This window comes from Uloborus diversus, chromosome 5 (assembly GCF_026930045.1).
Source record: "Uloborus diversus isolate 005 chromosome 5, Udiv.v.3.1, whole genome shotgun sequence".
Classification (NCBI taxonomy): domain Eukaryota; kingdom Metazoa; phylum Arthropoda; class Arachnida; order Araneae; family Uloboridae; genus Uloborus; species Uloborus diversus.
Window position 1 is genome coordinate 176,110,196 of NC_072735.1, and position 118,038 is coordinate 176,228,233.

Here is a 118,038-nt window from a genome sequence, read left to right on the forward strand (position 1 = left end):
CGGGGTTTAATTTGTATGGGATTCACGGAAGCTGAGCTCTTGATTACACTTATTTTCAATTTAATCTGAATCTTTGTATTTCAGACGGAACTCAGACTTTTTACGTACGAAAATAGGTTTTGAGGACTAAACTGCAGTGAGCAGGTAATGGGTAGTAACTGCATTTTTTTTCCTGTTTTGTATTTTTGTCATCCATTGTACGTTAGCTATGCTATAGTGTACAAGCTTGCTTAATTGATTTCCGCTGAAAAAAAGCATGAAAACAACGTCAAATTCCATTGTTAGTATTGAATCCAAAATGCGTTTCGTCAAATATCTAGGAACTCTTTTCTGCAGATACTGCCATTTACCTACCCACGGTACAATGTAAGGCCCATACACTTCTTTTTTCACAAATAAAGCCCTGCCCTACATATATTGATCATCTTTCAAACTCAACAATTATAGAATAATGAAATATGTCTGGGGAGTTCCAGGAATAAATATATTAATAATGAAATCTGCAAAATTTAGGTTTTTCATTACGGATTCTGACAAAAATTCATTATTTGAATAACAAGTATTTGGAACCCAAAAAATTACATCAACATGAATATTTTGTTATTGGAAAGTCATACATACTAGATAAAAATTCATATTCTCCAGTTGACTTCTTTTTGACGCTGGAAAAGAAAAAATTTTTTAGAATTCAACTTATAACGATTTATAAGTTACAATTTATTGTAGTGTTATATCAATTCAGGATTCATAAATCTGGGATTACTGGCTGTAGTACCAGACCTGCGTCAATTTTTTTTTTTTTTCAATAATTTCACTTTATAGCTATACATAACCCCCGAGGGCCCCCAGTTCCTATCACACTTAATAGCTACACAGGGGTTCCATAAAAATGTGTGAATCCACTCTTTAAATGTTAATGACACTAACAATTACCTTGCACGTCAAAAAGAACCTCTTAAAATGCTTCTGCCACTATAGTAGGCGACTTGTACAGGGGGGGGGGGCAAAGGGAGCAACTGCCCCTCACTTTCAAAAGTGAAAGCGCTTTGCCCCTACATTTTTCTAAATTCAAAATTAATGATCGATCAAAAGATGATGAAATTGATCGAAAAGAAGAATTAACTTTTAAAAAAATGTGCGCCACGGGACGCTGGGCAGAAGTGATAACTTTCACAGGATTAAATTATTATCATTTTTTATTCTTATGAGAGTAACAATTGGTTTATGGTAACTATAATAAGCAACGAAATTTTTGCATTGTAAGTTATTTAAAAATCTTGTCAAGACTGCATCAAGTACAGTTCCGTGATTTGTAGTGGGGCTTCTTCTGGCTTATTAAGCATTCATAATTGTAATTTGGATTGTAGAAACGATACTAAATTTTTAGCTCGATCAGAAGCAAAATTAACATTAAAATCTCCGGTTAAAATTAAAGGAATTGTATAATAATCTTCATGAACTAAAGCAGAACCTTCTTGTGCGTGATTTAAAAGCTGTTTATGAATAAATTGAATAATACTTTATATACTTTTGTTTGGAGATGTATATATATGTTGGCAATAATAATTTGTTGTTTTGCATTCATTGCGACATTCCACAATATACATTTCACCAATATGGTTTTGTGAAGTCGTATTAAAGCGTTTGGTGTAGCATTATTAGCATGTAATCCTATATTTTGAGTGACAATATTTATGCAATCAAGATCATTCTGATAAACTGCTACGCCTCCTGCTTTTATATTTTGACGCTTTAATTGCACAATACGTTTAAAAGATGGAATAATTTTAGTATCATCAACTTCCATTTGAATAGCCCTAAAATAATGATTTGTAAATAAATATTGAACGTTTGAATACGTAAGAGAGAGAGAGAGAGAAAGGTGCTTACTGGCTAGATTTTTATTTTAAAAAATTTTGTAAAAAAAAGAACCGACTTCAAAATTGCTCTAAATGAAAAATAATTTTATTCTTTGATCACCATTCAGACTACTTTCAAACATAAGTTTTGATGTCGGAGCAAAAACAATAGATTAAATGACGCGTCGTTTCTAGATATTTCGTTTCTCAGAAAAAACACTCAAACTTACGAAACATTTTAAATTTTACTCTGTGATGAACAAATTAAATGTTTATTTATTATTTTCGTTTTCTCTGCCGTCCCCAACCCCCGCATTGCGTAGTCTGCGGGGATGAAGTTCGTTTAAAATATGTACACCTTATCACAGTTCAAAACCTTAAATGAAGCAAGATATTTTTAGTATAACTAATCGCAAAAATGTTTCTGTTTTAAAAATAAATTTAAAGATTAAATGCTGTTTTGAATATATATTGTTTCCAATGTTATTGGTATTATATTGTATTATTAAACTCACCTTTCGTTAGGAGATTGCGTTTTGTTGTGACGATCACCCATCTTCTGTTAGTTTCATTACTTTTTCTACTATCACTTAACGCTTAAAGCTGACCCAAAGAGTAAAGAAAAAAATTTCCCCGACCATGCGCGCCTCTGTCGTATGCGCGAACGAAAGGAATGCCAGACGAGAGTTGCGCCGTTACGCGCGTTATATCACAAATCGGTTTACCACCTCATAAGAAGTTATCAGTTCAAGAAGTGTGGGTTTTGTATTTTTCTTGTGTTATTACTTCATAAAAATTAATAGCTTGGAATTGGAAGGCAACCATTTGACCATTGTTCCGTACGACCTCAAAAATCGGAACACGAGGCCCGAATTTTTTAGCGGAGGTCATCATGTCTTCAAAATTTCACTTTAAAAAAGTTTATTTTAGGGGCACCCACTCGGCTAACTTGCCCTCCTGATTTGACAAGTCGATATTTTACATTAGAAATCGCGCGGTCAAGTGGTTTGGCAGGGATAATATTTCATTTCCGTCTGGAAGATAAAAAAAAATATCAGGATAATCTGTTTTTTATTTGTTTTACGAAGAATTAATGGTGTGAAATAAAATTAAAAAAAATCGCATGTTTTATTTTTAGTTAATATCTTATCTTACCCCCCCCCCCCAAAAAAAATGTCGAAAAAAATAGCCTAGATTCCAACTTTTTAGTAAATATTTTTTGATACAATAAGGTTTAATTTAATAATAGTGAATTTAATAACGATTCCAGTGATACAAGATTCGTTTATTCGTTATTTTATTATTTTGGATCAAAATGGAATTTTACGTAAGAATAGCACGGGGGAGGGGTTTAAAAATCCTATGTACCCTTACATGGGGGTAAGGGAGGTCAAAAACTGCCAAAATCCTTACGTAATTAATGAATGCCCCCATACAGGATAGTTCCAAAATCAGAATATTGCGAGCATTTGTGAAAACCAGTCGTTTAACGAAAGTGTAAGAACGGTCAGCCATTGTTTTTCAAACACAGCCGATAGCGCTGACCGGATTGGCGTATGTTTATTATCATTATTTATTTTGTCTTGCCGTGTATGCTCAAGTTTGCTAAATTATTCAATTCCAAATCATACATATCGAAAAAGAAAGAGAAAATACTTACCTCGAACTCCTTAGTAGAGCTGGAAGTGATACTTCATTTGATTCCGTCGATGTAGATCGGGAGTGCGGCATTTTCGGAATAGCGAGAAAGTTGTGTCTTCTTTCTCTGGGCATGATTTCGGTGTACACATTGTCTGTCACCGCGCTGACATTGTTTTTGTCTCCCGTCACCGGATCGACGCCCTGAAACATAACCGAACTGCATGACTCTCAGCGAACGTCTTTAGACCTTCCGTCATCCCTGAAACAGTAGGAGCACATCTATCGTTTATAATATAACGTTCATACTGTCCGTTCTCGAAAACAAAGACTAGCACTCGAGATACATTCCATTTCAAAAAGGGGCGATAGGGTGATGATGTGCACTTTCGCTCGTACAAGCTATGAGACTCGGTCTTTTTCGACTCTGCTTCTAATTTGTATCCTTTTACTTCCGGGTTTCCAGACCTATTTTGATTAAATCAGTGTAGACCTGACGCATGCGCGAATGCGACGAAGGTTTCGACTAAGGAAAACATACAGTACCTCCTTGAAGAGTTCCAAGGGAAAACATTTCATTGATGTACCCAAGTAGTGAAAACTCACGAGATCAAAAAAGCAAAGTTCGCACACTACTTAGATAGTGCTTGACCAGGGCAATTATTGCTGAAGAAGAAAGTCTCATGACAAAAAACTGGCTAAGTAACTGGACAGAAATCGGGGATACAGCAGCCATTTCAATACTTAGAAATCGTAAACGGCTTTTGCATTAGCATAAAATCTACTTTCAACGGATCCCATCTCACATTATAGACGTGGGGCAGACCAAGTTTGGTCTCATTGTGAAGACTACGCAGCTCCTAATGAACCATTACGTACGCTACCAATTTAAGTTCGTCCCAGCTATAGAATCTATGGCAATAACTGCTGATATTTTGGTCATAGAATCTGATGTGTCAATCTCAAATTTTAGGCCTGTAGATATGAAAAAAAAAACTTTCTAACTCACCCCGGGCAAGCTCAATATGTTCCCCTTACCATCAAAGCTGATCGAGTTGGCGAGTTCACCATTAGTAGACTTGCAAGTGGACGACACATCAAATGTCTGTTTTTGATTAGGGGCAAAAAAGCATTCTAAAATAAGTATTGAATAATTACTTTTGAGCTTGAAAAATAAAAGAATACCGTAAAGCAACGTTTTAACGCCCAAATCAGCAAGAAAGTCACATACACGTGTTTCGGGGTTATTAACCAGTTTTTGTCGAATGACTTTTCATCCATAAGCTCTCTTGTTTCGCATTAAAAAACGAGTTCCTTGTAACCTTGAAATGCAGCTTTCCTACTAATTTTTGAGTTAAAATGTTGTTTTATAGCTTTTATCTTTCTAACGTGCACCAATTGTACCTTAGTAAAGGTGTCTCCCCGAACATTCGATTAATTATGCGGATCTTATCAGGGAGAAGTTAAACGTCAGTCCTTATCTTGTTTCTATAATTATTAAATTTTTTTATTATTCACTTGTGGTACCCGAACGGCTTTGCCCGTAGTAGAAAAATTAAAAGGTCATTGGTTCGCCTGTATATTTACAAATAATCGATGATGAATTTCTCGCCAATTTGCTTGCCCATGTTACGGTTCCACGTTATGATAATTTCATAATTTATTCGTCTATGTTGAAATAATTTGCTCAGGAAAATAATCTTAAAATTGGGATATAAAAAGAACGAAGTCGAATTTTCGAAAAATTGCTTCGAGTTGCACACCCCTATGCTACAAACTAATTTTGTACCAAATTTCCTGAAAATCGGCCAAACGGTCTAGGTGCTATGCGCGTCACAGAGATCCTGACAGAGATTCAGACATCCAGACAGAGAGAGATCCTGACCGAGAGAGATCCAGAGATCCAGACAGAGAGACTTTATCTTTATCTTTTCTAATAATAAAGCTGAAAGATAATTTTCCTGGAAAAAAAGTCTCGGACGAGAGGAGACTTGGTCTTTTCTAACCTGCGGCAAGATCATGTGGTATAAGTCAACAACAACAATAACAACTTATTCCTTCCAAGATTCGTTTTCAACCACAGTGCCACTTTACACAATGGTTGTATAGATTTGGGAAATTTATTCTAAAAATTTATTACAAAAGCATCTCCGTGTACAATCCCCGGGGGGGGGAGTCTTCATGCGGACTAACAAACAAGATGTTAATCTACGTTGATTAAAGTCTTTTAATTAATTGAAATGAAATTTTGAGAATAAATCGTTTCCATAGTAAAATGACAGCTAACTTCAAGGCTATGATTAGAATACTCTATTCTTGACAATGAAGATGAATTCAGAGTGCTCTGATAACTCTAAATACAAAATTTCATCGGAATCTGATCTTTGGAAAATAAAATGTGCTCTAAAGAACCATCAGTATTTTTCTTTTTTTTAATGAAGTAAGGGAGCAAATCAGAGGCAGCGATTGGGACTGAAAAGGGGGGGGGGTGCAAAAAAAGACATAGGATTTTTAGTGACAGCAAAAAATAAATAAATAAATAAACAAAACTCGCGTTTTTCTTATTATTTTGACGAGTTACGTACACAATAACTTTCCACAAAGAAACACTTAGGCATGAGTTAGACTTAAATTATTTACCTTAAAGTATTTTCAGATGACATAAACTAAAAGTTACTGCTTGTGCTTCATAATGTTTCGTAAACACATACACATACAAAGTAAAACAAAAATTTATGATATGAAAATTTTGACAGTTCTGATTTTTTTATAATTTCTAGTTTTGGTTTCTAAATTGGAAAATAAAAAAATAATTGAACCATAAAAAGAGAGGGGCGGTTACTCCCCTTGTCTCCCCCCTCCATCAAATCGCCGCCACTGGAAACAAACATTAATTTTTTTCAGACAAAAGACATACGTAATTCGTTGTGAAATGTCAAATTTAAGTAGCTCCTGACAAAACACTGCGACTTTGTTTAGATTTAGGGCCGACGAGAGCCATGTCAGCTTAGCAGGAAACTGCGGACCTGACCCTTGACAGAGCCTGACTCCTAAATGGACTAGTATACATTTTATAAGTTTTAATGGGGGGGGGGCGACCAAAAGGAAAAGGGGCTCGTCCCGGCTCTCGGCGGTCCTGTTACGATTTCGCCATTTTCCCCAAAGAAATAGAATTTTTTCCATTCTGCAAAAAAAAAAAAAAAACCCCTAAAATTTACAAAATGTATTTCTAAGCATGGAAAAACCTATGTATTTGGAATATTTTTGAATGAAATAAATAATTAACCCGGTGCAAAGTTATCCTTTCACTTTAAACCACGTCTGAAATGTGATGCGAAATAAATTAATTTTATCAAAATAGTGCAAGCTTGAAACATAAAACTAAAATTTCCAAATATTTTTAAAAAGAACTCCCTATTTATGTATCACCGCATCGCAAGATTTCTGTATTTTATTATATTGCATAAGGCGTCGGACAAGAGTTTCTAACAACTTCAAATCAAATCAGCATTCAAAAGTAGCATCCAAAGAGCAACTTCAGAACTATTGTTTTCTATACAATGAGCTGTGTATAGTGATGTAAAATACCCGGGTATTTACTTTTAGGGGTAAATACCCAAGGTATATACCCGGGTAAATACCCAAAATGGGTTTTTACCCGGGTATTTATTTCAACAATTTATATTCAACTAAAATACTTTTCTGTATGTATTCCACTATGTATATATACACTATGTATATATGTGAATCATATACAAAACAATTTTTGCCCAAAATTGTATTTTGATCACATATTTAAACAATTTAATAATAGCAATCAAATATGATATTCACATTAAATGTGTTGGATATGCCTAATCAATGTTGATAGCCAAATTTCAGATATAAAAAGCCATTCTACAAAAAGTAAAAAGATTAACTGGTTACAAAAAAAGCAAACATCAATTTTTTAAGGTCCTAGTCATTTATAACCCAGTAATATGTCCCTGCATGACATCAAAATGTAACGAAATGTCGCTCAATTTATTATTACTATTTATTTACCTATATTTTTTACAGAAATTTCCTCCAAACCTAGTTCAAGTGTTCAGGCGTATTCTGCATATCATTTTTTAATTAAGCCTTAGATTTCATTAAGCCTTTAATTAAAAAATTTATAATACATAAATTTTTATATTTTTAATCGTTCCTTTTTTGGTTGGTTTATGTTAAAAAAAAAAAGTCATCACCGTTTGATACCACCTAAATTTGTTTTGCAAAATGAGCAATTTCTAGGGGATTTACCCTGCCTTGGGAAAAATATCGAAAAAAAAAATATTTATCTTCCCACCCTACATCACTAATTGGGTGTATTAAAAATAGTTTGAATAAATTTTCATCATGAAGTACCAGGGAGAAAATGCAAATGAGCAAGGCAACAGAAAACAATATTTTGATTTTTTTTTTTTTTTTTTTTTTGCTTATTCATGGGAAAAACTGTTTCTATATTTGCCACGTTATCACTTAAACAGCAATAAAATAAATAAATAACATCATATTTTCTTAATAACTTCTCAGTTTATTCTTCCAAACATCAGACTTAGATAAAATGAAAAGCTTTCTGCGAATACAAATCCTAAGTGGAAAATTTTCTGCAAATAATTATTTTGCTTAACTCACCCTTGAATAAAAAATTAAATTTATATTCAAATATGAAAGAGACAAAAAAAAAAATGCTTTAAATCATTTTTTTTTTTTTTTTTTTGCTTATTAATGTGAAAACTGTTTCTATATTTGCCACGTTGTCACTTAAACAGCAATAAAATACATATATAACATCATAGTCTTAATAACTTCTCTGTTTATTCTTCCAAGTTCATCATTGAATTGCTTATACTTCTCCAATTATGACATTGAAAAGAAAGATTCTTTGATTCACGATATGTTTCTTTCATAATTTCATCAAGTCTTTCAATTAAAAATATTATAAACTGTGTAATACATATGTACGTATCAGTTTTACCAATTATTTCATATTTAGATTTAAAAAAAAAAAAATTCCATTCACTTTTTGCATTTTTTTTTTTGTAAAATACCCAGTTTTTGGGTATTTACCCAGGCCTTGGGTAAATACCCAAAAAATATTTACCTACCCGCTGGGTATTTACCCGATCCACATCACTAGCTGTGTATAGAGATATATTGTGGAACAAAATGTCGAAAACTGATACTATAGCCCTATAATATTAGTTTCCCTTTCCAGCAGAGTGCACAGCATTAGGCCATCTACAGTTTCTTTTGAAACGAAAGATATCGAAAAATAGGAAACTGTTAGGTTAACTCAGATGGCTCAAATTTACCCCCAAATGACTGCATCACTGCATACAACTTTCATGTTACCTGCATCAGGCTCGTCGATGCCTCGGTGTCTGATGCAGTATCGTTGTCCTCTTCGACGAATTGTAGGTCTTCACTGCTGCGTACCATCAGGGGCAATGAGACTTTGCGATCTTCCATTCCTGGGCGGCTGTCAAAAGCCGCAACTAGAGGGGGGAAAATGTAGTCGGTTATTTACAACTCAAACATTAGATTTTGTTCATTAAAACATTGTTCAGAAACGAATGATTTTTTTTAAAATTATTATTTCCTTTTACAAAAAAGGAAGTATTTGTGTTCGCGAAAAAAAAATTCACTCAAAAATCGATCTTAATTTCCATTTTGCTCACCCCCGAATGAATGTTCAGTTTTTTTTTTTCCACTCGACCACACGTGGATAAGTGTCTAAGAACGTAGAGACACGCGAAATATCCATAATGACGATGCCCAAGTTAATTACAACGAATTTTCTCGTGACGTCCGTATGTACGTATGTATGTATGTACGTATTTATGTCGCATAACTCAAGAACGGTATGTCTTAGAAAGTTGAAATTCGGTACGTAGACTCCTAGTAGGGTCTAGTTGTGCACCTCCCCTTTTGATTGTATTCGGGTGTTTCTAAAGGGGTCTTTTGCCCCCTTTTGGGGGGAAAATCATTGTTAATTTCGATGTAAACTCAAGTGGTGTTATAATTTAGCGGACACTTGGCAATATATCGCCTTTTGCTCGCCAAGTTTTGTCGCCAACTCAACGACAAATTTGGCGTTTTTTTTTTTTAATCTGTTTCAATTTGACCGCTGTTGGTGATATTTAGAGAGCAGACTATTGAATAGCATTAAAAATGCCAGTAATGGGGAAATGACATTAAATTGGAGTAAAAGGAAGTCATGTGATGCGCACATCAGCTCGTTTTTTTTTTTCACAATCCAACAAGTACTGAAATCCATTATGAAATGAGACGATATAATTGGATGCCTCAGTTGCCAAATTGATTAACTTCACTTTTTAAAAAAATCCTTATTTCTGCTTTAATAGTGCTCAACCAATGCTTAGAATGTGAATTTATATTAAACTTTTGGTTCAGTACATTTCTGATCCTGCGATGGCAGAAAATGTAACACGAGGGCCCATTCACTCCTATGGATGGAATGGATAGTGATGGATGGATGGTGATGGAAATCACTCCATCAAATGGATGGGTAGTGATGGAAATCACTCCTATGGATGGATACCTACTATCTTCTTCATCTCTCCACTTTTTGTTTTCTGGAGTTAATCGATTTGGCAAGTGAAGCATCCAATTGTCAATGTGTTTACCGTCTTTGTAAGCAATGCTTTCTATATTTTTTAATTCATGGCAAGTCGTTCAAAACTATCATGATTTTATACCGAGGGTGCTGTAAATTATTAAACAAAATATATTATTATTATTTTAAAAAATAGTTGAAGTATTATTCTGCCCTGTGCAGGTAAAAGGCAGCAACTGCGGATTTCTCAATTTTTTTTTTGAGCAATCACGATTGCTTATTGCTTTCATTTGACTGTTTTTGGCGTTCCTATGATTTTATTTTCCCCCCAGCACCCTCTGCAGCATCACCGTCGACCAGCTCCACACGATGCTGCTCCTCTAGCGAAAGCCGTCTCGAGGTTGCGTCCATATCCTACACACACACGCATACATACACACACCTACACACACACTCATATATATATACATACACCTACACACACACATATATATATATATACATACACCTACACACACACAGAAGTACATACACACACGCATACATACAGACACCTACACATACACACGCCCACAGATACCCCCCCCCACACACACAAGCACACATACACACAACTACCAATACACTCATGCCTAGACACAAACACACATGCCTACATACACACACACTCGTGATTGCGAAAAACATAATTTATATTCAAAATGTCAAAATTCATTTTTTTTTTTTTTTTGTCATCTATTGTACGTTATCTTTATTATACAAGCTCCCTTATTTGGTTCCGCTGAAAAAAAAGGCGCGAAAAAGATGTCTTATTCCGCATTTCCCTATTATTAGTATTGAATCCAAAACGCGTTTCTTCAAATGTCTCAAAAACTCATTTCTGCAGATACTACCGTTTACCCTGCACATGGCAGTATTTATTTCTGAAGTTTTGATACTAGATCCTTTAGTCCAAAGTAGACCGCTTCTGTTACTAATGCGGTGCCTTCTGCCAACTCGAAAAGTCCTTGACACATTACATTCATACTGTAGATTTTTTTTAGTGTAACGTCTGAAATCTTCTTAATTGTTCTCCAGAAAAAGTAAAGGAAAAATTATTTATTTATTCCATTCAGGGGGGTGCGGAACTTCTTGTACCCTGTAAATGGGTTGCATTTAATATTTTTTAAAAGTATTGCTTCAACTCTTTGACCATACAATGACATCTCTGAGTTGAATGATGACTTGGAAATAAGGATTGCAATACCGAACCAAAATTTCAATACCAGTATTCGGTATTTTTTAAAAAGTGATACCAAAATACCGGCATTGTCACATTTACATTTTTGTGCAACAATTGCATTATTTATGAAAACGCATTGTGAACAAATATAAAATGAAGAAACACATGTCAAAATAAAAAATTAATAATAGTAAGAAATACTATGCATCTATTGTATTGTCTCTAAGCCTGAACTCATTTCAGAGTACACTTTTCCTGCTGTAGAAAATAGTCTTTCTGAATTCATGCAGGTCGGTGGTACTGTTAATCATATGCGATACACCTCCCCTAACTGCCTCGAAGTCCTTTATCTTAAAATAAGTCGATCTCTTGCGTGTTGTTTTTGGATAAATCCTTTTGTGTGTGTGTGTATTGAAATGTACGATGAACTTAAACTAAATTTTTATCCTGTTCATTTCTTTAATTCGTTTTCGTTTTCTTTTCGAAATTCGTTACAACTATAGTTATGTAAATATCTGAAAATACGTTCAAGTTGATTATGGCTTACCTCTCTGAAAATTTTCAAGGCACTATGTAATTTCTAAATATTATAATTATTATTCAACATAATTATTATTCCAAGTATTAAGCTAAATGGCGAGACAGAACGACAAACCAATATGGGTGAGAAGAAAGTACTATTTCTTATACTAACAAAAAATGGTTATGTCAAAATTCGGTGCAGTTGAGATAAATATTAAAAAATAAAGTATTATAAAGTAGTAGACCCTCGTTTTACGCGGGTTTATTTTACGTGGTTCCGATTATGCGCGGTTTAAGATTTGACACCTTTATTTTATTTTACGCGGAATGAGTTTCAGTTTTACGCGCATGCGGCAGTGCAAAAAGATAAAATCTTCCCCTCTTTCAAAATCAAACTCCAAAAGACTGCAGATTACGCTTAATCAAATGAATTTTGGCGTGCTAAAATAATCGAGCTTGGGCCACTGGAGACATTTTCTGCAATTGGATCCAGAGCTCTTTCCAGAAGTAACGTTCCTAAACTCACACCGTTCAGAACTCACTGGAAGAAGAGCTTTTAGGATTGACAAAAGTGGTGAAAACCAACGAGGATACCGACGTCGGTGACGCACAACCAAAAACGTTCACATTGAAAAATTTGAGCCATTCCTAGACAGTAGAACTGATCTTTTTGATTTGTTAGTGAAGGAAGATGCTGTCATGGAAATGACGCAAGTGATCACGGATGCGTTAATGCTCTGCAAAGAATTACAGAGAAATATTCTTAATGATTGCCAAAAGACTATCATAGTCAGCTCTTCTTTATAAACAGAACACGAAATTAGTTTGTTTTCCTTATGCATGTTTTGTATAAAAATCGATATAAGTACACATTAAACTTATTATACAATTAGTCATCACTAGAATGAAGGTTTTTTTTTTTTTATCTACGGAACCTAACCCCTATTTTAACACTACTATTAGGTCTATCAATTTACGCGATTCCGATTTACGCGGCATTTCCGTGGAACGTAACCCCCGCGTAAAACGAGTGTCTACTGTATTACTGCAATTGATGGTTGGAATAAGTCATTCATAGGATAAATACATTCGAAATTACACTTGAACTTTCACAAAAGAGAAAGGGAGTGATCGGAGATGTGAAAAAAATAAAAACATGATGTACATAAGGGTACCAAAAAGCGGTTTATCTCACCATCTAGTAATGAATGTATCATTTTGCAATCTTTCCGCTACTTTTATTTAATGATATTCTATTGTTAAATCAATAGATTGATTTTGATTCTGTATCATGGAAAAAGAAATGCACATTCAAAATAAAAGCAGATATTTAATAAGTTAAATTGAAAACACTTAAACTTAAGCTATTTATTATTTTCAGCTACTACCGAAAATACTGGTATTTTATCTCAGCAAATATCAGTATTACGAAATTGCAAATTTTTCTGAAATATCGGTATTTGTTATACCAGTATTGCAATCACTACTTGGAATTAGTAAAATTTACAATGACTCATGAAAGGAATGACGTATCGGAGACGTCATTCTAAATTATCACATGAAATGAATGACGACTTGAAGGCATTAAAGTCTGCAATGGCAAATGAAATGAATGACGGCTCGGAAATGTCATTTTAAAAAGACACGATTTACATGTTGGAGACGTCAGTCTTCAATGGCACATAAAATGAATGACGGCTTCGAGATATCAGATTTTACAATGGCTCATGAAAGGAATGACGTATCTGAGACGTTGTTCTAAATTGGCGTATGAAATGAATGACGGTTCGGAAATGTCATTTTAAAAAGGCACTATTTATATGTTGGAGACGTCAGTCGTCAATGGCCCATAAATGACGGCTTCGAGATATCAGATTTTCCAATGACTCATGAAAGGAATGACGCGTCGGAGACGTCATTCTAAAATGGCGCATGAAATGAATGGTAACTCGGAGACGTCCAAGTCTACAATGACATGTGAAATGAAGGACGTCTCGGAAACGTCATCCTAAAACGGCACATCAAATGAATGATGCCTCGGAGACGTTATTCTTAAATGACACAAAGTACAAATGACATCTCTCAGCATCATTCTACAAAAACGAGTAAAATAAATGATGTTTTCGAAAATTCAACTTTGTTCTTTATATATTCCAATTTTAAGCCACCATTGGTGGATTTAATTCCTCTGCAGTAATACCGAGCGAATTACCATAACAAGGACGAGCAAATTAACATAGCATATTGGCGAGAAGTTCACCATCCGTTATTTTAAATATACATGCAAACCAAATGAACTTTTAATTTTTTACTTCAGGCAAAGCCGTGCAGGTACCGCCAGTTTATTCATTAAAAAAAAAAATATTTTTAGTATGTTGGAAGCTGACTAACGTTGAGTTTTCCACTTATTTTGCTTTTGTTTTTCCTGTGTGTACTCCAGTTAGTGAGTATCTATTATTTTCATTATCTTTTACCACAACGATATTTTCAAGATTATTCCTCTTAAAGTCATTGCTTGTTTCGCGGTTTTTTGCGATTATCAAGTTACAAAATGTTTTTTCCAATTCTTCTCTCATTTATTTACGACTTAAAACAATCATTCTCTATTTCTTTCTCCAGTTATATTACTATCTTCACTTAATCTTTCGGGTATTCAAATATTTGACGAAAATACACGAAAAAAAAAAAGTGAAAAGAAAAACAGCATCACAAATTTATCAACAAGATTCCGAGATGAATGCCCTTAAATGAAGAGAATGGGGGAAAATGATGCACACTACCCGATCATAGGTCAAGTATTAAAAAACGTGTTTCCTAAAGCTTTATTATTAAATCGAGCGATATCTCACCTTTCAAATCAAATTGTTATTCTTTATAACTGTACGAAGATTCTGGCTTGGGGTTGAAAAACTTTTTTTTTTTTCGAAGTGCTGGGTAATTATATAAATGTCAACCCAGACATGATTTTTTCATCTTCCAATGCAGTCGGATCGCGACTTACGCGAGGGATGCGTTCCAAGACTCCTCGCGTAAGTCGAAATTTCGCGTTGTGGAAAAGTGTGATGCGTATATGGCTTTTTTAATAACATACCCAATAATTTTAGACATTCAAGACCTTTTAAACTGTTTTTGACCATTTGTTAACTATATATTACCGTTTCCTACATAAACAGCTGAATTTTTAACGTATTTTTAAAAAAAGTTGTATTATTCAATGTAAAATACTGTTACGATGCACAAAATCAATAATCAATGGGAGAGAGAGACATAAAAATAAAACAGTACGGTACGTACAGTATATAGTAATAATAAAGCACTGCATTGTAGTAGTAATGTACAGTAGATACATTGAGTTACATTTATAACTTAAAAATTGATGATGATGATTTATCCTGCGCAGTCGGATCGTCATTCTAATATATTTTTAAATACAGTAGCTTTGCATTCACTTTTATAACATTTACATCTATGGTCCTGGGACCCCCTGGACTTATACGGATTGCCTTCTCTTGACTTTTAATTACACGTATGGAAGATTCGCTCCCCATACCTAATTGTCGTGCTACCTTCGACCCACTTTCTAGTTGTTCAAGCTTATCAAGAATCTCTACATTTTCTTAAATTGTCGCAAACTTTCGCTTTTTGTTTCCATCTTCAAACGTTAGATGAACAGCATGCCTGGGTGCCACAATATTTCATCACCTTTCATATTTAGAATAAATAAATGGAAAATGAGGAGTACTAACAATGCTATGTTTATAGTGCGGTATGTGGGAACTTGCGCAGCAGTGATGCTGAAAGGATGAAAGTACATTCACGAATTAGTGTTTAGCAGTCAATAACAAAGCCGAAACTAAGCATCACGATTCCTTTCCAAATATTTTCGTGTTGAAAGCGAAAACTTCGCTTTAGCTTTAAAATTCGTTGCTCCTGAAAAACTCGCGTTATAGCCATTTCGCGTAAGTCGGATCGCGTTGTAGCGGGAGTCGACTGTATATATATATATATATATATATATATATATATATATATATATATATATATATATATATATATATATATATATATATATATATATATATATTGCATAACACATCCTTTAAAAGATAATTTCTCAAATTGTTATAATTCAGCTTCAGTTTTCATAAAATATAACTCCAAACCTATAAAAAATGGCTTTAAAGATAACATATGCAGTTTTCCAAAATATCACGCATTTTTCTAATTCTTTATATACATATATATTTTAAAAAACTGCAAATAATAATGATTTTTTTTTATTATTGAAGCAGGGTTCTTTTTCTTTGTAATAAAATACAACTTTTTTTGTTATAGGCATAAAATTAATATTTCAAAGCTATAAGTGTTCAATCTGTTTTACTTGTTATGTTAGTCACAAAAACATAAATGAAGTTAGTCATTCACTTCTGAAAATAATATTTAAAAACAATTTTCCCCTGATCTCTTCTACATTATGGGTACAGTTAGATCGATGAGATTGTACACAAATAATTTTCTTTTTTGTAGCCATAGTACTTGTGACTAACATAACATTACTGTTTAAGAAATACCTGAATGTTAAGCAAACATTGAATTTAGTTTAGGAACATATAAATTTATTGAACTTCTTATTAAAAGTATTCCCCCCCCCCCCATCTATGCATAAAATTTTGTTTTTTTTGGATTGGCAACAGACTTAATTATCCAGAACCAGAACTAAAGTGTTTAACAAAAACTACTTGACCACATGGTTCTTCAGAATAACTAACTTCATTTGTAAGACAGGATTTTTTTTCTCTAATATGTATATAATATATAATTTTCTTAGAATTTAATGTATGAAATGTTTAAGTTTAGTATTAAACTTTAAATTTGTAAATATTATAGTACTGCCAGTTTTTTATATATTAAGAGGTGAAAGAAAGGTTCTGAAAGAGATTGGGCCCGGTTCTTTGAAATTTTTTCCTCTAATGAAAGAAATAGTTTCCAAATAATCCTCTAATGAAAGAAATAAATTTCCCAATGACATGTAACATTAAATAAATTTTTGTGAAGGCATTTTTTTAAAAAACAACTTGATATAGCTAAAACTGCTGCAGAACGAAAAAGGGAGTACGGTGCTAGGCAAAGTGAAGAAAAGAAGATTGCAGAGAGAGAAAAGGCAAAAAAAAGGAATGATAGCTGTGAGAGTTAGACGAAAATGTGATAAAAGTTACCAGAAAAAGCATAGGTTGGAATCTCAAAAAGGAATGAAAAATATGAGGCAACGACGAAAAGAAATAAAACAGGCTGCTTTATTAACTACATGCAAATCACCGTTCCCTACACGCCAAACATTGGAAAAGCAATAGAAAGAGTTTCTTCAGCACTTCCTAACCCTAACAGTCCACTTACAAGTTTCGAGTGGAGTACCTTCGGATAACATTTCAAGGAAAAGTGCATTGCCAGAAGAAACTGTAATTGTCGTTAAGAATTTTTATAGGAGTGATGAAATTTGTAGACAGCTGCCAGGAAAGCGAGAATACAAGAATATAAGAAATGAAGCTGGTGAGAACAAGTTCAGAAACGGCTGTTTATGTACAGTACACTTTAAAAGAAGTATACGATATATATAAGAAGGAGAATCATGGGGAACCCAGTAGGAATATCAAAATTTTGTGAACTGCGCCCAGAAGTGCAATTGGCTTCAACCAAAGATCACAGAGTTTGTTGTTGTGTATATTGTGAAAATTTAAGTATTCTGTTAACAGCTTGCAAATTCAACCCTGGGCCGAAGAAGTTTCGTGAATTGATTGACCTGATTGTTTGCAGTAGAAAATCTGCAAATTGTATGATGCAGAAATGCAAGCTTTGCAACATGACCAAATTCAAGGAATTTCTGTAGTCAGCAACATCCTCATGAATGCTGATGAAACCACCTCTTTTCATTAGTGGAAAAACGGGAAACTTGAACTGTTATGTGTTAGCTATTGTGAACTGAAAGAAATGCTGATGGAGCAGATAAAAAATATCTTAAAGCATTCTTACAATATTTGGCGGCAGGCTGAAGAGCTTCAAAAGCAAAAAGAAAACTTGGGCATCGTCGAAATTATTCTGCAGACTGAAAATTATTGTACAGTACTTTTGCTGAAAATTATAGTATAAAGCCCTAAGATAAAGTGATGCAAACACACTGGAATGCAGGAATTGGTGTGACTATATATACTGCAGTCATCTATTTTCTAAATACATTTTTCTAAATAAATTTTCTATGATAAACTGGAGTCAAAATGTTACGCTGTAATTTCCGACGCAAGTAGGCACTCGGCATATGAAGTGAACATCTTCAACGAAAGAATTTTAAATGACTTTGCAGAAGTGTCCCGGATTACTGTGCAATCAGTGTTCCTATGGACAGATGGAGCTGCTGCTCAATTTAAAAACAGATATTCCATGATGACTTGAACTTCCTACAGTATCTACAGGTCTTGGAATTTTACAGAATCGTATCACGGAAAGGGCCCACATGATGGAGTAGGTGCCGTTATAAAGCACAATGTGTGGAGCAGAGTTTTACGTGGGCAAGCTGTGGTAAGTAATGCAAAGGAGTTCTTTCTGGAATTAAAAAACAAGAATCGAAGATAAATTGCTAACATGGCTGAAAAGAAGAAAGAGTTAGAAGTATTATTTGAAAATGTGAATCCTGTAGAGGGCATTCAGTCCTCCCGCTGTGTCGTAAATATGGGAAAGTTCAAAATTAGTTTATTGCAAAATACAGGGGATGACATTAGCAGAAAAGAGGTTGTTTTGAAAGAAATTGGTAGATGAAGCTGTCGATGATTTTGAAGTAGATTCTCCCCTACTGCTTCGAGATACAGAAACTGACAGTGGGTGATTTATTTTGTGGTGGAATTCGCCTCTTCCAAGTCTAAAAAAGCTACATACGTCGGACAGACTTTAAACATGAATGATAATGATTATGAAGTTCTCTTCATGAAAAAAAGCACCGAAGCAACCTTTGTGTTTCCCACAAATGAGGACAAATGTTGGATTTAATGAGCTCAAATTTCGAAAGTCTTGTCCCAACCAACTATAAATTCTCGAGGGCATTATCGTTTCAATTACAAAATTGAACTGGAAGTTTTGTTTACAAGAGAACCTGTGTGTTTTCTTTCAATAAAATCTTATTTACATTCATTTCTATTAATATTACCTATAATGCATTTAAAGTAAAATGTGTACTCACATGTTATGTTAGTCACGTTATGATAGTATTTTAATAAAGCTTACCTGTAACTATCTTTTGCAATATTATTTAAAATATATGTTAAATTTCCAACTAATAATGTTACAACAACCTTTCACATAGATACTATCAGGAGAAAGAAAAAAAAGTTTTTTGTTTTAGTTTTAGAGAATTATGTTAATGAATTCAAAACAAAATTTTGAGGGTTGCAAATCTGTTATGTTGGTCACATCAATCAAAATGTTCTCTAACTTTTAAAAATGAAAATAAAAATATTATTAATTTGTATTTACTCGAACATCTCATCTGTGCAGAGAAGAATAATACCTGTTTTTGGTATTATCACAAAAATAAAGTTATAACACAGAAATGATATTGAAAAATTGCTCTAACTAAATTATGAATATTATTTCTCTCGTCGATGAAAGTCGGCTAAACACACCAGTGGTGGTCAGTGCTTCAGTAGTGGCCATTTCAAGGTTTAAAATGCACTAGTAGTAGCCACAATGAAGTATATTTTTAAACTGTGGGTCTACCATATTAATTACTTCTCTTGAAACTCAATGAGCGTATTCCAGCCCAACTCTTCCTTAATCGTCCCAATTTCTATAATTGCCAGAATTTCAATTTGTTCAATTTCTTATCCATTTTTTCCCAACCCTCAACTTTGGTAAAGTAGTGGCCACTCCAAAATCTGAAAATTTCAGTAGTAACCATCTGACATTCTCCCATCCGAAGAATTTACATTACTTACTTTAAATTCAAATAACTGATGAATAAAAATGATTCAATTTGACAGTTACATTAAGTACAAGTATATTATTCGCATTATTATTGTTCATTTCTTTCTTCAAAATACATAAGTAACCTTGAAGTGACCACTGCTGAACAAGGACGGATACAAGGAAGTGGGGAGGGGGCGATCACCCCCCTCCCTTCAGCCGAGATATAAAATAAAAATTTAAAAAAAGAGAAAAATTAATTTGAATTTTGACATCTTGAATTCAAATTATGTTTTTCGCAATCATGAGTGTGTGTATGTAGGAGTGTGTGTTTGTGTGTGGAGTATGTGTATGTGTGTGTAGGCATATGTGTTTGTGTCTGTGTGCATGCATGAATGTGTAAATAGTTGTGTGTATATGTGTGTGTGTTTGTGTGTGTGTGTGTTTGTGTATGTGTGTATAGGTGTATGTGTGTGTAGGTGTATGTGTGTATGTGTTTGTGTGTGTGTAGTTGTGTGTGTATGCGCGTGTGTGTAGGACATGGATGCAACCCGGAGACGGCTTTCGCTATAGGAGCAGCATCGTGAGGAGCCGGTCGACGGTGATGGTGCGGAGGGTGGCGGTAGGAAAATAAAATGATAGGACGTCAAAAACAGTCAAATGAAAGCAATAAGCAATCGTAATTGTTCAAAAAAAAAAAAAAACTCTTAACTCTGCTATTTTCCAAAAAGAAAAACATTTTAGGGCGATATTTAATGAAGGTTTAAAAGGGTACTTTGAGTCCCTCACGGATAACTTTTAAAATTAAAAACATGATAATAGGCCGTCATTGGTATCATAGGAAGAAGGGATAGGATCAGGGACTTTCCAGCAACAATAATTCGATTTTGAATTTCAAAGAACGCAATTTTAGATTATCTTCGATGATGTTAGCGGAAAAAGAGTGCAGGGGCTCTCTTCCGAACTTTTTCGGAATTGGAAGTCTTAAAATCGCCTTCGTAGGTCATCCTTTACTACATACAGGAGAAAGTGTTGTTTCTACCAGAGTTTTTTTTTTCCCCGACATTGTAGATCCAAAAAAGGGCGATTTTCAACGACCTTTGATGAAATTGGGGGAAAAGGGGCTTTGGACACCCTTTCCTGAAATGTTTTCGAAATTGAAGCTCCAAAAGCAGCTGTTCTACACGATCTTTATAGCGATGATAGGATAATGAAGATTCAGGGGTTTATATTTAAACACCCACACGTACTCACACAAATATAGATATTACATTTGTGTTGCGATGTGTAACTCAGGATACGTAGTAAGGGGTAAGTAATTCGAACCAATCGCCCCTCCATTAAAGAATTTCTGGATCCGCCCTTGCTATACTGAAGCACTGGCCACTACTGGTGCGTTTACCTTGCGCTGAAAAAAAAACGCACTTATGTAACGCAAGTTTGCTAAGAAGTTAGCTTTCAAATGTTTGGATTCTAGGTTGGTTTTCTTCAGTTGAAGGAACTGGACCAAAATGTAGAAGTGAATTTCAGAAACCAAGACTATTTTTTGCAGTACGTTACCGCCTCTAAGCCAGGACTAAGGCAGAACTACATGCAATATACCAGACAGCCCGGTTATCACATCCAGAGACTAAAGTTTCGTTCTTATTAGAACTACTCAGTCAGGAATTGTGAATAACCGAGCTGAAGGTAGATGTCACCTCATTGCAGCTGAGAGTTCCAACAAACTGATAGATAAAGTGAATTTATGTACCAGTTTGTTGGAACCAGAGAGTGTCCACAGCATGATTCGGTTCGACTCATGAATTGAAGGCAATGAGAATTGCACATGAGAACTGCTGAGCGAAACTTTTGCCAGGAGTTCTGACTGAAGAAGGTCTGAGTCAACGTTTCCTTGTTGCCCCAGACTTCATACAGTCCGGGCTTGTCGCCTCCTGACTTCTTCTTGTTTCCTCTATTAAAAACAGCGCTGAAAAAAAAAACGCTTGATTCCATCGAGGACATTCAAGCACGTGTCAAGGCAGCTCTTGCAGATATCCCGGAACAGGACTTCAGGGATGCCTTTGAGTCCTGGAAAAACCGCCTACAGAAGTGCATTGTTGCAAGAGGTGCTTTTTTTAAAAACTATTAGTCAGTTGTACCGATCAGCTCAATAAATCCGTCTTTTTAAACAAAGGCCCATTTCTTTTGAATCCTACCATATATATACCCACAGACAGGGGTGCCTACCTAGAGGGGGGGGGGGTCATGGCGCATACTGCGCCATTGACATTTTTACGGGGGTGTTTTGAGGGGTATTTTTCTCATTTTAGGGGGGTCTCTTGCTTTTGGGAGGGTCTTTGCGATATTTAGGGAGGTGCGCCCTTGCTCTTAGGGGGGATGGGCACCCCTGCCATAGATTTTACATATTTAATACATTTTACAGGACAAACACTAAAGTATATATAAAAATGCATAATTACATCGTGTTTCTTAAATCCAAATGAGGTGGGGAGGGGCAATTAGCACCAAAAATGTCTGATCCCTCAACTGATAAACGTCTTGAGCATACATTTCAAATGATTTGCACCTATTATCTGAAATCTTGTTGAGCAACCACGAATTGCTTATTGTTTTCACTTGACCGTTGAATGACGTCGGTCCTTCGATGTTATTTTTCTATTCTTATAATGCAGGCGACCATGTGCCTCGGAATCGAATATTTATAAACGATCTTCTCGACTTTACACAATCCTTTTTACGCGAAAACTGTATCCAGCATCCTGCCTTTGGCATTCATTTGAGTTTTGACGTCTTGAATTCAGTAATCGATAAAAGTTATTAGTAGAAACAAGAAACCCAACGAGTAGGGTTCTATCGCAATTCGTGATTGCGAAAAACATAATTTGAATTCAAGTCCTCAAAATTCAAACTAATTTTTGTGCTTCAGTTGGTTAAAAATGCAATTGATGAAAGAAAGTTATGGAATGAAAGTTTAAAATTTTTTTTAAAAAACTTACTTCAAAGATCCTTGTTATATATCCGATTATCCATCACTGAACCACATTTTGTAACACGCTTCGAATATTACTAAAAGGTTTGAACAAAAATGCAAAAGAATTTTAATTGAAATGCATCCATTTAATTACATCACTCGATTGTTAAATATTTATTGACAAGATCAAATTCCACGAGCATTACGCATAGACGGCTGTCCCGGCCACTTCACTTCACTTCTAATTGCGGGAGAAGAAAACGATTTTGACGCAATCTCTGAGCGGACGTGCGACCGATATTTTTCGAATGTCCGTTTCCTGTGATCTAACAACTTTCTGCGATCGAGGAACACAAATCTTGTTGAATGTTTATCAGCGAAGTGAGATATAATTTCTTTCCTATCAATTCACACTATTTCTTTTTTGCCGATTAGGCCCGGGTCAGCATTCAGTCGAGATAAAAAGAACCTTTCGAAACACTGGTAGTTCTTTTCAGAAGGGTCGTGATTGCGCGTGGAAGAATGATTGATTGCCGGTGGGAGAAGTAATTGGTGCTTCAGTTGACAGATCAGAGTTTTTTTATTTGAGTTGGGGAACGATAGCGATTTATAATTCATTGAGAAGTGCAAGATCCGTTTTCGAACGGACTTAATTTGTTGATTCGAAAATGCTGAATTTGTAAGTTTCGGTCGCAGGGGAGATCACTGTGATCTTCCAAAAATTTCCATATTCCAGGGGTGCCAACCTAGAGAGGGTCATGACACAAACTGCGCCTTTAAAGTTTTTAAGGGGGGTTGAGGGGTATTTTTTCGTTTGGGGGCTCTTGCTTTTTGGGGGGGGGGCTCTGCGATATTGAGGGGGTGCGCCTTTGCCCTTAGGAGGTTTAGGCACCCCTGCATATTCGGTAAGTTTTGTCTGATGATTCGACAAAAATGTCATAATTCGGCAAAAGTTGGAGTTCTATTCAGAAAAACTTTTAACTCCATTCTGCAAAATTATCATCGTTCGGAAAAATTTAGAGTTCCAATCGGCAAATTGAGAACTTCAGCCATACCAAAATTTTAAGGTCGGGGAGGAGGGAGAAACACAGGAAAAAATAGTTTTTTAGATCGGGGCACTGTAGCTGCTAGCTAAGAACCAGGCCCATCATTTCAAAATTTTCGAAGGGGGGGGGGGGTCAAAAGGAAAAAATACTCAATGCATTTATATTTAAAAACAGTAAAAATCACGACCACATAAATGAAAACACATTTATTTTTTTAAGATAGGGGTCTATTGCAAAGGCGGATCCAGAAAATATTCAAGGAGGGGGCGATTGCTTTTTACTCTTTATCCTTTGGAACTTCAATTTCTAAAAATGTACTGAACCCCTCGCTTACCTATCTCTAATATTATCTAAGATCGTCTAAAATTGAGATTTTGGTACTTCAATTTCGAAAAATTTCCTATAGAAAGTACTGGTCTCTATCCCCAGAGTTAAAAGAGATGTAGTACGATTGCATTTTAAAGACTTCAATTCCGGAAGATTCCGGGAAAGAGCTCCCTTTCTTCTAAAACTATCGAATATTATGAAAAATTGCGGTTTTGAAACTATAGTATTGAAAATATACATGAAGAAATTTCCTGTCTCTCGGCTCAAGGAGGGGGCGATCGCCCCCATCGCCCCTCCCTTGTATCCGTCCTTGGTCTATTGCCACTTCCTGACCCCCCATAAATGGCAGCCAATCACGATTAACTGGTTGCTGAGACTCCCCAGAATTTTAATCCACTCACTATACTAGTGAATATTGTGCAACTGATTTTATAACAAAATATCCTTGTCAATTAGCTCAAATGCCGTTTATACATAAGTAGGTCCTTGTTCATCCATTGGAAGGTGAAGACCTCCGCTAAACGACTCCAAATTGCGCAGCTTTCTTGAATTCTTCTACAATCTGCTCTATGAAAACTAGACAATCTCTTCTCCCCAACGACATTGTGGTCTAGCAGCCGGGGTGCCCACAGGGGGGGGGGGATTATGGTGCAAGCTGCGCCATCAAAATTTTTGGGGGGGAACTTTTTTCTAGAAGTTTTATGTTTCTTTAGAACATAAAATTTTTGATTTTTGGAATGAAAAACATTTAAACTTATTCAACAAGAAACGGATGCATAAATAATACTTTTTTCCACATACTATTTCCAAAATTTCATGACCGTGTCTCTTTTTAACACGCTTTTATTAGCTTCACCTGTATGTTTGTATATATGTATATATGTATGTGTGTATGTATCTTGTAACGGAATCTTGCAGCTCAAATTTCGCCCACTTCCTGCGATCGGATTCTTTTGAAATTTGGCACGCGACCTCAGACCCAATGACAATGCAATATTCTATAATCAAATTAATTAATTAACTCTTTTAATTGTTAGTTTCCTCCAATTTTAATCAATATTTTGGCATAAATCCAACAATGTGAAAAAGGAAAAAATTTTAAAAATACATTAAAAAATGATCGCAAAAATTATTAAAAAAAATATCTACAAAAACTTTTAATTTTTCTGCATCAGACAAAATTTGTTCCAATGTTCCAAGGTAATTAGAACATGAAATATAACTGTTTTTAACTAATTTCATGCCAAAATTTAGGTGAGCCTTCAACTGGAAATTCATTGCTGATCAGACCATTGTTGAACAAAACTTTTATTCAAATGCATCTCAAATTTTCAAAGTAATATAAATATGATTTCCGCAAACATACATCGATGACTCACAGTAGCTTCCCATCGCGGTGCTCTTGTCTTAACTTTAAGATATTACCTCGCACTCGTTTTATAAATAATTTCGTCGCCTGATAATTCTCCAACATAAGACTAAAAAACAGAAAAATAAAATAATAGTTTAAAAAACTAAAAAAACACGCTTTCGTAGCAAAAATGAACTAAAAAGTGAAAAATAATCTTTGGATGATAGTAGTTGACCAATCACTTAGTTTTAATGTAATACAAAAAAGCGTGGAGGGCTTCTTATCAGTTGTCTTGAACTTCTTCCATTTGTTGTCTATGCAAAAATATACATAGACAGCACCCCACGACAGCACCTCAACTACTATCATCCAAAGATTATTTTTCACTTTTTAGTTCATTTTTGCTACAAAAGCGTGTTTTTTTAGTTTTTTAAACTATTATTTTATTCAATAAAGGGAACATCAGAGACGCGATGAAGTTGGTGTCCGTTTCAAAGCTGGATCAGACGACTTACTTTCTTTTTAATTTATTATAAATTTTCTGGAAGGGTAGCACAATTCTGCATGATGAATACGTGTAACAGTGATGAGAGGAAGAGAGATCAAAAATGACTAAAATAAAAAGGTTTTCCCTCTCCTTTATTCATTGTTTGTAATAATTCTGCCCACTGTGCTCTAGTCTTTCATTGATTCATTTGCACCTTGACAATCGTTAAGAACTAGTTGAAGTTTGCGAAAAACATATTTTTAATCCCTCCAATCGATAATTTCTAAATTTTCTTCATAAACTAGCTTAAGTTTATGTAGAATTTTTCATTTCACTTTACTATCATCTTCTCTACCATTTTTAAACTGATTGTTTCAATTTATCATTAGATGCTTTTTTGCTTTTTGTTAAAATTTTCAGTGATGTTGGTTTTCGTTGATGGAGGCAGAACAGTCTGTTCTTAATGTGTTTTAATTATTTTTCGTAAATCATTTTTACTTTCTCCTATATCTGATATACATTGAAGAATATTTGATTCGTTAAAATTCTTGAATTCTGATTTTCGATGTGTGCTGAATAGCTGAATCCATTTTTGAGGATTTCTGAAAAATATCTGTCACAGAGTATCAGTGTGTGATCCATCTCTTTTGGCTATGCAACAATTGACTGAGTTGGCGGTGTATTTCATGTATTTCTGCCTTAGCCCTGCTATAGGGCGGTAACTTACTGAATATACCCTCTTTATCATCAAGAGTAACCTAAAACTGCGTTTCCAGAACTGCAATTTTGAAAAAATTATAGGAGAGAGTCCCTGATTCCCCCCTCTCTCCTTAAAAAAATCAAAGGCAATCCTGAAATTTCGTTTTTGGAGTATCAATTTCGAAAAACTGCTGGGGGAATGACACCGAAATTTACCTTCCACTAACATTATCAAGATCTATCAAAACTGCGTTTTTAAAGCTACAAAAGCTCGAAAAATTAAGTGAAGCGCCCTTCTCCCTTCCCCCACTCTCGTCAACAGTATTAAAGATCGTCTTAAAATTGATTTTCAAGGCTTCAATTTCGAGAAAATACCGGGAGAGCTTAGGAAAATTCTTAACGTCACAAAGGTAGGCTACAATTGCAACAATTGCAATTTTAGAGGATCAATTTCTGAAACCTGCCTGTCCCCCTACCATACATAGCCTAAAATAGCGTTTTTAAGACTTTAATCGCGAAAATTTTCCTAGGGCGAGCTCCCGAATCTCCCTTTTCCCTAACATTACCTCAGATATTCTAAAATTGCGTTTTTAGAACTACAATTTTAAAAACCTATCGGAGGAGAGCCACTGAACCCGTCCCTTCTTCCTAATACAACAGTAGACTATCTACAATTGTGTTTCTGAAGTTTCAATATTGAAAAATTACCGGAAAGGGGCCACCGAACCTTTTATCCCCCTAACATCATAACATCACCAGAGATTGTCTAAAACTATGGTTTTAAAACTACAATTTCGAAACATTTCCAGGGAAGAAACCCCCGGACCCCCTAGCTAAATGGCTATTATATTTCCGTTTCAAGGTTCGTATTGTATACATCTAGTAATAACTCCACCCCAAACCAGAAAGTTGAACCCACTCTCCCTGTAATTACTCATACGTTTGAAAAAAATAATAATAAATAATGTGTAGCAAAACTCCGGGGCTCCAAAACTTGTTTACTCAAGGTCGACGCTATAAATTTTGGGAAGGCGAGGAGGAACAATAAAACAATATTTCAGTTCAAATGGTATTTGTTAGTGCACCTCCCCCCCCCCCCCATGAATTTGACTGGAAATTAGATACTCTAATAACTGTTATGTTTAACGCGATTCGAAAGCGAGAAGATTTGGGGGGGGGGGGGGGGTATTTGCGCCATTGAGCTTGGGGGGAGGGATGGGCACCCCTGGTATAGCACTTTGGTTGGAGTTATACATCTCTCCATGATTCTCTAGGTTGTTTGAAGCTTTCACTTAGCTTTGCTTGTAAACATCCAAGATTCTGAAACAGAAGTTAATGTAAGCAAAATACACTAGTCAAAAACTTTTTATCCGAAACGAATTGGGAGGTCAATTTATAATATTTCTTCCGAATGCGCTGCAAAATACTTAAACTCTCTGTTGGTAATTTCTTCCACTATATCTCCTACCTACTTATCGACACTCTGTAACTAATTCATCCATATCAATAGTTACCTTTTGCGTTGAAATAAAGGAATTCGACGTAGTTTTTATTTTACTAAGGTTAATTTTGAGACTTAACATTAATAATTTTGAGCTTGAAAACTTAGCATTAGTGCCCACGGGGAAATTCAAGGCAATAGTGAACTTGAACGCGAATTCGCTTCAAAAAACTTAATCGGAAAAAGCTTTTGATGAAGAACATTTATAAGAAAATATCTTTTTGATTTGAACAATTTTCCGTGAACAGTTATATAGATTCCAAACTTAAAGGCGGATTTACTTCCAACAAATTTTGCAGGAAAATACTCTTGATGACCAACTCCCGACTCCTAGAATTTTATGAGTCGACTCCGAATCCGACTCAACGACTCCGACTCTGACTCCGTAGCTTTGGCAAAAAATAAGACACAGAGGGGAACATAACTGACTCCGACTATTGGAAATTTAGCTCTTCGACTCCGACTCCTTTGTTTCAAAATAAGTTCGACTCCGACTCCGCAAACATTTGCAGAGTTGCGGAATTTAAGAGGAAATGACTGATTCCGACTCTGACTCTGAATTAAAAACCTTCGACTCGCGAATCTAATTCTTCCTCTCCTCCAAAATGAGACTGACTCCTACTCCGACTCCGCAGCCATGGTTTTTACTTTAAAATAATTATTATTGATATGGTTTGTTTTTATTTTCACGCTAAAGTTAATTTATGTATTCAGTGTTTGGCGAAGAAATTTGAAGTCCTGTATGTTTTTGCATAAAGATATACGCAGACGTTTTTTTTTTTTTTTTTTTTTTCGAAAATGAAAATTATTTCTTTAAGATGACATTTTACTATTATTTATTTATTTTTTAAAGTTTATTTATTCATCTTTGAAATTATTTTTTGGCAACGGGGGAAAGTTAAACGATTTTATTTTTATTTATTTATTTATTTATTTATATACTAGTGGTACCCGCACGGCTTTGCCCGTAGTTGAAAGTTAAAAGGTCATTTGGTTCGCCTGTATATTTACAAATAATGGATGACGAATTTCTCGCCAGTTTGCTTGCTTCATTTGCTTGCCCATGTTACGGTTCCATGTTATGATAATTTCGTAATTTATTCGTTCACGTTGTGATGATTTGCTTGGTAAAATTTTCTTAAAATTGGAATAGAAAAAGAAAAAAATCGAATATTCGAAAAATCGCTTCGAGGTGCACAACCCCATGCTATAATCCAATTCTGTGCTAAATTTCATGAAAATCGGCCGAACGGTCTAGCCACAGCCAAGCTAGAGGCATATGTTCTTTCATTACGGCCGATCCTAGCAGGTGTGCTGCGCGTGCACCGCACACGGGCGGCCAAAGCAAGGGGCGGCCGCTGGCTGAATTTCAAATTTTTATTGAAAAATCAAAGTAACTCTCAAATTCCCGATAGCATAGTAAAGTTTACGAAAAAGTAGAATGTTAGAGGACATGTGAGTTAGTCCACATTGTCCATTAATATCTAGTCTTTGCACGCATGCTTCATTTGATTTCAAAATTTGTGGCAGGGCTGAAAATCGGTCATGGAATCAGGGAAAGAGCAATGAAGGGAATAGTCATCCTCCCCCCCTTCCCCCAAGCTTCTATAGGTCCTAAACAATGAAGACATATTCTAGTAAAAAAAAACTATTTTGATAAGATACATTCGCAAGCACTTCAAACAATAAATTCTGTGTTCAACTACGGCGGATAAAGGGAAAGAGAATAGACAGTTGCGACTGCCCTGAAAGTCAAATACGTATGAATAACGAACATTTTGTAATTCTCCCTATTCACTATAATTTTTCTTCAGCTAATTAAAGTCATGAATGAACTGCCAGTTTCCGATTAGATGGGAGGGCAGAGCCCGTACCTCGGATAGCGAAGTTAAGTGTGGATCCAAAATGTAGGTTTAAAAGGAGGCCGTGATCCCGCCCGTCTCTAAAGGGACAAAAGGAAGCTTAAATTTCAATTTCAGACAATTTACTTGCTTCCATGTCTGAAGTCCCTAAAGGCTCCAAATTCCAAAAATGCGTTTTCTGGGAACAGCTTCCAAACCCTGATCCTTCTCCTAACATCATCAAAGATTGATTTAAAGTATTTTCAGGACTTAAATTTCAAAAATTTAGCAGAAGGCCCCGGAGCTCATTCTCTAACATAACTATCAATAATGATTGCCTGAATTAGTCTCTTTCATTAGCAAGAGGTTCCTAATTCCACCCCCGCTCACCTAACGTCTTCAAAAGCAGCCAATAAATTCCGGTTTTCGAACATCAGTTTCGAAGAACTTTCGGGGAATGGTCTCCGGATCACCCTTCTCTCCAACGCAATTAATAATGACTTAAGGTTTCGTTTTTAGACGGTCCTATGAAGCCACCAAACCCTTCCTTCACAAAACTTGCCTCAAATTGACTTCAATTTCAAAAAACAATTCGTGAAGTTACACCGAACACCGTCAAACCTGCTCTTTTTTCCTATCGTTATCAAACAATGCTAAAGTACGATTTTGGGGCTTCAATTGCTAAAAGTTTCCAAAGGAGAACAATCTGCCTTATGCAACTTTTTTCGACGTTAGTGAATCCCCTTAAGGTCACCAAAATTAGTCTATAACTGTATTTTTCAGATACTAATGTTGAAAAATATCCAGAAAAATTCACCGACGCCTCCCAGTTTCCTTAACTCCACCAAAGATAGTATAAAATTATGCTTTTAGAAATATTTGCCTGGAAGAGACTCCGAACGCTCTCTTCCCAAAAATAGGCGAAAATTAGTTTAAGTTCCAAAAAAATATTTCGTTTGGAATTTTCCCCGCGCGTTTCCTCTTATCGTTATCCAATATAGCCAAAAATAAGTTTTTGAAACTAGTGCGAAGAAATTTCCGGAAGAAAGGAGCCGGATCCCCTACTATCGCCAAAGACAGTCAAAATTTGCGTTTTAGACTTCAATTTCGAAAACTTACGTTAGGAGATGACCGAAGCCCCCACTCCAGTAAGGTTTACAAAGATAACCCAAAAATTGCATGTTTAAAACTTCAGTTTCGAAACATGGATGAGCCATGATCATTTCTAACACAAAAAAAAAGCTTTAAATTGACTTCAAGTTTGGAAGAATTTCAGGATAAGACCCTAACATTACTTTTCTCTAAAGTTTCGAAAAAGTTCCCAAAATTGAGATTTTTGACGTCAATTTTGAAAATTTCTCCTTGGACCTTGAATATCCCCCTACTCTTTTCGCCTCACACAATCAAAAATTGATTACATTTTGTTCATACGACAATTTCAAAATTTTTCTGGGGGAGACTAGTAACTTTTGGCATTTATTACTTTCTTCAAAGATAGACATTGTGCCTAAGGTATTCCCCTAGTACTAAACTTTTCTTACTTTTCATAAATTCATCCGTCATCTTTTTTTTTTTTTTTTTTTTCAACCAGAACTTGGTACAGAAATTGGAAGAAAGATGGATAACGACATTAATTATTGGTCAAAATATGCAAATTACTCTTGAGGGGTGGCACATTTGGTCTGTGCACTCGGGCGGCCGATACCTAGGATTGACCCTGCCTCTCATTGAAGCTAAGATTACCTCCATACTGTGAGCTAAACTTCAGTTTTCCAAAGCTTCTACATTGCCTTTACAGATGAGCTGCACCATGATTGCGAACTCTCGCTGGTATGGTAAACTAATTTTAACTATCAGTGTAAAGGTAATCTTCGGTGCGAAGATAATCCTAAAAGGACTGAGGACATCTGCCTCAACCCGATTGTAGCTATTCTAGATTGAAAATTACCAATATGGATGAAACTTGTCTGAATGTACTTTTATAACCCGGAGGGTTTTGAAGGCTTGCCGTGGGCAGGTAAACGGCAGTATCTGCAGAAATAAATTTTAGATATATTAGAAGAAACGTGTGACTTTTTTCGCTCCTTTTTTTCAGCGGAAAAGAAATGAGCATACTTGTACAAAAATGCTAACGTGCAACATAGCAAAAAAAGAGAAATATTTGCAGTTATTGCCCTTTACCTGCCCACAGCAGAGTATAAGTGGATTAAGCAAGAGAGCATTTCATGAGTTTAAAGCTACGGGGCTATTTACAATTTTCATGCTATATCAAGAGAAAAACTTTCAGCAATGTGTCACAAGAATCCAGGAACCCTTCTGAAGTATGAGAGAAGTGCAACATAAGCCATTAAAATTTTTCTCTCTTTTTGTAATCTTTATTTTTCCCTCTCCTTTAAAAAAAAAAAAAAAAAAAAAAAAAAAAAAAACATTTTTAGTGATATGCTTTAAGCGAGTATGATCGTCTTTAAAGCTTTCAAAAGCAGTAGCTGAAAGCAGTTTTAAAAATAACGTTTTTTTTTTTTTTCATAAATTGTTAACGATTTTTCCAGAAGACCCCATCTCTCTTCTAAGTCCCTATGCCCTCCTTCGCTAAGTTCTTGAAAAATGTCTTCCTTTGATAAGGTTGTTTGTGACGCTGACGTTACATCAAAAATTACTTGAAATTGAAGTTCTAAAATGCAATTTTGAGCTCCGAAACCGAGTCTTTCTTTAACCATTGGGATACACTCTAGTTTCATGTTTGAAAACTCTCTAGCAAAACAGCAAAATCTAACAGTTGAGCCAATGTAAACTTTTTGAAAAACCATAACACATTTACGATTAACTGCAACTGTAATGTTCAAGAAACAAAACTGTTTGTATTCCCGGCTCGATTCCAGTGTTGTGAGAACAGTGTTCTGTTTTATTCCACATAAGTATGAATCTATTTTAAACAATTTAAGCATTTCAATTTTTCAAACTTTTTGTGAATCACAAGGAAGAATCGGCATGTTGGTAATGAGCATGTCAGTAAACAGCTAAGCGCCTCTGCTTCAGCATTCCATCCTCAATATTAACTTGCCGTTTTTACCTAATATTAAAAAGATTGTTTTGTTAAAAGATTGATTGATCATCAAGAAATATATTGGTTCTGGGGATATAGATAGCTAACTTAAATAAATATTTCATTCGAACCTTCGAGCTCTTAATTGTTGCATATTTATTTGTCAAATTTCGACGACAGAACTTATTTCGAGAAGTTACGCTTTGGTGTGTTATGGTAATCAAAACTTTGGCGGTTATCTAACGTTTGAATTTGGCTCCTCAATTTCAACTTTGATGATTATTTATTAGTTACTGAAGAGACTAAGGTAGCAGGAAATCACTTGAATAAATTGTAAGATTTTAAGCAGTGGTTGTATGTAAGGTAAATGCAAGGTTCTTTAAACATATTACCTACTGTTATCAGTTATTAAGTTCAGGAAAGATATAAAGTATCAATGTGATGCTGAATTGCAGATTACCATTGTAACATATTGTATACTAATGAGCATAGACTTGTAGCGCATGCGCGGTTGCCAATGCTTTGGCTGGGAAAGTCAGTCCATGGAGTGTGAATAAAACAGTTAGACGTTCATATTACTTTGTCCTCCTTATTTTGGTATTATCATTCCACACACGTTGAAGAACCCAACCCTGGATGTTTTCTAACTATATAACATGGTGGCAGCTCACGGAACAACAAAGTGGAAATTGATAACAACCTGTTAAGTGCGCTCAACAAATCTTGATTTGGACCTTGCAAAACTGTAAGTAGAATTTTCTTATTTCGAGATGGAAGCCAAATCGCCTACAACATTATGCTTGGAAGGTAACGTTCCAGAAAATTGGAAAAAGTTCAAACAGAGATTTAGTTTTTATCTAGAGGCAACAGAAAAAACAAATAAGGCGGATAAGTTAAAAGTAGCATTGTTGCTAACATGTATGGGCGAAGACTGTTTAGATATTTTTAATAGCTTTGGATTAAGCTCCGCGGACTCTGAGAAATACGACACTGTACTAAACAGTTTTGATAATTATTTCGCACCGAAGAAAAATACAGTTATAGCCAGGTACAAATTTTTCAATTGCGTTCAGGGGGAAAACGAAAGTGTTGATTCTTTCGTGACGAATTTAAAGGTTTTGGCTAAAGATTGCGATTTCGAAACGCAGGAAGAAAATTTAATTCGAGACCTTTTAATTATTGGCATAAATGATGTGGCGGTCAAAGAAAAACTTTTGATAGAATCGGATCTAAATTTAGAGCAGGCCGTGAAATATTGCCGTGCTAAAGAATCGAGCACCAAGCAAATTCAACTAATGAGTCATGCGTCTTCGGTCCTTGCAGTAAAAGAGAAAAAGAATTCAAGCGCTTCTTTAGCTATTAACAAGCGTGCGTCATCGAAAAAGAAAAACATCGTGGATCATTCCGAGAGTGAAAGAAAGGCGGAAGTAAAAAAGAAATGTTCAAAATGTGATTCTTATCATCGCTACGGGAAATGTTTCGCTTTCGGAAAGCGGTGCTACAAATGCGGTAAAGAAAACCATTTCGCTAGTGATTGCAAGAATAAAAAGATAAATTTAGTGGATAATACAGATGACTCTGATGAATATGAAACCGATAGTAATGAAATTAGTGTAGCATCGGTTGTTGATGGAATCAATTCCGAGTGGAAAGAAAAAATACATATTAACACCACTAAGGTATCTTGTAAAATTGACACGGGTGCGGAGGTCAATATTCTTCCACTATCATACTTTAAAGTAATTAAAAGAACTGAAAATATTAAGAAGACTAGTAAAATTTTGAGATCGTATACAGGACATTCTTTAAATGTCATAGGAACTTGTGAATTTTTGTGTAAATATGGCGATAAAGCTGAAGTCTTGGAATTTTATGTTGTTAAGCAAAATTCGAGTATTTTAATTGGCTTGAGTTCTTCTGAAAAGTTAGGATTTATTAAAAGAAATCAAATAATTTCAGTTGTTGAAAATGTTGATTTGTTCAAAATGTACAATGATGTTTTCACTGGCAGTTTGGGTAAACTTTTGTATACGTATGACATAAAATTAGACAAAAATGCAGTTCCAAAAATTTCTGCACCTAGAGTTATACCAGCGTCTTTAAAGGGAAAAGTTAAGGCAGAGATTGATAACATGGTGTCAAAAGGGGTACTTGAAAAAGTTACTGAACCAACAGACTGGGTTAACCCTATTGTTGTAGTACAGAAACCAAACAAAGAAATAAGAATTTGTATGGATCCCAGAGGCTTAAATAAGTATATTAAAAGAGAGCATTACCCAATACCAACCCAGCAAAGTCTTTTTTCGGAATTGGAGGGAGCTAAATTTTTCAGTGTCTTGGATGCCTCAAGTGCATTTTTACAAATTCCTCTAACAGAAAAAAGTTCTAAATTGTGTACCATTGCCACGCCTTTTGGACGCTATAAGTTTTGTAGATTACCGTATGGATTAAGCAGTTCACCTGAGGTGTACCAGAAAACTATAGAAAATATATTTATTGATATAAATGGTATTTTAATATACATTGATGATATACTTGTGTTTGGGAAAACTCAAAAAGAACATGATGCCAAGTTAAAAGCTGTTCTAGATAGAGCTCGAGAGCATGGTTTGAAATTATCTAACAGGGTTCGTACGCTCCTGACAAACTCCTTATAAACTCCTGCTTTTTAAGAAAAGAAAATAAGGGCCTTTAAAACTCCTGAATTTTGCTATTATCTCCTTACGAACTCCTTATTTTTTAATTCTACATGACCTTAAAGATGTTTTTCTATCGCCAATCCGATAGGAGTGATTACGTTGTACCTAACTTTACCAAAATTCCGCTATTTCTTCGTCTGTTAATATCGGAAATCTGATTTTTCCGTTAGACAAATTTCTTCCCCGCATCCGATTTTTTTTTACAAATTTATGACGATTATGTAGATAGTTATTTGTAAAATAACATCTTGTAGATTTGTTAAAGTACCATTCTAAAGGTTTTTTTTTTTTTTGCTTCTGTAAATTCTTTTATGTACCCCCCCCCCCCCCCCCATGTATTTGAATTTGATACCGAAGCGGCTCACCTCAAAGAAAATGCAGTAAATGCATATTTTACTATAAATTTAGTATGTTTGTGCGTTCAATGTTTTGTATGAAAACAAAAATAAATAATATTAGGGTTGTACATAGTTTTTCTGAAATAAGTTTTAAAAAATACATCTTTAAACAGCAAACTAGACCTTAAAAAATAAAATGAACTCCTGCAAAACTCCTTAAAAACTCCTTACTTTTGATTTTCAAAGTTGAGTATGAACCCTGTCTAAAGAGAAGAGTAAAATTGGAATGGATTCTGTTAAATATTTGGGTTTTGATTTATCGAAGAATGGACAGTCTATAAATGAAAACAAAATTAAAGCTATAGTAGAATACGGCACGCCAAAGAATAAAGCAGAACTTCAAAGATTTTTAGGTATCATTACATTTCTAGGAAAATTTATACCAAATTTATCTGACAGAACAGGTATATTAAGGAAGTTACTTGGAAAGAATGTAGAATTTGTATGGAGTTCAAATGAACAAATGGCGTTTGAAGACTTAAAAAAATGTGTTACAAACTCTCCTGTTTTGTCTTTCTACAACAAAGATAAACTCTCCACAGTGTCTGTAGATGGGGCATTCCACGGTATTTTTGACATTATGTAGAGTCCGTAACGTGACCTTTTTTTGCGATAACTTTTTAATTTACCGTTTGATTTGCAAATTATTTTAATATTAGCTGGTGTGTTGGTAGGAAAAGATCAAAATAAAATAATATACTAATCAAACAGTAAATTAAAAAGTTATAGCAAAAAAGGTCACGTTACGGACTCTACATAAATGTCAAAAATACCTTGGAATGCCCCAGATGCAAGTCAATTTGGACTGGGTGCTGTTTTGATACAAGAGGGTCACCCAATTGCATACGCGTCATCCTCATTGACAGAGACACAACAATGTTACAGTCAAATAGAGAAAGAACTGTTGGCAATTTTAATTGGTTGTAAAAAGTTTCATTATTTTATCTTTGGAACTAAATTTTTGGTTGAAACTGATCATAAGCCTCTAATAGGTCTATTGAAAAAGCCTATAGATAAGTTGTCCCCAAGACGTATGGTTTTAGAATTATTTAAATATGATTTCGAACTAAAACATGTACCAGGTAAAAAATTATATATCGCAGATGCATTGTCTAGGACACCGTTGAAAGGTAGTGAAGATACTAGTTTTTTAGAGGCAGGAGTAGCAGTTGTTCATAGAGTCCTATCAGCTACTGATGAGAAGACCGAAGTTCTAAAGATTGCTACTAGAGATGATCCGGAGCTAATTTTAATAAAAAAATACATTGAAGAAGGTTGGCCGCAAAGTTTTAAACAGATGCCTGAGAAAACTAGAAGCTATTGGGACAAGAAAGCAGAACTTCACTGTTACAACGATTTAATATTTCTGGGAAATAGATTAGTAATTCCCACAAAGATGAAAGCTGAAATTTTGCAGAACATACATTCAGCCCATCAAGGGATAACATCTTGCATAAACAAAGCTTCAAAAAACGTATATTGGCCAAATTTTTGTGAAGATATAAAACAATTCATTAATGCATGCACAATTTGTCAACAACATCAACGTGCTAATGTAAAAGAAACTTTACTACCATACAGTATACCAACACTGCCATGGGAGGAGGTAGCTATTGATTTCATGTATCTACAAAAAAACAGACTATCTTTTATGTGTTGATTACCATTCCAAATTCATAGAAATTAAGAAACTGACAAAGAAAACAGCAGAGCCAGTTATCAATGCACTGAAACAAATTTTTAGGACACATGGTATACCACGCAGGTTGCATTCTGATAATGGTCCACCGTTCGATAGTAGACTTTTCCAAAATTTTACTAAGTCGTATGACATAGAGCCTGTAACATCGTCACCTAAGTATCCAAAATCAAATGGAATGGTAGAGAAAGCTATTGGAACGATGAAATCAATTTTACTAAAAGTTATTAGAAGCAAAGGAGATCCCAACCTAGCAGTACTGGAATACAACAGCACTCCAAAATCCAGTTTGTTATCACCGTCAGAAATGCTTATGGGACGAAGACTTAGAACTGTAATGCCACAGAAAACATCTCTTCTCACACCAAAGTTCCCAACAGATGAAACAATAAAGATTTTAAAAAAGCAGCAAAATAAACAGAAAGAATATTATGACAGATCAGCTGTAAAACTGTCAACTCTAAAGAAAAATCAACCAGTTTTCGTACAGCTAGGGCACCGAGATTGGGCCCCAGGGACAGTTATAGAAAAGTTAAATACACCCAGATCTTACTTAGTGAAAACAGCGGCAGGAAGTGAACTTAAAAGAAATAGAATTCACCTTAGACCAGATGAGAGTAAAGAAAACATGGAGTTGGATGTAGATAAGGAAAAATTAAAATCACCATCCACCCAAATAGTAAGGGAGGATTCATCTGAAAATCCAACTGAGACTCTGCCTGATAATGTCTCAACCCCCAAACAAGAAAAACGCATAATAAGACCCCTCAGGTTCCAGGACTATGTTTAAAAAAAAAAAACTTTTGACATTTATTTTTCTTGAATATTTTAGTATTTTAGTATATGTTTAAATTGTGATTGGTTTAGTAATTTTTGCACTTATTTGTCTTTATCATTTTAATCTTTAGTGCATGCTTAAATTGTGTTTGGTTTAAATCAATTTTTTTTTGTTTAAAAAAAAAAAAAAAAGGACGTGTAACATATTGTATACTAATGAGCTTCGACTTGTAGCGCATGCGCGGTTGCCAATGCTTTGGCTGGGAAAGTCAGTCCATGGATTGTGAATAAAACAGTTAGACGTTCATATTACTTTGTCCTCCTTATTTTGGTATTATCATTCCACACACGTTGAAGAACCCAACCCTGGATGTTTTCTAACTATATAACAACCATAATTTAAGTTAGCCATTTACTATATGAATTTACTGAGATCGTGGTTGCCGGATCGGTAAGACACCGGGCTCGTAACTGAAGGGTCCCGGGTTCAATGCCAGCTGATTCTCTCTGTTTATTAATAGTGAATGGGGTACGTCACATCTGTTGTAGTCACTAACTCTTCTAAGTGAATAAATACCTACCTCTGTGTGCTGGACCAAGGATTGCTTGACTTCTGGTCTAAATGCAAAAAACAAAGCTGTTCAATGTGCCCTATCCAACCAGTTAAACCACTAACTGCGGTAGGCACAGGAGACCCTGGAGTGTGGTATAATATATGAATTTGCTTTTGTTTCTAGAATGGTTTTATATTTATTTATTTTAAATAAATAAATTTTCTAAATGCAAACAAATTTAGGATGTTAAACATAAATCCATTTACATGTTACGCTCGACGCAAAGTAGACAAACATTATCTATTTTTAATTTGTAATGTAGTAACTATACAATACAGAAAAGAAATTAAATATTCAGTATTCAGCTGAATGTTTGGTTAGAACTTATCTGAATATTTGGCAAAATATAGTACTTGATACACCTCTAATTTGAATCCTTCACATTCTGCCTCAAAGCAGAATATTTTATAATGTTTTGCAACGTAAAATCATTTGACGAAAATTGTTCTGCAAGTATACTTCAAGCATTGTACTCTTAAAAACGTGACATTTTCTGCTGATCGGGTGCCCAAAATCAAAATCGTTGCATCTTTTTTTTTTTTTTTTTCAGTTTTTAAAACTTGACTTTCTATTCATTTCTGTTGAAATGAGAAACTTCTGGAAACATCATAGCTTTTAACCAAATGGCCAATTAAAGAGCACTGAATTTACAAAATTAGAGTTGATCATGAATAATCACTATAAAATCAAAAAAACTTTAACAAGGTGTAAAACCTGAACTAATTGAGATTCTCTAAAAATATTTTACATGCTTTCTAAAATGAAAGAAAAACGATAAAATGTTTTATAAAAATCCGAACCTAGGTGTCAAATGAAGTTTGTTTTTTTTAGTTAGTTTTACATATCATGAAGGAATAATTTAAATAATGTTTATAAATAAATAAATTATTACTAAAATGATAAATAAAATGAGTCAAGTTTGGGTTGCGTATAATAAAACACTACGAAACTTTCTAAATACAGCAGACCCTCGTTTTATACGGGTTTATTTTAAACGCGGATTGAGTTTCGGTTTTACCCGGATGCGGCAATGCAAACAGATAAAAATTTCCCCTCTTTCAAAATCCAACATCCTAAAGATTGCAGATTTCGCATAATCAACTGCATTTTGGTATGCTAATTATCGAGCTTGGGCCACTAGAGGCAATTTATGCAGTTGGTTCCAGAGCTTTTTCCAGAAGTAAAGTTATTTAACTCGCACATTTCAGCTGGAAGAAGAGCTTTTAGGAGTGACAAAAGAGGCCAAAACCAATGAGGATACTGAGGTCGGATACGCACAACCAAAAACGGTCACATAGAAAATTTTGAGCCATTCCCAGACAATAGAAATGATCTTTCTGATGTGTTAGTGAAGGAAGACTATCATGGAAATGACGCAAATGATCATGGATGCATCAATGCTCTGCCAAGAGTTACAGAAAAAAATTCTTATGGATTGCCAAAAGACTATCATTGCCAGCTCCTCTTTATAAGCAGGACACGAAATTAATTTATGTTTTCTTTATACGTGTTGTGCATAAAAGTCGATATAAGTACATATTAAACTTATTATACAATTTTGTCATCACCAGAATGAAGTATTTTGTTATCTACGGAACCAAACCCCTATTTTAACACTAGTAAGAGGTCTCAATTTACGCGTCATTTCCGTGGAAAGTAACCGCCGCATAAAACGAGGGTCTACTGTAATTGAAATATTTTCTGGATGCAAAGAGATTGAAACATCTAACAAGACACTCAATTGTCGATGTGTTTCAATGTTGGCATGCTTCCAAATCATAGGTTTATGGCGGAAATTGCAGTGGATGAAGATTAATTGGAAAAATTAAGGACAGGAACCAAAAACATTAGAAAAATTAGACTCTTTTCAGATCTATAAGAAATATAAGATAGCTGTGAAGCCTGAAGAAGAAAACAAGGAGAACTTTATAAAACAAATGTAGAAATCAGTAGAATTTCTGCAAATATCTTAATTTTGTACAAATTCTGCTGATTTCTGTAAATTCAAAGTAAATATAAAGTTTCTGCAAATGACTTAGCGTATTAAACATCGCGAGCTTTCTGCCAAATTATCGTAATTTGCGGAATTACGGATTTTTTTCTAATTTAAAGAAATCTGCAGAATTTCTGCAAAATTTTATCTTGAGTTGGAAGTTATTTGTAGAAAATGTGCAGTTTCTGCAGAAATTTCATAGAAATCGATAGAATTTCTGCAGAAAATTTGTCTGAGTTTTCCTCTCACAAATAAACAGAATTGTTCTGCAGCTTAGGCCTCTGTTCTGTGACATACGTCGCATATTTAGTAATATTCTGCTTTGGGGACATTCTGATTTAAAGAAACTAAACTTTCAGTTGTTTGATGCCTGGAAGTAACAAACTGACTCATGGAGCTTACTAGCATACTCAAAACATCAGTTCCATTTGATATTTTCTTTTTTTTTCTTTTGAGCAATGATATCATTATTATGTTTAAAATGAAACAATGAATGTATTACTTGTGTTGTTTCAGTACAAAGAGGATTGTATATTTTATTTATTTCAATTTGGTCAATCGGACTTGTTTCTTTTATCTGCTTAATCTTTATTTTTTAATTATTTATAGGAAATGGGAAAGAAGAAACAACCAGATTTTCAGAAAACTAAACTTAGAGTCGGTCGCACACTTCCAAAGGGAAGAAATGTCACAGATACTTCATTTAAGTCAAAGAAAATCACTGTGCCTTCACAAAAAATAGAGAAAGCAGTGAATCTCGAGGTATGTTTCATCTTTCTATGCATTTGTGTATGGATGATCCAAAAGTCATGCTACCTACTAAAAAAAGTTTAGCTTTTAAATATTATTTAAATTGCAAATTATTTAGGATTACTTAAGTTTCGTTTAAAGGAACATGAAAATGACGTTAAAAAACAAGAATTGAACAAATCTTTGATTGCCAAACATTATTGGGACACAGGGCATCATTTTGTTTTTTCAAAGGTAATTTGCAGACTTACAAATGTAGGAATTCGATTTTCTGGAAGCCTTTTAGTTCACAAAAATTTAAATAATCTTTGCAATGTGTCTTTTGCGGTTCCGCATATCTCTCCAATCTTAATCGATCTGTTCAAATTTACATAATCTGACACGTCAAATCATGCCTCATCACTCGCTGAGATCTGATTGTTCCTCTTTTGTTTTTAAACACTCTCATGACCATGTTCCATTTCATTTGCTTGCTTTGCACTTAGGAAGGAAGCTATTGCCTCTGAAACATGTTTGCATTTTAAACTTTTAAATCTTTTATTTGTGCTTTTAAATATTGTTTCTGACATTTATCTATTTCGCTTGTTGACATTCAATTTATGTTTATTATTACATTTTATTAATTTTATTTTTACTCCTGAGCAGTAATTTTGTGCTCTATGTTACACTGTGATGGAGATTTTTTGAAAAACAAGTAGGATGTAAATAAAATGGTTATAAATTTATGTTCTAGCATGTTTCATGTTAAACTACATTTTGTGCTAAGTTAGGGTTGCCACTGGTTATTAAAAAAGTGACTTTTGCGACTATTTTTGACCGTGAATAACTATGGCAACTTTTTTTTAAATCAAAAACGGCCTAAAAGCAACTATTTTTTTTAAAATTGGCGACTTTTTTCATGTTTTGTGATGTTTATTAAAAAAAATTAAAAAAAGAACGATTGGTACTATGTGCTGAACACGTGTGTCAAAAAAAAATGCTTCCTGTGTTTTAGATTACAATCCTTTTGCATCTTGTAAAAGTTTCATGTTTTTGACAGTCGGAAATTATTTATTATTTGATAAATAATAAATAAATAAATCTTTGGAAGCATGCCAACACTTAACTTATACGTCGCAGATTATTTTTCTGGTATTTGAGATTTCAATCCTTGTGCATCTTGTAAATGTTTTTATATTTTTGACAATCAGGCATAAGTTAGATTGTATGCTACCTTAGATTAACTTTATTTTGGTTTTGTTTTAATAACAAATAAATTTTGTAGAATTTCGATGACGAATATGCTCCTTTACTTTAAAGAGCTAATTAAAATCTCAACTCATCACTTAAACTCATCACTGTTAAAACAAAAATAAAACAATACAAAACCCTTAATAGACCAATTATTTTATATGGTAGTGCGACATGGGCAATTAAAACAAAAGAAAATTGACTGCTCGTTTTCAGTCTAAAATGTCTGAGCGGATGCTAAATGAAGACTAATTATAGAACACTCTTTAGCAAAATACCAACATGTAAAAATAACTAAGGAACTATTTGAGAAAAAAAAAGGCATATGGGCGCACAAATCATATAAATTATCTGGAGGAACTGAGAAAGTTGATAGACTTTGTAAAACAAAAATTAAAAAGATGATTAAAAAAAAACAACAACAGAGAGAAGAATAAATCAAATGTAAAACAATATCAACTTCAACAACTCGAAAGGCAAGGCAGAGGTGATCGCACAGATAAGAAACTCAATAAAGAGTCTCCAGATTCTCTGTTAGAATTAGCTAACCAATGACTGAAATCAGCTATTGAGAAAAGTGATTTATCCGAAATTAGCATAGCAAAAGGAATAGAAGGTGCAGAAAAGTTGCAAGAAGGAGGAAGAAAAAAAAAAGAAACAAAAGTTAAAACTTATTAACTACAGAAAAACCAAGTTTATTGATTGTATAACTAAAACCTTAAGTTTTCCATTTTGTCATCAAAGTTTAAATGTTCAAAATTTTTAACTATGCAGCAATTATATGTTTCAATCACACACAAAACTCAATTTATAACTCCTTTATGTTTTTGAAACCAGAGTAAGTATGTATAAGTTGCCTTAAAATTAAAAAAAATATATCTGAAGGGTGGTTTTTTTTTCACTTTGTGATACTTCAAATGGGACGTTACACATAACATCTTCGTAATGTTATGTGAAAAGAAACTTATATTTTTAATACCGTAATTCCATCAAAAAATGCTAAAAATGGACTAAGTAAAGGTTGAAACAAAAGTTAAATCTGAGAAGTTAAGTTTTGATTTTCTTGTATTTTCTAGATGGTAGTGATGTTTCAAGATGTTGTATTGTGTGTTTGTGTCATGCAATGTAGTTTTTGAGTTAGCAAATTAAAAAAAAAAAAGCAGATTTTTGGTAAAAGCATCTTCAGATTCAAAATGCAACTTAACTGTTCCTCTGAGGAGACTATTTAGGCGACTATTTTTTAAGTTTCAGGTTACTAAAGCTACTATTTTCAAGTAAAATTTTGATGGCATCCCTATAAGTGGATCAGTCATTCTGGTTGAAGAATAAAAGTGTCCCTTTTATAATATGGGTAATTTGTACCATGTGTTGTATCAAAACTATACTATACGAAACTTCGAATTACTAAAAATCAAGGCCATGTCTGCCATGTTAAATCGAAGTCAAGTCTTAAGATGTAAAAATTCAAAAACAGCTGAAGCTTCATTCCAATAAAACACACAATTTAACTTCATGAAAATAAAAATAAATAAATAAATAAACAAAAGCAAAAATTGAAAAACAAAACAAGGAAAACTTTATTTACAAAGGACAGTACGCATATTATCAAAAAGAACACCAGTGATTTTCTGCAACAATCAAGTTTGATCAACAACAGCATTTTCACATTGCTACATTTTTTAATTTATCGTTTGCCAAATTTAGCTTCATGTTATTTAGTATGTTTTGTTTTTTTCAAAGATTAAATTGAAGGAATGAAATTCATTTTTTTGAAACTGCATTGTAACAAAATTGTGTAATATTAAATTACTGTTCTCATGTAAATTATGAAGGACTGCCAATTTTTTTGATCAATTTATGCTCTTTTTTTCTCTAGGATCAACTGAAACTTGTGGGGCATCACAATCCCAAGACACAAATTCTTACTCTTCAATGGGTTTCTCATTACATACAAGCCAACTTCTCCATTGAGCACTTGCCTCTCATTTTAGAAAAGGCCGAAAGAGCGACGTTGGATGTCGATGCCGGCGTCAGGCAGGCTGCCATAAAGCTTTTAGATGCGACCTTGAGCCTTAGTTCTAGCTTGCAAGTTGAAGGACACATTCGATCCATTATTTGCAACCTTCGCTGCGGGATGACCCATGGCGACATCAAAGTTCGGAAAGACGCACTCCACTTCCTGGATGTGTTGCTGAGGAATCATCCGAAGCTTTTGAGCAGCTATCATTCATTGCTGAGCGTCATTCTGGACATGATATCCTCCCGTTATGCCAGCAAAAGTCACCGGAAAAAGAGGAGGACTTTGCCCGCTGTGTACGATGGGGATATTAAATCTCAAGTGTGGCGCATGGACGTCTTGAAACGGTTCGAAAGCTTGCTGAACATCATTGTTGCAAGCTTTAGTAGTAAAAATGAAGATAAGGAAGATGGGAGAACTTTGTATTGGTCTGCACTCAAGCCCTTGTCTCTAGAATTAATTCCTGGGAGAGATTTGGAACCCATAGAATATGATCTGTCAAAGGACCTGAACTTTTTGTCAAGTAATGTAGATAGTCAGGTGTGGACTTCAGATATGTTAAAAATCTTAATAGATGAAATAACACCAGTTCTGATGGATGTGTTTGCTGAAGAAGTTTCTGAATTTATATCACAGATACCAGGTAATTCTGTATTTTTGACACTTTATTTCTGTGGCTGAATTAATTGCCCGATCACAATTATACCATATAATTGTTCATGTCAAATTTGGGACAGATATATGAGTTGTAAGGCATCCAGCAGCAAAGGAATGTGAGGGGATAAAATAAGAAATTGGAGATTACTAGTGTGAATGGTGGGAGAGACACTTAATTTGTTTTTTGAAGTGGTAGCCTTGACAGGTGCTGCTATCTAGCTTGGCATAACATTTAATAATTAGATAATGTGATGACTGAGCATTTAATAATTTGATTTTATAATTTTTTTGAAATGTTATAATAACATTTGTGATAAAACCACCATTTGTGTTTTTCGACTGCTACTTGTATATACAGTAAGTGCAGGGTACTTGAATCAGACACTTCAATGAATCAAATCCTCAAAAACAGAACAAAATCCAACTTCAAAGATAAAAATAAAAATTCAAAAAAAAAAAAAAAAAAAACTGCTCTATTTGAATCAGACGAGCCCCTCAAATGAATCAAGCATATGTGGTTCATAATGTGCTCATATGTGTGGCAAGCTAAGCATTTACCACAAACATTTGGTACATCAACACAGTTTCTTTTTCTTTGCTTTCTTTTTGTGGTTTTCTTTTTCTTTTTTTTTTTTCAATAGTGAAAAAAGGTGAGGAGGAGGGGCACATTAGCAGGGGAAAAATATATATATAAACCTATAATATGGAGTTTCTAGTGTAAAACTTCAGAACTCACATATCTACATGTTAATTAACACTATGGCGGTCTTTGTATACCTAGAAATACAGCAGGCATAGCTAGATAATGTAGACACGTGCACGCCATGCGCAAATACATTTGTGGCTGTGCAAATATGTTTTCTACAAATATGTACTTCGCTCAAAATTTTTTGAATAATATGAATTTCAAACAATGGTTTTCTTGAAAATCTGTTGATAAATTGATGAAATTAATCTCTTGCTTTCATGGATACATAACACAGAGGAACAAAAAAAAATTTTTTTCTTCGGTGCCCAGAGTTTGAGAATTGATTTTAGATATGTTTGAGGCTCTGAATCGAAGTAGGAAATTAGTTTTTCTTTAGCAGTTCTACTTTTTTTAGATAAGTGCTGCTGTTTATTCAAAATGTGCAGCTTTAACTCCATTTTGCGCTCTTCTATAGCAAGTGTAGGCTTCTGAAATATTTACCCTATTTTCAGCCTGCAGTCTAATTACTTAAAGGAAAATTCACCAGATGCAGTAAAAGTTTGACAAGTTTAGTAATAACGCTTCAACAAGTTAAGGCCAATTTGAAAGTTCATGCTTGTGCGTGATGTGTGATGAGCTGGATCTTTGTATACAGTATTTTTCAGGGCCCGATTAATATAGTGGGTGACCCGAAATAAACATTTTTTGGGGCTATCCTCTGAATTCAAACCTTATAAACATAAACATTAATGGGGAACCACCATTTCAGGGGTGTTGAGGTGTTTTACTACTCATTCAAAATATTTGTTGAGAGACAGAGTATCCTACACTTAAGTACACGTAAAAAAAGGTAAAAAAATAAGAGAGAAAACTTAAGAAAATTAAGATAAAGTTTTCTTAAGTAAGACAATTACAATTTTAGTCACTTTAAGGCTCTTAAAAATTAGGGATCGATCTACAAGAGCTTAATTGAACTGTTTGGTAATCAGTCTCTTATTATTTGTACAATACAATAAGAATAAAAAAAATCCCTGTTTTGTGTTTTATTTGATCTATAGATGTAACTTAATCCCGTTTTATATATATTTAAATGTTATATCTTAAAAAACTTCTGGGCAAAAACTGATGTCATATTTGAACTCAGGGTACTAAATTCATACGAAATCAGTTCCACAAAACCCAGTACCAAAATCAGTGTTCCCCTGTGTAATTGAAAGCACAATAGGCTTTGCATTACTGAAAATTTTACCTACCTAAAGTATATGAAAAAAAATACACCACAGTCATGGAAAAAAATAAGCAAATTTCAGAAACCTGGAAAAGTCATGGAAAATTGAAACTTTCATTGAAAGTCATGGAAATTTATTTCAAGTCATGGAAAACTGTCCTGGACAAAGAGAAAGTAACTAACTAAAAGAGCATTAGAAATCTTGAGTGATTTAACACTATAGCACACAAAAGCTATTAAAAGTGGAAAATTGAACAATCCCAAAATCATATCTGAATTTTGAAATCTCATTGCATCCTCTTCTGTCGCTGCTTCCTTTTTTTGCGATGTGATTTTTCTGCTTGGACATCACTGATTTTGAATAAACTGTTATTACAACACTTCTTATGTATCATACTAGCTGCGTGCCCGGCGTTGCACGGGCTACCTAAAAAATGTAAGAGCAGTCCAGTTGATGCTTTTGTAGTACACTGACACTAGTTTCTAACGCGTTAAGGAATAAATAAATGCGCGTAAAGCAAGGTTTGCAAAACACCAGTAAAACATATTTTTGCCAAAACACCTCATCAACGTTAATAATCGTTATCAATGATACAAGTTATGAGTACATTTTCAGTCAGCACAAAAGGGGAAAATATATGCATTATCAACTATAATCTTTACTCACGTTAAACTGAATTACATCTGATAGACTATATCGGAAATATTTAAGCACAATAACAATCCGCTTTTTACATAAAATAGTCTTACTACCCGGCGTTGCCCGGGTGTTTATTAATGCAACATACCACTCAGATAAATATTTGGATGGATTCTATCCACATGGTCGTACAAGAATTACATCAATCCGTTTTCCAGGTACAAACCCTCAAAGAACTCAAATAACTTGTAAATCACTCATTTACTTTACGACGTGCACGATCCTCCTCGAAAATGAAAGTTATGTCATGTGACGCGTATTTAACAATCAGGCTTGAACCAAAAAAAAAAAAAAGTCACTGAAATTTTGCGGCAGATTGCGGAAAACCCCAAAAAGTAAACATTTTAAATCCCCTGATTACAGGAAAAGCCTCAAAATAAAAACAAGAATTTTACCTGTTCATATTCGAGAAAAAAAATGGCAACAGATCTTTCATCTCAATGATTTTCTTCACCCGCTATACATTTTAATAAAAGCATTGTTATGGAAAGTTGAGATGAAGCACTGAATAATAATTTGAATGGAGGAAAGCCTTCGAAAAATAGGGATTTGATTTTGAAATCTAAGAGTCATAATTAATAGTTTTTAATTGATATCTCCGCTAATTATTACCGGAGGATTATGTTAAATAGCCAAACATGAAGACGGGAAGATGACGAATCCATCGATACCTGGTTCGATGGTCAGTTCACTGTCGTTCGGGAGAAGAAGCTTGGACATAGATAGATAGATAGATAGATACTCAGATTTTATATGTATAAGATTCTGTAGTAGCGAACTTGCATGTTCTTGGTTTTGCCACACCCACTCAAAAAATGCAATTCAATTGCATCTGAGTTTGATTCCATCACTTGTAAAAACTGTATTATTAAATTTATCAGAGTTTATCTTAATTTATTGAAGATTTTAAAATATAAAAATCTTTAGTCAGGTGATAGAATACAGAAAAAGAGGAATTCTAATTCTCTAAAAGAATAGTGCCCAACATACCGCCCTCAAAACTAATCCATGCAACCCACTGCTGTGCTCAATGTCAGGAATCTAATATGTTCTGGAATTTCTGAACCTATTCATTTATATACACTTGAAAATGTGCAAATAAGTAAACAAAACAAGTATACTTTTAAATCAGAAGATTGAAAAAACCATTCAGTAATGAATCAAAAAAGATCTGGTTTAGAAACTGTAAGAACTAAACTATGTGACTTAACATTAAAAAACCAAAATACTGTCAAGTTACGTGGATGATTAAATGCTCTGTTGACACTAAAAGGCAACTTTTGAAGCAAAGTTATTGAAACTTAGTGATGTCTCACTCATTCAATCTTTGTCCCATTCAATATCATTCTGCCTGTTTATAAAAAATTTTTTTACATATTTAAGCATCATCATATTCGTTTCACTGCATTTTTACGTTACTTTAATTTATATGATGAAGACAAATAAGAATAGTTTAGTTTTTTAAGTGTACACTTATATTTTTTCCATTACGAGTAAGTGCTTCAATGAGACTGTGGCATTCATGTAGACGTTTTGTTAATGCTCATTTCCAAAAATTAATAAGTTTGAGATTAAATAGTGCTATTCTCTTTGTGTAACAAGGTCCTGAAAATTTTCATTGAAGTCATGAAAAAGTCTTGGAAAAGTCATGGAATATTTTCATCCAAATAGAGTATGAACCCTGAAATACTTATGAGCTATGGCCCCACGTTGGACGCCAATTTGTTACGAGTTCAGCCATTTCAAGAAATTCTTTAATGATAACACAGTTCTTGTGATAACACAGGACATTTATTTACAACTATGTACAAGGAATGTCCTTAGCAACTGCTAAGTTAACCATAGCAATTAGGCAAATATCAATTAACTGTGTAAACACAATGTTGACACACATATTCACATCAAAATACACAAAAACACAGCTAAAAGGCTTCACAAAACAGAGATAATAACTACACACTCTCCAGGGCGATGGCTCAGTCAAGACTGACTTTGAACATGCGCCATGGCTATTTATAGATCTCAAAAGAAAAGTCTCAAACATACCATGTGATTCCTGAAGTTTCATTTCATTTTCTTTTTATTCATTCACAAATCTTATCCTTCAGAAATGGAGGGACCATATACTTCATTCGAATATAAGAGGATTGTATATTCATTACAAGAAACTATTTACAGGTTATGTTACTAAGATAATTTTAGATGGAAGATAATGGAATAAACACCAAATTTAGCCAGATTACAACAAATTAATCATAAAAACTAATTACTATTTATAGAATTTGTAACAATATTACTACGCAGCACAGGATGATTTGGGAAAAGTCAAGGAAGGATTAAGCTTTTTATGAAAATACAGAAGAGCAGTTATCAAAAATGCTTGCTTGTGATCAAATGATCCCTCCCGTAATTCTAGCGCTCAAAGAATATGTCACAAATTGTTTCATTGTGTATTTTTATTTTATTTCATTTATTTATTTCATTGTTTTTTTCATGCTTTTTTTGAGTTAAGTAAATTTTCTTACTTCTAGATCCATGGGTGAAATCTGGAGGTGTCGTGTCAGTAAGCAGTTCTTTGGAAAGTGAGTAATAAAAATTTAAGAAGGTTTTTTAGAATTATGCCTTTTAACTCAGTTGAGCTCTACAGCAAGTTATTTTGTATGAATTTTCAAAATTGTGTAATGTTCATGTTACAACTTAACTAAAATGATAGAATTTCAAGGTGCCAGCTTTAAAACCCATTGGTGCGTTTCCAATTAACTCATCATTCTTTAACTTTTTAAGAACATATTGTAATCAAATTTATAAATTTATTGGGTCTGTCATTTGGAAGTATGCAGGAGTTTGAGGGGGAAGAGTGGGGAGAGGTGTCAATTGCAACCCTCGTTCCTTTATAGGATTTTAGAAACAGTGTAGTTATGCATTTCTGTATGTTTTTTTTTTTTTTTTTTTGGTCTTAAAATGTCTAGAAATGTCCCTTTGCCCTCTCCTGCAAAACTGAAATGACAGGTCTGGAGTCTTTTTTTAATGTCATGAAAAGTTACAATTTTCTTCAACAAGATCTTTTTTTTTTTTTGTTAAAGCCACATTTGCTTAAAAAAAAAAAAAAAAAAATTAAAACATTTTGAAAATCTTGTATATGTATTATTTATTAAAGTATTCTGACTTGTCTGTCCAAGGGGAGATAATAGTCACAATTTGGTATTTCTTTCATTTTCAACACTTCAGGCATTTATCAAGTTTAAATGTTCAAAATCATTCATATTGGACTCATGTGTGTTGGATACTTTTTTTTTTTTGACTTATTTTTATGTGTTTCTTCAGTGCCAAGCATTATTTTAGTTGTGACACAATCTTCAAGCATCTGCTTTCGGTTTATGATATTTCTTATTATTATCACGCTAGTAAACAATACAAAACATATTGAATAAAAATACAAGTGTATTTCTTAAAATAATAATTTTTTATGTAGTACTAAAAAACATTGTTTGGGATTGTGGATTATAGACCAAAAAATAAGGTAAATATTCTACTCTATAATATAATATACTAAGCAGTTGGTGAGTGGAAAATAAAATTTAGGTAAACTGATTTTAGAATAATTGTCCATATGCTCTATTTTAAATAGAATTCTTTTTATCCAAACTGAACTTTTTGTAATCTTGTTTGCTTGCTCCGGGAACACACATAATGAAAAACATAGAAAGTATTTTTTTTAATTATTGTTACAATATTTTAAGGTAGCATTTCCTTTACATTACTTACGTTTTTTTAGATTGCTTTTTGCCTCCTGAGGTTGCTGGAAATGTCAATGTTATCACTCAGATATTTTGCTCTCTCGGAAAGTGGGTTCAAATACTGTCTAAAACAGACCGTAAGTTGGTAAGTGATGATAAAAACTAAATTTACATAAAAAATTGAATTTTTATTAAAATTGCTCAATGGTATTAGTAACTAATACCCTCAGACATTACTAGTAGTTATGTAAGCTGAGTTGATTTGATTAATTAAGTAAAAAAACAAACTAAAATTTTGTTTAAATTGGTATAGCTTGCTTAATTTGGTTTCTGTTGCATTATTAACTTCTACTACCTTTTTTCGTGAACTTTTTTCCCTTGAAAAATCACACATTTTTTACAGATAAGAATTTTTAGGAAGTATGCATTTTAATTTTTTATACAGTTGGACCCTGATTTAACAAACCTCTACTTAACAAATTTCATGATTTAGCAAAATTGTCTTTTCCCCCAATTAAATTGAAGGCAAAAATCGCTATTTAGCGAATAATAAGCCCAGAATTAACAAACTATTTTAACAGCTGATTTTTTTTTTAAATTCTTAATTTGAGTTTGGAAAAACTGGATTGCTTTGAAAATGATATATCCATCTTGTCTGAAGCAGAAAATGACTTTTTTTTTTTTTTTTTGGAATCGGCAATTTTTGACGGGCGAGAGGGCAACCAATGGATAGTGATTCTGATGCAGATAACAAAAATGAAACTCCCATTAAAACTGTTACTTTTTATTTTACATGGCCTGGAAACCAAAATTATATCTCATGCAGCAGGCTGTAAATGACACAGCATTTTTTCCTCTCCATAGAGTTTATTTCGAGTCAATTATCTAGGAAATTGTGAAACACTTTTTTACAAAGAACTCAGTACTTTAAAATTTCAAATTAACTAGTGTAGTAGGTCACGGAATGCTGAATAAAAAGCCTGCACTTTTCAATTATGGCTATATTTATGCAGTTGCTTATTAGGGCTTTCAGATAAGGACAAGTGCGATTTTTTTTCGCTCCCCGATATTACGAATAACTCTGATTTAATGTATATTCAGTCCCGATGATTTCGTTGAATCGAGGTTCAACTGTAGTTTGTTTATTTATTTTTATGCACAATTAAATACATTCAAGTTTCGACTGACGTGAGGGATGCATTCCAAGACCCCTCGCGTAAGTTTGAAATTTTGGGTTGTGGGGATAGGGTAAGTATGCGAATTTTTCATGAACATGCCAGATTATTTTAGACATTTGTAGACACCCTCAAACTATTCTAAAGTATATCTTACCATTTTTCACATGTAAAAGGGAATTTTTACCGTATTTACAATAAGCTGTGTTATTCAACATCAAATACGGTTAGGATGTACAAAATCAGTGGTAAATGGAGATGAGAGAGAAAATAAAACAATATGATATGTACAGAATGTAGTAATAATAAAATACAGAGCTATAATAGTACTGCATAGAAGAATGACAGATACACTAGTTATATTTGTACTTAAAAAAATGAAGATTTATGCTGCCCAATATTAGTGTTATCCTGGTAGTGCATGTACATTAGGCAGATCACCAGAAAAGAAAGAAGAAGAAAGAGTGATGAGTTGGCAAGAAACCTTCTCTGCTGAGAGGAATCTTTCAATTTCAGTGATGCATTTGCAAAATTCAAATTTAGTAGCTGATAACAAAGATGATACTTACCTACCTCGATTCACTTCAAAAATTCTTGTGTTGCAGGAGAGGAATTTGCGTTAGCTCTAAAATTTGTTTTTTCTAAAAAAACTCCTGTTATATTCATTTTGCGGAAGTCGTATCTCATTGTAGCGCGAGTCAAATGTATTGGAATTGCCCCCCCCCCCCCCCCGCTTTCTCTTTTTTTCTCTCTTTTTACCCATGTTTTCTGAATGATAAATATTAGATGCACGCAAGGTATTTTAACAAACATTTCTATTGTAGTTAAAAACTTAAAGTTGGAATACGCCCCACCCCCTTTTTAAAAAAAAGTTATCCTGAGAATTTTTGCAACTTTCAACACTATTAATTTAGCTGTGTGCTGCAAAAACAATATATACTGTTCATTCTAAATGTTTAATTTTAACATGTTATTTGACCTATGAAGTTATTATTATTATCATTTAGGAAACATGGTTTGTTGACAAATTCTGTAATATTTGTGAAAGTCTTATGAAGGGATTTCCTTACTGGACAAAGATCAAAATGCAGCAAAATTCTCCTGCTAGAAATGCTGAAGTAAGTAAAGGATAATTTATTACTAAAGTCTGTTTTTTGCCAAAAATATCCAAAATCTTAATTTTTTAATCCAAAAAGCAAAATTGAATTTGAAAAGAATTATGTTTTGTGAAATTCATTGTACTGTTTTTCTGAAGCGAATTGATTTATAACATTCAAAATTGCAGATCGTCCTAATATTTTTCAGGCCTCTTTAAGGGACTCAAAAAAAATTATAATCAGGATTGTAAGAGTTTCGGCCAGTGGTGTAAATTACTTCACTAATATTATATTTAATTAACTAAAATTGTTATGCTTAATTAAACCACTTCCAACTAACAGATTTATTAGTTGCAAAACACACATCTCTCACATGCATACAAATTAGAAGTGTATTTTCACGTTATTTAGTTTTGATCAGTTCTGTGGTGGTTAAATCCAGTTTTGGCTGGTTTTAGCCAGTGGCCTGGATAAAATCAGTTTTGTCCGGCCAAAACTACAACCCTGCTTATAATGTCATTGTTGGCCTATTTACATTCTATTATTAGTTTGTAATTCAAAGGTCGGGGAAAATAAATTAAGGCTTTTATGGTGACCTTGTATATGTTTACTACAGTAGAATTTTACTCTTGCTGTGTTCTAAATCGTGCTTGTAAATATTAGTTACTGTTAATAATAACAATAATTGGTGTTTCTCCCAGACCAAAAAAAATGGCAAGGTGCTTCCAGATAAAAGGGGCTTCTTCCTTTAATGTATACCAATGCTTAAAAAATCCAAGTGTTTCTCGGTACTTTTTTTTCCTTCTTTATAGTTATAATTGTAATTGCAGTAAAACCTGTAAAGTTGACCGCTATTTTCAGCCATAGAATTAGATCTATATCATATAATTCGGCCTCAATAAGTTCATCACCAAAGTACTGCACCGCTACTGGTCAACTTACACAGATTTCACTGTGTTCTTTTTTTATTCTTTGATTCTTTTTAATGTTTGGTTTAGAAGATTATGAAAAAGATAGAAAATTCATATTTATATTAAAATTAAATTATGAGGGAAACAATGGATATTCATTTCAAGGCCAAAAAAACTCACCCTTGTAATGAAGTTTCGTCGTCATTTCAAAGAGGCAAGGAGGGTGCATTTAGAAATGCCAAAAAAAGGGGGGGGGCAGGTCACAGCATCCTCCTAAAAAGGAATGGGAAAAGTGGGGGGAATGTTGGGGAAAATTTCTAATCTAATAATATCTCCCCAATATTTTCTTTAATACTTGCAGAGTGAGTTCTGAAAAAAGACTAACAAACTATTTCAAACTTGAATGATGTTTATTAAACAACAAGGTATATAGCTAAAACAGTCTGTAAATGATAAAAATGTAGCAAAAGCATAATCATCATATCTATCTCACATTTGACTACAAACTAAGCACACCATGTGCTATGTGCTATCAATATACGAGATGACTAATACAGAAATGATGAAATCTAAACTGCATGACTATCGACTAAAACTTCGATGAAAGACTCTAAACCCATTAGGAAATAAGTTAACACAAGCTCATCATATTGAAGAGGGGCGAGTGGCACAAGCAAGCAAGTTCAAATGCCGACGAAGGAACCGCCTACAACGATGAGAGATAATCAAAGAGAAAGAACATACGCCACAAGCGGTTTAAATATCCCCCGGGTCATTAACATATCCGAGTCACGTGAACTGACACTCGTCGCTGCTATCATGAAGCACACAGTCTATCAGATTCCTTCTAGTAGCTTCCATGTGACGTCATCCACTACGGAGTTCTGCCAAAGGTGGACGAAAGTGAAATTAAAACATTCGGTCGATTCTATCAACGCGAAGGAGTGCTGATACGCGTCTTTTACCCCAGTCATGCAGAATGATTGGTAATACATTGTAAGTAAAGAAAAACATATTATTTTACTATTGTTGTTGTGAGGTGATGAGATAAGGATTATTTACTGTTGTTGTTAACAGGCATTTATGCCTAACAATTCATGAGGAAATAAAAGAATTTTTTTGTTTGATCTACATTCTACATATTATACAGTTTGCAGGGGTCGAAGTAGTCCTATATATCCTATATTTCCTATATTTTCAAAAAAAAGCATCAAAATCGTCCTATATTTCCTATGTTTTTCAAAAATGTCGCATATTTCCTATGTTCCCGTTTTTTACCCAATATATCTTTTGAAAGGAACAGTAAATAAACTTTCTGACATCGAATTTTTCGTTGAAAATATGTGCCCAAACGAATTTCAAATTAAAAAACTCAACTAAATCCTACGACAGGCATCTTCACTCATTGGCTACAGCAATGTGACGTCACTCTATAGTGGGTGGAGTTTCAAGAACTAAATCTGAAGTTAGTTTTGAATTTTGCGTTTGGGGGGGGGGGGGGGGCAACAGCCATTTGTTTTGTTTTCCATTATGGTTTTCGTTGGTATATTGGTATATTTTGTGTTCAGTGCATTTTCTGATCGGAATGTTCTAATCTTCTTTTTGCAATCTTTTTTTTTTTTTTGTGGAGTGTTAGTTCCTTATGATGTTAAAACATAGTTTGTGGTAATAAGTGGAATTATAATGGCGAAATTGCATCGCTAAACTAAGTTTCATGTGGAATGGTTGAATCAGGAGGACATTAATTGTACAAATTTTGGTGCATGGTGCACTAAAGGAAAAGATGATTTTACTGCTTTTTGCCATTTTTGCAACTGTTCAGTGCCCATGAGCAATAGTGGATTTTCGCAATTGAGGCTGCATGCTAAAACATTTAAGCATAAAAAAAAAACTCTGAAAAACGTCAGAAGGATCCTTCTCAAGCTCTGTTTGTTCTTAATACAAGTGGTAAAGGGTTCAGTTTAGATATAAAATCAAAGAGCAGTGGAATTAGTACTTGGGTCATAAGTGAGAAAGAAAAAATAAAAATTTATCTTTGTTCAAATTTTGTTTAGTTATTTAGTCTGTAAAGTACACTGTTTTTTCAAAAATATTTCTTTCAACTACAAGAAAGTCATTTCAGAAGTAAGTTATAATTTTGTTTGAAATTTTTTTTAAAACGAAATCATTGATAAGAATAACTAAATAGTATATGAAATGTATTTTTTTCATAGCAAAATTATTCATATAATGTGTCCTATATTTGTCCTATATTTTTTGTGGAAAATGTCCTATATGTGACAAGTTAATCACTTCTACCCCTGAATCTGAATGTTCAATATTATTAATCTTTTTTACTTTCCTAATGTATTTTTTGGTGTACATGGTAACTGTTTGATGCTGTCAGATACACAGCTTACAGATAAACACAGATTGTCTTAAACTAGCATTGTATTTTTGTTCCAAAGGAAATACAACCATATTTGATGCTGAAAGAAGTAGTGTCTGTTTTCCAAGATGTGCTTCCAGATTATTCTCTCACCTTGGACTGCTTATAAATTACATTGGTTACATAGCTTTATGGATGCCAACCGATCCATTTTAAAGTTACAGTACAACCTCAATATCTTGAATCTCTCGGGACAGGGAGAAAATTCGAGATCTCGAGTTTTCGAGTTATTATGGTTTAAAAAAAATTAAATTAGTAACTCTCATAATTACACACTTACGCTATATGCATTTACATATGTACTATGGGACCACTTTGATTTACGATCAATAAAATAGTCTTCAAAATTTTACTAGACTCAAAATTTTAAAATTGTCAAAAGTGCACAGGATGAGATTTTGAAATGAACAATAATTTCAACTTGGTTTTTTCACTTAAGAATTTAAAAATTCTAATTTTATCTTCAACTAGTAGCTTCCCAAGTTCAAAAAGTTTTCAGCAGTTATTTTGTAGGAGTTATAAAAGCAAAATGTTGAAAATGAGGAACGCATTTTCTGTTTTAGCTTGAAAATTGACTGAAACACCTTTCCTCAAAGGGATAACATGTTCAACAGAAATGCACAAAGATTCTAAACTCTGGGGGAAGCACAGCACCCCCTCATACCTACACTCCCCTATTATCTTTCCCCAATCCCCTATTCACAAAATTCCAAGAAAAGGGATGAAAAACGTCAAGCAGTTGTCCCTGGAACTGGTTTTACTTGAAAAAGTGCGAAAGAAAAATGTCTATTGAAATTTGCAATTGTGCAAAAATTTTGACATTTCAAGAGTTTTGAAAAATAAATTTTGAGCTAACTATGGAAAATACATAGGAGTTTTTATAGAAAATGCAGGGGAAATTTTTTTTTTCAGTATATCAAGGGTTTCAAGATAAGGAGGTTCGAGATATGAAGGTTTGACTGTATTTAGCAAACTGCATAGATATCTCTTTTTGTGCCAATATTTCTGCTATTTTGCATTTAAATTTACTCAAGCAGACTTGATTATAGCACTTGATGATGCAATATAAAATCATATATGCAATTAAAAACTCTATTAATATATGTATGAAAGTACTTTTTTTAAAAATAATTATTATGCAATGAATTACAAAATTAGTATCATTAATGATGTTATATGTTGCTCACCAAGCAGATAATACCAATGTGCTATTTTCAATTCCTAGCTATCGGTCGTACGGCTGAATCTATCACTATGCTTCCTTTGCTGTGGATTTTCTGCAGAAAGAAATACGTGCTTCAAGTATCGTAATACTATTTTAAAGTACTTAAATAAAGTAGCCAACATGCGAAACGAGGTCCGAGTCGATTCCATTCCGATGGTCGTACGAATTGTGAGAGCTCAGCTTCAGTCTAAACATCTAGAGTTAGGTGAGTATTTTCTTTTTACCATCTTAAATGTTAATCATGTATCTTGTTTGTTAATTTCAGCATTAGTGTTGAAAAATACTTGGAGTTTTGCATTTCATCGTGAAAGCACATTTTTCACAAAAAACAAAAAAACTTTTCTACTAGGAAATTAAAAAAAACAATACAAAAACGGAGGGTCAAAAGGCGAATCTTTCGTAAAATTCTTAACAAGAAGACTCTTTTTTTAGTTTTAAACTCATTTATTGTACTAATTTTAATTTATACAGCTGATGGATAATCAAAAGTTTTCACTGCTTTTATTAACCTATTATAACTGAGCTATACTTTTTTTCGCAAAAACGAAAGAAAACCATTTTGAAAAATGAACTTAATTTTTGCAGTGAACAAAACTTGGGACAATTTTTTTGCTGACAACTACATGGAGAACTTAGGGTTTCTCCAATTTTATTTGTCTGCTTCAAATATCTGATTTTCTTTACAGAAAAAATCTGGTTATTTTAGAACCTCCGCTCCCCCCCCCCTTTTTTTTTCACAATTAATGAAGCATTTTATAAAAATCTTATTCTTGAAACATTTGCAAACATTGAGCTTGTGCTTCCTCCAAAAATGCAAGTAGTGTTTAATGTAGGTGATTTAAGTAGTGATTTAGGTTATATTGCTTTTTTGTTTAACTAATTTATTTTTTTATTTTTTTAAATATGGATCACAACACTCTGTGCTCTTATATACCTAATCTGCAGCTTCAATTATTGATACTCAGGAATCCCAGGTGACTAAAAGCAATGTTTTGGATATTAAAATGTTTGTGCACTTAAAGGACTCATAAGTCATTGCTTGTATAAAGCAAACTAGTGTTTAGTAAAAATTGATCACATGTTTCCTGATAGCGCAATCACAACAAAACTTTAAATGAATTTCAGGGTTTGTACAGGTCATAGAAATCCTGGAAAGTCATGGAAATTTATTTAAGGTCATGGAAAAATGCACTGGACTAAGAAAAAGTAACAGTAGCTAAAAGAGCAGGAGAAATCTGGAGTGATTTAACAGTATTGTGCATAAAAGTTATTAAATCTGGAAAATTGAGTGATCCCAAAAAAGAAATCTGAATTTTGAAATCTCATTGCATCCATTTCTGTAGCAGCCATTCATCTATTTTTGCATTGTTATTTTAGTGCTTGGAGATCACTCATTTGTAATTTATTTTTATTTTAAATGCTTTTTATATCTTATTTTCTGCAGTAGTGAACTTGTTCGTTCTTGATTTCCCCAATTCAAAGAACGCAATTCAATTGCATCCGAGTTTATTTCCATCACTCGTAAAACTTTAATATTAAACTTATCTGAGGTTATCTTAATTTGTTAAAGGTTTTTGAAAATGAAGATCTTTAGTCAGGCGATAGAATACAGAAATAGGAGAATTCTAATACTCTAAAAAGAGGTTCCTAAACTTCAAACCTCCGCGGACCCCCCTCTTAAAAAATTACGAACTTCGCCCCCCCCCCCCCTCCCCGCAAAGAAAAGGAGAAAAAAAAAGTAATTTTGTGCAATATTTCAAGGCTGTAGGTGCTATGGAGTATCTTGGACATAGGCCCACCTCAGACTTTCTTTCTTAATTTCTTTGACATTACTTTTTGTAAATATGTAGAGATGATATCCCAGCTGTAAAAATGTGCCTTAATGTTTGCATTTTACTCAATATAGTTTTGTAATAATATAAACTTTATCATGTACACAAAATTAATGTGTTGTGTTTACTTCTGAGAGTTCTGAGGGGGGACGGGGGCTGCTGTGTCGTGAATGTACTAACTACTGTAAGTTTGGGACCATCGCTCTCCTGGATATCTGAATTTCCCAGTTTTCTGGATCACTAAAAACCGCTAAAGGCCGATTGTAAAACTTAAATCACTATAATAAATAGTTATGCATAATAAAATAAGAAGAAAAAAGCTCAGAAATGCCTATAAATATCAAAATATTGAAAACTAGTAATGAGAGAATAATTTAAACACCAAAAAACTTAAGTTATTCATAATACCTGAGACCCTCACATTCTGTTTGGGGAAGAAAAAAAATCCACCACTTTTCGATGTTTTAAAACGAAAAAAAATGAAGAGAAGGGCAAAAAATAAGTTTTTGAACCTAAATGTGCGATTTTTCTACTACAGTGTACAAAAGAATTCGCTTTCATGATTGCGTTTTTTTTTTTCTTCTTTCTTTCTTTTTTTTTTTTGTGAAGGTTTTGTGTTTTCAATTACGGTAGTTATTGAAAATTAATGCTTTTGAATTTTGTTAATAACAACAGAAATTTGATTTATGAGTTCTTGCAGCCATTTTAGTCTTGCTTTTAATGGATTTCTAAATTTCACGATCAACTTAAAAAATTTGCAAGTCTGGTTTTCGGCGTTTCTCGTACTTTTGGGACGTTGCTTACACTAAACGCCTTTAATTATAGGCCATTCAATAAAACACTGCACTAGAATGCAACAATATTCATTTTCTTAGCTTTCAGTTAGAATAAAACACGAAAATTTTAGACTTGCGAATGTGCTTTTTAATTCAAGAAAATATTTTGGTAATTTTGCCCCACATAAAGGACAACCATTTGAAGTTAATGTTTGCAACCATTTTCCTGAGTTATACATAAGTAATATGGTGTTCATTAAGAAATTGTTCATATTAATTTTGGTATTTCAAAAAAAAAAAAAAAAATGCTTAATTTTTCAAAAATTGCCAAAAATGCATATTTTTAAAAAATGGCTGGAAAATCAGGAAAAAGTTGCCGATTTTCTGTTTTCCCAGTTTTTTGGTTCCTGGATAAAAGGTTCTGCACTGTATTTTCTTTTTTAATTAAAACATCTTTACTCGTCTTTAAATCTCAATTATGTTTAACATTTTAGCTGGATAGAACCACGACCTCCTTGCAATGACTCGCGGACCCCCAGGGGTCCGCAGACCACAGTTTGGGAAACTCTGTTAGGAGGAAAAACAATTTAAAGTTTTTAGTGGACCTCACAAATGTGTCTTGGTTGAGTCAAATTAGGAAGCATATTTAAGTAAATCATTAACATTTATTAATACAGTAAAAATACAACATGTTAGCAAATATTTCTAAAGCTTTTTAAAAATAGTGTATTCGTGTAGAATCCTAATCCAGCAATGAAAAAAATATTGCAGCATAGCAAGAAAAACAGTTATACCACAAGTGCTCCTAAAAATTCATCTTGATAACAAAAAAGTCCAGTAGTCTTGAATCATCTTCAACCAGGTAATTTCCAATCCAAATCTTGAGCAGTTCACGCAAGGCCGGCCGGCCTAACTTACTCCTTCAACAGGTGAATCAAACTCTGCTCTAAAACAGTAGTTCCCATCATATGGCACGCAAAACTAATCCATGCGACCCGCTGCTTGAATCAGAAGATTTATTCACTACTTAATGTTTTTTGTTAAATATCTAGTGTATAAACATGCTTTACTAAAGAATCTGGCTTTACTTTAAAGAACCAAAATACTGTCAAGTTATGTGGATGATTAAATGCACCATTGACACTAAAAGGCAACTTTTGAAGCAAATTTATTGGAACTTTGTAATGACTCATTAAACCATTGTCCCATAAATTATCATTCTGCCTGTTCATGCTTTATTATATTCCATTCAGTGTATTTTTACTTTATTTAAAATTATATGAAAATAGTTTACATGCAATATGCTAGACAGTCCGGTTATCACATCCGGAAATGTTGCATGTATGTTGGTATATTGTATGTAGTTCTGCTTTAGGGCCTTGGCTATAGGGGGCAGTAGAAGCAGTTGGCAGGAGTGACTCTCGCCAGGGGCGCAGCAGCCGAGAGTGGCATTTCAACTGATTAAAAAAAAAGATTTTATTATTATTATTTTATTTATTTATTTTTATTTATTTATTTATTTTATTTTTATTTATTTATTTATTTTATTTTTATTTATTTATTTTTATTTATTTATTTTTATTCATTTATTTATTTATTTTATTTTATTATTTATTTTATTTATTTATTTATTTATATTTTGAAAATTGATCATTAAGTAGAAAAATGCTTTCATAAATAAGAATTTAAAAAAAAAAAACCTCACAAAGAAAGAAACTAGAAGGGATTATGAAACAATTCTTAATTCTGAAAAAAGATAAAAAAAGGAATTTTTCCGGTGGCGTGAAATTCTATTCCGATTCATTGAGTTAGCTGAAGACTTACACACAACAATTTGTGTACCAGGGAGCGGTGGTGGAGGGCACCGAAACACACCACTTCTTGCTAAAGCAACATCTGGGTAAAACTGCCTGATCAATCAAACGTCTCTGTCGCAGATTTACCGAGTTTCACTCAGAATTTAATCGCATAGTTCTGCTCTAACGAACTCTGCATTTTCGGCTTGCACCACTCACAGAAACACGTGGCGCGAAAATGCCTGTCCTGACTCTCCAGGAGCTCGGAAACAACCGACTAGCCGCTCGTTCGTTAGCTAGGAATGCCCTCTACCGAATCCAGTCGGCGCGTGCACTCTCCGAAGTACAGTCGCAGCGGAAGAAAATCAGTCCTATTACTTTCCAGACAAACCCTGTAAAACCCTGAGAAATGTCTTAAGTTTTCCATTTTGTCATCAAAGTTTAAATATTAAAAATTTTCAACTATGCAGCAAGTATTTGTTTGTTTCATTCACACACAAAACTCACTTTATAACACTTTTATGTTTTTAAAACCAAAGTAAGTATGTTTAAATGGCCGTAAAATTAAAAAAAAAATCTGAAGGGTTTTTTTTCACTTTGTGACATTTAAAACGTGACGTTACATGTACCATCTCCATGACGTTAGGTGAAAAGTAACTTACATTTTTAAAATAGTAATTTCATCAAAAAATGCAAGAAATGAACTAATTGAAGGATGAAACAAAAGTTAAATCTGAGAAGTTAAGTTTTGGTTTTCTCGTATGTACTAGATGTAGTTATGTTTCAAGATGATGTATTGGGTGAGTGTCATGCAATGTTGTTTTTGTAGCAAATTAAAAAAAGGTTATTGGTAAAAGCAACTTCACAGATTCAAAATGCAACTTAACTGTTCCTCTGAAGAGACTATTTAGGCGACTATTTTTTAAATTTCAGGCTACTAAAGCAACTATTTTCCAGTAAAATAAAAAATTATAACTAACAATAAATCCGAAAAATATTATAAATAATAATACGCACAATACAAAAAAAAATCACACAGAGGCACAAAAGGTTTTTTTTCAAAAATAACATGCAGGAGACCAAATTATTTGAAGAGGAAGGACTTCTAGACAATTAGTGGAGGTGTATCGCGCATTTTTAACAGTACTACCGAACTGCGTGAATGCAGAGAGTATTCTGAACTATTGGAAAGTTGAGCACTAAATAAGTTCCAACTCAATAAATGCATTATGTTTTTTACTATTGTTGATTTTTTATTATGACATTTGTTCCTCATTTCACATTTGTTCACAATGCGTTTTCATAAGTAATACCCTTTTTCTACAAAATTATGAAATGTACAACAATACACAAATGTACAACAAACAATATGTTTTCAAGCATTTTTTGAGAAATTTCAAATACCGGTATTAATACCAGTATTCCGGTATCAACTTTTATAAATACTGAATACCGGCATTGAAATTTTAGTCTGGTATTGCAATCCCTATTCACAAGAATTGTCAAATGGTAATGGCAACATAAGATTATCGGTATCACATGAAAATAGTGTTTTCTTGTCCCTGAATAATGTATTAAGTCTGTAGGTGATATAAATAGTCATTATGCAGTCATCTTAGGAACGAAAGTTCCACTATTATATCAACTAAAACCCATTAAAAAATTATTAATTAAAGAACTATAACTTCTATCGTGCATACATAAATATGTAGCCCTTTTTTTTTCGTCTGATAGTAAAACTTACCAGGGTTGACAAGTTGCAGATTTTTTAATTGTTTTTGTGCAAAAATAAATTCTGTGTTTGTTAGTTTAGGCTGGACTTTAGAGCTGATTGAAGTAAATGTGATTTTGTATGCAAGTAAACTGCTTATTTTTAACTTTTTTTTTTTTTTTTTTTGGTAGAAACTGTAACCAATTTTTTAAACTTCCTGTGTGAAAGCATAAAGAAACCTAATCATCCTGCTGACTTACATTTAATAGAGTTTTTCACTGAGCTCGTTACAGATGTCAACCTACAATTCTTTGTTAAGTAAGTATTCATTTAAAAAAGTTTTTAAATGCTGCATTTTCTGTAAAATATTTTTAGCAACAGGTGTAATGCAGCGATTCCAAATCTTTTTTCACTCGCAGGCTGCACCTCAACTAAAAAACAGTCTCTTGGGCCAGAGCACTTAAGAAAAAGTTTTTTCTGAACAACATAGAAAACGGCAGAAAATTACAAACCAAGAACTGCTGTCCTCATTACTTGACGCTCTTAACGTTTGTTTTATTAGCAAGAAGTTAGTATCTGTTTTTCAGAAACCGGTTTCTGAATATTTGACTGCAGACTTTTGACCTTTTGACACATTGTCTGTAGCATTCAGCAAATCATAATACAAAAAGAAAATTAAAAAGTTCAAAGGTGGCTGAAGAATTTTTTAAAGCAGTTTGGTAGCTGTTTTGGCAAGTTCCAGAAAGCAGTTTTTGTTTTTCTAACATTTGGCAAAACAACAGGCCACATGGGTCCGCCCTTTCAGGGTTGTGCTATGTGCCACAGATGGTCCGTGCACTATTGGGCACCATTGATTTGCAAAAAGAAAAAACTTTTATGATTATTCTGCTTCCCCCCCCCCCCCCTTCAAGTTTTAAGACGAAAAGTACAAGAATTTAACCAAAATCCATGCTTGTAAAAAATTAAGTCAGAAGCCAGACGTTTAGAGATTGCTACTAACTTTTAGAAATGCTGTAAAAAATATAAGCATCAGGCTGTTAGTATACTGCATGTATTTCTACTTTGGCCACGGCTTAAGGGCGGTAGCTTACAGTTCAAATAGATTAAGGTTCATTTTATTTTTATTAAACTTTTAGTTTTAAAACGTAGGATGCAGTATGTGTTTCGTAAAAAGCTAGTAACTCATTTAAACAAATAGTATAAAACATAAACCAAGAGGGAGTATTTCCTTAGAAAGTTGAAAAATTGATGAAGTTCTTAAATTAAAAAAAAGGGAGTTGAAAAATTGATAAAATAGAAGAATTTTCTGTTAATTATAGGGTGTCCACGCACCTGGAAAGTCACAGATTTCGACTTTGATCGAAAATGGTCATGAAAAGTCATGGTTTTCAGAAAAAAATGCTCAAAAATCATGGAAGCTGACAACTGGTCATGGATTTTGAGTTTAAGAATATCCATATTTATCGAATTCTTCAGATTAGGTGTAAAATTTACATATTTTAGCCATTTCTTACGCTTTTACGCGTCAGTCCCGATTTTTCACACATTTCCAAATCCGATTGCATCCTTTCCTTTAATGCTCGCTCGTTTTTCTTTACTGTGATTTGCCATTTCGACATTTATAATTATATGTTTAGCATTATTTTTAACCCCTCTGTAAGCTATTTAATTTAATTTGTAAGCTCTTATATCTCTTAATTGTGTAGTTGAGGACTTGTAGACCTCTAATTTCTTTGCTCTCATTTGATTCGAAAATTTTAAGTCATTTGCATCCTTGTTATTCAAGAGACTCATAAAAATTATCATTAATAACTCAGCAGTGTCTTAAGTTAATGAACATTTTAGAAAATAAAAATGGCCTAAAGAATTAATTAAGGACGTTTAGGACATCGAGAAAATACAGAAACCAAGAAATTTTCAATCAAAAATTCTTTTAATATTTGTAGCCTAACCTAAAACTTTGTAAGTACTTAAATGTAATATTTTATTTTTTCTGAATATTTATTAATTGTGTAAACTTAATTTTAGTAATTAATAAATTATTGCTTGTCACAAATTTTTAGATTCATTATTTAGTTATAAAATAAAATATTTATTTTTAAAAAAACAATAAAAATCAAGCTTAAATTTTTTGCTGTTCACTAGTAGTTTTACATCATTATTGCTGTATGTTTGAAGCTTCTTTAATTTTGAATAATAATTTTGCAATTAAAACTTTTTTTCAGTATTTTTAGTGATTGAAAAATTGTTGTGCTTCACATCAGATTTTCGGAGAAAAAATAATAAATTGGTTCACATGTAAATTCTAAAATTATGTATAATTTATTGGAATGCAAAAAACATTTTCAAAAATTTTAGACTTATTACTTTTTGTCCTTGGTAGGAAAATAATGAAGTTAAAACTCTAATTATTTCATGCGTATCTCTAGTCATTGTTGCATAAAATGTTTTTTAAAGATAATAGTAGCTGAGCTAGTTACATTTCACTTGAATTTGAATTTTTAGAAACTTAAGTCCAAGGCAAGGATCAAATGGTTGAAATTTAATTTTCACATAACACTTAATTTAGATGTTCTGGTGAAAAATGAATGCTTTTTTCTGGAAAAATTGCATCAGTCGTGGAAAGTTTCAAGCAGAAGTCATGAAAAGTCATGGATTTCAACCCTCAAAATGTAGCAAATACCCTGTAATAAACTAAATTTTTAATTTTCAATTTAAAAAGAAAATTTCAGCTTTTTTCGTATTCGAGCAATCACTTGTATGATACTGGTTATTCATTTTTTCAACATCAGTCTTACATAACTTTCTTCTTCATTTACAGACCCAAAGCAAAGGAATTGTTCTTCAAAACTTTGCTTCAAGAAATGATGAGCATGTGTTCAGCAGATAATCTTAATACACGTCTTCTGAAATGTATTAAAAGAATTTGCTCTTTGGGCCAGGAGGAATTTATTAAGACTTTACAACATGTCAAGCCAAAACTCAAGTGTAAGCTATTTAATTTATTTTAAAAAAATAACGATAGAAAAAAACCACCATATATTATTGAAATACAGTACCTTTTACTTATGTAATTTCACCAGACTAGATGCAATTTTATAGCATTTTGTTTGGCAATTGATAATAATAAGCAAATTGGTAATATGTTTAATCCAATGCATGAAAAATTATTCAAATTAACAGTTTCTTATTGTTATGGGTCTTAAAAGTACTCATTTTTTAAAAGAATGAATTTAAAAATAATTCACAGAAGTTTCATTAAGCACTAAAATGTCCAAAAGCTTGGTTGACAAAAATGGCATTCGATCACAAAGTAAAGATAACAATACAAAAATTGAAAAATAAAGCAATAAAAGTTATTTTCTGTGTTGTGTCTGTCACATTTGAATTGCTAGCAATAAAATGCAAAAAAAAAAGTTTGTTTTAATGATTTTAATTTTTGCTTTTTTTTGAGGTAGGGGATAGAGTGTACATGGGTGATATATATATATATATATGTTACAGTAAATGTGATAAATCCGGTGATTTTGTACAATCCCCACTAAAATTGGTAAATGTGAATAATTATTAAATATTTAGCCATATTTATCACATTTACCAGTTAATTTGTACAATCCGCAACTCGTAATGGGGAATGTAATAAAAGTCGATACATAGCCAAAATTTTTTCAGTTTGCTCAGCTACTTAGCTTTTTTTTATGATGTATAGTACCTCTACGCGACAAGGGCTTTTTGTCCTATACACTTGTCTGCGTCTGTGCATTTATGGACCATGTTAGTAGGATGTTAATTTCGATTCAATACTTGAACCCCTCACAAATCCAAATCCTATTAAACTGGATTTTGATTAATCCGGATAGCCATTTAAATTCACGCTATATAAATAAAATGCAATTTAGCCTAATAATGAAGCTTTGTAGGCCATATATTCTTTTTTTGTTATGCATTTTTAAGATTTTCTCTTCAGTTTTATGTTTTGTTCTCTTGAATTCAAAACACAATTTTTACCGCGTACAGTAGTTGTTTATGTACCTTGGCTTAATTTTTCGGTTATTTTGTTTAAGCCGTACTTTCATTAATTTGTACAACCTGGATCCCCTATTTGTACAGATTAATGAGGTTCTACTGTATTTTTCATGTACTGTCAAGACCTTTTTTGCGGGATGTGGGATGTTTGCTTTCTCGCTTTTATAGAGTTTCTTATAATGGCCGATATGCTTCAGCATTTTAGTTAATGTCATGAACTCAAAAAAAAAAAAAAGTACACAGGTCTTATTTGGCGAAAGAAAACTATGACGATTTGTTAATAAAGGTAAATTATAGTTAAAACAAAATTTGTGGGGAAAAATTCCGAAGGGTATGGTAGATTAAAAAGATATGACGTAGTGACAGTTCTGTCAATGTTTTAGAACTAATCTATCCCGTAAATAAGACAGATACAATGTTAGATTTTACGTGTATTTTGAAGAAATGTTTACCTCAATTCATGAAGCACATTTATCATTAGGCCATGGGAGCAGAAACCAGGGTTGGCTTTCTGCCGGCTGAAATTAATTTTTGCCGTGCCAGTGGCAGAAACTGGTTATAACCGGTAAAAACTGGCAGAAATTGGCAAAAACTAAAAAGTGTCTTTAATAACTCAAGCAATTATTGAATGATATTCGTTTAAATAAACTAAAAAATGAAACTTCATTTTATCATTGTAAAAAATAAAATACTATGCTAAGTGCCATTGATTTAGTTCAAAAAGAGAACTTTTCAATTGCAGATGCTTGTAATATTTAGATTAATCTAACAAAGGACGAAAATCACATGGATGCTTAGGAAAGAGGAGTGACATACAGAATTAAACAGGAATTACTGATTGTTATTTGCTTGCTTATATGCTTCGTCTCAATTGCTTGTGATTGAAATTATCATGTACTTCAAGAAGAAAGTGCCAAACTTCACTTGCCAATATTAACCTAAATTTTGTACCTAATGTCACAGCTTTGCAAAACATATTGACTCCATTTCTCAAAACTTATTTTTCCGGTCAAATTTTTACCGCTACCCAAGTTACTACATAGTGGATCAGTTTTAAAAAATATACAATAGATGAAAGTTTCACAAAAATTGCTTGTTCCTTGATGCTTTGCCTGCTAGCTCTTGTCTTGCAAAAATATTCTAAAGTTTCTCGTTTGTGCATATTAAATTGAGAAACTTAAATTTTTGAAACCATCTTTTCTTAGAGGCAACTGCAGGGTTCAAACAGTAATATTTGATTTTGAATTGTAATAATATTGTAATTTTAAATTGTGCTTAGGTTAACAATTAATTTTTTTCCCATGCATTTCCTATTATATGTCAATAATTGTCATTTTATGAGTTTTTGCCAGTTTCTGCCGCAAATGTGGCAGAAAGTGGTTTTTGCCTTGCCGGTTTTAACCAGTTTCTACCAGTGGTTTTAACCGCCTTGGCAGAAACTTGCCAACCCTGGCAGAAACAGAATATTTAATGAGTCCTTATGAAAAGTTACATAAGTAATATAACCAAAGCAGTTTATATTTTTCATTATAATTTGCAATATATATTGTACGCAAAAAAAGTGTTTTATGAAATATCTAATGCAAATAAAATAGAACAGTGTTACTCTTAAGTCATTTATTTAGTTTGAAATATTACTGTATGTTTTAACAGCTATCACGACATTTTTCTACCTAACTATGTATTTTCAAAAAAGTTGAAAAGTGTTCCTTTCTTTGAAATTAAGACCTTATTCGGAAAAATTATACGAATTCATTACATTCCCCATTATGAGTCGGCGATTGTTGAGAAAATAAAACAGAAAATTTGAACACTTTTACTTGGTTTAATGGCAATTATGACATCGGGGGCGGAAATTTGTAGTACACCCCCAACTGCACCTGAACGCTCCAAAAAGAAAAAAATGCTTATGCAAACATGAAGTTTATACAATTGTCAGAAATAAATTTCAATTTTATTCCTTAATTTGTAGTACACCCCACACCCCACCTGAACGCTCCGAAAAAAAATGCTTATGCAAACATGAAGTTAATACTAAAGTCAGAAATGAATTTCAATTTTTTTTTTTTGTTAATCAAAAATCTCCATTAAAAGACAAGTAAAATTATGAGCACATTTTATAAAATTACCCCCGCAATACTGTAATCAATTTTCTTTAAAATTTGATAAATTAAGCAATTTATGATTTTTTTAGAAAAATTTATCAGAATTGCAATATTTATTTTTTTTAAATATAAACTCTGACTATCTTGAATTTCACCCCCCCCCCCCACCCCCGCCCCCCGAATGTTGTAATCTGGAGTGGACCGCTCTCTCCTTCCCCTCCGGTAGAGACGCTTCCGACTACATTATTTGTAATATATAATCAAATTTGTTTGTTCTATGATATTTCTATGAAGTAAAGCAAATCAAAACCAGTTTTATTACTTTTTGATTAAAATATCTTTGTAAACTTTGATAGATACCAAACCTTGTTTTAATTGTAAAAGTAATTTTTAAGGTTGAAAATACATTTTTTTTTTAGTTAAACTTTTGTTACTCTTCAGAATTATTCAAATTTATTACATTTCCCATTATGGGTCAATGATTGTATAAATAAACTGGTAAATGTAATAAATATTGAATACTTGATCACATTTACCAAGTTTATTGGTGATTGTGTATAATCACCTTTAATTATATGCAATCACCGATTTATCACATTTACCGTAACATATTTGTGTGAATATATATATATATATATATATATATACTAGATGACCCGACAAACGTTGTTCTGTTCAAACTTTGTAAATTGAAAAATAAAAAATGTTCAATAAACTATCAAGTGTTTGAACGGTTTTGGTGAAAAATATATGTCAAATGAAAATGTTTTTAAAATAATTGGTGTCACAATGCGTTTATTTATTACAACTTGATTTAGCTGAACAGTTGTTTTATGAACTATTTTTTCTTGCGTACTTGAAAGATCTTCATATATTACATGATATGTTCCTTCAGCCACACTCAAAGGATAAAAATCTTCCTCGGGTATTTACTGGAAAAAACTAACTACTCAGTACATCTAGAACAAACGGGAAGTCTCACTGCAACGTTCCCTATATAAAAAGGAATTTAACAATCGGAAAGCCAATGTTTAAAGAAATGATAAAGGTAAAAAAGATGCTCGAATAAGCGAAAATAACTTCTTCCCCTCCCTCCTCTAAAATAAACACTTTCTTCAACTGAAATGACAAAACACTCTTTAAAAACCAAACTCAATTCTTTGCAGTTTAAAATATTTCTCCAAATAAACAAAAGATACATTAACAATAGCTTTAAAATGTAAATGATCCCGCAACTCTATCGTTTATCGCCAAAGTCGTCAAGCCACCACGCTACTGTAATCCAGCCGATTAGTGACCGAAACGAACTCCGATCGATTAACGGTCGATCTTTTGAACGAAAACTTTTAAATTCCGCTCTATTGCTGAGCCTTTGTTTCACTTAACTATCTTTCTTCGCGTACTTGAATGGTCTTCATATATTGCCTGATTGTTCTTTCCACCAAAGACAAAAATCTTCCACTGCACTGATCTTTTGTGCACAAAACTACCCTGTTGTGATTTATCTGAACGGAAATAAAATTTGTCTTCTTTAAATTCCACCACCTTTTCCTTTAGTAATGTACTGATTAGTTTAATAATCCTTAAAGTCTTCTTGCCAGTGATGCCAAAACTCATATGGATTTGAGCCGAGAAGCAAATGTTGCTAGGTGTGGTACTTTCTGATCATTTGGTTAGGAAAACTGAGGAATGATCCATTGAATGATCCCGCCACTTGGTTCAAATACGACGACAGGAATACACGTTTTGCGTGAACACAGTAAAAGAAATCCGATTTCTTCCAATCTTCCAGACTTTAAAATGTATCACAGGACATAAGATCTTTGCTTTTAAGAAATGAAGGCTTCACTCTCTCTCTCTCTACGTTTTACCTACGCATTTTACCTACGTGCTCCACTGACGTATCACAGAAGGAAATTTTCACTGAAAACGCAGAGCTGAATGTCTTATTATCCTTTGGCAATGGTTTAAATATTTACTTCTGTTCACGCTCAACAAAAGGCTAAAATAAGTATTAATCATTTGGGAAATATAACCATCTAATGTTTAAATAAATTAATTCACTACAGGAAGCAGAGCTGAATATTTTTTGTCTTTTGGCAACGGGTTAAATATTTATTTCAATTCTCGCTCAACAATAGGTTAAAATAAATATTAATCATTTGGGAGATATAACCATCCAATGTTTAAATTAATTAATTAATTAACAAAAACTTTTCCGATTCGATCCATCGCGCTTCAAAACCATGCTTGCCACAACTTAATTACGCACAAAAAATTTGATCAAAATCGGTCCAGCCGTTTAAAAGCCTTATGGTGACAAACGTCCGCACAGAAGATTTTTATATATTAAGATATATATATATATATATATATATATATATATATATATATATATATATATATATATATATATACACGTTTTTATTTTTCAAAATGTATTATGAATATATCAGTGCAAAAATGTCCCTGTGAATATTTTTTTTCTTAATGTCAAGGAATTTTTTTAAATGTCTTTAAAAAGTATTTCTTTACATTATCATATTTTTTTAAAAAATGTGTTTAATTGTTCACATGTACGTCTATAGAGGAGCACATTTGAACAGACCTGGGGTATATGAACAGGATTAAAAAATACAGCACAAGCATTCTATTTTAAAAGAATGAAACATATAGGTATATTCCAATTTTATTGATGGGTTTTGTAACCTATACTGCTACAGTTTAAATTGTACAATAATTGTGTCATTAAGAAAATATTTTTTTTTTCCAAATATATAACTGCTTACTGTCAAATTTTGAAGTCTCAAAGCTTGTTCTGGTCTCTGAATAGGCAAGGAAAAAAAACTTAAAAGACTGCATTGTACTGAAAATTGTTTTATTATTTAAAAATACTTCTAATTATTGCTTTTAAACTTAATAGAGTGAATGAAAATGTATTTTAAAGTGATTTTAAACTCAGTTTTTCATTAAATGAAAATGTTTTGTCTTTTTGTTCCCTGTAAGTATCATATTAAATATATTTGGAAACAAGAAAATTATAAAAATGAATTAAAATTTTTCATAATAATACTAATAATAAAATTACAACAATAAAATAACAATTGATTTTCAATATGATTATAGAAAAATAATAATTTTTAACATTTACACATTTTTTAAAAACTTATAGTATGCTACACTATTATTAATATTACAGAGGGGATATGAGAACTGTTCACATGTGCCCCTAGATGTTGTGCTCTTAAGTGCCCCATCATCTACCTTAGAACTAACTGGAAAAAATAAGGAATTTTTTATTTAATGAAAAAATGTAAGCATTGTCATGAATTTACTTGAATGTTCATAAAATGGTGTGCAATAATTTAGTTTAGCTTATTAGTTAGTTTTAAATATGTTTTCACAAAAAAAGAACAGTGATAAAATTACGTACAACACCTGTTAAAACGAAGTTGCCACTACAGAAACATAAAATGGCTCCTAGCTCTAAAAGTGTGGCCAAAAGGTAGGACTGATATTGCCATTACTCGAGTATCTTTCAAGATTTTTGCTTGAAGTTAGCTTAGTAGATCGTACTATTTTCTAACGTGCACCCCTTTCCCTCACCAAGTCCTCTGAAATGTTTTTGAGCTTGTACCTAGGCTCTTTTACGTTTCAAAGTTCTAGTTTGTATTCTTTCAACCATCCTTGTTTTATAGTAATTAATTAAAATATTGTTTCAACTTTTTTGTCCCCTGCCAGGAAGTAGGGTTGGCAAGTTTCTGCCGAGGCGGTTTTCAAATCACTGATAGCAACTGGTTAAAACCGACATGGCAAAAACCACTTTCTGCCACATTTGCGGGAGAAACTGGCAAAAACTCACAAAATGACAATTATTGACATACAATAGAAAAGGCATGGAGAAAATAATTAATTGTTAACCAAAGCACAATTTAATTACAATATTATCACAATTCAAAATCAAATGTTACATTGTTTGGACCCTGCAGTTGCCTCTTAGAAAAGGTGGTTTTAAAAATCTAAGCAGTTTCTCAATTACTATGCACAAATGAAAAACTTTAGAATATTCTTGCAACAGAAGAGCTAGAGGCAATGCATCGAGGAACAAGCAATGTTCATGAAACTTTCATCTATTGTATACTTTTTACTTCCTTTTACAAAAAAGTAAGTATTCGCGAAAAAATTTTCACTCAAAAATTGACCTTAATTTTTATTTTACTCATCCCCAAATGAATGTTGAGGTTTTTTTTCTACTTGACTACACATGGATAAGTGCCTAAGATCGTATAGAAAACACGAAATATCCATTTTGACGACTCCCGAGTTAATTACAACAAGTTTTCTCGTGATGTCTGTATGTACGTATGTATGTCACATAACTAAGAACGGTATATCCTAGAAAGTTGAAATTTGGTACATAGACTCCTAGTGGGGTCTAGTTGTGCACCTCCCCTTTTGGTTGCATTCAGGTGTTTCTAAAGGGGTCTTTTACCCCTTTTTGGGGGGGAATCGTTAATTTCGATGTAAACTCAATTGGTATTATAAGTTGGCGACACTTGGCAATATGTTGTCAGTATTTTGGTTGCCAATTTTTTTCGCCAACTTGGTGACAAATTTGACAATTTAAAAAAAAAAAAATTAATCTTGTTTTGATTTGACCATTGTTGTGATATTTAGAGAGTAAAGTATTGATTCACATTAAAAATGCCAATAATGTGGAAAAGACATTAAATTGGAGTAAAAAGAAGTTCATGTGATGCACACATCAGCTCGTTTACAATTGGTTCACCATGTAGTAACTGGGATAGTGGCAAAAATTTGACTGGATAAATAAGTTTTGAGAAATGGCACCAAATTGTTTTGCAAAGCTGTGACATTAGGTACAAAGTCTAGCAGGGGCGCCGACTTGCAAAAATTATTGGGGGGCCGGACATCATCGGGAGTTTAGGGAGTTATATAATCCCTCGGAGGACCCCCCACCCCAAATAAAGGTCAGATTTTTGTGCCTTGAAAATGCCATATTTTCTGGTGTGTATAATTTTAACAAACAAACAGTATGTGACATGGTGTTTTAGAAGTATAAGAATCTAAAAATTGGTTTACAAATTTTCTGGTTCAACTTTTAAATCATGTCACTCCTCTTAGCAAGAGATTTTTTTGTTCTATTTTATGGGGAGCCGTGCAGTGCCATAGCTAGGCATTGATATTTAAGGTAAGAAGGACAATTTACTTGAATGGAAGGACACTCCCAGAGACGCCGACTTTTTAAAAAATGAGGGGAGGGGGGTAAACCGGGGGAAATTTTCTAAATTTGAGATGGAAAATAGTGAGTTTTAAAGTTTTTTTAAGCATTTTAAAGTCATATAATCACATTAGAACCCTGAAAACTCGACAAGCCTGACACATATGTTTTGGCTTTGAAAAAGGGAAAAAATAAATACAAACACGCACAGTATTTTCGTAAAAAGGTAATTTAATTTACGCATGTTTTTTTTTAAGACCAGTTGTTTTTACTTTCTTCTATATCTAATATATAGAAGAAAGTATTGGATTCGTGCAAATTTTCGAATTTCGAATTTTGACGGATTCGAACGTTTTGAGGTGTGCTGAGTTCATTTCGACTATTTTTGGAAAATGTCTGTCTGTCTGTGTGTATGTGTGTGTGTATGTATGTATGTGTGTGTGTATGTATGTGTGTCACGTCTGTGTGTGACCAGTTTTTTGTGGCCGCTCTACAGCAAAAACTACCGCATGAAATCGAACGAAATTTGGTACACATATGTGCCCGTATGTGAACTTGTGCCCATTAGTTTTTGGCGCGAATTCCTCCAAGGGGGGTGGAGCAATGGGACGTTTTTTGAGTTACGCGTGCTTGCTATTCCTCAGGAAGTAACTGGCGGAATCAAACAAAATTTGGTCCATATGTTGCCATTAACAGGAGCAGGTGCTGATTCAATTTTGGTGTCAATAACTCAAAGGGGGGTTGAGCTATAGAACGTTTTTTGTCGTCAATTGTGACTGCTGTATCTCAAGAAATAACGAACGGAATCAAACAAAAATTTTTTGACAAGTATCCCTTAGTGGGTATAAGAGCTGATTTTATTTTGGTGTCAACAGCTAAAAAGGGGGTAGCGCAATCGCCCGTTCTTTTTTTCCATTGTGAGTGCCCTATCTCAAGAAGTAATGCTACGTTCTGGTTGAAATTTGGAATATATGTGAATCCATACGTAAACAGGCTTTGGTTCAATTTTGACTCCAATCGCTCCAAGAGGTGTTGATTTTTTTTTTTTTTTTGCGAATAAAAATAGTTTTATTAATGCAACAATAAGAAAGATAAATCGTAATAGATTGTCGTCTGCGTATTTCTCGTGATTTTAATTGTATGGAAATGATCGGAAATATTATCTCAATGATTTAAAATTTTTAACTGTTGCCACTAATGTTTGTTAATAAATAAAATATTTGTAATTAATTCAAGTAAGGCTTTTAAAGTAACTTTCAATTTTCGCTCTTTGTTTTGTTTTTACAATAATTCAGACATTGGGATGGTCGTCAAGTTTTTGCATGTGTAATTTTGTTTATGTTAGGAATATTGCTTCCTCGTCAAGCATGGGGAGGGATCAGAAAAAGGAAAAATATAGAAGAAAGTTTCGTGATGGCCACAACATACTAGTTTCATTAGTTATACCGGCTAACAAAGTTCAAGTGTAAACGCAATCTCTCAATGTCTAGGTTATTTTTGAAAGATGATTTTTCAAAATGTGTTTCATCTCTGTTTAATAAACGTAAGCACTAGAGACGTACCGAGTAGCACTTTGGCCGAGTACCGAGTACTCGGCCTTTTACTACTCGGCCGAGTATCAAGTAACCGAGTAACTCGGCCTTTCACTACTCGGCCGAGTTTCCCAGTACTAATTATGTTGGAAGAAGGACCACCGACACACACCGATGAATTTTGAACTTATTGAAATAGTAGTATAGACCTCCTTGTCCATATAATAGTATTTAAACTAAATTCCTGCTGAAATTTAACTACAAAATTTTGCAAAAATAATATTTTTTAAACTAAAAATGAATAAATAAAAAGTATGACTTACCAAGTTGCAATTAAAACGAATTATACAAATGTATTCATTATAGGTCTAGTTCGCTAAACATAAATAATTTTTAAAAGCAAAAAAACAAATGTGCAGGAACACTGCAGACACGTTTTTCTGTGTTACAGGGATCGTCTTTTCAGTGCATAACATGTGAACTAAAGAATGTAAAGGCATACGACAAAAAATTTGACTTTTGCTGGTTGCCTTTAAATCAACGAGCTCACATTTTGTGCATTGAAAAAGAAATTCCTCGTACCGCCAAAACACGTGTCTGCAGTGATCCTGCACTGTGCTTCTAATGTTGTTTTATTTCCTTTTATTTTTAAAGCTAAGGTATTTTTATATATCTTATAACTAATTTTAGTTTGTAGCAAAAATTCCATATTTGCACAATTTTTAACAAAAAAGTTTTATTAACTTTCGAGTCATTCGAGCCAAGATTTACTCTATTGAAGTATTTCAAACTTCATTATTCTCAAATTTAAATTTGAATTGTAAATGGTTGAAGAAAATTATATATGCTTGAGCTTTTTTGTAAATTTTAATACATTCAATTTTTTGCAACTACTCGGTATTGGCCGAGTATCTGATCAAAATTTGGCCGAGTACCGAGTACTCGGCATATTGGCCGAGTAGGCCGAGTACCGAGTAGTTACCGAGTACTCGGTACGTCTCTAGTAAGCACTCTTGTTCAACTGCAATGATCAGTGTGAGTCCAGTTGATGTGAACCGCCCAATAATGCAAGATTGCACCATTTCACAAATCTCAATGTAAAGTGCCTTCCAATACTCCTTTGGGATTTTGAAAGCGTGCGGTGAGCTGGCTTCGTTGTTTTCATACTTCTTTGGTATTCGTCGATTGTGAGGAAGCGAAGGATCATCATTTTATTGTGAAGGTTTTTCTTTTAAACACGATTCCCAAAAGTATTCAAAACTATCACGCCTCCAATTTAATATACAAATCAAACCCTCATACATTTTTTCCGGATCAGCAACACTTATTAGCTGAGCTCACCGCAGCGCTGCCCACCAGCAACAGATTTGATCCGTAAGTTCGCGCACTGGGACAAATTCTAAGTGTGCTTGCAGCACTGTAACACCATCATTATTCACACTACTTGTTTTCAGTTAACCTGCTTACTACCGTAATAATTATTTGTTTTAGCTCAGTACTGAATGTATTTTACTAGGTAAACTATCTTCAAACAAGGAAAATAAAAGAAATTTATGAGTTTAGAAAACATAATATAACTTAATACTTTACTTGATTTATTGGGGGGGCTCTGCCCCCTCAAAAATATTTTTGAGGGGGCTCGGGCCCCCTCAGGCCCCATGGAGTCGGCGCCACTGAAGTCTAGGTTAATATTGGCCAGTAAAATTCTGGCACTTTCTTCTCGAAGCACATGATGATTTCAATCACAAGCAATTTAGGTGAAGTATGTAAACAAGCAAATTACAATCAGTAATGCCTGTTTAATTCTGTATGTCACGCCTCTTTCCTAAGCACCCATAAGATTTTCGTTCTTTGTTAGATTAATCCAAATATTTTCTGCATCTGCAATTGAAAAGTTCCCTCTTTGAACTAAATCAAGGGCACTAGCATAGGGTTTTATTTTTTACAATGATAAAATGAAGTTTAAATTTTTTTAGTTTACCTAAACGAATATCATTTATTAATTGCTTCAGTTATTAAAGACTGTTTAGTTTTTGCCACTAGTTTCTGTGGGCAGAAAGCCAACCATGCCTAGCAGTATCATCTTTACTAATAATAAAGCTGAAAGTCTCTCTGTCCGAATCTCTCTCTCTGTCTGTCAGGATCTCTGACACTCATAGCGCCTAGACTGTTCGGCCGATTTTCATGAAATTTGGCACAGAATTAGTTCGTAGCATTTGGGTGTTAACCTCAAAGCGATTTTTCAAAAATTCGATTTTGTTCTTTTTCTATTCCAATTTTAAGGACTTTTTCCCGAGCAAAATTATCATAAGATGGACTAGTAAATTACAAAGTTATCATAACGTGGAACCTTTAACATGGGCAAGCCAATTAGCGAGAAATTCATCATACATTATTTGTAAATATACAGGCGAACCAAAAGACCTTTTAGTTTCTACTACGGGCAAAGCCATGTGCAGAGCCTGATTACCGCAGGGGCATGCAGGGCATGGGCCCCTTCTCTTAGATCTCAGAGGAGCCTAAAGTCCCTTTAATTTACCATGATAATTAAAAATAATTAATGATTTCACTCAGAACCTAGAGTACAATGATAGCATTGATAGTTTTGCAAATGCCAAAGCAATGAAAAAATCTTTTATTTCTTGATAAAAATTCCCCTTTAGAAATTTGATCTCTTTGCAAATCCCAAAACCACTCCAAGTTTAGTCTGTATTTACTATTAAAAGTTATATCATGGATAATTTTGATATTTGCGATTTACTTCAAAGGGTAAAGTTTAACCATATCTTATATAATTATTATACACTGTATATCTTCTACTTTTTAAATGTATATATTATATTGTGATATGAGGTACCACCAAATTTAGCATTGTTGTGTAAAAATGCAAGCATCAAATTATTTTGTAGCTTCAATAGAATAAGCGGGAATGGCGAGGGGAGGGCACAAAATGAATTTTATGCTCAGTCTTGTAAAAAAATCTTAGTCGGGCCCTTGGGGGGTCCTGAAATAGAAATGTGCCCCATGTCAAATATCAGAATGATCAGGCTCTGGCCATGTGGGTCCCACTAGTTCCTAATTAATAATGTATCTCTTTTGTTTCCAGCACTTTTCAAGCAAAATAATGATGAAGCTCACGAAGTTGCAGCACAGCTTCTCTGCCATCAAGAGGTCGATGCAGATTCGCTTATGCAAATTGGTGAAATTATACTTGATCCTGATTTTTCGCTCAGAACCTCCCTTTACCTTATATATACATTATCAGAGAGGTAAATATATCTGTTTTATTTGAAATGTTAACTGTATTTGCCAGAGTTCGGAAACATCTTTTTAAAGGGAGTCAGTACCCCCTATAACATCAATGTTAATTTGCACAGGTTCATGTACCATTATCTGAAACTCTATTAAAGATACAATTATGAAATTTGCTTTGTACCTTAAGTAGACTCTTTTCTCTATATTGAAGTAAACTTTTACAGAAAGAAAGCTTAGTTTGAAAAAAAAATTCTAATGTGCAAGTCTGTTTTTTTTTTCTCAAAAAATGCCATTTTGCAACATGAAATCAGCTCTATAAAAAAATATTTTTCAAATATGAGAAAAAATTTACTTCCGTATATGCAGTTAGATATATGGAATAGGTGGTAAAAATTTCATTGCCTTACACAATTTAGTTTCTGAAGGAACATTTAGTTTCAAAAATACCATTTAGATATATTTAAATTTAAAGGGGAAAATCATGCCTCATGAAAATAAGTTTACATTTTTTTAAAGCTTATTTTAACTTACTTCTAATATAAGCATGATCAAGAAGTTTACAACATTAAAAAGGTATTGAAATAAAATTTTAAAATATATAAAAATAAAAAAATCGAATTTTTGAAAGTATTTAGTGTACTGACTCCCCTTAAAGAGTTAAAAATGACTTCATGTGACTGTAAAAAAGCTACATAAAATTTTCGTTGAACAATTCGTACCTTAGTTGGCATGAATTTTTTGACTTGTGCATTTATGTGTGTGTTATATTACATTTGTTTTATCTTTTCAGATTTTCTAAGAAAATAGGAGCAGAAAACAAAAATATTCGTGTTGCAGCTCTGAAGTTCCTTATGAATGTTGCTGTTGGTAAATTGTTTGAGATACTTAATGAAGATTTTGCTTTACATTTTACAAAAGATATTTCTGACCAACTGCAGTAGTAGCTGTAGGCAGCAAGCTGACTGATCATGTGTTATTGCTGTGGTCTAGGGCAAAAATCATATTTTGAGATATCATTGTAACATGATTTTCATTGATGCAGTCGGACTCCGATTTAACAAATTCACCTGGACCAAAAGTTTCATACGTTAAATCGGGGTTATTCATAGTATCGGGGTATTAAAAAAATTTTTTTAACTGCTCTTACCTTATCTAAAACCCGTAACAAACGACTGCACAAAAATATTCATAGTTAAAAAGTGTACACTTTTCATTCTGCATTTCACGACTTATTACACACTAGTTAATGTGAAGTTTTAAGCTACTGAGTAATTGATGTTTGACAATTTCTTTGATTCTTGACTCGAAATAATTCTCTTTTGACTTCATGGAGAGAAGAAAATAGTCATTTGCAGCCTGTTGCATGAGCTATGTTTTTAGTTTCCAGGTCATGTAAAGCATTTGGAAAAGTAAGTTTTAATGGGAGTTTCATTATCGCTTTTCTGCATCAAAATCACTATTCGTTGGTTACCCCCTGGCCCGTCAAAAATTGCTGATTCCAAGAAAAGTGTTTCGCAAAATATGGCAAGAATGCTTCGAAAACAATCCAATATTTCCTAACTCAAATTAACAAAAAAAAAATTTTTTTTGGATGCTAAAATAGTTTATTATCTCGCTGTTTATTATTCGCTAAATAGGGGTTTTTGCCTTCATTTTACTCAAGGAAAAAGAAAAATTTGTTAAATAACGAAATTTGTTAAATTGAGGTTAGTTAAATTGGGGTCCGACTGTATATTTTTAATTTAATTTATGATCATTTATGTTTTTGTCTTTGCACTTTCCTCAGATACTTTTGCAATCATGGATGCTGAAAAAGTGGAAAAAGATGAAGATTTGATCTTTCATGAAAATTGGACAGTAGTTGAAGAATATTGTTCGTATAAAATTGTTCCATCAGCCCAATGGAAGAGACATTCCAAAATATTTCAGGTATGTTCCAAAACTTGTAGCTTGCTCCTTGTTGTGGCAATAACTTTAAGCGGAGTAGATTCCAAACCAGAAATGATGATGAAACTTGTGTGTAAAAACCTAATATATATATATAATTAATATATAATTTTTTTTAAAGAGAGAAATGAAGTCAGAATTAAGAAAAAAAAGTTTCTCGCCCCATGTTTTTTACCATGTTCTTTCAGGAAAAAATATTTTTGAAAAATGGGGGGGGGGGGGGGAACAACTTATTTGTGTCTTAAGCTTTCTCTGTGTCTTATTGCATTGAATGAATCTTTTATATCATTCTACATAAAATAAGCAGAATAAACTTCCTTTTTATTTATATCTTTTACTTGCTTTAAAAGTAAAAATCATCCTAAATGTTTCATTTCGAGTTTCAGCCCTATTTTGTGAGTTTTTGTTTTAATGTTCCATAGTAGAGTGGTTTATTTTGCATGTTAAGGAAACTCATTTATTGTAATCTCATTCTGTGATTTGTCTTTTTAGGACTGCATAGACTGTCTAAGCATGTTTCCACGGAGAGAGGCAGTGCAGTGTGTCTTTAATTACTGTCGCAACATTTTGGTAATTTTAGTTGTTTTTTAAAATGCTTTCTGACCTTGTGATTGTAGTCGGTATCACTTGAATATGCAACCAAGTTGTATCTTTGAGTGAGAATCACAGTATTTTACCTATGCAAAATAAGTTACGTAAGGATTTTTGCTCTGTAATGCATTTTTATATCTATAGGGTGTATCTGAAATGGTTCAACGTACTTCTAGCAATGATAGTACTCATCCAGAAGATTAAAAAATGTAATTAAACAGGATTCACAATAGGGAAAAAAGTAAGGTGGGATCTCCCACACTGACCAAAATTTCAAGTTGAATTTTTTTTTAAATTGAAGTGTGTAGTTTTTTTTTTTTTTTTTAATGCGGTAAAAAAAAAAAAAAATATTTAACAAGTGTAACATTGATAGAAAACTTTCTTTTGTTGGCTAGAATGTACATTAGGGTGGTCCTTATTTATATGTGGAAAAAAAATTTCGGAATTAAACAAGTGACGCCCCCTAGTTTTATGACACTATAATAAAAAGTAACGTGTGCAAAATTTGAACTCGATCGGTCAATAATAACACGTGCCCCTAGGCCGTTGAACTTTAACACTTTTGATAATTTTCCCACAAATCTTCGAAATTTTACCTCAGACTCAGTACATCGTTTCTCCTAGGTTTGCAAAATATTTTTAGTGAGGTAGCACTAAAATTAATCTTTATAATTACTTTATATCATCTAAACATTTTACATTGGATAAATTTTAATATTTTCTGCTCCTCTTTCAGTTGTATCATCCACAATTTTCAGTACTTTAACGATCTTTCTTCCCTTTAAAGAGTTTCCTTCATTTTGCCGTGAATCAGGATCAAATAGAAAAAAATCTTTTAGTAATTGTAGCTTATCAAACAGTTTTATTGACTCATAATTGATTCTATGAAGAGGATGATTTTTACCAAGAAAGTATTCCAAATCATCTACAGTTATCTGAAATTTATTAAACTGTCATCAGACACGTCTTCCTTATCACAAGCAATTTTTTGACTAGTGTTTTCCTATCTTCAAAGTTAATTCCTTCATCCAATACATACAAAGCTACTAGTTTATCCCCTAAATACCATAAGTGATTTATAAATTTTCCAATCACTGCTTCTGCTGCATGTTTGACATCATTTTGTACGCTGCTAGTTTTTCAGACAGATTATATTATTCAAAGGAGCCTCGATTGGGTTGCTGCGAAAAACCATATCTTCATACAGCATTTAATTGTAAAACAGCATTTAAGAGCTTTCTCTTCATGTAAGGTCAGTTTAAATTGTTTCCTAAATATAAAAAATTTTCAAACAAAAATTCCTTTTGCCACCTATGTAGCTCAGGGATAAGCTCCAGGTTGCCGAAAACATATCCCTATAGGAGGAAATTCACTAGGAAATATTATTACAAGTTATAAGAATTATCTGTAATCTTTCTCAATTCCGCTTTTTATGAAAAATAAATAATATGTTACCAACTTCGTCTTTTAGACTTTAAGTGCTTGAATGAAATGTTATAAGTTCTGAATGGTGGAGATCTTTCCACAAAATTTTGAAGCGCTTAAATAATTGAATATCTGATCTAGAACTAAGAAAGGCAAGAACTTCTTTAAGGACACACTCTACAATACGATTTCAAGTGCATGATGATGTCAATTCTAATGTAATATATCGCCGTTCAATTTTTGCTCTAAAAAAATGCATGCACAATTCTTTGGTATTGCAAGTCGTTGTATCAAACACTACAGCTAGAACAGTTAGTAATAAAGAACTATCATATAAGATATCATAAGCAACTGAAGAAATATCTAAGGAATTCGGTGTAGCTGTTCAATATTAGGACCTGAAGCTATCACCGTAATCCTGTCGGCATTCTTTTTCCAGTTACATCTGGATGTAGCTTTGTATCCCAGTGAATAACTACAAAATCTAAATTTAAATTCATGAAATTTAATTTTACCTCTCCAAGATTTTCTTTTGCTCTCTTAAGGAATGTACCATTGATCACTAGGTCATTTGGATTCAAATTTATTGCATCTATGTAGGCTGTAAATAAATGAACAACATCTTTATCCCTAATATGGCATTTGTCTAGCAGTGATGAAAGGCGAGCAGATATCAATAGCTGTCAAGCTTTTTTGCATTGAGGTAGACCAGCTACAGAAAACAAAAGTTCAACAGTTTAGGATAGATATCCAATCCATTTCGGTTTCTAAATCTTGTGAATTGCAAGAATTTGATGATAATAAAAGACTATGTACTGAAGTAGAAGAAAAATAATTTAAAGTATAGATTTCTACATTGTTCTGATCTGGATATTTTTTTTAAATTTATATTTTAGCTATGGAAAATACAGTATATTTTTATGTTGGGAGTAATCAAGGATTTTTCGAAATTTATATTTTAAAAACTAAAAATTGTATAAGCATTTAGGTATGTTTAAAGAAAAGCGCAATATTATTGCAATTACTTATATTTATAGTATTGAAACCTTGCGACTCTATTTGCCACACCTATTACATACACAGGGAGTTTTGTAAATCAACACCCCCAAAGACTGGAGGAGGCAATTTGTTGCTGTCATTCATTAATGGCCTATAGAATCCTTTGTGTCCATCTTGATGGAAAGAAACGTTCCCCTGCCGCTTGGTTGGAACAAGCGCAGATGAGCGGTACACTTGACCGAAGGCCATTGGTGTACATGTACCCGCTGTAACATGGTAAATTTTACAGAATGAAGGTGAGAGAATGGTCGATCTGGAAGTAGCAGCACCTATTGAGGTTCAAAAGTACTTTAAATATAAAACATTAGAATTATTTTTACATAAAAATGAGAAAATCCGCAATTTTTTCTTCGAAACTCAAAAAAGAGGGCCCTAGGGGCACGTGTTAATATTCATGGATTGACTTAAAATTTTGCAGGGATCATTTATTTGTATAATGGGACAAATTGAGGGGGCGTCGCATAAAATATCTGCAACTTCAAAAATAAGGACCACCCTAATGTACATCTTACTATTTTAGACAGATTGACTCTTTTTTTTTTTTTTTTTTGAAGAAAAATTAGCATTAAAACTTTTAATTTTTGCTACACAAGCAAGAACCTTTTTTAGATCATTCATTTACTAAGTCCTGTGCTAAAAAATGTCTCTCAATTGTATAAAAAAAATATATCAATGCCTCCAAAAGAAAAGTTTGAAAATGGCAATTTTGTCAACTAAACCGTTTTGATGCAGCTTCGACGTAAAGTGCTGAAACATGTTTTGTGTGGTGCTACTAATATCAGAAGGTAAAACCCAAAGTTTCAAAGGTGTTTGAATATTTGGTAAATCAAAAGAGTAAAACTATTCTTAATCTTTTTTGCCTCTTCCTCTGCAGTTAAAATTCTAGATTGTTCTGTTTGAAAGTAATCGGATGACTTTCCACTTATACTGTCTGTCTTCTCAAATTAAATATGAAAAACAGATCCGATGGGAACAACTTCTCAGTCTTTTTCCCATTTATCTGAAAGTGGTGGACAGAGGGAACAGCCCGCAAAGTGGTTTTCATTCAGTGGGACTTTGGAAAAAGTTGCAGGACTTGCGCAATCCGGCACCCTAGTGCGAACCCTAGAATTAGATCAAAACAATGTATCTGAAGATAGACAAACTGAGGCAAGAAAGAAACACTCTAGAAAATTATTTATTGCACAGAATAGATACAACACTGCTTGTGACTTTCAGAGAAAACAAACATTTTACAACAATTTTTCAGTGTAGACCATGGATGTTATTACACACATCGACAAAAGAGTGACTGTTGCACATTTTTGGTCTTTTTGGAAAATCCCTCAAGAAAATCTGAGCTAATGGGTTGTGTAAACACCTAAAATTTGACCCTTTTTTCATACTCTGATGATAAAAGTAATGCTTGTAGTAAGCTCTGAAGCAATGCAGGTATACAGCTTTGTATGAATCACTTTTACTATACCGCCTGTATTTTTTCTTCTTTCAAATTTTAATTTATTTTCATCAGCTACTTCAGAATTAACGTAAACATAACAACGTTAAGATCAACTTCGGTTTTTGAGTGTTGCAATCAAAAAATCATGTACTATTTTATTCCGTACTTTTTAGTAAGTACCAAGCTGATAGAAATACATGGTGTATTCCAAAAGTAATGCAATTGAATTTCCCTGGCCGCTTTTATTGGTCGGAGTGGATTCGAACTACTTGGGTTCAGTGGAGGGGGACCCTAAGGTTTTCCGAAAAACCAGTCTCAGTATCATTCAACCTGTGGAAGTGGGGGCCGAACCTTAATGTTTACCTCTGTGTGCCAACTGTTTCACAGGAAAATGATATGCGGTTAAGTTTTATTGCTAAACCAACAAAATCTCTTGAAGAGACTAACAAAATGATTTGTTAGGCTTAGGGAGAGTCTTCTCCGTCCTACTCACAAGTTTTGAGGTGGTTAAAGACCTTTAAAGAGGGCCTGAAAGAGGTTCAAAACGAACAATGTTCCGAGGCGGCCGTCAACCAGCAAAACCGACAACAATGTGGATCGTGTTCCTTAATTGTCGGACTTTGACCATCAATTGACTATCAATATGGTTGCCGATGAACTGAACATGTCGTCTATGAGAAAAATGTGAGCCAACTTCATGCTGAAGCGCATTGCCTAAATGTGGTGCAAGTTTGCTAGTTTCTGGCCAAACACCAGGTGAAAGCGCTGTCCCGCAACCTCTATAGTCCTGACGCTGCTCTGGCAGACTTCTTTTTGTTCCCTCAGATTATTGCAGATCTGAAAGGCACCCGTTTTTCATCCATAGAAGAGATCCAATCAGCCGTGACGAAGACCTTGGGAGAGGTCCCCAAAAATGCCTTTCAGTGGCGTTTACTAATCATGACAGAGATGCTGGAAAAAATGTGTAGATGCCCAATCACATTATTTTGAGGAATCTTAAGTGCTTGTGCAAATCTGTTCAATAAATTACTTTAAAAGAAAAGCATTACTTTTGGAATGGACCCTGTAGTCTTTAGAACTGAAGAACATTTTTTTACATTTTTCAGGATTTGATAAACTCTTCGACATTTAATAGATAGGCTAAGACATTTGCTAAAAAGCTACAACCTAATAAACTACATATTACATTCAACAAAGAATTTTTTCTATTTATATGCATGCTTGTCCATAAACAAATGCATCTGAATTGGTTATAAGGTCAATTCTATGAAGTCTTGGAAAGTGGCTTTATAACAAGGTCCAACTGTATACCTATATATGAGGCAGTGAGAAGCAAAGGGATGTAAGTGGACATTTTCAAGTTTTGAGTAAAAAACTTTTAAAGTTGCGGTCTGAGGTAGCTTTCATTGAAATTTTTTTTCTAAATCTTGTTGCACCGCAGCACCTATACCAGGGCTAATAGCAGGGACGTGCACAGAAATTTTGGGGCCCGTCACAAATGACTTTTACGGATGACCCTTCATATTGTTTACCCGTATATTTCACCCCTCATTTTACAAGTATTGGCCCCCTTCAGGCCCGAGCCAAGGGGTGTCCCCCCCCCCCCCCCCGTGCGCGCCTCTGGTTGCTAGCACTACCTTTTGCCCCAGAACAGAGGATAGGTTCACCTATCATGCGTACGTTATCTCCAAATTTTTAATTTTATCACTAAATCCTTTGCTTCTCACTGCCTCGTATGAGGCAGTGAGAAGCAAAGGAATGTAAGTGGTCATTTTCAAGTTTTGAGTAAAATGCGTTTAAAGATAACGTCCTAGGTAGGCTTTCATTGATTTTTTTTTATAGATTATTCTGTATAGCAGGGCTGAGCTAATTCTATCTCTTGCCCCGAGACAGAGGAGAAGTTCCCCTACTATTTGTTCTGGTTATCTCCAAATTTTTAATTTTGCCACATACACCCCTTTGCTTCTCACTGCCTCATATGTGCTTTACTTCTTTTCATTAATTGCATTAAACTGGATCCATTAAACTTAAAAGATAAAATATTCATAGGTTATCATTATAAAGAATGACTCTATTCAGTAGCATATTTACCATGTGGCAATTGCGAGGGAATGAAAAAAATGTATCACATAGTTCTGTGATAGACATACTGTCTAACCACGGATTGTATGGAAAGGCAAATATCTGGTTTACACGCGGAAATGGAAGCATCTATTAGTTTTCAGGGATGTCAGATTTTGCAGATGTATGTTGGCCTCTAAATTAAGCAGAGTCTCATTCAAATGAGCGGAATATGTGCATAAAATTTTTATTTTTCCCCTCATTCAGATGGAGTCGCCTTAACTGGATGTTTGCCAATTCCATACAATCCGTGGTCAAACAGTAGGAACCCCTAAATTTGCAATGCCACAGAGCCCCCAGACCTGCATATCTGCAACTGGCTCTGTTGCTCTTTTTATGGTCGCAACATAATTGATTTTTTAAATATTTTTTTACAGGTTAATTATTCCACTTTTCCTGTTCATTCCGTCATTGCCCTGTGGAAGCTTCAAAATGAATTTCCTTTCTCAAGGGACCGACAGTACAATACATCGTACGATTCTTTGCTATTTTCATGCGTGTTATTTTGCAGTGTTTATGCCCATGAATGTAGAATTCCAGATCATCTCACCTATGGTGTCACCGAACTGATCGACAGTATCGATTTTCTTGAGAAATCCCATGACGTGTTAAACCATTTGGAAGCAGAATGTATAAGTAAGGATTCATAAGTGTTTTCTTTCCTCCCCATTCCCCCAGACACAGACACTTTTTTTTCAAGTTGTTTTAGTAGCCTTTGTTTAATTGTTCTATTTTTTACCAGGAGTGAACAACATTGATGCAGTGGAATATTTCTTGAGAATTTTTTATTTTTTCATTACGAAGGGGTACTTTACGCAAGAACATCAGGCTACTGTGTATGCTTTGCTTTCTCACCTTCAGGTATGTGTGAGTCATATTATAAAATACTTTTGTCTTGTGTGATTACAGCATAACTGTCAACTTACTAACATGTGTAAAAACAAAACAATTAGAGCAACGACCCCAGTAATTGGCACTTTAAGAGTTTGTCCTTAAACATATCTCTGTTTTCATTACTTAGAAAAAAAATATTCACTTGCAAATATTTTTGTATCAAAGAATGCACATCTGTGCATCAATTTAGTTCACTGAAAGCAAAAACATTTGAATAGATATTTTTATAAAAATATATGTATAAAAAGTTACCAAAATCACCAGTAATTGGCACCTGATACCCATAGCTGCCAACCTCAAGATAAAAAAAATAGGAGCACTTAAGGGAAAAAATAGGAGCAATGAGGATTAAAATAGGAGCACCAAATCGTGGCCTGTGCTAAAACTTCCTTCTGTACCATAAGCTTCTATAAGTTCTAAGCACCATTACAATGAGTTTCTGAATTTCCATGTTATATTTTTAACAAAACTACAACCAAGTTTAAAATAAAATTATTTTACATTAAAAAAGCATCATTACGTAGGTACATATTGAAAAGTAAAAAAAAAAACAAGATTACTGTTTGATTTAATAAACTGCAACCCTTTTTAAAAATATTCTTTCATATATATCCTACATGTATTGAAAATGCATTGCATAAGAACATATTGAAGATTGAAAAAAAAAAAAAAACATTACTTCTTATACTTGGAAGTCAAGCAACTTCATAGTGAAGGTCAAGATTCTTAAATCTTCTAAGTGGCCAGTGGCCACTAGACTCCAAAAACTTAGTGGCCACCACTGTCGCCAAGTTTTGAAACACAAACTGGAGGGGGGGGGGGCAGTTTTTACAACTTTCATTTAAAAAAATAGATGAATAGGACTTTGCACATTCTAAAATAGAGTTATTCAATACTTTTTTTGTACATGGAAAATTCAAGTTAAAACAGGTTTCTGATTTATTAAAAAAACAAATAAATAAATGAGAAGTCAGCAGGAACCTTCATTTTAGATGAAATAGTTTCAGCTTATAACAAAACCTCCGAGACAATAAGGATCAAACACAGATAAAATTTCCCTTTCAAAAAAAAAAAAATACTTAAAAAAAACATAACTTTTTGCCTTTTGTTATTTTTAATAGTTTACATTGAGACAAACAACCAATTCTGTTTTCGGAAACTTAGGCTAATAATAGTCTTGTCTACTTCCATGTTGCAAATGACCAAACATGGCAACAATGCGAAAAATTTAAGATGATAGATTTTTGAATTTGTTGCATTAAAAGTAATTATAAAAAATTAATAATCCTTAAAAAACTAAAATTTAGATGAAATAGACAGTTTTTAGCACATTAGCGTCTAAACCAATGAGGATAAAATAATATTCTAAAGAAAAAAATTTTGCATTTTTCAAGAAAAAAAATTAAGAATTTTCTGAAAAAAAAAGAAGCCCATTTTGCATTATTTTCAATAGTTTGCATTGCAATAAACATCTAATTCTGAAAACTTGGCCACTTTAAGAGTCTTGTGTACTTAAATCTCGCAAATGACCAAATATGGCGACTAAGTCAAAAATTCAGATATAAAATTTTGAATTTGTTGCATGAAAATAATTTAAAAATAAAAAATTCCCATGAAACTACAATTTAATTGAGAAGTTTTAGCACATTCGTGTCCAAAGCAATAGAGATAAGATGAAATTTTAAATAGTATAATTGTTTTCATTTCTCAATAAAATTATTTAAAATAACCAAAAAAAAAAACCATTTTGCAACACATTTTGCTTATTTTCATAAGTTTGCAGTTAAAAGAAACCACAAATTCTGCGTTGTCTTTGAAAACGGAAGCACTTAAGCATCGTCTACTTCCATCTTGTGAATGACCAAACATGGCGGCTACGTTTTGCACGTAGCTGAAATGCTCGATGAAAAAACGATGTTTTCCGATCGATCAACGCTCCCCCTCAGTGTTTATCCTACACTAATGCTTCCAGAGCATCAAATTGCCTCCTCTTTTGTTGAGTTTGTGCACAATTCCTGCCGTCCAGGATAAGGAAATTTTTTTTTTCCTCAGAAATCGAAAAGTGTACAAGCAAAGTCAAAAAAAACGGAGTTTTTTTGGAATAAATCGGATTTTCGGAGTACGCAATAAAAATCGGAGAAACTCCGGGAAAAACGGAGCACTTGGCAGCTATGTGATACCCCAGTGTATGACACCTTGCGATCCAGTAATTGGCACATGTTAATAGAACTGGAAAATCACTTTATTTTTTATTTTTAGATCACATACAAGTTTTATCATCATTAGAAACATAATTAATGTTTATTTAAAGTAGGTAATTTTACATAAATTAATTTTAAATCACACATCTTGAAAAAGTCGTGTTATCATGTCATCATTGAAAAAGTATTTTAGGGAAATAAAAATAAATTTGAAGTGTTGCATAGGAAAAAAATATCGAGATTATTGCTGTTTCATTAGTCGGCATGCAGTTTCGATATTATGAATTATAGCTGTTTCCATAGAAAAAGGAATATTTTCTCGATGATTCTAAGGGACTATAAAAAAGGAACCGATTCTCTACAGTCGCAATATCTGACTAATGGCCAAACATTTTAATTTTTTTCTCTCTTAAAAATTTAACAGTATTCTGTAGGATTCAAATCAATAGTAGAATCCATATAATATAGTTGTCGCAAAAGTATTAGAAATCAAACTAGTGACGTATTGCACAACACATTAGTGTTTATAGGCATATATGCCAATTCCTGGAGACTAGCAAAACTGAAGCACCAGTGAATGGCATCCATCATTACTTCAAAAATCCAAAAAGAGACAAAAATATATTTTTACCTGCTCAAAGTAACACCTTTCAACTAAACAAAACTTTTGACAACAAAATTTTAAAATTAAATTTAAGTCAAATTTTAATGGATTGATGCACATGCTTCCCTTAAGCCAGAGAAGAAGCTTTTGCAACAAAAATGGCTGATTTGACACAAGCCATAATTGTTTCTCTTTCCTATGCACTGCTACCATTTAGTAACATGAATTGACGTTAAAATCTTTAAAGTAAATGTACATTCTGTTGATATATAGCCTTCTACTTTTAAAAGATTGGATACGAATCTTAATTAAGGATATGTTTGTTGGAAGTGCCAATCACTGGTGACCTGCCAAGTACTGGGGATGTTACCCTATGTAGAGTTTTTTTAGTTTGGAACTTTTTTAAAGAAATTTTCAAATGACTAAAATTATCTGTTAAGCTCAAAGCCTTGAAACCTAATGTATGATTTGGGTTATTTTTTGGGAACAGTACTTATAATATGAAAACCAAATGCTTTTTTTCTACAGAAAAATTAGTATAATCTTTTTGCTGTAGTTCTGAGACAAACTATGTCCCGCAGAAAATTGCCTTTTTTCCACAATAGTCAGGGTCTTGGGCTAGGAATTTCAAACTTTTAGACAGTAAATTAGCCAAATTTTGAAAATGCAGTGGAATCTGCTTAATTTGACCACTGGCTTATCAGACCAGCCTCTTATTTGGGCCAAATCTTACAGAAGCAAAACAAACTCCATAACACAAGCTTAATATTATTCACTCATTGGGACCAAAATTCCGTTTATTCGGACCAAGGAACATGAGAACAAATTGGAAAAAAATTAAAAATCGCCCACTTGAAGCAAGTTTCCCCAAGTGGGTCAACGAACTTGACAGTTAGTGCTTTAAAAGCTAATAATGGTTTCTTGTAACTTTCAATGAAACCCAGCAATATTTACAGGAAATAATGGTTAACAAAACTCCTATTGCATGTCAGCACTGTTCTAGCAGAAATAAAAATTTCGGTGAAATTTGAAATTTCTTCAATTTAGCTGCAAAATACGTAATTTACATTTCATTGGAATATTTTTTAATGACCGATTAGTACTTTTTAGCACTTATTTTTTCTCACATTTTTAATTACTTCTGGTTGTTGAAAACTGGTTTTTTTCGCCACCCATGTAGAAAATTGACATACAACACAAAAACAGTATGTGTTGGACCATTTTGGTTTTAATTTATGAATCCAGCGTGTATTGTTCACACAGGATCCCATAGTTTCATCTGAAAAATGGTGAAAGAGTTCAAATTTGCTGTATGCGCTCAGTTTTTAATTCATTTTTCAAAATAAAGTGTTGGCAGTAAAATAAGCCGTATTATATTATTTTCTTTTTGAAATTGTCCGGATTGTTACTGCAGGGTGGCAACAGATCAGGGAGATCAGGGAAAAGTCAGGGAACTTTATCAATCAGAAAAAAATCAGGGAATTTCAAAAAAATAAAAATTCAGGGAACATTGATCAAATGAAGAAAAAAAAAATGTTTTTCTTGAAAAATGAAGTACTTTGATTTCCTGCAAATTTTCCGCCAATTATTTGTTTTTAAAAAGTAAAAATTAATGAGATGTGATTATATAGTGCCGCATATTTGTGCATCTTTTTCCCTTAAGGTCAAAGTATTCAATCTTAGGATGAGCTTCGTAAGATTGCTTCTGTGTCTGTAAAGTTGTTTATATTTCACCTAGCTTGAATTTTCCTTCCATGCATTCCATGCTATGTAAAATAAACAACCCTATCGGCAAAGAGGAAGCAGTCATTAATGACTTAGCTCCCTTGCCTTTACTCAATGTCTTGAAGTAATTAGCATACTGTTATCACAATTTCAAGAAAAAATCTTTGTTTTTTAAATTAATGCTGAAAAAATCTTAAGTTATCACTTGGCATTTTTAATTTAATTGCTAAAATTGAATTTTGACTGAAAATCCTCTTTTTCCCCCATGGTATTATTCGCTGTCACTCATATTACATGAAGGTTTTTTTATTATTATTATTATTATTATTTTTCAGACTTTAAAACTCTTTATTTTAAAACCATTTACATTTTGAAATAAATAATTGTTTTTGCTTTTCAATGTTGTTTGTTACTGTAAATTAAGCTAAGATTTTTTTTCAACAACTAATGAAATCATTTGAAATTGCATTGTGTACATAAGTAAATATTTTAATTATTTTTTAATAGTTAAAATGCTGTATTTATTCACTAAAACCTAAGTTATTGATTAGAGAATAGCTCAATATGACTGGTTGTTGAAAGATTTTAATTTGTTTTACATAAATATGTGTATTCTGCCGTGTGCGGGTAAAGGGCAGTAACTGCACATTTTTCATATTTTTGCAGTTTTGTCATCTATTGTATGTTATCTTTATTGTACATACTTGCTTATTTGGTTTCCGCTGAAAAAGAGACGCAAAAAAAAAAATAATAATAAAGTCTTATTCCAACATTTACCTGTTTTTAGTACTGAATCTACCACATATTTCCTCAAATATCTCAAAAACTAATTTCTGCAGATACTGCCGTTTACTGGCACATGGCAGTATTATTTACGTAATTAAAACTACATTACTTCTATACTTTAACTATCACTTGTTATTCTTGCACCAACAAGTATACTGCTTGAAAATTCAGTTCAATATTATTTAAATTTAAAATTTTTAGTTTTATCATGATTAGATACGTCTATAAGAGTGGTTTTAATAATTTCTTAGAATTCATATGTTCCTTTAAGTAAAGTATTTGTTTTAGATTTCGTGCAATATTTCTCTGTCGATAATTGAATATACTCTTTTTACCAAAAAAAGAAGAAGCATCTTTTTAGAACAGTATTTCAATTAACAGCTTAAAACGTTTTAAACACTGCATTTTATTTAATATGCAATGCTTATCAGGTAGGGCAAAGAAAGGAAGCCATTATCATTGGTAAGGTAAATCAAGGAAATTTGGTGAACTTAATCAAGGAAAAGTCAGGGAACTTTTTTTCCAGTTCCTGTCACCACCCTGTACTGTGTTTGAATTTCATTTTGATTTTATGTTTTATTTTCTTGTTTTAGGACACATTTGGGGAAAACCTTACAGCTCGCACATTGTGGCTCGCCATTAGTAACTGTTATGAAAGTTACATGTGAAGTGTGGTGCACATTTATTTTCTGTTGAAAAACATCGGATTTTTGTTATTTTAAAATCATTGTTTTGCTTACATTCATTCTTTCATGAAGATTAAACCATGTTGTGTTAAATACTTCATTGAATAGGTTAGAATTTTCATTTGAGGTACATTTTGTTTTGTGTATATCAGATTGATTTAATATTTGAGTTTTCCTTTCCCCGCCAAGGCCATAGTAACAGATTTATTCTCAAGATCAAGAATTGTCAACTGCAATCAATTTTAATGTAATGGAATGATATTCTGACATAGTGTAATGTTGCAAAAAGTAATTTTCATTTGGAAAGAAAAACTTGTGAAGCATTTTTACGTATTTTTATCATTAAAACTGTTCAAGCAATTAGTTGCATTGACTATTATTATTTACACTGTTTTATGCAATAATTCAGTTAAAATTTATGCCAATATCAACAGAATGTTCAAACAAGATTTTTTAATTCAGCTCCTGAAATTTGTGTCAAAAAAAATAAATTGGAAAAATAAGAAAGAAAAAAGATGTAATTTACTATTGTATTTTTTACATACTTTGCTTTTAAAATAAATTTATAAAATAAGTTTATTTCTTGTCATTTTATTCTTTTTTTTTTTTTTTTTTGCTATCTTCTCATGTTCTTGCTAATTAGATGCTACTTTCCTAGGCTCGCTAATGCTCACTGTTTACAATTACAATGGTTGCAATATAGTTTATTGTTTTGCCAAATAAAAGCAAGAATTTTGCTCCTCAATATCTTGAGTAAATTAACCCTTTGCTTCAAGGTTCGCTTTTTAACCCATCAACCTCTTAATGCTTTGTAAACCTGGTAGCAGAAAGGGTGCGACGCTTCTTGCCGTTTTGTAAAGTGTTCTGCACACTATTTTTGATTTAGACGTTTTTTTTTTTTTATTGAACGAATCTGTTGAATTTAAGTTAGGGAAATAGTTAAAAATGAAACAGGAAGAAAAAAATAAAAGAATTGAGGCAAGATGCTATGTCTTCAACATCTATTTATGAAGATGGACAGGTTCTTGTATAGAATAGAACAGTGCTGCCCAAACTTTTGTTTTCCCCGAGAGCCGCACCTCATATTAAAACGGTTGTCCTCAGCCAGAATACATATTAAAAATTTTCATTGTTCTAAATAATATGAAAAGAAAATTACGTCTCAAAAATTGTTGTCATTATTACTAGATGCTTATTTTATTAAAGCGAGGTTCGAATTTGACTTAACTATCTGAAGCCTATGTCTTAACCTGAACGAAAAATGGAATGATTTACGTCTTTGGTTCATTTCTTGAATCACCGCAAGGGGGCATACTCAAGCTCTAGAATTTCAAACAGACATCCATGCAGTATAAAGTTTAAATTTAGCATGTTCGATTTTCAGGCATTCTTTGTTGATGATTTATAGTGATGTGACCAATCTAATCCTGGTTTACCTTGCAGACTAGTTTTAGATTTTTAATTTGTGTTGCAGATTGCTGAAAAACATTCTGCCACCAGGGCTATAAAATAAAAACAAATAATTTACCATAATCATTGTGGCACGTGTTTAACCAAGGACTATACTACTCAATTTTATTAACAGAGTACATGCTTTCAAAACTTATGCCGAAAAGAAATGCAACGTTTCATCGATTAAATAAAAACATCTACCAGTATTTTTCTTCCTAAATTTTAGAATTTGGAAAGTAATGAGATTAGTCTTATAATTATTAAATTTAATTAATGTTCTTGCGTTTTATATTGAATACAAGTATGAAAGTAGGGTACTTATCAACCATTGACAATTTTTCTCCTAATTTGTTGCCAACTTATATTTATCAGTTTTGGGTCCAAATCTCCAAAGTGCAAGGTTGTGTTTAATGTGAGGTGCTTCATAAATGTTTTGATGCATATTTTAAATGGCTAAAAAAGTATTGCATTAAAATCTGAAACTCTAAATTTTTTGCTATTGTTAAAATTCTTTAGCTACATACAGATACGATATAAAAAACATTGAGAGATCTTTATCAATGACGCTCTCCATGTAGCATGAAATATTCATTGACTACTGGAGTTCCATGGCTTGGAGATAATTCTTGATACGAAGATGTTCTTAAAATGAACATTGTTTTGCCACAAAATACTAATAAACAGCCATTTTGGAATATCAGATTAAAATCAGCAAGAGGAAGAGAAGTGTACAACTTGACACATACAAATACAAATGTGACGACCAGCAACAGGCTCTGGGCCCAGCTAGGCTGGTCCTAGTCGGTTTATTAATCCCCAATGAAGATCAGTGGCTCTCTTAAAACTATCCAGCCCCTTTGCTCATTACTACCTCTTCTGGTAAACAATTCTAATTGCCCACGACCCTACTCAAGTAGTAATTTTTCCTAATTTCCAGGTTAGCCTGAGATTTGAATAGCTTAAAGCTATTAGCATACGAGTCGTATATAAGAAATTTAAACCTTCTATGACTATGTTTTGGGATCTGTGAGGGACAACTACAAATGTGATGACCAGCAACAGGCTCTGGACCCAGGTGGGCTGAATACACATTCAAATCTTACAAATTTTATTAAAATAGATTCGGGAACAGTCAAAATGCTTTTTTTGCTTACCTGCAAATCTACACTCAACCACACCAAAATATGTTTAGACATTATGCAAAAAAACTAATCAAATTTTTTTTAAGATAATTAAGATTTATATTGAAATTTAAGAGAGAAATTTTTTGGGAAGATTGCATCTTTCTCGTTGAATGAGGAAGTAAAAGGTACCCATCCTTATGTTGTCCAAATAGTGTACAATTTTAATCGCTTAAAATTTTCCGCATAGTTCCGAGTTTTCAGTAAACCGAGCTGGCATGGGCCCCAGTTACCATGGATTTTCAAGACTCTACTATAATAAGTTATAGTAATGAATGGAAAATTTTTTAGTAAGTTAATACATATAATGAACAGTTTCTGAAGTGGAGCTTGTGTGGATAACCCACAGTTTATGCTCAAAAATAGTGTACTACCTATTGATTATTCAATTTATTATGATTAGTTTTACTTGTATGAAAATTTTTGTCTTCCTAGAAAATTTCCTTTCACCTTTTTTTAGTATTCAGTTTTGTTTCCTTCAGCATCTAATTTTTAATATACTAAACTCAGTGGCACAACAATCCACGGTGACCAAGGCAGGCCCAAATCTGGATCCGGGCCGGGGCCAAGGCCTACGGTGCCATGGGACAAAGTGAAAAAAAAAAAAAAACAAATTTTCCTAATAAAATATTCTTTTTGTTATAAAAAATATCTTTCATAAAACGAATGAATAAATAAGCAAATGTGCCTAGAATTTGACTGCTGCACCGAAAAAGTCGGGAGGGGGGGGCGGTCAAAGGAGGTTAGGTGGGCAGTGCCTTCAAAACTGGCTTTGTTTTAAAAAATTTGGCACTTGAATTTTTCCATCGTTGTTGATTTGTCGTTGATTCTCTACTGTAAAACAATCCGAGACAGGAATTGGGATTGGAACAAGGATCGGGAAGGGCCACTGTAGACTCTTCCCTTCCTGTTCAAAATTCCATTTTAATTTGTATGAAATAATAACTTGCAGCAAACAGTGATTAGGGGTACAGTAAAACCTGTAAAGTTAACCACCTTTGTAAGTTGACCACATGTCTATGTTTACCACTTTTGTCAGGAACGGAATTAGTCCTATCTTATATAATGAAGGAAAACCTCTGTAACTTGACCACCTCTCTATCTTGACCACTAATGAACACCAAGTTTGGTTTGGAGTATTGTAAAAAATCCTTTGTAAGTTGACCACTGGGTTTATTTTTTAAAATTTTATTTAGCATTTTTTTTTTTATTATTATTATTATTTTATAGCTTTCCAAGAATATTTTTGATGCCAGACCAGCATTTTACCAACTAAATGAAACAGCAGCATGATGAAACCTCTTTTTTACACATGGGAAAACTACTAAGAACCCTTTTATTCTCCAAACTTGTTTTGCTTTTGTTGTTAACTGAAAAATTTGTAATTTTTGATTAGCTATAAATTTTTAGGAACTATTAATGCAAAATGAGTAACTTTTCATAAACAATAAATTTTTTTTTCGATCAATTTACTGAAATTTTAAATTTTTATGACACATTATACGTCATTCTGGGAAAATAATCTCGAAAAATATTTGAATAACATTTTAAATTATTGTTTCAAGTAATACTAAACAATGAAAGTGAGTTGAACAAAAAGAGTAAGTGTCAATTAGTCAAAAAATGCATACATGGTGCAAGAATTACGAAAAAAAAAACATTACCCCCTTTATAAGTTGACCACCTGCCTAAGTTGACCACCAAAGTAGTGCACCACAAGTGGTCAACTTACACAGGTTTCACTGTTCTAGTAAGCGAGCTTGTGTCGCTGGAGACATTTTTTATGGGGATCGATTGCAGAGTTCTTTCTCAGATGTAAGGTTGTTATTTAGCTCACACAATTCTGAGCTCATTGGAAGCAGATTTTTCAGGAGTGACAAAGGGTTACGAAACCAGCTAGGATACAGATATTGGTAACCCACAGTCAAAAAATTTTACATTGAAAATTTTCAGCTATTCATTGACGATATGGTAAATGATCTCTCTGGTTTGTTAGTGAAGAAGTATCCCGTCATGGAAATGACGTGAATGATCATGGATGCGTTGATGTCCTACATAGAAATATAAAGACGACAAACCAATGGCACAAATAGAAAATGTCTCTAGGGATGGGGGCATTTGAAAAAAAAAATCATCTTAAAGGGGGGGGGGTCCAGGTTCCAAGAACACAGTTTTAACCAATTTTTGATGTTTTTAGGTGTTTGGATGCTCCTCCCAGGAAATTGCTTTGAGATGAAATTTGAGATGCTCTGTAAACATTTCAGGAGGGTGTAGGGCTTCAGAGACGTAATATTTATTTTCAGACGAAATAAAGAAAGGGAAGAAACTGGTGGGAGAGGAGGGGGGGCACACAATAACCGATCCAATAATTTTCAGTTAAAAATTTTCGATTTCATTTCAAAAAAAGGTTTTTTTCCCAAAAATATTTATTTTTTTTCTTGTTAAAATCTCGATCTTCCTAGATACGGTTTTCTCTTCTTTTCAATAAAAAGAATATTTTAAAAAAACTCAATTCAGCTTCCTGGGGGGGGGGGGGGGGGCAAAAGGGCCTTGGCTGCTCCGAAAATTAAGGGGATGTGGGATTTAAATCAAGGACAAACTTGACAAGAACAAAGAGATCCTAAAATTTAACTTTTAGAATTTTAGTTTAGTGACCTTTTTAGGACTTGTTCAAAAATTTCCGAAAGAGACCTCCTTTCCCGTTCGTCCGCAATACATTGGTCAAGCATAGCCTCAAGTGCCATTCAAGGGATTTAAAATTCAAATGATTTCGGGTTGATGATCTCCCCTTCCCCTCACTTGTCTTTCTTCTACCCTTACCAGACGTGGGCTTAAAGCAGGGGTTCCCACCAAAGGTCATGGCACAGGAGGCCGCACCATTGAATTTTTGGGGTATTCTTTTCTTCTTTTTTGGGTGGCTCTCATTCTGGGGGATCTTCGTGGAATTTGAGGATAGTACACATCTGCTCTTGGGGGGTGATGAGCACATCGTCTGATTGTTTAAAGTGCTTTTTTTTTTAATTAAAATCTTCAGTTTCGAAAAATATCCGAGAGAGAGCCTTCTCCTTTCAACCTATAACTGAATTTAGTGTTTTTGAAACTTTAATGTCATAAAAGTTTTGGAGACGGTTCCCGAATACTGGTCGGTCTCCCTGACCAGGAGCGGACTGGGAAGACAAAGAGAGTGCCAACCTTAACTTCCAAAGGGCGCAAAAAAAAAAAAAAACCCGAGGGGGAGGGCACAAAGGCACACATGTTCGAGGACGCAAATAAAGTAAAATAAAAAAATAAAAAGAAAATTTGAGGGCGTCAAAAAAAAAAAAAAATGCTGAGGTTCAAGGGCACAAAAAAAAAAGGAGGTGCACAGGTTCGGGGGGCAAAACATGAAGAAAAAGACAAGCGCACTCAGGTTTGAGGGCCTGAAAATTCCTGATGTTGTAAAAAAAACAATTTAGCACAAGTCCAAGGGCGCAAAAAACATAAAAGAAAGAAATGAAAGTCGCCCTGGTTCGATAGCGAAAAAACCTAAAGAAAAAAAAAACAAAGTCGCACACAGGTTTGAGGGTGCAAAAAGAAAAGAAAAAGCTGAGGCTGAAGGGCAAAAAAAAAAAAGGGGGGCACAGGTTCAATGTTTAAAAACAAAGTCGCGCACAAAAAAAAAAAAAAAACGAAGGCGCACAGGTTTGTGAGAACAAAAAACGAGGGCGCACACGCTCAATGCGTAAATTAAATAACATTTTTAAAAAAGGTTCAAGGCCACGAAAAAACCAAAAGCGCTCAAGTTTAAGGGCGGAAAAAACCGAGGGCCCACAGGTTCAAGGGTGCAAGGAAAAAGAAAGGAAAGAAACGCAGTCACACAGGTTTTGAGAGCGAAAAAACTTTGCCGTTCGTCATGATTCTTTTGGTTTTTTTAAGAAAAAAGAATCCCAAAGCACACAGTTTATAAAAAAAAAAAGGCCTACAAAGAAGATGTTCGAGGACGCGTGGCCCTGCTCCTGACGTTTTTAAAATTACCAATGGGCTTTTAAAATAATAAATGCGCTTTTAGGACTTCAGTTTTGAAGCATTTTCTGGAGGGGGGGGGGGGGAGTTCTGCAACCACCACTCTTTCTCTAACATTATATAGTCTGATATTGCGCCTTTAAGATTTCAGTTTTGAACATTTTTGGAGGGAAATCCTTAATTACCTAGCTTTTTCTACTTAATGTCTCCAAAGATAACCTGAAATTGCGTTTTTAAATTTCGAAAGCTTTTCAGGGAAGGATCCCCGGACTGCTCCTTCCCAAAGATAGCCGAAAGTTCACGTCAGTTTTGGAAAAAAAAAAAACAAATCGGAAAGAAACCTCCTCTCCTTCTGTTTTCCTCTGTCATTACAAAAATCTCCTGAGTTGTGCTTCAATGCCGATATTATTTCGAGAGGAGAAATCCATAGACTAATAATAAGAGTTATTATTAGTCTATGGAGAAATCCCTCGAGTTCTCCAAATTCCTTCAACGTCGCCAAAGAAATAATAAAATTGCAAAATTTTAATCAGTAAGCTTTCCAGACTCTGATCACCTCGAAATGAGAAGATTGGGCGCCGAACATATTGGGCGCTGGGAACATTGGGGACCGAGAACTTGTGCGTCAAGAATATTGGGCGTCCAGGTTTTGGGCGCTGTTCAACATTTTCCCCAGTAAGCAAAATATCTTGCCTCAGTATTGCATAAAGGTTGACATGCAAGAAAAATCATCTTGCATTAATGCTGCCTCCCCAGCTAGCACACGAACATTCGGCCAACGTTAGCTTATTACGTTAGACTTATGTCGGCCTCTTACGTTAGAACATACGTTAAAGTGCACCGTCGGAAAACGGTTATCCAACGATTGGTTTCCAACGTTATCTCAACATTTTTCCAGCGCTGTTCCTACGTAAAATGCAACGGTGAACCAACCAATTCCAAACGTTATTCCAATGTAAATTACAACAGTTAAACAACACTTCTTAACATTATCCCAATATAAATTTCGACGCTTGTCCAACAATTTTCCAACGTTAGCTGCAACGTTAGACTGATTATTTTCCGACGCTATTTTGATGAAAAATCAACATTTAAGTAACTATTTCCCAATGTTATTGAAATTTAATATGCGCAACCTTAATAGTGTGCTACCTCAGATTGCTTTCCAGCCTATTTCATTTGAATTTTTTATTATTTTCCCTCATCAAATCAATATACTTTACCAAATATATATCAAATCATTATTATTTTACAAGCGTAGAAATAGAAATACTAAAAATTAAAAAAATATGCTGAAGCATGGAAATTCTTATATGCTAAAATAAATTAAAATATAGTAGAGAAATAGTTGCATCATGTATAGTATCTATAATTTATGTGACTTTTTGCCCTTTGTGACATCATAACCTTTATTGCTACCTCTGATTGCTCTCAAACCTGTTTCATTTAAAGTTTTTACTATTTTCACTCATTACATCAATATATTGTTTCAAAGAGTAAAAATGCTAAAAAAAAAAAATGCATTTTATCATTTCCCTATCATTTACAAACGTTTCAATAAAATATGAACAAAAATTAAGATATTTATAATTCCTTACCTTTTATTTTTCTGAATAATTACTCGAAAATTATCTTCATAAGCATACATTAGTTTCTTTTTTCTTTTTCAGGAAATATTAATTACCAGCAAGGTTATTCTTAAGACAGAATAAAATCTTTGACTTTAAAATTCTGCCATGAAAAATAACCTAGCTTGTTTGAAGGTTCAATTTTGCTTTGACCTGAAATAAGAATTAAAAAAAATAAATAAATAAAAATAAAAAATAAAAAAAACATACGCATACACATTCAGTTCAGAATCTTCATAACAATTAAAATGACGTGGGTTAAACTTGAATATCATGAAAACTACTTATTTTATTGTTTTGTCGAACTATTATACTCTCCCATTTCATTAAAAAATTCATGTTCATTGACTTTTTTTTCTTTTTTCATTTTAGTATTAGGGGAGGAATTTTAATGTATTTTATCCATCAACGAGAAAAGTTCATGCAAAGACACAATTTTATTTCTATGGTAAATTGCACATGTATTGTGCGTTTAAAATTACCAAAGCTAAACAAAGGAACAACATGAAATTCTAAAACGAATTCAAAGCATTCACAAAATTCTCTTAAAAAAAACTAGTTAAAGCATCTATCAAAAAAAGAAAATCAGTTCGAATGAGCAAAAATTTCAAGAATTTCGATTCATCGGAGACCCCTCCCTCCCCCCCCCCAAAAAAAAGATAAAATTCCCCTTGAAACAACCTCTTCCTAAAACCTCCTGCCAAAATGAATTTATAGGAAAAATTCTAGCAGTTTGAAACAAGAAAAATCTGGGCCTGCACAGCCACAATCATTTGTCGTGTTTGGAAAACAAATAAAAGTAGAATGCATTTAATAATCAAACACACACATACCAAAAAAAAAAACAATGTTTTATCTTAGTTTTAAATTTATTGAAAGAAAGAAAAATAGTTGGAAAAATGAATTGAATTACTTTGGAAGACTTTAGTACTTGTGAGATTGAACGACACTCGCCGTGAGCAAGTACGACACGTGTGAATGTGTATGTGACCCTGGAATGAAAAAGAAAATGGCTATGCCCCTGGCGCACTCACTCTCCTCCCTCACCCCTTTTTCAAGTCATGGGTCTCAACAAGACTGCAGAGGCGGGGGGGGGGGGGGGGCTTATGGGACGCATTACGCACGCTTCGCAGAACGCGCAAATCAGCAACCAGCCTACAATAAACCCTACTAGCAAAATTTCTTGCATCAACCTTGACAGATCTTGATATTATACTGACGGCGTCAATATTGACGTGTTTCATACTGCATAAAGCTTGCATAAAGATTAAAAAGCAATATTACAATAACAACACGTATGCAACATTGCATTCATCTTAAAATATCAATATTGATATTACCTTAAGATAACAACATTGCATACATGTTGACGCCGTCAAGATAATATTGATTTTATGCTGTCGCCGTCAAGGTAATTAGTACACAATAGAACAGGTGGACCTTCGTTGATACTTGCGCATGCGCACAGCTCTTTCTACCAAGCGTCCCTCGCACTGCTAGCACATTGATTCAGTCGGTTCAGAGGAGTTGCACGTGGCGTTGCATTTTTTAGGCTTCGTTAAGTTGGTTGTTTAGTTATTAGTGTGGAATAGTATTGTTTTAGGAATAACTTATGAATAACTGATATTTGCATTTGTTTATTAATATAGTACTAAACAAGTCATATCGCAGACGATGTGCGATCAATGTTAGAAATGGTCGAAAATAACAAAGGACATGAAGCCCAGAATTTCGTATTATCACTTCAATCTCACGAGTAAGATTAATTTTATTCAATGGTTATTTATGTTATTCTTTGAGATAAATTCATATGTTTTGTCCATGGGATATTTTCAATGCTGACATTCATTTGAAAATGTACTTTATTGCATTTATTTATTTATTTATTATTTTGCTACCTTTACTCTTAAATGTGCTATAAAAACTTCCGCAATTATTCCTAAATAGGCATTTTATGTCTTTATAATACAATTAGAAGCATGAATTTAAAAAATAAGTCAAGTATTACGCAAAACGAAGAAACTTTCATTTTTTTAATTAAATTGCGAGTACTATTTATATCTTTATATGAATTCCGATCAGATGTCAGCTTTAAGAAAATATTCTTAGACTAGAAAACTATCTTGAAGAATAACAGAAATAATTAAAGAATGAAATTTAATTCTCGAGTTTGAAGTGAAAATAATACAAATAAATAAATGGCTAAAACACCTTGCAAACGTGCTGATTTTATACTGTCATGTCAATGTATCCTGACATTTTCCTGTCATATCAATACGTATGCAATATTACAAAAGCAAGATCATCTTGCCTAGACCTTGATCTCATGCTGTCATGACAACATCTTGATATTATCCTGTCATATCAATACGTATGCAAGATTACAAAAGCAAGATCATCTTGCCTAGACCTTGATTTCATGCTGTCATGACAACATCTTGATATTATCCTGTCATATCAATACGTATGCAATGTTACAAAAGCAGCCTACCTTGATATTTTCCTGATATTATGCTACATACACCTTGTCCGTCAATATTGTGGCAGCCTGCTGACAACATAAAGGGAGTAACATAACAACATTGAGGCAGTATTAATGCAAGATGATTTTTCTTGCATGTCAACCTTTATGCAATACTGAGGCAAGATATTTTGCTTACTGGGAATGGGCGTAAATGTGAAACAGGTTTGAAGGTTAGAAATAAGTTGGGAATACGTTTAGTCGGATATAGGTTGGTTTTAAACCATCCTCCGATGCTTCAAATGATCGGATGAGCGTATGAAAAAACCAATATCTAACCAAAACATATTTCCAACCATTACGATGCATTTTCAACCTTTCACCAACGTAAATCCGATGGTTTGTGCTACCTGGGATGAATGTATGGAAAAAAACGGAAACGAACAAGTTCAAAGGGTGCAAGAATGCACTAGCCAAGGGCACTCACTTTGGCTCCCCTCCCCCCCCTCTAACTTAACTATCACAGGTGCTATGAATTCAAAATCAATTATACAGTATTTGCTGTAAACTTCTTTGATAGGGAACATTTTAATATAATTAAGGTTTTGGTGCAATCTGCAAATTGTTATCAATTATTCAATTCATTCAGGCAAAATTAACAAGGCCAAAAAAAAAAAAAAAAAATTTTTTTTAGAGCTCTGAATATATTATTATCATTAGCATACAAATGAACTCACACCTATTAGATTATAATGATTTAGTGCAGTTAAGGAGTGACACAAGCTCGGAGCATAAAACAATCGAAATGGAAAAGCTTACAGTTCCTGGGGACAATGACTACTGATTGCGAGTAGTTGGTGGTAGCCAAATGTGTCATTTTAATTTTTTCTAAGAAATGGGGGGGGGGGGAGTGTGCAAAGGCTAACACTGGTCGCTCAAATTCTCACGAGCCCCACAGAGCATAGGAGCAGTGACTCAACATCTTCCCACCCATCCTTTCCCCTTTTTATTTTCTTTTTATAAAACTAAAAACTGAGACAGATGAAGGTGAAATTAAATTAAATGAAAAGGATTATATTCTTCCCTGTGATAAAATGTATTTCTTAGATCATTAAATGGTAGTATTTTTTACAGATTTTCTCATGACATTTTTATTGTTAAAAAACTTTATGAAATATCCAAAATCTTCAACATATTGTTCAGAGAAAACCAATAAATTAAAACATCAACAACATAAGAGGAGCGCACTCAGATTGTATTTCAGTTACTATTCTCAAGAATATAAAAAAAAAATCAACAGTCAAAGAAACTCATTTTGAAACAACATGTATTATCTACCATGTTAAAATATGTTCTGCGTCTCTTTCAATGTGAGTTTATTGCGAATGTTTACAGCAAGCAGAATTTTCCAAACATAACAACAATACAGACGTAAATTAAGATTCAGAAGAAACCCTACGAAAACGGAAATATTTCACAACACAAAAAACAGTAAATCGTGAAATTAAAACGAACTAAAACTTTAAACAGCAATATTTCGCATTGCAATTTCTACCTCACAATTTAAAGGGGCGGCTCTGTTTACATTTTACTCGGGGTTGCGGTAATGTATCCAGGTCACCATGCTGTTTAATAGAACGCGCTCGTTTTTATTTCTCATTTCGCCAGTGTACTGTAATTGGTTTTGTTCGGCGATCCTAACCGGTCGACCACTGAGTAACCGGTTGCTAACCACTGCGTTCTATCATCAACCGGTTACCGTATTAATATGAAGCACGTGATCATTAGATGTCACGTGATCGATTAACCGGTAGCTACCAGTTGAGCTCGGCGAACGCAAGCATTCCTTGCGTTCGACGAACCTCACCGGTCTACCGGTTACTAACCCCAGCGTTCTATGATCAACCGGTTACCATTCTAAGCAGTTGATTGGAGCATGTGATCATTAGCTGTCACGTGGTTAACTAACCGGTAGCTACCGTAACGTAAGCATTGAGAGCGTTTCAAAATTCGCCGCCGGGAACATTGGGCGCCGAGCATTTTGGACGCTGGAAACATTGGGCGCCGAGCATTTTAGGCCCCAGGAATACTGGGCACAATATGCTCGGCGCCCAAAATGCTCGGCACCCAAAGTTAACGGCGCCCAAAATGCTCGGCGCCCAAAGTTCCCGGCGCCCAATAGTCGGCGCCCAATCTTCCTAGACCGATTCAAACATACCCACAGTAAAAAAAAGGGCCTCCACCAACCACGGGCTATGTTTTTTTTTTTTTTCCAACCACGGTCAAACGTCTTCGCTTCCCTGCTGTGTATGCTTTTTAACAGGAGGAAGCTTTGAAGACATGTTTTTTAGGTTCGAAATCTTGAGCCATGCTCTGAGGATACTGAAAAGGGGCGAACGGGCCCACCGGACCACCCGTCTGTGCGCCCTCTGCTCGTCTTTTTATTTATTTACGAGGCGTATCCGGAAAGTAAGTACCGTTTTGAAAAAAAAGCTATAAAAATTTTTTTTTAAAGATTATTTACTGTTTACATGAAAGATCATACCTTAAATTATTTTTCAACATAGTTTCCACCATTGTTGAGGCACTTGTCGTATCGGCTCACCAGCTTATTTATACCTGCCTCAAAGAAACTTGCCGCCAATGAAAAGAGCCATAAATTTACAGCGTTTTTTGCGTCGTCATCACAAGCAAAGCGCCTCCCTCCAAGTTCTCGTTTCATGTGCAGGAACAAGTGGAAATCAGACGGTGCCGAGTCTGGGCTGTACGGCGGGTGATTAAACTACTCCCAACCGAACTGTTCAATTAGTCTTTGAGTGTCACGAGCAGTATGGGGCCGAGCATTGTCATGCAGCAACACAATTCCGTCACTGAGCATTCCTCTACGTTTGCATTCAAAAACCGGATCACAGAACGAATTTCACAGTCGGCGGGATCATCGATTTTTTTTTAAACATTATATACGGCCATAATTAACGCAAAACACAAAACAAATCAACCGTAATGGCGCCGATGTTTGTAGCCGATGAACAGAGGAAACAAGTACGCATGCACTGAGCGCCGACAGCAGCGCTGCAGCGGCATTAGAACGAAACGGTACTTACTTTCCGGATACGCCTCGTACTTATTTATTTCATTAATTTATTTATTTACTATTTTTATTTATTTTTTTTTTTGCTTCCTCCAACCTGTGTGACTTTGTGTTTTTCTTCCTTTCATTCTGTTTGCGCCCTCCTTTTTTTTGAGCAATCACGATTGCTAATTGTTTTCATTTGACCGTCCTTGATGTTTGGTTCCTTTTTCAACCTCACCGTCCTCTGCAGGCGCGACTCCTCCCGGTAACCGCTGCTCCTGGTCGATGGCGTTCTTGTCCTACACACACGCACGCTCATACACACTCACACACATCCACACACGCGCCTTTACACACACACACACATGCCAACGTGTGCATACACACAGGTCTACGCACACACACTAGCCTACACATACACAACTATGCACACGTAACCGCCCAAGAGGAGTGACAGGAACCGTTTCTAGAAGAAACAAGCGAGTGGTCTAGTAACCAATGTGTAGGGTCCTGACGCAACTCGTGATTGCGAAAAACATAATTTGAATTCAAAATTTCAGAATTCAAACTAATTTTGAAAATTCGAAAGGTTTTTTGAGGAATCACGTTTGCTTATTGCTTTCGTTTGACTGTTTTCATGTGCAATCATTTTATTTTCCCGCCAGCACCTTCTGCAGCATCACCGTCGATCGGCTCCTCACGATGCTGCTCCTATAGCGAAAGCCATCTCCAGGTTGCGTCAATATCTTATACTTACACGCATACATACACGCACGTTCAAACAAACACATACACACATACAACACCTCCACACATACACAAACACATACACACACGCAAAAATACCCCCGCATTCATGCCTGTACACAGACACAAACACATATGCCTACGCACACATACACATACCTCGCCCCCACGCACACAAACACTCATACACACAACTACCAACACTCATGCCTGCACACAGACACAAACACACATGCCAACACACAAACATACCCCCTACACACAAACACACATACCCCCCACACGCACAAACACACACGCCTACATATACACACATACTCGTGATCTCGAGAAACATAATTTGAATTCAAGATGACAAAATTCAAATTATTATTATTATTATTATTTTTTTTTTTTTGAGCAATCACGATTGCTAATTGTTTTCACTTGATCGTTCTTGATGTTTGGTTCCTTTTTCAACCCTACCGTCCTCTGCAGGCGCGACTCCTCCCGCATGCCGCTTCTCCTGGTCGGTGGCGCCCATGTCCTACACACACGCATGCTCATACACATACGCACTCACACACATACACACACACACGCCTTTACACAAATACACACACGCCAACGTACATACACACAAGCCTACACATACACAACTGTACACACGTAACTAACCACGAGGAGGGACAGGAGTCATTTCTAGAAACAAGTGAGTAGAGTAGTAACCAATAAGTAAAGTTCTGTTGCAACTCGTGATTGCGAAAAACATAATTTGAATTCAAAATTTCAGAATTCAAATTAATTATAAACATAAAAAGTTGTTTTTTTTTTTTTTTTTTTTTTTTTGCGCCTTTGATCCTAAGCGCTCGAAATTTTTTGTTTTCATTAGCTTTATTTGTGCCATCGAATGTATGCGCAAGGCTTCACTCGATGCGCGTCTTATCAGGCTCAGTCATTTCTCAAAAGATCAAAGGCGCCGACTTGCCCGCAAGAGTGCGCTGTAGTATAACCGGGCGATCCTTTGTTTACATTAGTTAACGTATTATTTCTGCTGTTAAAAGGGATGTTTTTTCTATCTTTAACGTAAAATTTCATTGATATGGTTAACCGATGAGTAGTACAGGGCGAATTAATGTCGGAACGGCTTATAAGTTCTGTTTTTCAGGGGAATTTTCTTTTTCTTTTCAGGTAAAGCTGATCCCAGCTCACACACACAATATTCAACTATTTCTCATTGGCTTTCGCTTCTGGCAAAATATACGGATTCATCCCTGAAGCTTATTTCTTATTTTAAATTAAATAAAGACTATTTGCATTTTTTGAGATTATGCAGGGCCTGATTACTGCACAGGCATCCTAGGCCTGGGGCACCCTCTTCCTTAAGGGCCCAAATGTTTTTAAAAACTTGTGCACCGCAATGAAAAATTATGTATTTTTGTGAAAATAATCAAATTCCTCTTTTAGATAAATGTTAAACATTATTTTAACATTACTTCGCTTTAACTGAAAGTGATGAATACAAGGGCGCCTTCGAAGCATTGTGAGATGTGGGCCTCACGTTTAGTTAATCGAGTCCTGGGATTACATCTAACATTTTTGAGACATTTAATGTGACTTAATAACAAGAACGGTTTAAACATTACTCTTCTAGGAAGGAATCCTTGCTGTTCATAAATTATATTGTATTTTACTGCATATTTAAAAGAGGTATTTAATAGCCCAATCGCCAAGATTTTGACAATAATCATTTTATTTCACAATATCGGTATGAGTGCAATGCATATTTTCTCTTTGGATATTATTTCGTTATAGGCACGTCACTTGACTTGGTGAGTTTTCTCTCTACCTTGGCGAAAACTGAAAAAAATTACACTTACATCATCGTCGGCGAAAATTAAAAAGTAAAGCTTGCATCGTCATTCCCATGTTATGATTGCTCCTTTTTCTAATTTTAAAAATTTACACACTTTCAATTTCTATTTATGACTCGGTTAACTTATTCAGCTGATTATGTCACATAATGATGGAGAACTTAAATTGATTTGGCGAAATATTTTAACGTGATTTCTTATGCTATTTTAAAAGCTCGTTTTTTTTTTGTTTTTTTTTTTTTCCTTGGCGAATTATTTTACTTTGTTTTGATTAAAAATCAAGAAAAAGACAAAATAGCATATTGTTTCGACAAATAAATAAATTAAATCATCGAAAAGCATTCAAAGTTTTATTACATAATCCTCTCATTAAATGAAACGAGACACGAAACGACATTAAAAGTAACGACATTTCAGTACAATCTTACTACTATTATATATGCGAAAGTTTGTCTGTATGGATGTATGGATGTTTGTTACTCTTTCACGTAAAAACTATTGAATGGATTTTGATGAAACTTTACAATAATATAGCTTATGCATCAGAATAACACATAGGGTAGTTTTCGTCCCATTATGGGGGGCAAAACCCCCTTAGGGGGCAATAAAACACAATTTTCGTATAAATTCTCTAATATGGGGATGAAAAAATTCTTGCACATATTAACATTATATGTCCATCGAAAGTTCTGATTTTTTCTGCTGAAGATGGCAACTGTTTGAAATTTCTAAGTAGAATAAAAAACGAGTTATGAGCTTTTTAGTTCCATGTTCGAAGGCTTTCCTTAACTCAATACAATATTTAGTGTATCATCTCAACTCCCTGACGATAACGACTATTGTTGTATTGTTGACTATCTTTGCTTTTCGTGACTGTTCAAGGCTTTTCTCAAGTCAAATCTTAAAGTAAGATTTTTGCACAAGATTGGCAAATAATACATGGATATGGCTGATTTTTTTCCATTTTAATGCAACTTTGAGGCAATTAATGTTTGTTTTTTATTTATTTGTATCGACTGAGTATTTAATCGATCAGCTGGAATCTAGCCAAACTTTTTTTGTGGGATCATTTCAATAGCTAAGGCATTTGGCATTTTTTTTAACTGTCGCTGTTTTTGAAGCTAAAGACTACACAATACTGTTTCTCGGTTTTCACCATGTAACCAAATATCGCCATTTCTTTAATATTTCTTTCTTTAAATTTGTTAACACGTAAAATAATTCGCCAACTAATTCGCAAATTCATAAACAGCGCAAAAACTTCTATTACTTTGTCTTTGCACACAATTTCAAACAATTGCCAAATTTTTACTGTTTATTGGAAACATTTCGGGTAGCATCATTGTTGACCCTATTTTGGGACTATTTCTACGGTAAGAAGTTACACATTATACAATAATTTAGATTGCCGGTGTAGCGCTGGATATTATGTATTTGATGGAGATCGGGATTATAAGGGAACTGTTTAACTTTATTTAAGAATAGTTGACCTCACTCGAATTGGATTTTTTGGGAATTACCCAAACTGACTTCTTTACAACTCCTGAACGTTTTCGTGATTTATTTTTTGTGATTTTTGGGTTTCTTCTCAGTTTTACCAACATTTCATTTACTCCCTTTCCCCCTAATTTTCAGTTTTAATCATACCTTTTGATACATTTAAGGGGGCAGGCAATTTGAAATATCGGCGAAACTAGAGACAAACGATGTTTTGGTAACTATTTGACCTCTGCTTGTAATGACCATTAACTTGAATCAATTGAAAAAAAAAAAAAAAAAAAAAAAACTACATCAACGTAAGCGAAGCCGCGGGCAAAGGCTAGTGTAGAATAATCCGCTAAACAAACTATGTTTGACAATAAAAAAAGCTTCATTTTATTGAAACCAAAAAACCAAATACGGGGGCAACAAATAAAATGAAAAATAATCGCCAAGATTTGAAATGCATCGTGACGCACATATACGTATGTAATCCTGTGGCGTCACAAAATTTGACAGCATTATATTTCTTGCCATTTAATATTCACATTAAAATCATGGGGGAATTATCTCCTCACGGAACATGTGAAATAGGGAAGTTGCAACCTATTAAATGTTCATATTTTGGCTATTGGATATTGTTAATTGACCCTCAAAACTAAAAAATTCACCATCGCCGAATTTTAAAACACCGTGGTTGATTTTTAATGAATTTTTAAAAATCCACGCGCTAAAGTGCGCGCTTCTGAAGCGTCACTAGCCTACGTCACAGGGCGCGAACGGCAGCCTTCCGCCGAAGATCCCTTGTTTTCGCTAGGAATATTTTGAGCGCGCTGATATTTATATTTTTTAGAAATTCAATAATCCTTTTGAACACACTATGGAGACCGGATTCGTTAAAGCACAATCTAAATAATCTTCCTCATGTAACATCAATGAGGATATTCGAATATTTCCGAGAGGATGAGAGGTTTAATGTTCCAGAAACGCGAGGAGTCGAATGCGTGACCTTCGGCTTCTGCCCTACCGGAAGGCGCATAACGTCACTTCCTATGCCATCTGACGTCACAGGCGCTTGAACTTTAAAAATTAATTAAAAAAAAAAACTACTTATCGTATCGCAAAAATTTTTTCACCTATGATGTTCATACATGTTACTCTATCACATAAAAATAAAATTGAAAATCGAATACTTCCCTATTGGCGAAAACTTTTTCTATTGCTAAAATTGCTGCCGCCAATGTTTGTTCTTCTGATACTATGATGGAACTTTTACTGTTTTTTAATTAATTGATACATTTATGTATTTGGCGAATCATTTTGCACTTTAATTGATCTTTGTCTGGATTACAGAAACGTTGTTGCTTCCTAATAATGTTTAGTTTTGATTTGCGAATTACTAAATATCTTAATTTAATTTTCCAATAAATATTTTTTTTCCATTCTAATATCATTTTTTATGCTACTTAATGGCTTTTTTATTTTTAAATTTGATCTTTAACAAATAATTTAAAAGTTTGTGGAACTTTTCATGATTTTTTGGGGTATAATTAATTTTTGTGGCGAAGTTTCTCCCCTTTATATTTCCTCACAATGCGTAAAAATTTGAATACTGTTTACCTTTTTAACAGGTTTGTTTTTATTTTTTAACTGTTATTATTATTTTTATTTATTTATTTTTTCAACAAGCAAAAGTTTTGTTCTAAAAAAAAACTAGAATAAATTTTTATTATTATTTTTTAAAGTATGGAATGTAGGTTTACAAAAATCTTTGAATGAAAAGCTGCCATTTTTTCCTTTTTTGAAATTTTTATTGGCATGTTTTCCTGGTGAACTAATTCATTATTGTTTCAATGTACTTTTGAATGATTTAAATTTTTTGTTCTTTAACATACAACGTACTCTTTAGTGATATAAATTGTAATGTATAATGATCGATACTAACGATCAGTTTCATGGCAAAATTTTTATTTGATATTGTTTACTACATACTTTTCTTTAAAATAATTGTATCTCTATGCATTTTTTGTGCATTTTATTAGTTCTTATTGTGAAAAACAATAAAGATATCAAATTTAGCTATTCACCATTTTTAGAATATGTTTGAAAAATAACTAATTTTGAATTACTTTAAAGTAAGAAAAAAAATTACTAAAAGCTTTTTGAATGTTTCCATGAATATATTTATCAACCAAATAAAATATCTGGCGTTTGCCTGGTTCAGTAATAATTATGAGAAAAAAACGCTACTTTCATTTGTTTTCTGTTTTAACTGATAAATATATTTATCAGTTGTGCTTGATGAAGCATATGTAATTAACTTTTGCATGATAAAACTAATAAAATATTTTTTTCTTGATACAAATTATTGAGCACAGTTCATTTTTTTTAATAGACAGTATGGTTTCGTCCATAAGATGCAATGTTTAATTTTATAATACAACACATAATTTCATTCAGAACCAAATTTCCAATATTTGTTTTTTATTAATTAGAAGCAGAAATCACGCCCCCCCCCCCACAAAAAAAAAGTTTTTCCAAAACATTTTATCCACATACGTTTTCAAATAGAAAACTTCTTTTTAAGCTCGTTTGAAATTGTTATTTAATGTAGAAATGGCAATAAATGCCAACTCCTATTTATATTTATTGAAGGTTTGCAGTTACATTACTCAAATAATTTTGAAAATGCTTCATTTCGAAAAGTTGGAATAATTTATCACAAAATTTTTTCATACACGGAATTTATATTGATTTAACTAGATGAACGTCCTCCTCAGCTTCTATTCACGTGATTTTGTTTCATAAATTAATTTTTCTTGAAAACAAAGTTTCATATTTTTTCACTTTTAACCTAAAATATCCTTCCAATCACTTTTCTTCGGGAAGAAAAAATCCGCTTCTAATTAACTCAAATCTTTTGAACTCAAATTTTGAATACCTATTTTGTTTAAAAAATAAACTTATCTGATGTTTAAACGTTAAAAGTTGCCACAAAATCTAACAGATGTCGCTGGAGTCTGACCGGGTTTTTTGTTTGATTGATTGATTATTATACTACAACTATTATTGAAATGACTGAGCATGATAAGACGCGTATCAAGTGAAGCCTTGGTATGCGACTTCGTTATTTTATTTTATTTTATTTTGCGCCCTGGAACCTGGGCGCCTTTGTTTATTTTTGCGTCCTGAAACCTGCGAGCTTTAGTTTTTTTCCGCCCTCTAGCAACTTTTTTCGACCCTTGACTTTCTTTCCCTTGCTCTAGAGCCTCTTTTTTTAAATTCTATTTTATTTTACATTATAAGCGTCTTCGAACGTGTGTGTT

General features: G+C 33.5%; 2 protein-coding genes across 3 annotated transcripts; both read left to right on the forward strand.

Moving 5' to 3' along the window:
* The first annotated feature begins 32,888 nt into the window (after positions 1-32,888).
* Positions 32,889-53,088, forward strand: LOC129223290 (testis-expressed protein 10 homolog). Its single transcript, XM_054857856.1, has 6 exons — positions 32,889-32,933; positions 41,851-42,003; positions 45,098-45,881; positions 51,043-51,093; positions 52,287-52,385; positions 53,078-53,088. Exons 2-6 carry the CDS (start codon positions 41,854-41,856, stop codon positions 53,086-53,088), a joined length of 1,095 nt encoding a protein of 364 aa, XP_054713831.1. The 5' UTR covers positions 32,889-32,933; positions 41,851-41,853.
* A 1,347-nt stretch (positions 53,089-54,435) lies between these two features.
* LOC129222141 (uncharacterized) lies at positions 54,436-97,311 on the forward strand. 2 transcript variants are annotated; one of them, XM_054856595.1, is made up of 11 exons: positions 54,436-54,541; positions 59,085-59,289; positions 65,391-65,517; positions 68,021-68,187; positions 81,211-81,373; positions 82,150-82,226; positions 83,146-83,288; positions 83,799-83,876; positions 90,318-90,576; positions 90,683-90,801; positions 96,744-97,311. In XM_054856595.1, exons 1-11 carry the CDS (start codon positions 54,476-54,478, stop codon positions 96,816-96,818), a joined length of 1,479 nt encoding a protein of 492 aa, XP_054712570.1. In that variant the 5' UTR covers positions 54,436-54,475; the 3' UTR covers positions 96,819-97,311. The 2 variants fall into 2 exon arrangements, with proteins under 2 accessions (XP_054712570.1, XP_054712571.1); XM_054856596.1 differs by lacking the exons at positions 65,391-65,517; positions 68,021-68,187 and having other exon boundaries at positions 96,744-97,305.
* Positions 97,312-118,038: the final 20,727 nt, after the last annotated feature.

Bases quoted from the DNA above. Each gene is read 5' to 3' on its own strand.
- LOC129223290 (XM_054857856.1), top strand. From the start codon at position 41,854: ATGGGAAAGAAGAAACAACCAGATTTTCAGAAAACTAAACTTAGAGTC. The intron at 45,882-51,042 runs GTAATTCTGTAT...TCTTACTTCTAG, and splicing joins ATTTATATCACAGATACCAG to ATCCATGGGTGAAATCTGGA. The intron at 51,094-52,286 runs GTGAGTAATAAA...ACGTTTTTTTAG, and splicing joins AGTAAGCAGTTCTTTGGAAA to ATTGCTTTTTGCCTCCTGAG.
- LOC129222141 (XM_054856595.1), top strand. From the start codon at position 54,476: ATGAAGGGATTTCCTTACTGGACAAAGATCAAAATGCAGCAAAATTCT. The intron at 54,542-59,084 runs GTAAGTAAAGGA...TTCAATTCCTAG, and splicing joins CTCCTGCTAGAAATGCTGAA to CTATCGGTCGTACGGCTGAA. The intron at 90,802-96,743 runs GTATGTGTGAGT...TTCTTGTTTTAG, and splicing joins CTTTGCTTTCTCACCTTCAG to GACACATTTGGGGAAAACCT.